This window comes from Oncorhynchus mykiss, chromosome 3, assembly GCF_013265735.2.
Source record: "Oncorhynchus mykiss isolate Arlee chromosome 3, USDA_OmykA_1.1, whole genome shotgun sequence".
Classification (NCBI taxonomy): domain Eukaryota; kingdom Metazoa; phylum Chordata; class Actinopteri; order Salmoniformes; family Salmonidae; genus Oncorhynchus; species Oncorhynchus mykiss.
The window spans coordinates 34,959,152-35,103,330 of NC_048567.1; the positions used below are offsets into that span (position 1 = coordinate 34,959,152).

The 144,179-nt window shown below is 42.0% G+C and overlaps 2 protein-coding genes and 1 long non-coding RNA gene across 19 annotated transcripts; 1 reads left to right on the top strand and 2 right to left on the bottom strand.

The window, feature by feature from the left end:
• The first annotated feature begins 31,871 nt into the window (after positions 1–31,871).
• LOC110519409 (polycomb protein SCMH1) lies at positions 31,872–79,218 on the top strand. Of its 16 annotated transcripts, none has more exons than XM_021596552.2 (18): positions 31,872–32,021; positions 33,549–33,718; positions 34,044–34,203; positions 35,059–35,126; positions 35,388–35,468; positions 37,122–37,192; positions 44,770–45,004; positions 45,674–45,762; positions 55,605–55,851; positions 70,747–70,982; positions 71,230–71,406; positions 71,560–71,686; positions 71,953–72,153; positions 72,456–72,623; positions 72,803–72,928; positions 76,812–76,943; positions 77,162–77,295; positions 78,539–79,218. In XM_021596552.2, exons 4-18 carry the CDS (start codon positions 35,102–35,104, stop codon positions 78,665–78,667), a joined length of 2,178 nt encoding a protein of 725 aa, XP_021452227.1. In that variant the 5' UTR covers positions 31,872–32,021; positions 33,549–33,718; positions 34,044–34,203; positions 35,059–35,101; the 3' UTR covers positions 78,668–79,218. The 16 variants fall into 16 exon arrangements, with proteins under 16 accessions (XP_021452227.1, XP_021452203.1, XP_021452242.1 ...); XM_036973934.1 differs by lacking the exon at positions 34,044–34,203 and adding an exon at positions 32,569–32,661 and having other exon boundaries at positions 31,883–32,021; positions 33,526–33,718; XM_036973935.1 differs by lacking the exon at positions 34,044–34,203 and adding an exon at positions 32,569–32,661 and having other exon boundaries at positions 31,883–32,021.
• An 11,096-nt stretch (positions 79,219–90,314) lies between these two features.
• cited4b (Cbp/p300-interacting transactivator, with Glu/Asp-rich carboxy-terminal domain, 4b) lies at positions 90,315–93,130 on the bottom strand. 2 transcript variants are annotated; one of them, XM_021596590.2, is made up of 2 exons: positions 92,856–93,130; positions 90,315–91,922 (listed from the first exon to the last, which is right to left on the bottom strand). In XM_021596590.2, exon 2 carries the CDS (start codon positions 91,915–91,917, stop codon positions 91,168–91,170), a length of 750 nt encoding a protein of 249 aa, XP_021452265.1. In that variant the 5' UTR covers positions 91,918–91,922; positions 92,856–93,130; the 3' UTR covers positions 90,315–91,167. The 2 variants fall into 2 exon arrangements, with proteins under 2 accessions (XP_021452265.1, XP_021452259.1); XM_021596584.2 differs by having other exon boundaries at positions 90,315–91,926; positions 92,856–93,106.
• A 36,844-nt stretch (positions 93,131–129,974) lies between these two features.
• Positions 129,975–131,242, bottom strand: LOC118944512. The gene is made up of 3 exons (XR_005039849.1): positions 131,030–131,242; positions 130,865–130,895; positions 129,975–130,484 (listed from the first exon to the last, which is right to left on the bottom strand). It is a non-coding gene; the product is annotated as an uncharacterized LOC118944512 (long non-coding RNA).
• Between the last annotated feature and the right edge of the window lie 12,937 nt (positions 131,243–144,179).

Below are 144,179 nucleotides of genomic sequence, written 5' to 3' on the forward strand. Positions count from 1 at the left end.
AATACAATGGATGCCATGTCCATTTGAAAATTGGCTTGTGATTTCCTATAAGTATTTACAAGTACTGTAAATAATTATGTGTGCAAAATATACCAGATAATGAGGGCCAGTCCTGGTTTCCTGGATCAAAAGGTGACAAAAAATAAATCCAGTCAAATCAAATGTAATGTTTTATTAACAGGCTTCTCACAGTGAAATGGCAACAAAAGTGACAGTAAATGAATCAAATAAGTGACATTATAAATATACTACAAATAAGACTAAACTAAACCAAATACAAAAGAAACATGGAGATCAAATATCAAAAATAGTCCACAGGCATATATTATGGACATTGTTTGCCAATGTGCAGAATAACAACAGTGCAATAGCAGCATATAATTATGATTAAAGCATATCTACATAGTGCAGTTATGTGACATATCTATTGCATTTTTCCAGTAGTCTATGAATAAATGTTAAGTGTGTGGTAGGGTGGGGTAGTCAGCCCAGGGTTCAGCTGTTGGAACAGTCTTGTGGCTTGGGGGTGGAGGCTAGCTTTGAGATAGGTGATCCGAGATTTTATGTTGACCCTCACTGCAGCGGGTTCTTCTCCACTGTGTGCCACCTTCTCGATCAGAGGCCCCTTTCAGACAATGCGTGACCTGAATCTGAACCCCTTCATCCGTGGCATCCAGGGTTGCAGGGTTCTTCCAAATGGCTCTTATACACAACAAAACAACATTGAGTTACATGTGAATTGCTCAAGGTCTTACACAAGTTTTAAAAATTATTTTTCTTAAAGGTAACATTTAATAATATCAAAACTTACTGTGAAGAATAGTCTTAAGAAAAACAAGTAATTGATACAGGCCTTATCCCCTGCACCAGTCCAGGTTGTGACGATGGCAAGCCAGTTTGACAGAATGCAAGGTAGCATCCACCACGCTGTCGACTGCAGGACCTTGGCACCCTTTAAAGCCAGACACCTAAGCTACAAATGTAAAAGTATTAGAAATAACACACTATTTGAACATGTTTCCCTCCCCAACCCCCTATATTTTATATACTTTTATTATTACAGTCTGTAAAGAAGGATGACAGATTTACATGTAATATTAATGCCTTATGTTACAGAAAAAAGCCATGGCTATAATATGACAGCTTGGTCTCCAGCAGCTCCAGGCCTTGCCGGTCCGCCATCGGGAGATTAAGATCAGGTGTAACAGTATAATTTTAGACCGTCCCCTCGCCCATACCCGGGCGCGAACCAGGGACCTTCTGCACACATCAAGAGTCACCCTCGAAGCATCGTTACCCATCGCTCCACAAAAGCCGCGGCCCTTGCAGAGCAAGGGGAACTACTACTAGGTCTCAGAGCAAGTGACGTCACTGATTGAAACGCTATTTAGCGCCCACGCTAACTAAGCTAGCCGTTTCACATCCGTTACACTCACCCCCCTTTTGACCTTCCTCCTTTTTCCGCAGCAACCAGTAATCCGGGTCAACAGCATCAATGTAACAGTATAATTTTAGACCATCCCCTCGCCCATACCCGCGCGCGAACCAGGGACCTTCTGCACACATCAACAACAGTCACCCGCGAAGCGTCGTTACCCATCGCTCCACAAAAGCCGCGGCCCTTGCAGAGCAAGGGGAACTACTACTTCAAGGTCTCAGAGCAAGTGACGTCACTGATTGAAACGCTATTTAGCGCCAACGCTAACTTAGCTAGCCGTTTCACATCCGTTACACTCACCCCCCCTTTTGACCTTCCCCGCAGCAACCAGTAATCCGGGTCAACAGCATCAATGTAACAGTATAATTTTAGACCGTCCCCTCGCCCATACCCGGGCGCGAACCAGGGACCTTCTGCACACATCAACAGTCACCCTCGAAGCATCGTTACCCATCGCTCCACAAAAGCCGCGGCCCTTGCAGAGCAAGGGGAACTACTACTAGGTCTCAGAGCAAGTGACGTCACTGATTGAAACGCTATTTAGCGTTTCATATTTCACATCCGTTACACAGGCAAGGACAAATCTCCGACCCATTGGCCTGTTGATAGGCTAACAAGGTACTAATCTTGTTATCCATCTCAAGTGTCCAATAGCCCACTGACCTATAGAAAAAAATAAGCAGTTAATCAATGTCACACTCATGAAAACAATTATATACCAAAAATAGATGTACAAGTTATGTGCTCACCTGCTTGCCTGCTAGCACCTTAACTTCTTCCCTCAGGGCTCTGTTTTTTCCTGCTGGAGTCTTTGCATTTCTGTCCTGTCTTACTTCAGTGATTTGTTTTCTTGCCGGAGTCTTTGGATTTCTACCCCGAAAAATAAAACATTTGAAAAAGGTTTGAATATACCCCTGAAAAATTACAGTTTACTTTTTAATACAATGACATACTGTTCAAAACAGGACATAAGCATTGTCTCATCTGGGCTAAGTGAATGTTCTACTCTACTGTACATACCTCCATGGCTGTCATCCACATGCTGCTGTGGTGAATATGATGCTGGGGGTGTCCAGTGTCCTTTTTGAAAGACAGATGACATTAATAAAGGGGATTGTACCTTGTACCTGTACAAAAAACAGAATGCAACTTGCAAAACATACAGGAAGAAAACAACTTCCAACTTTGTTCGACAATTGAAGCTACACAAAGAACAGTAAGTCATGGCTAATATAGCCGACAGCTATATAATTTATAACTTTGCTAGCGTAGCATGTAGGCTAACATAATGTTAAATCAATGAGCCTCAGCACAGTCAGTCAGTGAGGGAACGTGATCATTGCACCCAAGATTAAGCTACAACTGGATAGGCAGTTGGTAGCCTAAATCCTGACTGATGTTACTGCTGTTCCTAAAACCATTGACATAAGTTAGCCTACTGTAACCACACACAGAGAGGGTGTGGGGATTGGTGTGTGTGTGTGCGTGTGTGTGTGTGTTAAAACTTCTTAGGGCTGCAATCGCGTTAACGGGATTATATGACAACAGCCAGTGAAAGTGCAGGGAGACAAATTCAAAACAACAGAAATATCATAATTAAAATTCCTCAAACATGCATGTATCTTTTACTGTTTTCAGGTAATATTGTTGTTAATCCCACCACAGTGTCCGATTTCAAATAGGCTTTACAGCGAAAGCACCACAAACGATTATGTTAGGTGACCACCAACTCACAGAAAAACCCAGCCATTTTTCCAGCCAAAGAGATGAGTCACAAAAAGCACAAATAGAGATAAAATTAACCTTTTTGGGATAGGGGGCAGCATTTTCACTTTTGGATGAATAGCGTGTCCAGAGTGAACTGCGTTCTACTCTGTCCCAGATGCTAATATATGCATATTATTATTAGTATTGGATAGAAAACACTCTGAAGTTTCTAAAACTGTTTGAATGATGTATGTGAGTAACAACAGAACTCATATGGCAGGCGAAAACCTGAGAAAAATCCAACCAGGAAGTGGGACATCTGAGGTTTGTAGTTTTTCAAAGCTTTGCCTACCGAGTACACGTTGAGATATGGATGAGGTTGCACTTCCTAGGGCTTCCACTAGATGTCAACTGTCTTTGAGGATGAGGATTCTACTATAAAGGAGGGGCTCCCGACAGAGTTACCTCACATTCCAGTGCTTTTTCTGAAGACAGCAATTCTCCGGCTGGAACATTATTGATTTTTTATGTCCAAAACATCCTAAAGATTGATTCCATACATCGTTTGACATGTTTCTAAAGGACTGCAACGGAACATTTCGAGTTTTTGTCTGGATGAAATGCTCGCGCCTCATGAAGATGGATTACTGGGCTGAACACGATAACAACAAGTGGCTATTTGGATATAAATTGTGGAAGTTTATGGAAGTAATCAGTCATGTATTGTCGAACTGGGATTCCTGGGAGTGCCTTCTGATGAAGATCTTCAAAGGTAGGTGAATATTTATGGTGTTGTTTTTAACTTTGTTGATTCCAAAATTACGGCTATTCCTCTGGCTGTTTTGGGTTCTTAGCACCATTCTCAGATTATGCTTTTTCCTTAAAGTTTTTTTTAAATCTGACACAGCGGTTGCATTAAGGAGAAGTCTATCTTTATTCTGTGAATAACACTAGTATCTTTTATCAATGTTTATTATGAGTATTTCTGCTAAAATCACCGGATGTTTTGGAATCAAAACATTACTGCACGTAAGGCGCCAATGTAAACTGAGATTCTGCTTTTTGTGACTCCTATCTTTGGCTGGAAAAATGGGTGTGTGTTTTTGTGACTTGGCTCTGACCTAACATAATTGTTTGTTGTGCTTTAGCTGTAAAGAATTTTTTTAATCGGACACAATGGGTAGATTAACAAGATGTTTATCTTTCATTTGCTGTATTGGACTTGTTAATGTGTGAAAGTAACATAATATTAAAAAATATTTTTGAATTTTCAGCCTTTTCAGCGGAATGTTGTCAAGGGCTAGAAAGTATTTTACACCATTTTAAAGATACACTTCTTGTTAATCTCACCACAGTGACTGATTTCAAAAAGGGTTTACAGCGAAAGCAAACCAACCGATTATGTTAGGTCAGAAAAACACAGCCATTTTTCCAGCCAAAGAGAGGAGTCACAAAAAGCAGAAATATAGATAAAATTAATCACTAACCTTTGATGATCTTCATCAGATGACACTCATAGGACTTCATGTCCTATGAGTGTATGTTTTGTTTGATAAAGTTCATATTTATATCAAAAAATCGGAGTTTACATTGGCGCGTACGTTCACTAGTTCCAAAAACATGCAGTGATTTTGCACAGCCGCATCAATTCAACAGAAATACTCATCATACATTTTTATGAAAATACAAGTTATACACATGGAATTATAGATATATCTCTCCTTAGTGCAACCGCTGTGTCAGATTTCAAAAAAACTTAACGGAAAAACCAAACCATGCAATAATCTGAGACGGCGCTCAGAAAATAAATACAATTATCCCCCGTGTTGGAGTTAACAGAAATCAGAAATCACATTATAAATATTCCCTTACCTTTGATGATCTTCATCAGAAGGCACTCCCAGGAATCCCAGTTTGACAATAAATGACTGATTTGTTTCATAACGTTCCATAAAGTCCATAATTTATGTCCAAATAGCCACTTGTTGTTCACGTGTTCAGCCCAGTAATCCATCTTCATGAGGCGCGAGCACTTCGTCCAGACAAAAACTCAAAAAGTTCCGTTACAGGTCGTAGAAACATGTCAAACGATGTATGGAATCAATCTTTAGGATGTTTTTAACATAAAGCATCAATAATGTTCCAACCGGAGAATTCCTATGTCTGAAGAAAAGCACTGGAACGAGAGCTAACTCTGTCGGGAGCGCACATCACGAGCCTGAGACACTCTGCGAGTCCACTGACTCAAACAGGACTCATGAGCCCCTCCTTTATAGTAGAATCCTCATTCAAGTTTCTAAAGACGGTTGACATTTAGTGGAAGCCGTAGGAAGTGCAACTTGACTCCATAGACACTGTGTATTCGGAAAAACTACAAACCTCAGATTTCCCACTTCCTGGTTAGATTTTTCTCAGATTTTCACCTGCAATATGAGTTCTGTTATACTCACAGACATCGTTCAAACAGTTTTAGAAACTTCAGAGTGTTTTCTATCCAATACTAATAATAATATACATATATTAGCATCTGTGACAGAGTAGGAGTCAGTTCACTCTGGGCATGCTATTCATCCAAAAGTGAAAATGCTGCCACCTATCCCAAAAAGGTTTAAAGGTCTTACTCACGTCGGCTACGGAGAGCATGATCACACAGTCGTCTGGAACAGCTGATGCTATCACTCATGCTTCAGTGTTTCTTGCCTATAAGTGAGCATAGAAGTCATTTAGCTCGTCTGGTAGGCTCGTGTCACTGGCAGCTCATGACTGTGCTTCCCTTTGTAGTTTGCAAGCCCTGCCACATCCGACAAGCATCGGATCCGGCGTAGTACGATTCAATCTTAGTCCTGTATTGACGCTTTGCCTGTTTGATGGTTTCTCGGGGGGCACAGTGGGATTTCTTAGAAGCTTCCAGGTTATAAGAAAGTCCCGCTCCTTGAAAGCGGCAGCTCTACCTTTTAGCTCAGTGCGGATGTTGCCTGTAATCCATGGCTTCTGGTTGGGGAATGTATGTACAGTCACTGTGGGAACAACGTGGGGTATGTATATATGTATTTTAGGCCCTATCCAGCATGTCGATAGTTCTTCATGACAAGAGAAATTATTTCTGGATCAAGAATTTGAAAAACATTATTCGGCACTTTTTCATGAACATGGCAAAAATCTTTTAGGCCCTATCTGGCATGCAGCTAGTTATTCATGACAGGAGAAATCGTTTCTGGGTTATGAATTTGAAACAGTGTTTTGAGCATTTTCATGAACATGGCCGAAAAAGGTAAAAAAAATTGCCCTATCCGGCATGCAGCTCATTCAGCATGACGGCTGACATTGTTTCTAGGTCACGAATTTGAAACATCTTTTTCAACACTTTTCATGAATATGATCGAAAATCTTTTTTTAGGCGATATCCGTCATGCAGCTAGTTCTTCATGACAGGACAAATAATTTCTGGTCAGGAATTTGAAACATATTATTCAACACTTTTTCATAGACATTGCCGAAAATCTTTTTTAGGCCCTATCAGGCATGCAGCTAGTTCAGCAGGACGGGAGACGAAGTTTATACAGTAATTAATTTGAACTATTTGTTTTAGCACTTTCATGAAATGGTCGAAAGTCTTTTTTTAGGCCCTATCAGGCATGCTGCTAGTTCTTCATGACGGGAGATACCGTTTCTGGGTCAAGAATTTTAAACATATTTTTCAGCATTTGTTCATGAAAATGTCCAAAAATAATTTTATTTTGCCCTATCCGGCATTCAGCTAGTTCCTCATGACAGGAGACAACGTTTCTATGGTAATGAATTATAAACATATGTTTTAGCGCTTCTTCATGAACATGGCCTTACATCTTTTTTTAGGCCCTATACGGCATGCAGCTACTTCGGCATGACGGGAGAAATAGTTTCTGGGTAATGAATTTGAAACACTGTTTTGACCACTTTTTCATCAACATGGCCGAAAATCTTTTTTATAGGCCCGATCCGGCATGCAGCTAGTTCAGCATGACGGGAGACACCATTTCTAGGTCACGAATTTGAAACATTTTTCAGCATTTGTGCATGAATGAACATGACCAAAAATATATTTTTAGGCCCTATCGGCATGCAGCTAGCTTCGCATGACAGGAGACAACGTTTCTAAAGTAATGAATTTGAAATATATGTTTTAGCACTTTTTCATGAACATGGCTAAAAATCTTTTTTTTGGCCCAATCCGGCATGCAGCTAGTTCTGCATGATGGGAGAAACCGTTTCTGAGTCACGAATTTGAAACATATTTTTCCGCATTGATTCATGAACATGGCCAAAAATCTTTATCTTGTCACAAATTTGCACGGTAGCTGCGGTGAGAGCGAGCGAGCGAGCTACGGTCATTTGGGCATCTCCTTGAACTCGGCATGGCCTAGAAACTAGATTGATCCCAGTTAATTCCCTTTCTGTGATTATTTAATCCTACACATTTTTTGACTTCAGCCCTATTTGATGGTAAAGTTCATACTTCCCCTTTAGGATATGAAGGGGACCATTCAAACTTTTCATGTTGATATCTGTAGAGGTACAGGTGACCCTGAACACGTGGCAAAGGGAATTTTGAAAATAGCCTGCACAGAAGCAGAGTTCTCGCATAACCTGTAAAAAACATTTTCTCCTTAGGGAGAAACTCGGATGTGTCAGACTACATGAACAAAGAAATAACTCTGTGGCTTATCTACCCAAACCTCCCCCCAATGAGCCCATCGATAACGGCGTGTCTCTGTGTGACCCAGAGGCCGAAATATGTCCAAAGCATCATTAAATTACTACTAGCCTGGCTTCATTCCGGGCCTACTATTTGCACGGTCGCTGCGGTGTGGTGCCATGAAAATAACGCCTCTTCAACCTCAGGAGGCTAAAGAAATTTGGCTTAACACCTAAAACCCTCACAAACATTTACAGATGCACAATTGAGAGCATCCTGTCAGGCTGTGTCACCTGTTATGGCAACTGCACCGCCCACAACCGCAAAGCTCTCAAGAGGGTGGTGCGGTCTGCCCAACATATTAATGGGGCAAACTTCCCACCCTCCTGAACACCTACAGCACCCGATGCCATAGGAAGGCCAAAAAGATCATCAAGGACATCAAACACTTGGAGCCACTGCCTGTTCACCCCGCTATCATCCAGAAGGTGAGGTCAGTACATCAAAGCTGGGACAGAGACTGAAAAACAGCTTCTATCTCAAGGCCATCAGACTGTTAAACAGCCATCACTAGCACATTAGGGGTGGCTGCCTATAGTCATAGATTAGGAATCACTGGCCACTTTTAGAAATGGATTACTAGCCACTTTAATAATGTTCAGTATCTAGCATTACTCATCTCATATATAAACCGTGTATTTTGGGTATATGTTGTGAAACTGTTAGATATCACTGCACAAGCATTTCGCTACACCCGCAATAACATATGCTAAGCACGTGTATGTGACCAATAAAATTTAATTTGATTTGAAAAAGGTGCAGCCGAAGTGCGCTGCTGATCCATCTTCTTCCTGGTAGAAAATATTGCCTCTTTTTTCATATGCGCAAATCAGAGATTTATGTGATCTCTTTATCTGATAGGTTTCTCTGTCAACACAGAGTTCAAAGGCAAACTCCCATGCGCTCTTAAAAGTGTAAACACACATTTAACACGAACTTCACACAAGGGAATGGAATGGTAAAAAAACGTATATATCTGACTCCCCACACTCAGTGCCCCAGTCAAATGATATAACTATTACACACTTTGACCATAGAAAATATTTTCTAGTAGGCCCGGCCCCGCCCTACAAAGGGAAAATGCAGAAACAACATAATTTTCTTTACAGCAAAATCAGACTTTACAGTATTTTTCTGTCTAGACAGACAGTAATTACATATGATATGATATTTTTGGATCAACTGGCTAAATACCACATGAATCTGATAATATACCTGGCAATTACAACATATCAAAGATTTTTTATCAAATTCGTTACTGCGTTTTGCCTTTGTAGGATTCCTTCACATATTCATCTCTGATCATCAGTCATTGATTTTCAACACCTGGCTCAAGGTGGAAGGTGTGTTTACTTGAATGTTGCACATCTTAGAATGCCTTCTTTATAACTTGCAGTATACATAAAATGGATAGTACACTGAGCGTACAAAACAGTGAATCCAGGTGAAAGCTATGATCCCTTATCATTCAATCAGTGTAGATGAAGGGGAGGAGACAGGTTAAAGAATGATTTTAAACCTTGAGACAATTGAGACATGGATTGTGTATGTGTGTCATTCAGAGGGTGAATGGGCAAGACAAAACATTTAAGTGTTTTTGAATGGGGTATGGTAGTAGTTGCCAAGTGCTCCTGTTTGAGTGTGTCAAGAACTGCAACACCGCTGGGTTTTTCACACTCAACAGTTTCCAGTGTGTATCAAGAATGGTCCACCACCCAAAGAACGTCCAGCCAACAGCAGGCCGGCCAGTGGTAAAAAAATGGGTCACCGATGAAAGAGGACAAAGGAGGCTGACACGAATTGTGCAGAGAAACAGACTGGCTACAGTTAGTCAACTGACAGGCCAGTACAACATTGGTGCCCGAAGACCTATAAAAGAATGCACAACTTGACGTACCTTGACACGAATGGGGTATGACAGCCGACAACCTTACAGAGTTACACTTTTTTCAGTAAAAAACAAGAAACTGCGGTTGCAGTGGGCTAAGGAAAGAAAACACTGGAGAATTGGAAAAACATTGCCTGGTCTGATGAATCATGGTACACTCAGCGGTACACTCAGTGTATAGTAGTTATGGTTTTGCTAACTGCTTTCCTAGTGATCTGACTTTAACGCATTCCCATGAGTGAGAGTGAGAAGGAATAGATTACAGTTTTGAACAAAAATGGAAATACAGTGTGAGAAATAAAGTGGTCTTGGAATCTAGTAAATACAAACCTATTTCTGGCTCGTTGGAGTGAAGGTTTTGGACTGATGGAGTTACCTGGGAGATCCATTTGACATCTCGATGAAAATTGCAGATGTGTTGGATGAGGTTCCGTCAGTGAGTATAACAAGTAGTGGGCTTATTTTTGTGTGTGTGTGTGTCCGAGGAGCAGAAGGTGTATGCTTTGCACCTGAAAAAGATTTTGGATTGTAATGTATTGTGTGTGGATCTGCGATGCAGTGTGCCTATCAAGCGGGTTATCTCTGGAGTGATGCTAGAAGTGAGTGCAAAGGATGTAACTGAAGAAGTAGATGCAGTGGTTGGTATTGTTTTTTGAAAAAGAGTCTCTCCCTTTGCACATTTATTTGGGAAATGTCCAACCCCATGCAGTGTGATAAATGTTAAATATTTGGACATGAGTCAAGTGTATGTAAACGGGAGGAGTATCGTATGCCAGTTGAAGCGAAATACTGCAATTGTGGTGGCGAACATGTGCCCGAATTCCTGAAGTGCCCTGTTAGAGTGAAAGAGACAGAGGTGGCGAGAGGACCACACCGCTCACGTTGCAAAATAAATGTACACATACATTTTATTCAATCATTTCATCTAAACTGCTCGCGTGCGTCAATGAGTGCCTGTGTAACCAGGCACCAAAATAGAACTGCAAGTCCCGCCAATCTCCTCATTGGTTTTTAGGAGTGTATACCCACATGGGTGATTGAAAGATGAACTGAGGTCCACACTCTAGCCTAGTTGGTGGTGGTAATGCACATTGAAGTTGCTTGCCAACTGACATAAAGTCCACAGAAGAAGACTACTACTGAAGGAGGAGAGATTACTAGTTTCCCCTTTTATCTGTGGATTAAATGTCGGAGTAGAGAACACACGATTTTTTGTGACTAAAAAGAGGTCAAAATTCTACAAAGATCCAGAAAATAAGGACCTTTTGCATTTCAGGTAAAATAACAACCCAATGTTTATATCCCAGGAGAAATTAGCGAGCAACTGCAAGCTAGCTAGCTAAATGTCCACAAATGTTTCATGTGTTTTTTGACCTGTCCCCAATTGAATATACTTGGTTCAGAGTTTGTTTCAATATTTCAACCTGCGTGTCTAGATTGCCTCTGGTGTGGATGTACAAAATCAACATGAGGACGCTTGCGTGTGCCCAGTCTAGACAGCATGTAACAGCTGTCCAGTGTCTCCTGTTCAGAGGCAGTGAGAAGAGTGGAAGAACAGACTAACGTTGAAGAAATCATGTTAGTTGGATTAGAGACACCAGTAAATGTTCCTTGCCAACAGGATCCTGAAATGTCACATGTTAAAAAGGTGGACTTTGTATCGCTTATTGCATTGGTTATGTAATACCCTTGTTAAAACCAAGTCTAGAGTTGATTTGTTATAATTAATTGGTATTAGGTTTAAAAGGTGATCGAATTGCTCCTGAATTGTAATGTCATTCATGTATTTCTTTTGAAGAAATATTTATTTAATGTACAAGTGAATAGGTTGGTTTACTTTTAAGTTGAAGTTTTGACCAATAAGGTAGCTTGTTAAACTGAGGCCAATGGGATAGTTGACCTGGTTAACAGGAGGCCTGGGAGAAAGAGACGTTGAAAAAAAAGGGAGAGACGTTGAAAGAGAGATGGAGAGACATTATCCGTGTTGGTGAAGAAAAACTATGAAAGAAGAAGATAAAAATTGAACAAAACCCATACCTATCGAGTTTTGAAGGGAAATACTGATTGGATTTTATAAGAGAGTATGATTATTTTTGTTAAGAAAGTCTTAGTAGAGACTGAAGCTACCATCTCATCGTGGAGGGATTTGACAGCTCGAGGTTAGAATAGCATCGTGTGAGACCTGTAGAGAATTGCTTGTGGAAGATTAACGAGTTCATGTTTCCATGGAATATCTGTTGCTGCTCAGTACTGTCTGCATTGATAGCTGTGCTTGCTGTGGATCTTGTGAGAACACCTGCACGGAACTGCTATACTTCGCTGAGGAAATAACTACGAGTAGTGAGTAACCACAATGGTGGGGTGCTTCAGAACTTTATGTGTGTCATCATTCTTTTGGAGCTCCAACGCGCTCCAACGCGTGCCAACGGGTTTAAACAAGCTTGCCAGTAATTTGGACATGGGCTGTGAAAAATCATTGGGGTTTATTATTTTCATTTCTTTTGATGTGGTACATTGAAAATGTGATAATATCCATCTTGAACTTCGTGTCTTTAGCCTTGGCGGAGTCATTTACTGTTTCAGTGTCATTTAAAACACATGGGAAAGCATATCTTATATAATAACAAAAATCTATAATAATTTTATCTGAAGTTAATAACCTAATAACCTATAGCGCATGACTCTCTTTACGCTGGAGCTTACTACATGGGTTGATCTTGCAACACATAAACATGGCGTATTGCCGTTTAGCTCAGCTCATTGGCTATCTACCCAGCTAGATTTCAAGACGACCAGTGGTCATTGGGTTAAAAGACAGTCAATCAACGAAACAGCGGGCAAATCATTGGTGCACCATGATGTCATTACTTGTTGTCTTCAAATCAGTTTCTTTCAGTCAATACGTCCCGCGAAATGGCCCATCAGGTTTGATTGTGTTACAAACAAACCAGTTGATTGCAGTGAAACCAAACATGACTGGAAAAGTCACGTTCTGTGTGGGTGATTTACCTGGAATGTGTCGTCAAAAATGGAATGAGACGGAATTCACTACACAAGTGGTTCTCAAAGTGTTTCGTGTTAGGCTATAAAAACTGATTTTATCAAACAAAAGATCATTCATTGTGTAACAATGAGCATTGGAATTGCAAACAGACGAATATCGTCAAAGGTAAACGATTTGTTTTAATGCAGTTTGTGATTATGTTACCCCTGTGCTGGTTAAAATTGATTTTATTTTATGGGCTCTATGCTCAGATAATCGCATTGTATTCTTTCGCAGTAAATCATTTTTTAAATCTGACAACGCAGTTGGATTAGCAAGATTCTAGGCTTTCGATACATGTGAGACACTTGTATTTTCATGAATGTTTAATATGACTATTTATGTAGCGAGCACCGTATGTTGTGGAATTTCAGCCCGCTAGCGGGTTCCGTGCGCAGAGAGGTTAATTTTCATAAGCATGCTTATGTGGGAAAGTTACTTGGGCCCAGAGAGGGGAGAGGTCGGGTTAGTCTTATCTGTGAATGTGTCTGTAACTATTCCTAAACCATGTGAAGGGATGGTGTGATTAATGGGGAACCAGTTAGGTTGGCTCCACAATGTCTGTGTGCCAGTCACTCCTCTCTGTAAGCTTGTCCAGGAGGGGTTGTATTTTTTATGGGAGTATCTAGAAATTGACAATTGATATATATCATTGGATGAGGTAATGTCTTGGTACTATGTTGTACCAAGAACGAGATAAGAGCTTCGGTTTAGGAGACCAAACTGAACGATAATTTATAGCTAATGCTATAAATTATGGGATACTCTTTTTTCTGGTAAAAGGTTCTTTGTGTAATGTTCCTAAGATCTGTTATTCGTCATGTGAGTTTTGATGGGTGTGTCTTGGCTATAAATGATACTAAGGACTGTTTTGTAAGCACTCTCAGAGAATTCATTTATAGATGCTGAATTGATCTGAGAGTCAGAGCTATGGTGAAGCTCATATAATTAAAGATGGACTTTATGATAACTCTGACTTGTGTGTGGTTTGCTCTCTCATGATTTGGTAATACAGGAAATTTCCACGACATTTGGCGCAGAGGATGGGATGTGAATCTTCACTTGGTGACCGTTCCTGACGATCTAGGTAAATAAATCGTGCACGAGGGATCCCTCAAACGTGGGATCTTAGGGAAACCACACTTCGGGAACAAAGCAGATGGACCAACCTTTGATCTGAGAGGAAGCGAGCCGAGTGGATACCACATCTCGAACAGAGTTTTTTTAAAGAAAAAGGTAAGCGAACCACACACAGATTGAAGTCAACTTTTTTAAATATGCCTCGGTTGCGTATACTCTGAGTGTGAATTCATTTGTAAGGAGGGCACCTCGGAGGCGTGAGCAGGGGCCGAGTCAGAGGAGAGTAATCTGAGAGTTTGTGGACTCAAAGATACTCTGCCACTGTCCGGTTGCGAGTGACCAAGAGCTGTCCTGACACTGAATTGATCACAGTGGGGATTGGTGCGGTCTGTGGGGGTGAGGGGCCAGGGGACTGTGTGTTTCTGTGTGAAACATGGTACTTGGTGAAGCCCTATTGGAAGAAGGACCTCATTCTGTGTGTCTGTGTGATTGTCTAAGTGACCCTCAGAGGTGGTGAATTCCAATTATTTTAAATGTGCTAGCCAGGTATGCCCTGGGTTACTCTGTGTGAGTATTTTGTTATGGGATCACTAGGTAATATTTGTTGGACCGTTCTGTGTGAGCGGGGTAGATTGACTCTGTGTGAGTACCATTCAAGTATGTTCTGATGTTCTGTGTGAACATCTGACCAATCCTGTGTGGGGGATCCTTAAAGTTCTGTGTGAGTACCTAAGATTTTCTTACGTTTTATATGGATTCTGTGAATTATTTTTAAATTATGATAAATTGTATGTGTGTATAATCAATTACTAGAGATTTGAAAAAGTAATGCTGAGAATATAATTAGATACAATTTAAACCACCCATTCGTAGACGTACGTAGGTTGAGTTGGTATCTTTAATGGAGAAATTAATAAAGATGAGGGTTTAAGCACTATTAAACTAGTCTACAAAATCTGGGAAATTGAGCTCTAGAAACTGATTAGAGTGTGTCCATTTTTGGTTATCTTACCCTAACGATGTAACTATAAAACGCATATTGATTGGGTACAACATTTGAAATAAAACTGCCCTTAAGGTCTGAAAATGTATTTTTTCTTCCCAATATGAGAGGAGTTGCGGGATTTAATGAATAAACTGTTTTCCATAAAGTTAGAGAGAATGCGAGGGAATCTCAACATAATTTATAATGTCGTACAAAGCCTAAGGTTTTCCATCGAACAAATTATCATTGCGTGATTAATTGCCGATAGTGAGGTGTCTTGATTTTACAATTACAGACAATTGTAAAGTGGGTTTATTTGCAAAGAATCTTAGTCATTTACATAGCGTTGGTGGTATAGTGGTGAGCTTAGCTGCCTTCCAAGCTGGAGTCCCGGGTTTGGTTTTTATTTATTTATTTTTTATTTCAAATTTATTTAACCAGGTAGGCTAGTTGAGAACAAGTTCTCATTTGCAACTGCGACCTGGCCAAGATAAAGCATAGCAGTGTGAACAGACAACACAGAGTTACACATGGAGTAAACAATTAACAAGTCAATAATACAGTAGAAAAAAGGAGAGTCTATATACATTGTGTGCAAAAGGCATGAGGAGGTAGGCGAATAATTACAATTTTGCAGATTAACACTGGAGTGATAAATGATCAGATGGTCATGTACAGGTAGAGATATTGGTGTGCAAAAGAGCAGAAAATAAAATAAATAAAAACAGAATGGGGATGAGGTAGGTAAAAATGGGTGGACTATTTACCGATAGACTATGTACAGCTGCAGCGATCGGTTAGCTGCTCAGATAGCAGATGTTTGAAGTTGGTGAGGGAGATAAAAGTCTCCAACTTCAGCGATTTTTGCAATTCGTTCCAGTCAAAGGCAGCAGAGAACTGGAACGAAAGGCGGCCAAATGAGGTGTTGGCTTTAGGGATGATCAGTGAGATACACCTGCTGGAGCGCGTGTTACGGGTGGGTGTTGCCATCGTGACCAGTGAACTGAGATAAGGCGGAGCTTTACCTAGCATGGACTTGTAGATGACCTGGAGCCAGTGGGTCTGGCGACGAATATGTAGCGAGGGCCAGCCGACTAGAGCATACAGGTCGCAGTGGTGGGTGGTGTAAGGTGCTTTAGTGACAAAACGGATGGCACTGTGATAAACTGCATCCAGTTTGCTGAGTAGAGTGTTGGAAGCAATTTTGTAGATGACATCGCCGAAGTCGAGGATCGGTAGGATAGTCAGTTTTACTAGGGTAAGTTTGGCGGCGTGAGTGAAGGAGGCTTTGTTGCGGAATAGAAAGCCGACTCTAGATTTGATTTTCGATTGGAGATGTTTGATATGAGTCTGGAAGGAGAGTTTACAGTCTAGCCAGACACCTAGGTACTTATAGATGTCCACATATTCAAGGTCGGAACCATCCAGGGTGGTGATGCTAGTCAGGCGTGCGGGTGCAGGCAGCGAGCGGTTGAAAAGCATGCATTTGGTTTTACTAGCGTTTAAGAGCAGTTGGAGGCCACAGAAGGAGTGTTGTATGGCATTGAAGCTCGTTTGGAGGTTAGATAGCACAGTGTCCAAGGACGGGCCGGAAGAATATAGAATGGTGTCGTCTGCGTAGAGGTGGATCAGGGAATCGCCCGCAGCAAGAGCAACATCATTGATATATACAGAGAAAAGAGTCGGCCCGAGAATTGAACCCTGTGGCACCCCCATAGAGACTGCCAGAGGACCGGACAGCATGCCCTCCGATTTGACACACTGTCTGCAAAGTAGTTGGTGAACCAGGCAAGGCAGTCATCAGAAAAACCGAGGCTACTGAGTCTGCCGATAAGAATATGGTGATTTATCGGTGGTGACCGTGTTACCTAGCCTCAGTGCAGTGGGCAGCTGGGAGGAGGTGCTCTTGTTCTCCATGGACTTCACAGTGTCCCAGAACTTTTTGGAGTTGGAACTACAAGATGCAAATTTCTGCCTGAAGAAGCTGGCCTTAGCTTTCCTGACTGACTGCATGTATTTGTTCCTGACTTCCCTGAACAGTTGCATATCGCGGGGACTATTCGATGCTATTGCAGTCCGCCACAGGATGTTTTTGTGCTGGTCGAAGGCAGTCAGTCTGGAGTGAACCAAGGGCTATATCTGTTCTTAGTTCTGCATTTTTTCAACGGAGCATGCTTATCTAAAATGGTGAGGAAGTTACTTTTAAAGAATGACCAGGCATCCTCAATTGACGGGATGAGGTCAATGTTCTTCCAGGATACCCGGGCCAGGTCGATTAGAAAGGCCTGCTCACAGAAGTGTTTTAGGGAGCGTTTGACAGTCATGAGGGGTGGTTGTTTGACTGCGGCTCCGTAGCGGATACAGGCAATGAGGCAGTGATCGCTGAGATCCTGGTTGAAGACAGCGGAGGTGTATTTGGAGGGTCAGTTGGTCAGGATGACATCTATGAGGGTGCCCTTGTTTACAGATTTAGGGTTGTACCTGGTGGGTTCCTTGATGATTTGTGTGAGATTGAGGGCATCTAGCTTAGATTGTAGGACTGCCGGGGTGTTAAGCATATCCCAGTTTAGGTCACCTAACAGAACAAACTCTGAAGCTAGATGGGGGGCGATCAATTCACAAATGGTGTCCAGGGCACAGCTGGGAGCTGAGGGGGGTCGGTAGCAGGCGGCAACAGTGAGAGACTTATTTCTGGAGAGAGTAATTTTTAAAATTAGTAGTTCGAACTGTTTGGGTATGGACCTGGAAAGTATGACATTACTTTGCAGGCTATCTCTGCAGTAGACTGCAACTCCTCCCCCTTTGGCGGTTCTATCTTGACGGAAAATGTTATAGTTGGGTATGGAAATCTCAGAATTTTTGATGGCCTTCCTGAGCCAGGATTCAGACACGGCAAGGACATCAGGGTTAGCAGAGTGTGCTAAAGCAGTGAGTAAAACAAACTTAGGGAGGAGGCTTCTGATGTTGACATGCATGAAACCAAGGCTTTTTCGATCACAGAAGTCAACAAATGAGGGTGCCTGGGGACATGCAGGGCCTGGGTTTACCTCCACTTCACCCGCGGAACAGAGGAGGAGTAGTATGAGGGTGCGGCTAAAGGCTATCAAAACTGGTCGCCTAGAGCGTTGGGGACAGAGAGTAAAAGGAGTAGATTTCTGGGCATGGTAGAATATATTCAGGGCATAATGCGCAGACAGGGGTATGGTGGGGTGCAGGTACAGCGGAGGTAAGCCCAGGCACTGGGTGATGATGAGAGAGGTTGTATCTCTGGACATGCTGGTTGTAATGGGTGAGGTCACCGCATGTGTGGGAGGTGGGACAAAGGAGGTATCAGGGGTATGAAGAGTGGAACTAGGGGCTCCATTGTAAACTAAAACAATGATAACTAACCTGAACAACAGTATACAAGGCATATTGACATTTGAGAGAGACATACAGCGAGGCATACAGTAATCACAGGTGTTGAATTGGGAGAGCTGGCTAAACAGTAGGTGAGACAACAACAGCTAATCAGCTAGCACAACAACAGCAGGTAAAATGGCGTTGACTAGGCAGGGAGGGTCGGATTAACTACACACAGAGCCTGAGTGTGGCTGGGGCCGACAGATAAAACATAAACAAGCAGAATGGAGTACCGTGATTAATGGACAGTTCAGCATGCATCAGCTATGTAGCCAAGTGATCAGTGTCCAGGGGGCAGCGGTGGATGGGACTGGCGAGTATTATCCAGGTAAAAAAAAAAAACTGGCTGGCTGTGCTAGCAGTGGCTAACAATGACTAAATAGCTTGTAGCTAGTTAGCTGGTTAGCTTCTGGAGGTTCGTGAATGTGTTCTAAAAATTAAAAATAATAGCGATTCCGTATCACATTTGGGTGAGGCAGGTTACCGGAAGGTATAATCAAATTAAAAATCGAAAAGAGATTGAAAGTAAATATGGGTCCAGTGAGTTGTTGGGCTGGCTGGGGACGCGGCGATTCAGACAGTTAGCAGGCCTGTGCTAACAAGCTAACAGTTAGTAGGCCGGGGCTGAGCAAGGTAGCAGTTAGCGGACCGGGGCTAAACAAGCTAGCAGTTAGCAGGCCGAATTAGAAAGCAAGCAGATAGCAAGGGCTAGAAAGTTAGTCTTTGGGGGACGTCACGATGGGGTGAGTCTGTTTATGCCTCTTCATGCGGTGACATCGATAGACCGGTCGTGGGTCCGGATATTGTAGCCCAGAAGTATGCTTCGGTGGTAGCACAGGAGCTCTGGCCGGGCTAGCTTCGTGCTAAGTGGATGGAAACGCTAGCCAGGAGTAATCATCCGGGGTTGCGGTTAGCTAGTTAGCTAGTTGTGAAGATACAGCTGAAAATGTTCCGTTTGCGGTGGGAATCCGGTGGGAATCCGGGGATAAAAAAAATAAAAATAATAATAGGTCCGTTATGCTTAGAGTCGCGTTGTTCGAACTGGCGAGAGCTTTCCGAGCTAAAGGTTAGCTGATGACCAGTTAGCTGATGACCGCTAGCAATGGTTTGCTGGTAGTTAGCTGGCTAGCTTCAGTTGAGGGGTTCCGGATCCGAAGTAAATATAAGTACTTTAGAAAAAAAAAGTAGATCCGCGCTACATTGGGTGAGGCGGGTTGCAGGAGAGTATTTCGAAGTTGAGGTTTAGCTAAATGTTTTAAAAGATTTGCGAAGAAAAATATGTAAAAAATGATATATACAAGGGACACGACACGACAAAACGTCCGACTGCTACGGCATCTTGCGCTAACTAAAAGTTTTTGATTGTAATTAAACTATTTGTATGTTTTGCCTGGAAAGTTATGGTCGCTAGTGTTTGTATAAGATATAAACTGAATGTTTTAATAGCTTGTTTGGTTCAAATTGACAGAAGGGATAAATTGAACTTTTTAATAGATTGTTTAGGTTAAATTGATAGACTAATTCATTCAACTTAAAATAATAACGAAGCGAATTTTGATGCAAGACGATGTCTGTTCACTAAATTATCTGCTGGAATAATGTATTGAGAATTGAGTCGTATTTAAATTACTGTACCAATAGAGGAGACAGTTGCCTAAATTAAAGAAATTCTAAATAAAAGCGGAGAGATAATGGCGATAGAAAGTGATTTCCAAAATGTTTTTCATTCTTATAGATTGACTGACACATGTTATAATTTTGGCGCTGTGTGTGTTATTTTTTAAAGTCTTGGATATTTCATAAGTTTGAAGAGGAAAGAGAAGAGGAAGTTATAAAGTTTGGTTTTAATTTTACGTAGAGGTAAGGAAAAACGTTGAAATGAGAGGGGTTATATATTTTTTGCCCACTGGGAAAAAAGTCATAGGATATGTTGAGCTGAAAGTAAGGAAGATAGTTAGTTGCTGTGTTGGCTACTAATTTTCAGGGTAAGTTGCTAGAGGCAGGTAGATTGTTGTGGAATAACGTAAAACTGCGTCATTACGTTGGATATACAATAACATTACTCAAATTGTTTTGACCATTGTTCAGGTACACTCTTTTCTTTACTTCTGGCAGTACAATAGTGATTGAGAGATGTTGATTGATGTTGTAAGTTCTATTCAAGGTCCAACATTTGTGATAAATTGGGTTTGGGTTATCGAACACGTACTACTGCTGCTGCAGACAGCCAACAATAATTTGCAATTCATTGAAAGTCGCTGCGGCCTGGGCCTGGGCTCAGCGCCTGCTGCTGATATCGCTCACAATGCACTTTTGCCGACACGGCAATGATGTTGTGACTGAAGGTGACAGAGAAAATTGTTTGTATCATTTAGAAGGAAAATGCGTGCATTAATAGCTTTGAGTCACTTTTCAGAAGTTGATAAAAATTTCCAAATACATTTTTAAAAGTAGCTGTATATCGTCAGGGTAGTCTGAAAAGATGCTAAAACTAGCAACAAAATAGTTAGGTGGGCTTCACTGATTGGTGGCGTACACGGCTATATTTGGCTATAAGAAAGGGAGATCTGAATGTTTGAATCGTAAAACATTGTGATAATGTATTCTGATGGTTATTGATTCTTGGTTTGATTGTTTAGGTAACACCAGAGTGGAAAAACAGTTTGTTTTGATTTTTACGCTGATGAGACAGTGCCAACTTTTGAAAGATTTTAGATTTGTTAAAAAATCAGGATAGTTTTTACTAAATTTATATCAACAGGTTGAAATGATTAGATTGCTGATGGAGGTTGGTTTGTTTATTTGTTTACTGTTTATCGTTGATTTTAGGTGTTGATTTTACTTAATTAAACATTGTATTATCTGATGTGTTTGAGTAGGATTCTTTCTTCCGGGACGGATGGAAGTTTTCTAAAATATGTAAATTGAAGGAGCCATGGGAGAACACGTCTACATTTTTATTAAATGCCTGGGATTAAATTTACTGATTCCTTACGCTGAAAAATGTACTACATTTGTGACATTTATTACATTTAGATAGTAAGGGTAACATGTTCAATTAAGCATACATATACATTGATGTTGATTAAAACGTATGATTAATGATTTGAGGTACAGTGGAATTATCATTAGGTTTGGTTTATAGTTCACTTTTGAGTTTCTGAATCGATGTAGTGTAATGAATACTAACAAAGTGTTTTGTGTTTTTTTTCTGGGAAAATGGGTGTTTCATTGTCTCTCTTTGAAATGTTTCATGGGACTATAATCTTGGGGAGAGTGAGTGAGATAGAGGCCATAAACGACCAAATTGAAAGGGGCCTGGAAGTTTTTCTTTTTACCTTAAGGTTTGAAAAATACACACACATAAAAATATTTGTTATGACTATTTGTTGGTGTTTTTAAAATACTATGTTTGATTTGTTTTTTATTTTTTCCTTTGGGTTTGGTGAGTTTTCCATTTGTTTTAGTGCAAAGGTATCTTAAAGGGGCACGCACGCACATGGAATTTTATGGAGTTTCATGGAGTTGGAGTTTTAATTAAACACGATAAATTCTTTTGATAAAGGAATGTTCTGGGAACCTGGGATACAACATGTAGGAACCATTTGACTATTGTTTGCAATTTGTCTAATATAGTAAAACACACTTCTTTGAAGGGGTTTGTATGACCTATGACCTCTATGATGACCTTCCGTTGTGGCTTGATCACCCGCATTGGAAAGCCATTTGGATAATGAATTTATGGTCATTTGTAATACTGCTTTCAAGATAATTTGTGTAATTGATAAATTGTTTGAGTTTATAGTTCTTAGCCATATTTGTAATTTGGACCAATGTGTAATGTGAGAGGGCATTGCTTTTAACTAAGGGTATGCTGCTTTAAGTCTATTTTCCTATGACCATATGGGTTTAATACTTTTTCTTTGTGGAGTTTTTTCAGTTTAGTGATTTTCATTTGATTAGTTTATTTGAAATATATATATATTTTTTTCCAGTAGTAGTTTTGTTTTTTACATTACTCGCATGGAGATATATGTGTAAAACATTGGACGATTCAGTTTTTTTAGGTTTTGAATTGAAGTTTATACACCTTGAGTGAAATGTGAAGGAGTGTATTGTATTGCATTGTTGTGTTTGTTTTGTTCTATTCCCGAGGGGTATAGGTCTAACTTCTTGATCCTTGGCTCTACGATGGAGTTGACAGTGAGATGGGGAGTATAAGCCAATTTGAAAGAATAGTTTCAATAGAATGTGTTGATATTCTCTTTGAAATATGTTTAGATATGTGTATTAAGAATAATTGGTAAAAGTAATACTTTGTCATGTAGTTAATGAACTGAACTAAACTGTTGTTCTGTTCTGTTCTTTCGAGGTGATCATGAAAAGTGACATCAGATGGTATCTTAATGCATGGAAGAGATAATTGGACCGAATAGCGTGTGTACCTCAAAACCCCCTCTAACTGACTGAAGAAGAGTGACAAAGGCGTTGAATAAGGCCCTTCCAAGCCACTTCTACCGAGAGAAAGGAACCAAGCCAGAAATCGGTGTACAGTATCAGATCTAAACTATTAACTGCTTTTCTTTCATGCTTCTCTCAGTCCACATGGAGTGATCATGGAGAGAGATCTGTTCTAACTTTTTCTTATGGTACTGGTATATTGGTTGACGAATGGACAAGACATGAGTGGTAAAGATGAGACATTGAAATTGGAACATTATCATGGGCCATCCATTTTGAACTGTAAAGCTATCTGAAGAAGAACGAAAAGGACGCCAGAAGAATCAGTGCCTGATAAAATTGCTTTATACTTTTGTGGTATCAGGTTGATTGTAGAGGTCTACACCATGTAAAATTATAGTCATTTAGATTACGAATGCATTGAGATACTGATCTGTATTATAATCATGATTAAAAAAGTTAATGGTAGAATTATGAGATAATTATACTGAATGAATGTAAAATCTGCTAATACTGAATTGAGGTTTTTACTTTGAGTGATAAGACCAATTTGAATTACTGAGGAATGTCATTCTAAGTTTTGGTTGGATAAATAGTTGGGTTGTTAATTATGATTTGGAAAATGAATGATTTTACATTTGAAGAACTACATGGAGTACTGTCTGGTGTGGTCCCACCCTCTCAGACCCCAGAGCTTGAGCAGGGTATTTTAGTTTTTGAAGGAGCGGGAGTGTATATATTTTATATTTTGTAGTGTGTGAATGAATGTTAATTTTCCCTTTCCCGTATGGTAATTATTTTACCCCTATCCAGTACATATTCTGAGTATACTGCCCTACGAAGCAAACAGGCAGTAATTGCTCATTTGGTCGAAAATGACTTAGTTATTTTTGCTACATTAAATGCATGCTTAATCATGTGGGCACGTATCCTGCCTCTATTGTATTGTGTTCTGGAGAAAATGGGGGTCATGTTAGCAGTAACTGCATAAAGTTATTGTGAACCAAGGCAAATAAAAGCCATTTTTCTCAGTTCCACACTATGAGAAGTTACTGAGATACGGCAATATTTTCTGAGAGGATGGATCCCTGCCTTTTGGCGAATCCAAATGTGGTGTCAGGTTGGCTAGAGAAGAGGTTGAGTGATAGTGTACTATCCTTCCAGGCTGCCGGCCTGGTGTAGGATCAGATAGGGACAAGTAGTCAAATAGTGGTGAGTTTTTTTTGTAGGTTTAGTCACACTCCAGAACAGTAGGTGGAAACACAGAGCTAGATAAGAGGAATAGATTCATAGGGAATCCGTGAATGGTCTCACACTCCGGTGGAGTGACATAGTTGGGGTGGGGAGGCGAGGTCACGCTGGTTGACTGTTTGGAAAGATGTGGTTAGTGATCGATCGTAAATAAACAAACAATCAAACTTTACTTGGTGTGGGTGCGGATCGGCACGGCTGTGTTGTGACTGGGTCAGAGATGGTAGAAGAACTACTGATAGAGAAGAAAGTGAAGCAAGTATGGAGCATAGTGGTACAAAAATAACGCGGGAGAGAAAGGGAGTAGGGGTTTGAAGAGGAATGAGAGGTCTATGGAGGCAGAGAGAAGGCAGAAAAGGAAGTTTGAGGAGAACAACAGTTTCCAACGCTAGCGGCAGTTCGGAGGTAGAAAGTGCAGAGGAAGGGCAAGATCAGACGTGAGGGGAGCATGGAGTTGAGGAGGAGCATAAAGGGATTCTGAAGTTTAGGGAGGAAGGGGGAGTTGGGGTGATTAGTCCGATAAGGCTGACGGCTGTGATAAAAGAGTTGATTGGGGAAGTTGTCAATGATAAAGTGTTAAGATATGGGAACTTGTTGGTGTTCTGGACAAGGTGCAGAGGGAAAAAGCTCTGAGTGAAGCAAATAGGGAAGTGTACGGTGATGTCGAGCAGCTGGAATAATCAAGCAGGGAAGCAGTGGATTAAAGGGGTGATAACAGGAGTGCCTGTGAGTGTTAGCACTAACGAGGTAAGGGACAATTTGAGATGAGGCTGACCACCTGTTACGCGAGTACAGCATCAAAAGGACCTTGTGGATGCAAGGAGCCAAGGTAAGTTGCTAGCTAGCATTAAACGTATCTTATAAAAAAACGATCAATCTTCACATAATCACTAGTTAACTACACATGATATTACTAGGTTAACTAGCTTGTTAATTTATCATCGAATCACAGCCTACTTCAACTTCGCCAAACAGGTGATGATTTAACAAAAGCGCATTCGCGAAAAAAGCACAATCGTTGCAATAATGTACCTAACCATAAACATCAATGCATTTCTTAAAATCAATACACAAGTATATATTTTTAAACCTGCTTACGTAGTTAAAATAAATTCATGTTAGCAGGCAATATTAACTAGGGAAATTGTGTCACTTCTCTTGCGTTCAGTGCAAGCAGAGTCAGGGTATATGTAACAGTTTGGGCCGCCTGACTCGTTGCTGTCACGCCCTGGTCAAAGTATTTTGTGTTTATTTTCATTTATTTGGTCAGGCCAGGGTGTGGCATGGGTTTTTGTATGTGGTGTGTTGGGATTGTAGCTTAGTGGAGTGTTCTAGTGAAGTCTGTGGCTGTCTGAAGTGGTTCTCAATCAGAGGCAGGTGTTTATCGTTGTCTCTGATTGGGAACCATATTTATGCAGCCATATTCTTTGGGTGTTTCGTGGGTGATTGTCCTTAGTGTCTGTGTAACTGTCTTGTGTTAGTTTGCACCAGTTTAGGCTGTTTCGGTTTTCACATTACGTTTATTGTTTTCGTACAGTTCATGTTTTATCATTGTTGAATAAACATGGATCGCAATCTACACGCTGCATTTTGGTCCGACGTTTTGTTTTCTAAATGAAAATGATAGGTTCCGTATTTGACCATATTAACGACCAAAGGCTCGTATTTCTGTGTTTATTATATTATAATTAAGTCTATGATTTGATATTTGATAGAGCAGTCTGACTGAGCGGTGGTAGGCAGCAGCAGGCTCATAAGCATTCATTCAAACAGCAGCTCTTAGCAATGCTTGAAGCACAGCGCTGTTAATAACTTCAAGCCTATCAACTCCTGAGATTAGGCTGGCAATACTAAAGTGCCTATAAGAACAACCAATAGTCAAAGGTATATGAAATACAAATGGTATAGAAATAAATAGTCCAATAATTACTATAATAACCACAACCTAAAACTTCTTAACTGGGAATATAGAAGACTCATGTTAAAAGGAACCACCTGCTTTCATGTGTTCTGAGCAAGGAACTTTGACTTTCTTCTCCAAACACTGTGTTTTTGCATTATTTAAACCAAATTGAACATGTTTCATTATTTATTTGAGACTAAATTGATTTAATTTATGTATTATATTAAGTTAAAATAAAAGTGTTTATTCAGTGTTGTTGTAATTGTCATTTATTACAAACAAAATATATGTGTATATATAAAAATCGTCCGATTAATCGGTATTGGCTTTTTGTGGCCTCCAACAATCGGGATCGGTATCGGCGTTGAAAAATCACAATCGGTCGACCTCTAATGTAGACCGTGGATTACGGGTTAGGTGGGAGGTGATTATGGTATACATAGATAAGAGAAAGCTGGTGACTTTCATAAATGGAGCTATCAATAGCACTGATAAAGTAGAGTCTAAAACAGAGAGGATTCAGCTAATACTGAAAGCTGCTGGGAGACATCTGAGTATGACAGGGTTGACATGGGAAGAGGTTTGAGATTACCTCAATCAGCCGAGGGTGGAGTCATGTATTACTGGATCTTAGTTAAGGTGGTAGTACTACAATGGAATGCTCGAAGCCTATTGGCTAGTGGGCAGGATTTCAAGCAGTTCATTGTAGATAGTTCCAGCTAAGCCTGATGTGATTTGTGTGCAGGAAACATGGCTCAAACCGAATGTGAAATTTATCATACAGGGATATGTAGTGGTTCGTAAGGACAGAGATGTAAGGGGAGGGGGGGGGGGTGTGCCACCTTCATAAAGCAAGAACTTCCCTACAGGATTCTAGGCAGAGGTATTAAACAGGAATATGTGGTGGTGGTGGAGGTGTGGTTGAGAGGAGGGGTGATAGTGGTAGTGAACTACTATAATCCGTGTCAGATATTGGACCTGGAAGTGCTGGAGAGGGTGGAAGGCCAGAATAGAAGTAAAGTAATATGGTGTGGGGATTTTAATGCCCACAACACGCTCTGGGGTGGACGGGGGGACGGATGGATGGAAATGGATGGATGGAAATGACAATCTAATAGAAATGAAAGATCTGGTGTTCCTGAATGATGGCCGAGGGACCAGGATTGATGTAGCCACAGGGAAAGAGTCTGCCTTGGACCTCACTCTGGTATCTAGTGTGATGGCAGGAATCTGTGAGTTGGAGGTATGGGAGGAGTAGACAGTAGGGAGTGATCATTACCCCATAGTATGCACAATAGGACGGAGAGAGGAAGGAGGTGTCAGTGGATGGAGTTGGCAGGTGGGTGTTAGGAAGGGCAAATTGGGATCAGTTTCAGGAGCTGAGTGAGCAGGTGATGGCTCGGGTGGATAAGAACGGTGATGTGGATAGTATGAATAACTGGGTGAGAACAGCTTTGGTGGGGCAGCTACTGAGGCTATACCTAAGAGTTCAGGGAGGAGGAGGAGGAAAGCAGTCCCATGGTGGACGGAGGAGTGTGGGGAAATGGTGAGGAGTAGAAACAGGACATTTAGAGTACTGAAAAGGACGCATAACTTCCAACATCTAATTCAGTATAAGCAGGCCCAGACTCTGGTGAGGAGAACTATCCGTCAGGCAAAGAGGTCATGTTGGCGTTGGTTCTGTGACACCATTGGAAGGGTGACACCAGTGGGAGAAGTGTGGGGGATGATTAAGAGGATAAGTGGGGTCAGAAGGGAGTAGGATTATCCAGTGTTGACGAGTGGGAAGGACGTGGCAGTAACAGATGAGAAGGCAGAGATGATGGCCAAAGCATTTGTCGAAGTGCATAGCTCTACAAATTTGTCAGAGGAGCGGCAGAGGGGGAGAGAGAGAATGAGCGAGAGAACAGCATCCTGGAGTGCTGGAAAGGAGGGAGGATGTAAATTATGCATTGAATGCACCATTTACCATGGCAGATATGAAAAGGGCAATAGGTAAAGGCTGGGTTAACTTTACCTGGGAAAGATGAGGTGTGCTATGTTATGTTGTCCCATCTATGTGATGAGGCACTGGGTAAGGTATTGGTGTTGTACAACAAACACAGTGTGGGACGGTGGCAGTAGTGGTACCAGTCCGGAAGCCAAGGAAGGACCCAACGAGGCCAACAAGATATCGGCCAATAGCTTTAACATCACATGTATGTAAGATTATTGAACATATGATTATGGAGAGGCTAAATTGCTTCCTGGAAAGCAGGGGGCTAGTATCGCCACATCAGAGTGAGTTCAGGAAGGGAAGGGGACCTATGGACCCAGTGCTCTGCTTAGATTTTTTTACATTTTATTTAACCTTTATTTAACTAGGCAAGTCAGTTAAGAACAAGTTCTTATTTACAATGACGGCCTACCCTGGCCAAACCTGGACGACGCTGGGCCAATTGTGCGCCGCCCTATGGGACTACCAATCACAGCCGAATGTGATACAGCCTGGATTCAAACCAGGGATTGTAGTGACGCCTCTTGCACTGAGATGCAGTGCCTTAGACCGCTGCACCACTTGGAAGCAGAGATCAGAAAGGCTCAGGTGAACAAGGAGACTTTTGTAGCTGTTTTTTTTATGTGGAGAAGGCGTATGATATGATGTGGAAGGAGGGATTGTTAATCAAGCTTGATATTATGGGGGTAGGAGGAACAACGTACAACTGGATAAAGGATTTCCTCTTTGGAAGGTCTATCCAGATGAGGGTGGGAAAGTCACTATCAGGCGGATAACGATACACTACAGGGGAGCATGATTAGTCCTCTGTTGTTCTCAATCATGATTAATGATGTTTACTCTCAGGTACGGCCGGATATTGGGCGGTCGTTATTTGCAGATGATGGGACCTTATGGAAGAGGTGAAGAAATGTGCCATACATAGGCAGGAAGGTACAGGAAGCAATTGTTGAGGTAGAGCGGTGGGCATTAATGTGGGGATTCAGGTTCTCTGTAGAGAAAACTCAGACAGTGTTCTTTACCAAGAGGAGATGAGGTATGCCTGAGGTTATATGGGAGAAACTTGGAGAGGGTGGGGGCCTTCAGGTTCCTTGGGGTATACTTTGACTCTAGTCTGACCTGGGCAGAACACATTGGGAAAGCGTAAAAAAGTGCTAAATGTGATGCGCTGTCTGACGGTGAAGGAGTGGGGGGCTGGGAGTTCCTCATTGAGGACCATGTATGTTGCATTGATCCGATCTGTAATAAACTATGGCAGTATAGCGTATGGTTCGGCAGCCCGGACATCATTGGAAAGGCTAGATGTCATACAGGGACAAGGACTTCGGCCCCCTTGAACTTTGCGACCTTTTGCCACATTTGTGAAGAAGTTTAAAGCCGGATTTGGATACAAAAAGATTTCCCAAGCTTTAAACATCCCAAGGAGCACTGTGCAAGCGATAATATTGAAATGGAAGGAGTATCAGACCACTGCAAATCTACCAAGACCTGGCCGTCCCTCTAAACTTTCAGCTCTTACAAGGAGAAGACTGATCAGAGATGCAGCCAAGAGGCCCATGATCACTCTGGATGAACTGCAGAGATCTACAGCTGAGGTGGGAGACTCTGTCCATAGGACAACAATCAGTCGGATATTGCACAAATCTGGCCTTTATGGAAGAGTGGCAAGAAGAAAGCCATTTCTTAAAGATATCCATAAAAAGTGTTGTTTAAAGTTTGCCACAAGCCACCTGGGAGACACACCAAACATGTGGAAGAAGGTGCTCTGGTCAGATGAAACCAAAATTGAACTTTTTGGCAACAATGCAAAACGTTATGTTTGGCGTAAAAGCAACACAGCTGAACACACCATCCCCACTGTCAAACATGGTGGTGGCAGCATCATGGTTTGGGCCTGCTTTTCTTCAGCAGGGACAGGGAAGATGGTTAAAATTGATGGGAAGATGGATGGAGCCAAATACAGGACCATTCTGGAAGAAAACCTGATGGAGTCTGCAAAAGACCTGAGACTGGGACGGAGATTTGTCTTCCAACAAGACAATGATCCAAAACATAAAGCAAAATCTACAATGGAATGGTTCAATAATAAACATATCCAGGTGTTAGAATGGCCAAGTCAAAGTCCAGACCTGAATCGAATCGAGAATCTGTGGAAAGAACTGAAAACTGCTGTTCACAAATGCTCTCCATCCAACCTCACTGAGCTCGAGCTGTTTTGCAAGGAGGAATGGGAAAAAAATTTCAGTCTCTCGATGTGCAAAACTGATAGAGACATACCCCAAGCGACTTACAGCTGTAATCGCAGCAAAAGGTGGCGCTACAAAGTATTAACTTAAGGGGGCTGAATAATTTTGCACGCCCAATTTTTCAGTTTTTGCAATGTTAAAAAAGTTTGAAATAGCCAATAAATGTCGTTCCACTTCATGATTGTGTCCCACTTGTTGTTGATTCTTCACAAAAAAATACAGTTTTATATCTTTATGTTTGAAGCCTGAAATGTGGCAAAAGGTCGCAAAGTTCAAGGGGGCCGAATACTTTCGCAAGGCACTGTAGTGGGGAGCGTTTCGGACCTCCCCAGTGCCTGCACCTCAGGTGGAGATGGGGGATATGCCGTTGCAGATTAGGAGACAGCAGCTGGCAATTAATTATTGGGTCAACCTACAGGGACATGTGGTGTCTCATCCTGCAAAAGGGGTTTTACAGGCATGCTGGGAACATGAGAGAAGACAGAATAAGAGCTTTGGGTGGGTGGGTAATATCCAGGCAAAGGACATGGAACTGTATGGAAGGGAGTTTAGTCCAACGGTAGCTATTCCTGTAAATCCACCATGGCTACTCCCACCTCCAGTAGTGGATCTAGAAGTGTTGGAGAGACTACAGAAAGATAGGGAGGGTGTTGATCCATCTGATTTGTTTTAAGAGATGTCTGGATACTGTGTATCAGGATTTTGTGGCCATTTACACAGATGGTTCAAAAGATCAAAGGACAGGACGTACTGGGTCAGCATTTGTAGTGCAGGAATGTGGGGTGGAAGTCAGAAAACTTGTTACAGATCATCTGGCTGTATATACGGCGGAGCTGATGGCCATACTGTTGGCCTTGCAGTGGGTGGAGGATGTCAAGCCAGACAGTAGTTATTTGCTCTGATTCATGTGCAGGGTTAATGAGTCTCCAGTCCTTTAGGTCACATAGTAGACAAGATCTGCTTTATGAGATGGTACAAACCCATGGCAGGATTAGACAGATGGGTATACAGATAAGATTTACTTGGGACCCAGCCCATGTGGGGGTGGAGAGGAACGAGGCAGTTGATGTACTGGCTAAAGAAGCACTTAGAAGTGGGAATGTTGATGTTGTAGTTTCAATGAGCAAGGCAGAGGCAAAAAGCCTGGACAGTGATGGTGCAGAGATGGCAGGAGCAGTGGAATAGAGATACTAAGGGCAGGCATTTATTTCAAGTACAGAAGAAAGCAAGAGAGGGGAGGACGGCAGGAAGGGACAGAAGAGAGGAGGCTATTTTTACAAGATTAATGGTGGGACACAGCCAGTTGAATAAGTCCTTAAATGTGGCAGGAAAGCATCCAACGGGAAAGTGTGATTATTGCCAAGAAACAGAGACCGTGGAGCATGTAAGCATTTCACTGTAAGGTCTACCTGTTGTATTCGGCACATGTGACAAATTCAATTTTATTTTATTTTATTTTATGTATTGCTACAGTGTGGGCAGTATCAGGGGAAAGAGAGAGGGTGAGATCTAGTATGAGGGAGAAAGGGATACATTAAATTAGTTTAAAGAGTATATTGAGTAGAATGTCATTAGATTTAGTCTTAAATATTTTGTTATCTTTTTTTAAGAGCAACGGGGCTGGTAGGTAGGATTCAGTTTCTCCCTGTCTCTGGCCCACTCCAGTACAGTAGGTGGAGGTAATGCACCATAACGTTGGATGCCAACCGCTGATATATCCCACAGAACAAGATGAAGAAATCTCACACTGCAGTACAGTAGGTGGCGGTGTATTTGCACCTCACATTTGCTATCCGCCAATACAAATTTAAAGAAGGAGAAAAAAAATGGCGGACAGCCACTAGCTCAATCCACATAAAAATAATACACAAACATTTCAAAGCAAGGTAAACAGACTCGAATATATTGTTTACACGCTGTCCTCTTTTTACCAAATTCGTTTTTTAGCCGGGAATTTATCTAGCATTTATTGATGTATTTATAATCAAGCCAACTATAGATAGATAGCTAACATAAAGTCTGACCGTTAGCATGCTGTGTTGACGGAGCTAGCTAGCTAGCGGTTGTTCGAGCATGCCCATGTTATTAGGTTGGAGGTAGGTACTGCTTCATATCCTCACTCTTAAATGCACATATTTGCTGGCTGAATTTCTAGCTATGATGAATTGCTTGGCTTTTGCCCCTGAGGAGAGTCCCGTGTGTTGGCTTTTGTGTGGATTCTTGATATCTTATGCTAGCTAGGCTAACTTAAAAATCGGTATTTTAGTCCCATTACACGGACTAATGATGGTAGCTAATTTCCCTTATAGCTAGTACAGCATTGACTTGGGTCATTATCAATAATAGTGGTCTATAATTGTGGTCGTAGAAGCGAGCTGGTCTGTCCTACCTAGTACCTAGTAGGTAATTCCGCTGTCATTTTTTTCTGGGAAGGGAAAAGGAGGGAGCTGGTCGATATCCGCATGACGCAAGGAAAAAGGCGCACTTCTATTGAGAGAACCAACTGAAGACTTATGATCTTTTAAGGTTTTTTTATTGCATATTATGAGTTTTGTTTTTGTGTCTCCTCCATTGCTATAGTCTAGTATTGCGTCTTTGAAACCGATATAGCCTAGTATTGCATCTTTGAAACCGTTATTTATGACCACTTGTCAGCCCAATGTAAACTTCGCTAATGGTAGCCATGCAAATTTACAGTAACTGAGTTTAAGGCTAGCTCAATTTAGAAGTCTATTTGATTGCCAGCTGAAATGATGTAGCTACCTAGTTTGCTAGCTTGAAACAGTTACTGGTGCACTGCTGCTGGTGTGTATGAATAATCTAAACCAGTTAGGATAAAAAAAAACAGTAGGGCTGCAAGGTTACATTGTTATTGATATATCTTTAAATGGTTGGTGTGATTAGCGTGGCTACTTTGTAAATATGCATTAATTAGGCAATTTGCCTTTATCTGCTATTCATTTCAATGTCCTGGCTGCATGCATTTTATAAACAATGGATTTGTGAGTAGCTGTGACTGCTGTGTCTTGATGCTAAACAAATCTAGTCTACTTTGAGGACCAATATAATATCAGCCATGTGTTTGTCTGACCTAATCACCTGTGTGTCGTAGCCAACTGGTAATTAACCTAGGCTCAGGGTTAGGGGCCAAAGCCCCTCAAGTCAAGGATAGCCAGCCAGACATCCCCAGCCTGGTCGTCATTGTAAATAGGAATTTGTTCTTAACTGACTTGCCTTGTTAAATAAAGGTTCAATTAAATTCATTCACAGATCATTTTTAAGATCCAAAATAGATGGTTACCTCTTGAAATGAATACCCTATATTGGCTATAATGTTACCCATTCTGTTTCTTCAGTCTGGATCCTCTTGTTTTGTCAATACCCCAACAGGGATGAGTTTTCTGTGTCAACAGTGAGCCCTGAGTGTGTTTGGGTGGGTGACTGAGGTCTGCTGACAGCTGGGGCCACCTCTTTGTTGTACCCTGTCGTCTGCCTCCAACACCGACCCCCTGCCTGGCCGACAGAAGGGGAGAGTGTTAAGAGCGAATCCGTGGGAAAGTCAACCTGAGCATCCACAGATAAAGTTAGTAATTTCCAAATGAAACACATCCATAATTATCCTTACGGTCTACCTGTCTCAAAGATATTTCAGTCAAGTCGTATTTCATGGCTTTTCGAAAGGGCTCATGGGGGGTGGGGGGGGGGGGGGTGTAATGGACATGGCCTAAGGTTGGGCGGTATCCATATTTTCATACTGTCAGTGTTTGTAATCAGCAGCGACGCAACACTGCTGCTAAATCTTTGGCGCCACTGAAAAAAAAATAAGTTTATTTCTTTACACTGAACCAAAAATAGTCTGTCTATTCAAATTGCCATCAATAAAATGCAATTGTGTTTTTTGTCCGTAGCTTATGCCTGCCCATACCATAACCTCACCGCTACCATGGGGCACTCTGTTTCACAACTTTGACATCAGTAAACTGCTCACCCACACGGCGGAATACACGTGGCCTGCGGTTGAGGCTGGTTGGACGTACTGCAAGCTTCTTGATATGCCACACCTGTCAGGTGGATGGATTATCTTGGCAAAGGAGAAATGCTCACTAACAGGGATATAAACAAATTTGTCCATTACATTTTAGAGAAATAAGCTTTTTGTGCGTATGGATCATTTCTGGGGTTCTTTTATTTACGCTCATGAAACACGGGACCAACACTTTACAAGTTGCATTTATATTTATGTTCAGTATACATGTCATGTCTCAAAATCGATATCTATCTTACCTCCTATATTGTTTTATGTCCTCTGGATTTGAGAAGAAAGATAAATTCAACAGTGAACCTGTCAGTTTGCCTTAGTTCTCGCACAGCATCCAGCCTAGCTGACGCAATGCTATTTTCCAGATTTTTGACCACATTTCTTCTCTAGCCTCCGTTGAGTCACCCTAATCTTGGCCAACATACAAGAGTAAGCACTCCAATAAACTTTTCATGGATTATGAGGAGTAAAATACCCGTTGGTCAAAATTATAAAAAATGTATTGGACACCGTAGACTCTAACATCCATAACAGTAATTTTTGCTTTATTTCTCCAACATGACAATATTTAGAAGTCAGTTATTATACACTTCCCGTAAGAGGTACTACAGACATACACATATATTATATTTTGTTTGTCCATTCTGTTAGAAATTAAAGTTTTGATTTTGCGTGCAAATGTAATGTCCATAATGCTGGAATCACCCTTAAAAGGCTAACCAGGCTAGCACTAGTATAGGCTACATCAGACTGGCTTCTTGAACACAACAATGTAGAAGAAAGGTCCAAATTGGACCTAAATTCTGACCTAACATGAAGGGGGAAGTATCAAATGGTTTGTGTTTACTTCAATGTTGTTTCCCCCTCTCGTTTCCCTTCTTTAGAGAGTGGACTATTGTGTCTTGAACTTAGTCAGTATTACTGGACATGAGGAAGCCAGTGCCACAAAAAGGTAATGTCATGTTAAGAAATGGAATGCAATTGTCCATTTGAAAAGCATAATGTACATCTTATAATGATGCTGCTCAAGAAGGGTCCTATATTTAGGATACTTTAATGTGTGTATAGAAGTCTCAGATGCTGATGTGATAGTTTGGACTCACACATCTCAATGACAGTTGCTAAAGATCAAGTGAATTTATTCTAGTTATGAATAGATAGTTGATTAATTGAATGGTGTCTCTGAAACGTTGTGCCCTGCTCTCTCCTCTAGCTATTGAGTGGAAAGATGGCAGGCAGATCAAGCATGCCCGAAGTGGCCGTCCCTCCCGGGTCCCATCGCAGTACCAAGGAGGTACATTACCACACACACCAACTTTCTCAGATGAATCACTGCTGAATGAAAACAACATCCTGAATCAAACACATTCATATTCAGTTATAACCAGGGGTTGGAACCAAAATTATTTTCCAATTGTTTCATTCTGAACAGAAACACAATTTATGTTCGTTCTGTTCCACTATTCCGACCAGCAAAATAAAGTTCTGAACCGGTTCGAATCCCAAAGAAGTATTGGTTTATATTTTCTGTTCCTTTTTAACCTGTTAAATCAACCTTTTTTTTAAATTACATTTAGCTCATTAAATTATTGCGACTGAATTTTTTGGGGGTCGAGAGAGAGCAAGAGAGGGTTGAGGAGGAGGCTTGAAGCTCTGGGCATCTTATGACATGCATTATCTGGGTCCCCAGAATTATACCTAGAAGGAGCGGCTTCTATAGAGGAACTTTGACTGTCCTTTGACCTATATAGCTAACAAGCTTGAGCTAGATAAAAGGTTAAAAAAAATATATTTTTTTTATTTTATTTAACTAGGCAAGTCAGTTAAGAACAAATTCTTATTTACAATGACGGCCTAGGAACAGGGGCAGAACGACAGATTTGTACCTTGTCAGCTCGGGGGTTTGAACTTACAACCTTACGGTTACTAGTCCAACACTCTAACCACTAGGCTACCCTGCTGCCCCAAACTGGTGCTTGTGTACGCAGAGTGGCACCAGAATTAAAAACATGTCTTACCTTTTTGTAGTTAATAAATTTAACATGGAACGTGATAACTAGGCCTATAGTATCCTTAACTAGCATCGGAAAAAGCAAATCTGTTCTTCTCTAGCTAGTTAAAAATCTCTGCCCATCTTCTGAATCACACTTGTAATGTCAGTACAGTAGCCTATGCTTCCGTGGGGGAGGGGCAGGTAGGCTAAACACATACCCTGGTAAAGATTTTCAGCTTGCAAGCAGACACTGGAATATGTTTCTGAGTGAGGGCTTAGCTTCAATTTTTTTTGTGGGACTACAAAAAAAATGCCTGTTCCCTGAACCAGTTCCAACCCCTGGCTTATAACACTGTTCTAAAGGCATCAGCATGCTTCAGTTCAGCTGGCAGTGTGCTAAGCATTCTACCTTAAAATACATTTGCTTGAAAAATGAGAAGAAATTGGTAATAGTACTGTTTGTCCATTTTGAGATGCCGTAGCTCTATACACTTCCTCAAAATAGTCAGAATTAATCTAAGATAACTCAAGAAATCTGTAATTAATTTGGAAGTTTTTGCAGAGGAGATCTTAGTCGTGCAATTTTACATCTAACTAAGATGTTTGGTGCAGTTTTTCTCAATGAAAAATGTGCTTTAAGACTTTACTGAAGAATCCCTACTGTTGACCAACGAAGGGGCGTTGACTTCGGCTACCGACTTCAGCTTGCCTCAAGAAAACAATGTGTGTCCAATCAACTGAAAAAAAGAAACCTTACCGAAGTTCAAAACAAAACAAACATGTCCCAAAATGTTGTCATAATATATGCACCGAACGTTTTCGGCTGGGAGGCATGGGAACACCTTAACAATAGCACATACCACTAGCACTGAACCCCAAAACCACACACATTCACACAAAAACATATAACGGTAGACAACAAAAAGCAGCCATTGTGCTTTTTCTGTCCCACAGGTCACTTCAGTTGGGACAAATACCTGAAGGAAACAGGTGCTAGTGCTGCACCTGCACACTGCTTCAGACAGGTAAGCCCCCCTAATCAGACTACAGTATATCCTCCTCACCAAAATGTCAGGGCATGCTACTATCCTATGTGAAACTTCTGCTCCTGAAATGATTCAGAGCCAAATGATTCTAAGCCATGGCATTTACAGAGTTTGTAGGAATTATGACCAACAAGCAATATGAGATAGAAGTTAACCCTGGCAGCTAAAGTCTCACCAGTGACAATGAGCAGCATCTACATTTGAAGTCAAAGGTTTACATACACCTTAGCCAAATACATTTAAACTCAGTTTTTCACAATTCCTGACATTTAATCCTTAATCTCTGGCTTAGGTCAGTTAGGATCACTACTTTATTTTAAGAATGTGAAATGTCAGAATAATACTAGAGTGATTTATTTCAGCTTTTATTTCTTTCATCACATTCCCAGTGGGTCAGAAGTTTACATACACTCAATTAGTATTTGGTAGCACTGCCTTCAAATTGTTTAACTTGTTTCAAACGTTTCAGGTAGCCTTCCACAAGCTTCCCACAATAAGTTGGGTGCATTTTGGCACATTCCTCCTGCCAGAGCTGGTGTAACTGAGTCACGTTTGTAGGCCTCCTTGCTCACACATGCTTTTTCAGTTCTGCCCACAGATTTTCTATGGGATTGAGGTCAGGGCTTTGTGATGGCCACTCCAATACCTTGACATGGTTGTCCTTAAGCCATTTTGTCACAACTTTGGAAGTATGCTTGGGGTCATTGTCCATTTGGAAGACACATTTGCCACCAAGCTTTAACTTCTTTACTGATGTCTTGATATGTTGCTTCAATATAGCTATGTAATTATCCTTTTCTCATGAATGCCATCTATTTTGTGAAGTGCACCAGTTCCTCCAGCAGCAAAGCACCGCCAACAACATGATGCAGCCACCCCTGTGCTTCACAGTTGGGATGGTGTTTTTCGGCTTGCAAGCCTCCCCCTTTTTCCTGCAAACATAACTATGTTCATTATGGCCAAACAGTTCTATTCTTGTTTCATCAGACCAGAGGACATTTCTCCAAAAAGTACGATCTTTGTCCCCATGTGCAGTTGCAAACCGTAGTCTGTTTTTTTTTATGGCAGTTTTGGAGCAGTGGCTTTCTTCCTTGCTGAGTGGCCTTTCAGGTTATGTCGATATAGGACTTGTTTTACTGTGACTATAGATACTTTTGTACTTGTTTCCTCCCGCATCTTCACAAGGTCCTTTGCTGTTGTTCTGGGATTGATTTGCAGTTTTCACACCAAAGTATGTTCATCTCTGGGGTACAGAAGTCTCCTTCCTGAGCGATATGACGACTGCGTGGTCCCATGGAGTTTATACTTTCGTACTATTGTTTGTACAGATGAACGTGGTACCTTCAGGCATGTGGAAATTGATCCCAAGGATGAACCAGACTTTTCGAGGTCTACAATTTTTTTCTGATGTCTTGGCTAATTTCTTTTGATTTTCCCATGATGTCAAGCAAAGAGGCACTGAGTTTGAAGGTGGGCCTTGAAATACATCCACAGGTACACCTCCAATTGACTCAAATGATGTCAATTAGCCTATCAGAAGCTCTAAAGTCATGACATAATTTTCTGGAATTTTCCAAGCTGTTTAACTTCTTATGGCTGGGGTGCAGTTTTGAGTAGCCTGGATTAATATAGTACCCAGAGTAAACTGCCTGCTACTCAGGCCCAGAAGCTAAGATATGCATATTGTTAGTAGATTTGGATGGAAAACACTCACGTTTGACATGTTTCTACAAACTGTAACGGAACTTTTTGACTTTTCGTCTGACCTTTGCGTCGTGAATTTGGATTTGTGAACGACACGCGCAAACAAAAAGGAGCTATTTGGACATAAATGATGGACTTTATCGAACAAAACACACATTTATTGTGTAACTGGGATTCCTGGGAGTGCATTCTGATGAAGATCATCAAAGGTAAGTGAATATTTATAATGCTATTTCTGACTTCTGTTGACTCAACAACATGGCGAGTATCTGTATGGCTTGTATTTTTGTGTCTGAGCGCCGTACTCAGATTATTGCATGGTGTGCTTTTTCCGTAAAGTTTTTTTAAAATCTGACGCAGCGGTTGCATTAAGGAGAAGTTTATCGAAAGTTCCATGCATAACACTTGTATCTTTTAGCAATGTTTATTTGGAGTATTTCTGTAAATTGATGTGGCTCTCTGCAAAATCACTGGATGTTTTGGAAGCAAAACATTGCTGAACATAACGGGCCTTTTGGATATAAATATGAACTTTATCGAACAAAACATACATGTTAGGTTAGTGATTCATTTTATCTCTATTTCTGCTTTTTGTGACTCCTCTCTTTGGCTGGAAAAATGGCTGTGTTTTTCTGTGACTAGGTACTGATCTAACATAATCGTTTGTTGTGCTTTCGTCTTAAAGCCTTTTTGAAATCAGACACTGTGGTGGGATTAACAACAGGTTTATCTTTAAAATGTTGTGAAATACTTGTTTGTTTGAGGAATTTTAATTATGAGATTTCTGTTGTTTGAATTTAGCGCCCTGCACTTTCACTGGTTGTTGTCATATCGATCCCGTTAGCGGGATTTCAGCCGTAAGAATTAAAGGCACAACCAACTTAGTGTATTTAAACTTCTGACCCACTGGAATTGTGATACAGTGAATTATAAGTTAAATAATCTGTCTAAACAATTGTTAGAAAAATTACTTGTCATGCACAAAGTAGATGTCCTAACCAACTTGCCAAAACCATACTTTGTAAACAAGAAATTTGTGGAGTGGTTGAAAAATTTGTTTTAATGACTCCAACCTAAGTGTATGTCAACTTCCGAAATGTTTACCATAGGTAGTACACTTCAACTGTGAGAGACGGAATCTAAAACAAAAATCCAGAAAATCACATTGTATGATTTTAAAGTATTTAATTAGCATTTTATTGCATGACATACGTATTTGATCACCTACCAACCAGTAAGAATTCCGGTTCTCACAGACCTGTTAGTTTTTCTTTAACCTCGAGAATCTCTCTCGGAACCACCATGTGACCACTTACGCAATGTGGCCGCCTACGGCTATTCTTCAACAGAAATGCATAAAACTACGTCACAATGCTGTAGACACCTTGGGGAATACGTAGAAAGCGTAAGCTCGTTGATGGTACATTCACAGCTGAATAGGGAGTCATTGGAACGCAGCGCTTTGAAAACCTGGGGCACTTCCGGATTGGATTTTTCTCAGGCTTTCGCCTGCAACATCAGTTCTGTTATACTCACAGACAATATCTTTACAGTTTTGGAAACGTTAGAGTGTTTTCTATCCATATTCTAGCATCTTTTCCTGACAAAATATCCCGTTTAAAACGGGAACGTTTTTTTCTCCAAAAATGAAAATACTGCCCCCTAGTACCAAGAGAAGCCCTCCTGTTCTCCAGTTACCTGTATTAACTGCACCTGTTTGAACTCGTTACCTGTATAAAAGACACCTGTCCACACACTCAATCAAACAGACTCCAACCTCTCCACAATGGCCAAGACCAGATAGCTGTGTAAGGACATCAGGGATACAATTGTAGACCTGCACAAGGCTGGGATGGGCTACAGGACAATAGGCAAGCAGCTTGGTGAGAAGGCAACAACTATTGTCGCAATTATTAGAAAATGGAAGAAGTTCAAGATGACGGTCAATCACCCTCGGTCTGGGGCTCCATGCAAGATCTCACCTCGTGGGGCATCAATGATCATGAGGAAGGTGAGGGATCAGCCCAGAACTACACAGCAGGACCTGGTCAATGACCTGAAGAGAGCTGGGACCACAGTCTCAAAGAAAACCATTAGTAACACACTACGCCGTCATGGATTAAAATCCTGCAGCGCACGCAAGGTCCCCCTGCTCAAGCCAGCACATGTTCAGGCCCGTCTGAAGTTTGCCAATGACCATCTGGATGATCCAGAGGAGGAATGGGAGAAGGTCATGTGGTCTGATGAGACAAAAATAGAGCTTTTTGGTCTAAACTCCACTCGCCGTGTTTTGAGGAAGAAGAAGGATGAGTACAACCCCAAAACACAATCCCAACCGTGAAGCATGGAGGTGGAAACATCATTCTTTGGGGATGCTTTTCTGCAAAGGGGACAGGTACGACTGCACCGTATTGAGGGGAGGATGGATGGGGGCATGTATCGTGAGATCTTGGCCAACAACCTCCTTCCCTCAGTAAGAGTATTGAAGATGGGTTGTGGCTGGGTCTTCCAGCATGACAACGACCCAAAACACACAGCCAGGGCAACTAAGGAGTGGCTCCGTAAGAAGCATCTCAAGGTCCTAGAGTGGCCTAGCCAGTCTCCAGACCTCAACCCAATTGAAAATCTTTTGAGGGAGGTTAAAGTCTGTATTGCCCAGCTACAGCCCCGAAACCTGAAGGATCTGGAGAAGGTCTGTATGGAGGATTGGGCCAAAATCCCTCCTGCAGTGTGTGCAAACCTGGTCAAGAACTACAGGAAACGTATGATCTCTGGAATTGGAAACAAAGGTTTCTGTACCAAATATTAAGTTATGCTTTTCTGATGTATCAAATACTTATGTCATGCAATAAAATGCAAATTCATTACTTAAAAATCATACAATGTGATTTTCTGGATTTTTTAAAAGATTCCGTCTCTCACAGTTGAAGTGTACCTATGATAATAATTACAGACCTCTACATGCTTTGTAAGTAGGAAAACCTGCAAAATCGGCAGTGTATCAAATACTTGTTCTACCCACTGTATATATACATACACACACTACAGTCATTAAACATTATGCAGGGCTTGACATTAACCTTTTAGCAACTTGTCCTTCAGACAAGTCAGACAGATTTTATACCTGTCCAAAAGCTCAAGTCACCAAATAATAAATGGTTTGTAGCCTAAACAGCATGGTTCAAATAAGTGACTGAACATTGTGTTGTTTGATGGAAGAAACCACTTTACAAAATAACATTCATTATTATTACCGTACAGAGAATCAGACAAAAATGCAGGCTACTTTGCATATTCAAGCCTGTCTCAAAATACAACACTGACCCACTTTTCAAAGAGGACTAGAAATATACAGATATCCTGCTCTTGTAGGAAGCAAACACCCCTCATGGCTGATAAATTAGCTATTTTTGTATCTCTGCACTGCCTGGCAATTCATCAGTGCAGCAGTCCTTGTGTTGTGCAGCCAAGCAGCTTAGAGGGAACATTGGTTAAGACGTTGGTTTCCAGAGCTACATATGCAGTTGAAGTCAGATGTTTACATTCACATCCACAGTAAAACGAGTCCTATATCGACAGAACCTGAAAGGCCGATCAGAGCCAGACTACGGTTTGCAACTGCACATGGGGAAAAAGATCTGTTTTGCCATAATGACCATCGTTATGTTTGGAGGAAAGGGGGGGGGGGGGGGGCTTGCAAGCCGAAAAACACCATCCCAACCGTGAAACACGGGGCTAGCAGCATCATGTTGTTGGGGGTGCTTTGCTGCTGGAGGGACTGGTGCACTTCACAAAATAGATGGCATCATGACAGAGGAAAATTATGTGGCTATATTGAAACAACATCTCAAGACATCAGTCAGGAAGTTAAAGCTTGGTCGCAAATGGGTCTTCCAAATGGACAATGACCCCAAGCATACTTCCAAAGTTGTGACAAAATGGCTTAAGGACAACCATGTCAAGGTATTGGAGTGGCCATCACAAAGCCCTGACCTCAATCCCATAGAAAATCTGTGGGCAGAACTGAAAAAGCATGTGTGAGCAAGGAGGCCTACAAACGTGACTCAGTTACACCAGCTCTGTCAGGAGGAATGGGCCAAAATGTACCCAACTTATTGTGGGAAGCTTGTGGAAGGCTACCCAAAACGTTTGACCCAAGTTAAACAATTTAAAGGCAATGTTACCAAATACTAATTGAGTGTATGTAAACTTCTGACCCACTGGAAATGTGATGAAAGAAATAAAAGCTGAAATGAATCATTCTCTCTACTATTATTCTGACATTTCACATTCTTAAAATAAAGTGGTGATCCTAACTGACATAAAACAGGGAATTTTTACTCAGAGTCAATATTAGGAATTGTGAAAAACTGAGTTTAAATGTATTTGGCTAAGGTGTATGTAAACTTCCGACTTCAACTTTATCTGTGTATCTATGTGTGTATATATATATATATATATATATATGTGTGTGTGTACCGTTCAAAAGTTTGACGTCACTTAGAAATGTCTCTGTTTTTGAAAGAATAGCTCATTTTTTGTCCATTAAAATAACATCAAATTGATCCGAAATACAGGGTAGACATTGTTAATGTTGTAAATGACTATTGTAGCTGGGAACGGCTGAATTAATTTTTTATGGAACTGTACGCCCATGTCGATGAGACCCATTATCAACAACCATCACTTCTGTGTTCCAATGGCACGTTGTGTTAGCTATTCCATGTTTATAATTTTAAAAGGCTAATTCATCATTAGAAAATCCTTTTGCAATTATGTTAGCACAGCTGAAAACTGTTTTTCTGATTAAAGAAGCAATACAGCTGGCCTTCGTTACACTAGTTGTTTATCTGGAGCATTAGCATTTGTGGGTTCGATTTCAGGCTCAAAATGGCCAGCAACAAAGGCTTTCTTCTGAAACTTGTCAGTCTATTCTTGTTCTGAGAAATGAAGGCTATTCCATGAGAGAAATTGCCAAAAAACGGAAGATCTCATACTGGCAAACTGGCTCTAACTAGAATATAAATTGGAGTGGGAGGCCCTGGTGCACAACTGAGCAAGAGGATAAGTACATTAGAGTGTCTAGTTTGAAAAACAGACGCCTCACAAGTCCTCAACTGGCAGCTTCATTAAATAGCACCCGCAAAACAACAGTCTGAACGTCAACAGTGAAGAGGCGACTCCGGGATGCTGGCCTTCTAGGCAGCTCCTCTTACTGATAATGGGCCTATGTAGATATTCCAAAAGAAATCTGCTGTTTCCAGTTACAATAGTAATTTACAACATTAACATTGTCTACACTGTATTTCTGATCATTTTGATGTTATTTTAATGGACAAAAAATTAGCTTTTCTTTCAAAAACAAGGACATTTCTAAGTGACCCCAAACTTTTGAACCGTAGTGTATATAATATAAATCGTTAGCTCTTTCATGTGAAAATGTTATGGGATGCATTTGCTCCATTGGTTTTGTTTGTAGGCCTTTTTGATAGGCCTATATTATGCCCTAATAGCCTGCTTGGCCACTGACTAAAACTATAATTAAAGCGGGTACAGCCAGTGTTCACAGTAAACGTGTGCAAGTTGCACAGAATGCTCAAATTTCCACTTACAAGACCTGAAATTTGCTAAGTGGCGGGATTTTTTTTAGGGAACCATTAGGCTAAGAAGAAATTCCCTCTTGGGTCGAGGGGTGACACTGATTTCAAGTTGCGTGCAGGGCTACCTCGTCACCACAGAGTGAGTTCAACTCACCTTCGATACATAGTCTTGCTTGATGCTGTGTTCCTATCTTAGCATGTGGAATCTGTCCAGCATCATTGCATGCCTCTGACCTTCCCCTACCTCTACAGGGCGCAACACCTCCAGTGAATGAGTTCAAGGCGGGCATGAAGCTGGAGGCGCAGGACCCTCGGAATACAACGTCCACCTGCATTGCTACGGTGGTGGGCCTGACTGGATCGCGGCTGCGCCTGCGCCTCGATGGCTCCGATAACAAGAATGACTTCTGGCGCCTGGTGGACTCGTCAGAGATCCAGCCTATCGGTAACTGCGAGAAGAACGCAGGCATGCTGCAGCCGCCATTGGGTGAGGAGGAGAGAGAAACACATTTTCACACACTCCGATACTACATACCCATTATGGATATGATGTGCCCTATTATTTTTTAAATCTTGGATCATTAAATTGTTTGCGATCACACAGTGATACTTACCTTCCTCAGTTAGATTTACACCAGACTGACATATACTGCGGTCTATTAATAATTAGTGCACACTGTAGCAAAACGTGCAACGGAAAATATTTTTGTATTGAAAACGAGAATTTATTATTGGACAAATTAATGTAAGTCCCTCACTGTTATCGGCCCATTTGCGTCAATTTGTTTTCTTGGCTGTATTCTAGGCTGTATTTTGTTTCCAGGCTGTATCACAACCGGCCGTGATTGGGAGTCCCATAGGGCGGCGCACAATTGGCCCAGCGTTGTCCGGGTTTGGCTGTTGTAGGCCGTCAATGTAAATAAGAATTTGTTCTTAACTGACTTGCCTAGTTAAATAAAGGTTAAAAAAATAAAATAAATACAAGTACATACACCTGTGTGTAATAGTGTGAGTTGGTGCAATTCTCTAAATGTCCACTAGGTGTCAGCTAATATCAAAAGATGTCTATGGCCCCATCCCATGCACATTAATGAAGGGTCTCGTCTACTGTGTATGGGTGAGAGTTTTTTTGAAAGCGTCTGTACTTCTCCCACAGGCTTCCGTCTGAACGCATCCTCCTGGCCGATGTTCCTTCTAAAAACACTCAACGGAGCCGAAATGGCCCCAGCACGCATCTTTCACAAGGTACCTGTCACAAAGCAGCACACGCTCTCGACATACACCTGTTTATAAAGCATACCTGTACACATATACACACTCCCAGCATATACACCTATGTAGCTACATTTTCCATTGATGGCCATTTGTATTTATTATGGTTGCAGAAAAACTGATTAAAGTTAACGGTAGAACTAACACCACTGGCTTATGGAAGCACTTCTCTAAGCGAGAGGTATATTAAATATTTATATTTATGCTCCCTTTTATTGATCCTAATGATATAGGCCTAGATGTGAACAGCCGAGGTGATAGAGCAACAACACTGGAATAAAAATCCAAATGTGTATGGAGGGTTGGTTTTACAGGTTTACTCGTTCTGGATTCTCAGTACTGCATGTATTCTTGGCTATCATGCTATGGCTGTGTCAGAGTCAATTATAAGTTGTGTATTCATTTATGAGTAGTTTGATGCCTAAGATACGTTTTTATTTAGCGGCCGTTAGAATCTGTTTCTTTTTCCTTCGTTTTTTTTGGGTCTGAATAAAACATGATATAATGAGGACTACATGAAATATGTCTTGCATGTAATGGACATAAAGAATTTCTGCATAAATTTGACATACAATTTGATCTGATCTTCATCTAAATCACAACAATAGACACACAGTGTGCTTAAACTAATAACACAAATGATTGTATTTTTCTTGTCTATATTGAATACATAATTTAAACATTCACAGTATAGGTTGGGGAAAGTATGTGAGAGATTTTGGTTAGAGTTGCCCTGCCCCATAAAAATACACTCACAAAATTGCTATTCACAAGAAGCATTGCCTGATGTGAACCATGCCTCAAACAAAATAAATCTCAGAAGACCTAAGATTAAGAATTGTTGCCTTGCATAAAGCTGGAAAGGGTTTCAAAAGTATCTCTAAAAGTCAGTCCACAGTAAGACAAGTTGTCTATAAATGGAGAAATTTCAGCACTGTTGCTACTCACCCTACGAGTGGCTGTCCTGCAAAGATGACTGTAAGAGCACAGCGCAGAATGCTCAGTGAGGTTAAGAGGAATCCTAGAGTGTCAGCTAAAGACTTACAGAAATCTCTGGAAGATTCTATCATCTCTGTTGACGAGTCTAGAATGCGTAAAACACTAAACAAGAATAAAGAATCCATTGCTGTCCAAAAAAAACACTGCTGTCCAAAACAAAAATCTGAAGTTTGCAAAAGAGCACCTGGATGTTCCACAGCGCAACTGGCAAAATATTTTGTGGACAGATGAAACTAAAGTTGTGTTGTTTGGAAGGAACACACAACACTGTGGAGAAAAAAAGGGCACAGCACATCAAAACCTCATCCCAACTTTAAACTATGGTGGAGGGAGCATCATGGTTTGGGGCTGCCTCAGGGCCTTGACAGCTTGCAATCATCGACAGAAAAATTAATTCCCAAGTTTTATCAAGACATTTTGCAGGAGAATGTAAGGCTGTCTGTCCACCAATTTAAGCTCAACAGAAGTTTGGTGATGCTACAGCACAACAACCCAAAAGACAGAAGTAAATCAGCAACAGAATGGCTTGAACAGAAGAAAATACGCCTTCTGGAGTGGCCCAGTCAGTCCTGAACTCAACCCGATTTGAGATGCTGTGGCATGACCTCAGGAGAGCAGTTCACACCAGATATCCCAAGAATATTGCTGAATTGAAACAGTTTTGTAAAGAGGAATGGTCCAAAATTCCTCCTGACTGTTGTCCAGGTCTGATCCGCAACTATAGAAAACGTTTGGTTGAGGTTATTGCTGCCAAAGGATGGTCAACCTTTTATTAAATCCAAGAGTTCAAATACTTTTCCATCCTGCACTGTCAATGTTTGCATGGTGTGTTCAATAAAGACATTAATAATTATATTTGTGTTATTAGTTTACGCAGAATGTGTTGGTCTATTATTGTGACTTAGATGAAGATCAGATGAAATTTTATGACCAAATTATGCAGAAATCCAGGCAATTCTAAAGGGTTCACATACAATTGTATCCAGTGAACTAAGCAGGCTGGGCTGACATGCTTATAGCCTTTGCTAGGACTTTCTAAATTTGAGCATGCATTTATAAGATTGTGCGGTTATTATTTCTATTAATATGATCTATTATTGTTACTATTTTTTGGGGACTGTTTTCCCGTGTGTTATTTAGTTAGTTCTCTTAAAAAGCACCCTCATAGATATTTATGTTATCATGGGACTGCCCTCATTTCCCTCTGGCCAAAGGCAATTGGTGGCCAAGTGTTTGCCTTAGGGCACGTCATGAGTCAGGGAGATGGTCTGATGGTCTTAGTGACAACAGATCTAGATATGGGGGAAGGTTTTAGTGGGTGGAATATTAGGACAATTTGGGGTTTACAAAGATGCAGCTACAGTATGCTTAACAGTGCAAATTATTATGGTACAGCTACAGTGGGGCAAAAAAGTATTTAGTCAGCCACCAATTGTGCAAGTTCTCCCACTTAAAAAGATGAGAGAGGCCTGTAATTTTCATCATAGGTACACTTCAACTATTACAGACAAAATGAGGGAAGAAAATCCAGAAAATCACATTGTAGGATTTTTAATGAATTTATTTGCAGATTATGGTTGAAAATAAGTATTTGGTCAATAACAAAAGTTTATCTCAATACTTTGTTATATACCCTTTGTTGGCAATGACAGAGGTCAAACGTTTTCTGTAAGTCTTCACAAGGTTTTCACACACTGTTGCTGGTACTTTGGCCCATTCCTCTATGTAGATCTCCTCTAGAGCAGTGATGTTTTGGGGCTGTTGCTGGGCAACACGGACTTTCAACTCCCTCCAAAGATTTTCTATGGGGTTGAGATCTGGAGACTGGCTAGGCCACTCCAGGACCTTGAAATGCTTCTTACGAAGCCACTCATTCGTTGCCCGGGCGGTGTGTTTGGGATCATTGTCATGCTGAAAGACCGAGCCACGTTTTTGCTCACCGTTCTTGTGATCATTTTGACCCCACGGGGTGAGATCTTGCGTGGAGCCCCAGATCGAGGGAGATTATCAGTGGTCTTGTATGTGTTCCATTTCCTAATAATTGCTCCCACAGTTGATTTCTTCAAACCAAGCTGCTTACCTATTGCAGATTCAGTCTTCCCAGCCTGGTACAGGTCTACAATTTTGTTTCTGGTGTCCTTTGACAGCTCTTTGGTCTTGGCCATAGTGGAGTTTGGAGCGTGACTGTTTGAGGTTGTGGACAGGTGTCTTTTATACTGATAACAAGTTCAAACAGGTGCCATTAATACAGGTAACGAGTGGAGGACAGAGGAGCCTCTTAAAGAAGAAGTTACAGGTCTGTGAGAGCCAGAAATCTTGCTTGTTTGTAGGTGACCAAATATTTCCACCATAATTTGCAAATAAATTCATAAAAAATCTTACAATGTGATTTTCTGGAAGAAAAAAATCAAATTTTGTCTGTCATAGTTGAAGTGTACCTATGAAAATTGAAAGGCCTCTCTCATCTTTTTAAGTGGGAGAACTTGCAAAATTGGTGGCTGACTAAATACTTTTTTCCCCCACTGTATATTGACACACAATCATCATGGTGCTTTTTAAATGGTAAGTTTACAGACATTGGTTGTGATAAGTATAATTGTATCATTATGGTAAGTGGGGAAATAAGTGTAGCCAGTTATAATTGGAATGGCTTAGCTATCCACACTTCTTTGAAAATGTATATAATAATTGAGATCACAAGCAACGAATGAATCATTATTATGGTGGGAGATTATAATACGGTTTTAAGTACCTCAATGGATCGTAAAGGAAATCGCACGACAAACTATCCCCCTCAAGCACTTAAGGAAACCACGAAGATCATGGATGCATTAGAACTAGTGGATATATGGAGGTTGAAAACCCCTGACCTAGTGAGATATACATGGAGGAGGCTTCCTGCTGGCATCAAAGTTTTTAAAAAGTGTTGCAATCGGACCGCCATCTAATTGGCCTCCTTATAACTCTTACAGAATTTCCACGTGGACGGGGATATTGGACATTTTGTCAAGCCCTATTGGATCACAATTTGTTCTTAGAGAAGACAAAGGAATTCATACATTTTTTGCACCTCATAGGTACAGGAGTTCCCTTATTGTATGGGACACTTTTAAATATACTTTTAGAGGCCATTCAATACAATACTCATCATTAAAACAAAAGCAGTTTAGGTCAAAGGGAAATAGAGGAAGTAACAGCGCAGGTAGAAGGTAATGGAAACTGTACTATAGAGGCACAAAATAGGTTAGAACAATCAAGTGTAATGTATTACAAAAATTTATAGCGAATTGGATGGAAAATTGTGAAACATTTACACAATTTTTCTTGAATCTTCAACAGAGAAATGCTACCAAAAATAATTTACAGAAACTCGTTACAAATGGAGTCATCCATGATTCACCAAATGATATTTTGAAAGCGGAAGCAAATATTTTAAGCAAATGTTTTCTTTTCTGTCTCCTCCATTTCCACTGAATGACGTTAACTGTTAGGATTTCTATAATAATAATACAAATTATGTAAAATGTACACATTTTACAGAAAGACCTGTGTGAAGGCCAAGTTACAGAAGAGGAACTTTCTGAGGCAATAAAATATTTTCAGTCAGGAAAAACACCAGGGCTGGATGATATTCCAGTAGAGGTACAGTTGAAGTCGGAAGTTTACATACACCTTAGCCAAATACATTTAAACTCAGGTTTTCACAATTCCTGATATTGAATCAGAGTTAAACTTCCCTGTTTTAGGTCATTTTAAGAATGTGAAATGTCAGAATAATAGTAGAGTGAATGGTTTATTTCAGCTTTTATTTCTTTCATCACATTCTCAGTGGGTCAGAAGTTTACATACACTCAATTAGTATTTGGTAGCAATGCCTTTAAATTGTTTAACTTGAGTCAAACGTTTCGGGGAGCCTTTCCCATGCTTCCCACAATAAGTTGGGTGAATTCATCGGACCAGAGGACATTTCTCCAAAAAGTACAATCTTTGTCCCCATGTGCCGTAGTCTGGCTTTTTTATGGCGGTTTTGGAGCAGTGGCTTTCTTCCTTGCTGAGCGGCTTTTCAGGTTATGTCGATATAGGACTCGTTTTACTGTGGATATAGATACTTTTGTACCTGTTTCCTCCAGCGTCTTCACAAGGTCCTTTGCTGTTATTCTGGGATTGATTTGCAGTTTTCGCACCAAAGTACGTTCTTCTCTGGGATACAGAAGGCGTCTCCTTCCTGAGCGGTACAAATACACTGCGTGGTCCCATGGTGTTTATACTTTTGTATGGAGGTGTGGAGGTCTACAATTGTTTTTCTGAGGTCTTGTCTGATTTCTTTTGATTTTCCCATGATGTCAAGCAAAGAGGCACTGAGTTTGAAGGTAGGCCTTGAAATACATCCACAGGTACACCTCCAATTGACTCAAATGATGTCAATTAGCCTATCAGAAGTTTTTAAAGCCATGACATCATTTTCTGGAATTTTCCAAGCTGTTTAAAGGCACAGTCAACTTAGTGTACATTAACTTTTGACCCACTGGAATTGTGATACAGTGAATTATAAGTGAAATAATATGTCTGTAAACAGTTGTTGGGAAAATTACTTGTCATGCACAAAGTAGATGTCCTAACCGACTTGCCAAAACTATAGTTTGTTAACAATACATTTGTGGAGTGGTTGAAAAACGAGTTTCAATGACTCCAACCTAAGTGTATGTAAACTTCCGACTTCAACTGTGTATATACAGTGCCTTGCGAAAGTATTCGGCCCCCTTGAACTTTGCGACCTTTTGCCACATTTAAGGCTTCAAACATAAAGATATAAAACTGTATTTTTTTTGTGAATAATCAACAACAAGTGGGACACAATCATGAAGTGGAACGACATTTATTGGATATTTCAAACTTTTTTAACAAATCAAAAACTGAAAAATTGGGCGTGCAAAATTATTCAGCCCCTTTACTTTCAGTGCAGCAAACTCTCTCCAGAAGTTCAGTGAGGATCTCTGAATGATCCAATGTTGACCTAAATGACTAATGATGATAAATACAATCCACCTGTGTGTAATCAAGTCTCCGTATAAATGCACCTGCACTGTGATAGTCTCAGAGGTCCGTTAAAAGCGCAGAGAGCATCAGGAAGAACAAGGAACACACCAGGAAGGTCCGAGATACTGTTGTGAAGAAGTTTAAAGCCGGATTTGGATACAAAAATATTTCCCTAGCTTTAAACATCCCAAGGAGCACTGTGCAAGCGATAATATTGAAATGGAAGGAGTATCAGACCACTGCAAATCTACCAAGACCTGGCCGTCCCTCTAAACTTTCAGCTCATACAAGGAGAAGACTGATCAGAGATGCAGCCAAGAGGCCCATGATCACTCTGGATGAACTGCAGAGATCTACAGCTGAGGTGGGAGACTCTGTCCATAGGACAACAATCAGTCGTATATTGCACAAATCTGGCCTTTATGGAAGAGTGGCAAGAAGAAAGCCATTTCTTAAAGATATCCATAAAAAGTGTCGTTTAAAGTTTGCCACAAGCCACCTGGGAGACACACCAAACATGTGGAAGAAGGTGCTCTGGTCAGATGAAACCAAAATTGAACTTTTTGGCAACAATGCAAAACGTTATGTTTGGCGTAAAAGCAACACAGCTGAACACACCATCCCCACTGTCAAACATGGTGGTGGCAGCATCATGGTTTGGTCCTGCTTTTCTTCAGCAGGGACAGGGAAGATGGTTAAAATTGATGGGAAGATGGATGGAGCCAAATACAGGACCATTCTGGAAGAAAACCTGATGTAGTCTGCAAAAGACCTGAGACTGGGACGGAGATTTGTCTTCCAACAAGACAATGATCCAAAACATAAAGCAAAATCTACAATGGAATGGTTCAAAAATAAACATATCCAGGTGTTAGAATGGCCAAGTCAAAGTCCAGACCTGAATCCAATCGAGAATCTGTGGAAAGAACTGAAAACTGCTGTTCACAAATGCTCTCCATCCAACCTCACGAGCTCGAGCTGTTTTGCAAGGAGGAATGGGAAAAAAATTCAGTCTCTCGATGTGCAAAACTGATAGAGACATACCCCAAGCGACTTACAGCTGTAATCGCAGCAAAAGGTGGCGCTACAAAGTATTAACTTAAGGGGGCTGAATAATTTTGCACACCCAATTTTTCAGTTTTTGATTTGTTAAAAAAGTTTGAAATATCCAATAAATGTCGTTCCACTTCATGATTGTGTCCCACTTGTTGCTGATTCTTCACAAAAAAATACAGTTTTATATCTTTATGTTTGAAGCCTGAAATGTGGCAAAAGGTCGCAAAGTTCAAGGGGGCCGAATACTTTCGCAAGGCACTGTATATGGGGCATACAACAATCTCAGCTCTGTAGATTTTTCTGCGAAGAGACCGAATCAATAGATAATTTATTCTGGTATTGCCCCTATGTAGCTTGTAGCTCTGCTCACAGGTTCGGGAATGGTTGAAAAAATCACAACATGCACTTTAAAATATCCTTACAATTAGCAGTGTTGGGCGATTTGGAAAGCCATAGTTAGTCAATAAATAATATAATACTTGTACGAAAGGTTTTCATCTTTAGCTCACCATCTGTGGAGACTATACAATATAGAGAGGTAAAAACATTATGTAAAACAGCTCAATTGAAAAATATAGGGCACACAAACGAGGGTGGTCTATGGTGATAGGTGGGATGGGCCGAGGGTTGGGATTAAAGAGCTCATGTTTGGTAATGTATTATTGTTATGTGACTGCTTTATATAAAAGTACCATGTATGTAAATTGTGTATGCAAAATATGTATGTAAAATGTATACTGTATGTAGCAGAAAAGCTGTAAAATATATATATTTATTTATTTATTTATTTATATATATATATTTCCTCCGAAGAGGGGGGTTGGTGGAGGGGTTAATGATATGCTGGGGTCCAGCAAAATTAAGTCAGTTATACGATATTAAAAGCATTACAATATATTAATAACAGAATTCACAACACACTAAGTGTGTTAGGCCCATACTCCACTACCACATATCTACCACACAAAATCCATGTGTATTTGTGTGTGTATTGAATGCATGTGTCTATGTTTGTGTTGCTTCACAGTCCCTGCTGATCCATAAGGTGTATTTTTATGTTTTTTAAATCTGATTCTACTGCTTGCATCAGTTACCTGAAGTGGAATAGAGTTACATGTAGTCATGGCTCTATGTAGTACTATGCACCTCCCATACTCTGTTCTGGAGTTGGGGACTGTGAAGAGACTTCTGGTGGCATGTCTTGTGGGGTATGCATGGGTGTCTGAGCTGTGTGCTAGTTGTTTAAACAGACAGCTCGGTGCTTTCAACATGTCAATACCTCACATATAAATATAAGTAGTGATGAAGTCAATCTCCTCTACTTTGAGCCAGGAGAGATTGACATGGATATTATTAATGTTTGCTCTCTGTGTACATCCAAGGGCCAGCCGTGCTGCCAATTGCAATTTTCCTAAGTCCCTCTTTGTGGCACCTGGCCACATAACTGAACAGTAGTCCAGGTGCGACAAAACTAGGGCCTGTAAGACCTGCCTTGTTGATATTGCTGTTAAGAAGGTAGAGCAGTGCTTTATTATGGAGAGACTTCTCCTCAGCTAAACTATTGTTGTATCAATATGTTTTGACCATGACGGTTTACAATCCAGGGTTACTTACTACAAGCAGTTTAGGCTCTTCAACTTGCTCAATGTCCACATTAAATAATTACAAGATTTAGTTGAGGTTTAGTGTTTAGTGAATGATTTGTCCCAAGTATAATGCTTTTAGTTTTTTAAATATATAGGACTAACTTATTCCTTGCCACCCATTCTGAAACTAACTGCAGCTCTTTAAGTGTTGCAGTCATTTCAGTTGCTAAAATAGCTGACGTGTATAGTGTCGAGTCATCCGCATACATACTGTCTTCACTCAAAGTGGCAGTGGCACTTTCAAAGTGGCAGTGGCATGACTTTAGTAAAGATTGAAAAAAGTAAGGGGCCTAGACAGCTACCCTGGGGAATTCCTGATTCTACCTGGATTATGTTGGAGACGCTTCCATTAAAGAGCACCCTCTGTGTTCTGTTAGAAAGGTAACTTATTATCCACAATATAGCAGGGGGTGTATAGCCATAACACATTAGTTTTTCCAGCAGCAGACTATTATCAATAATGTCAAAAGCCACACTGAAGTGTAATAAAAGCCCCCACAATCTTTTTATCATACATTTCTCTCAGCTAATCATCAGTTATTTGTATAAGAGCTGTGCTTGTTGAATGTCCTTCCCTATAAGCGTGCTGAAAGTCTGCTATCTATTTGTTTACTGTAAAATTGCATTGTATCTGGTCAAACCAATTTTTTTCTGTAACTTTTCTAAGTGTTGGTAACAGGCTGATTGGTCAGCTATTTGAGCCAGTAAGGGGGCTTTACTTTTCTTAGGTAGCGGAATGGCTTTTGCTTCCCTCCAGGCCTGAGGGCACACACTTTCTAGTAGACTTAAATTGAAGATATGGCAAATAGGAGTGGCAATATCGACCTCTATTATCGTCAGTAATCCATCCAAGTTGTCAGATCTCGGTGGCTTGTCATTGTTGATAGACAACAATAATTTGTTTACCTCTTCCACACTCACCATTGGGATCACAACATCATACGTGATCATATACATTTTCCAACTAAATGAAGCTTCCGAACTATTTCACATTTCATCTGGATAATTCCACATTTACCTGCTCGCTTGTCACTGACCTCTCCCGTCCCTGCCAACTCCCTTTCCCTCGTATCCCAGCAGGAGCCCCCAGCCCCAGAGCAGAACTCCTTCCAGGTGGGCATGAAGCTGGAGGCGGTGGACCGCAAGAACCCCCACTTCATCTGTCCGGCCACGGTGGGGGCGCTGCGTGGCGTGGAGGTGCTGGTCACCTTCGACGGCTGGCGGGGTGCCTTCGACTACTACTGCCGCTACGACTCCCGGGACATCTTCCCCGTGGGCTGGTGCTCTCTCACCGGGGACAACCTGCAGCCGCCAGGCACCAAAGGTCTGTGCGTGCATGTATGGTATGTGTGTTTGTTTGTTTGTGTCACCCTGTAGACTTGTCAGCTATTTATATTGTGGTCATTGATTTGGTCTAATACCTGTGATATTGACTTTAACATTATTGATTCATGAAAAATCACATTTTACAGAAACTGAAATAATTCAAATCTGAAGTTAAAGGCTCTGAAATGTCCTCTGAATGAGATGAGTGGTTTATTAGGTCAATAGAATGCATCTTTGAAATTCCTTCTCCTGTGTTGGAGGAAGACATAATGTGAGTGAATGAGTGAGGAAGAAGAGAGAGAAAGAGAATGGGTCTCCTTTTGTAAGAGTGTGTTTTATGAGACCTTGGCACAGGACTGTGAAGGGGGGGGGGGGGGGGGGGGGGATCAGGCAAAGCTATGTGTGTGTATGCCCCACTATGTGGGCCTCATGCTGGCACTGAAAGGGGCCAAGGCAAAGGGGGCATCCAGGATAACCAGAGACTGAGAGAAAGTAGGAGGGAAACCGATAGGGAAAAGGTTCTGTCTGTGAAAGGCGTGCTGTTTACATTGTCTTGTCAGCAGAAGGGAGGAGAGTGAAGGAGGCCAGGAAAGGAGAGTAGAGGAGTAAGAGGTAGATAACAGTAGTGGGTGAAAGAGAGGACAGCAGCACAGCAGATTGAGGCAGGGTTTTACACTGCTGAAGGGTAAGTTGAAATGAAAATGGGCAATCTAAAATTTTAGAGGCCCACCTGTTGGCCACAGTGACAAAAGTGTGCTGTTTTAAAGCTAATTTCCTGCATTTCTAAACATTTTGCCATGGCTTATGCTATCTTGAGGGACTCTAACATGTAATCGAACCCACAAATGCTGATGCTCCAGATACCAAACTAGTCTAAAGAAGGCCGGTTTTATTTCTTCTTTAATCAGAACAACAGTTTTCATCTGTGCTAACAAAATTGCTAAAGGGTTTTCTAATGATCAATTAGCCTTTTAAAATGATAGACTTGGATTAACTAACACAACGTGCCATTGGAACACAGGAGTGATGGTTGCTGATAATGGGCCTCTGTACGCCTATGTAGATATTCCATAAAGAATCTACTGTTTCCAGCTACAATAGTCATTTACAACATTAACAATGTCTACACTGTATTTCTGATCAATTTGATGTTATTTTAATGGACAAAAAATTTGCTTTTCTTTCATAAACAAGGACATTTCTAAGTGACCCCAAACTTTTGAACGGTAGTGTACATTTGCTAACATTTCTAAAAGCCTGTTTTCGCTTAGTCATTATGGGGTATTGTGTGTAGATTTCTGCGAATTTTTATTGAATCCATTTTATAATAATAATAATAATAATAATAATAATATAAGGATGTAACATAACAATGTGGAAAAAGTCAAGGGGTCTGAATACATTCCGAATGCACTGCAGTTAATATCTAGTTTCAGTTGTTTAATAAATTTACACGGAAAACGTTTTTCAATCCCGAAAATGATATGAGCAATATAGTGTACCAGTCAAAAGTTTGGACGCACCTACCCATTCAAGGGTTTTTCCTTATTTTTTACTATTTTCTACATTGTAGAATAATAGTGAAGACATCGACACTATGAAATAACACATATGGAATCATGTAGTAACCAAACAAGTGTTAAACAAATCAAAATATGTTTTATATTTTAGATTCTTCAAAGTAGCCACCCTTTGCCTTGATGACAGCTTTGCATACTCTGGGCATTATCTCAACCAGCTTCACCTGGAATGCTTTTCCAACAGTCTTGAAGCAGTTCCCACATATGCTGAGCACTTCTTGGCTGCTTTTCCTTCACTCTGTGGTCCAACTCATCCCAAACCATCTCAATTTGGTTGAGGTCAGGTGATTATGGAGGTCAAGTGATTATGGAGGCCAGGTCATCTGATGCAGCACTCCATCACTCTCCTTCTTAGTAAAATAGCCCTTACACAGCCTGGAAGTCCTATTGTCCTGTTGAAAAACAAATCACGGTCCCACTAAGCACAAAACAGATGGGATGGCGTATTGCTGCAGAATGTTGTGGTAGCCATGCTGGTTAAGTGTGCCTTGAATTCTAAATAAATCACAGACAGTGTCACAGCACCATCACACCACCTCCTCAATGCTTCACGGTGGGAACTACACATGCGGAGATCATTCGTTCACCATGGCGGTTGGAACCAAAAATCTCAAATTTGCTTGTGTTTTTTTGGGCCAAGCAAGTCTCTTCTTCTTATTGGTGTCCTTTAGTAGTATTTTTTTTGCAGCAGGAGTTCGACCATGAAGGCCTGATTCACGCCGTCTCATCTGAACAGATGCTGAGATGTGTCTGTTACTTGAACTCTGTGATACATTTATTTGGGCTGCAATTTCTGAGGCTGGTAAATCTAATGAACTTATCCCCTGCCATCTGAGGAGAAGAAAAATAAAGTATGTTGAGGGGTGTCTGGCTGCACTGAGCTCCTTCACAATGTTGAGTCCATGGCAGGTGTGGCGATAATGAGCTCTTTAGTGTTTAGGAGGTAAAATAGCTATGTTTGACATTGTGTATCTTTATGTATGGTTAGTGTGGTTGTGTGTGTGTGTTATGAGTGTGTGTGTTTGTAAGTACGTATTTTGTTTTTTAACACGGTCTCTCTTGCTGCTTTATGTAAAGTGCCTATCATAAGTATTCACCCTCCTTGTATTGATTCACATTAAAGTGGGATTAAAATGGTTTTAAATGTCATTATTTGTCAACAAAATACTCTGTCAAAGTTGAAGAAAAATTCCCCAAAATGTATGAAACATAAAACACTAATGTATCTTGATTAGGGGGTATTCACTGCATTGCAGTTGCCATACTAGGCATACAGCCCGACAGAATGCTCTCAATGGTGTATCTGATTGACCAAAGTTATTATTTTTGTTTGTTATTAAATTGAGTATATTATGGATTATAAAGCGAACGCCAGCCATGTCACGGACACCGATGCCTTGCTCCTAGACAAGCTAAACACCTTCCCGTTTAAGCGTGTTAACATGTGCAGACCAGTGCATGTGTGGACAAGAGGAATATCTATGTAAGAATGTTGTTCATCAACTACAGCTCAGCCTTCAACACCATAGTGCCCTCCAAGTTCATCACTAAGCTCCGCTACACTGATCCTCAACACAGGTGCCCCACAAGGGTGCGTGCTTAGTCCCCACCGATACTCCCTATTCACCTATGACTGAGTGGCCACGCATGTCTCCAACTCAATCATCAAGTTTGAAGACGACACAGCAATGGTAGGCCTGATTACCAACAATGATGAGACAGCCTACAGTGAGGAGGTGAGGACATTGGCGGAGTGGTGCCTGGAAAATAACCTCCATCCACATCGACGGTGTGAAAACCTTCAAGTGCCTTGGTGTACACATCACTGACAACCTGAAATGGTCCATCCAAACAGACCGTGTGTTGAAGAAGGTGCAACAGCACATCTTCAACCTCAGAAGACTGAAGAGATTTGGCCTGACCCCTCAAACCCTTACAAACTTCTACAGATGCACCACTGAGAGCATCCTGTCGGTCTGTACCACCGCCTGATACAGCAATTGCACTGTCTACAACTGCATGGCTCTCCAGAGGGTGGTGCGGTCAGTCCAAGGCATCACTGGGGACACACTGACATCTACAGCACCTGGTGTCACAGGAAGGCCAAGAAGATCATTAAAGACCTAAGCTACGGCCGGTTCACCCTGCTACCATCTAGAAGGCAGAGACCGTACAGGTGCATCAAAGCTGGGACCGAGAGACTGAAAAACAGCTTCTATCTCCATGCCCTCAGACTATTAAATAGTCAACACTAGCCGGCCTCCACCCATTACCCTGCCCTGAACTTAGTCACTGTTACTAGCTGGCTACCACCCGGTACTCTAGCCTTCACCTTAGAGATTGCTGTCCTATGTATATAGTTATGAAACACTGGTCCCTTTTTTGAATAATGTTTACATACTGTTTTACCAACTTCATAAGTACACTCAGTGGACAGTTCATTAGGTACACCACCCTGTTCATGAAAATGTTTTGCTCCTACAGACAGTGAGTCACGTGGCCATATACTGTAAACCAGACATGCATTGAGGCATTCAGTTACTGTTTGACTGAACATTAGTATGTGCTAAACGAGTGACCTACGCAACTTTGAGCGTAGTATGATTGTCGGTGCCAGGCGCACAGGTTCCAGTATCTCGGAAACGTCTGGTCTCCTGGGCTTTTCACGCACGACAGGGCAGGGTTTCCCAAACTCTGTGCTCGGGACCCCAAACGGTTTTGTTTTTCCCTAGCACTACACAGCTGACTCAAATATTCAACTAATCATCAAAATTGGATCATTTTAATCAGCTGTGTAGTGTTAAGCAAAAACCAAAACATGAACCCTATGGGGTCCTGTGGACCGAGTTTGAGAAACGCTTGTCTAGGGTTTACGGAGAATGGTGCAACAAACAAAAAACATCCAGTCAGCGGCAGTTCTGTGGGCAAAATAACTGCTCATTGATGAGAGGTCGTAGGAAAAAGGCAAAAATCATGCAGGCTAACAGTCGGGCCACAGGCAAATAACAGCGCAGTACAACAGTGGTGTGCGTAATGGCATCTCAGAATGCACAACTCGTCGGTCCTTGTCACAGATGGGCTATTGCAGCAGACAACCACACCGGGTTCCACTCATATCAGCTAAAAACAAAAAGAAGCGGCTCCAGTGGGCACGTGATCACAAATTTAAATAAGAGCTGCTGGCATGGATTCCCGCCCGAAGGACACACCACCGGGGACATCATATTCGCAAAGCTGTACGAATTGTTTACGCAGCATGCCTGCCATTCGAAAAAGTAAATATTGTGGTTACCGACTGGACTACTTTTATGGTGGGCAGACACATCCTGATCAGCAGGTTGAAGGAATCGCACCCCCAAACATCAGTGCTGTGTGCCAGACTAAACGGTGAGCTAAAATATGTAATGGATAAAGTAATGTGCATAATCAACTTTGTCAGGGACACATCGAATCAAATTGTGTTGGTCAGCAGATGTTAATGCGAGTGTAGCGAAATGCTTGTGCTTCTAGTTCCGACAGTGCAGTAATATCTAACAAGTAACCTAACAATTCCACAACTACCTAATACACACAAATCTAAGGAAAGGGATGGAATAAGAACATATAAATATATGGATGAGCGATGAACGAGTGGCATAGGCAAGATGCAATAGATGGAATAAAATACAGTATATACATATGACATGAGTAATGCAAGATATGTAAACATCATTATTAAAGTGGCATTATTAAAGGGACTAGTGATCAATTTATTAGTGGCCAATGATTTTGAGACTTTCTGGATGGTAGCGGGGTGAACAGGCAGTGGTTCAGGTGGTTATTGTCCTTGATGATCTTTTTGGCCTTCCTGTGACATCGTGTGCTGTAGGTGTCTTGGAGGGCAGGTAGTTTTCCCCCGGTGATATGTTGTGCAGACCACACCACCCTCTGGAGAGCCTTGCGGTTGTGGGCGGTGCAATTGCAGTTGCCCTTCCAGGCGGTGACACAGCCCGACAATGCTCTCAATTATGCATCTGTAAAAGTTTGTGAGGGTTTTAGGTGACAAGCCAACTTTCATTAGCCTCCTGAGGTTGAAGAGGCGCTGTTGTGCCTTCTTCATCACATTGTCTGTGTGGGTGGACCATTTCAGTTTGTCTGTGATGTGTACGCCAAAGAACTTCAGACTTTCCACCTTTTCCACTGCGGGCCCGTCGATGTGGATAGGGGGATGCTCCCTCTGCTGTTTCCTGAAGTCCACAATCATCTCCTTTGTTTTGTTGATGTTGAGTGAGAGGTTGTTTTCCTGACACCACATTCCGAGTGCCCTCACCTCCTCCCTGTAGGCTGTCTCGTCGTTGTTGCTAATCAAGCCCACTACTGTTGTGTCGTCTGCAAACTTGATGATTGAGTTGGAGGCGTGCATCGCCACACAGTTGTGGGTGAACAGTGAGTACAGGAAGGGGCTGAGCACGCACCCTTGTGGGGCCCCGGTGCTGAGGATCAGCAAAGTGAAGAGGTTGTTTCCTACCTTCAACACCTGGGGTTGCCCGTCAGGAAGTCCAGGATCCAATTGCACAGGGCGGGGTTGAGTCCCAGGGCCTCAAGCATAACGATGAGCTTGGAGGGTACTATGGTATGAGCTGTAGTCAATGAACAGCATTCTTACATAGGTACTCCTCTTGTCCTGATGGGATAGGGCAGTGTGATGGCGATTGCATTGTCTGGATCTAATGAGGCGGTATGCAAATTGAAGTCTAGGGTGTCAGGTAGGGTGGAGGTGATATGATCGTTGACTAGTCTCTCAAAGCACTTCATGATGACAGAAGAGAGTGCTACGGGGCGATAGTCATTTAATTCAGTTACCTTTGCCTTCTTGGTTACAGGAACAATGGTGGCCATCTTGAAGCATGTGGGGACAGCAGACTGTCCGTAAACACACCAGCCAGCTGGTCTGTGCATGCTCTGAGGACGCGGTTAGGGATGCCGTCTGGACTGGCAGCCTTGCGAGGGTTAACACGTTTAAATGTCTTACTTCACGTCGGCCACGGAGAAGGAGAGGAGGGGCCGTCCTTGCTAGCGGGCCGTGTCGGTGGTACTGTATTATCCTCAAAGCAAGGTGTTTTGTTTGTCTGGAAGTATGCACACAACACAGTCTTTTCTCGCAAGCTTGTGACAGAATCGCTGGCTGAGTAAAGGAAAAGAGCTAGAGCGGTTCTGTGAGCTGCATGACCAGGTTGTCGATTTTCTCAGAAAAAGCTAAATACAGTGGGGCAAAAAATAATTTAGTCAGCCACCAATTGTGCAAGTTCTCCCACTTAAAAAGATGAGAGAGGCCTGTAATTTTCATCATAGGTACACTTCAACTATGACAGACAAAATGAGGGAAAGAAATCCAGAAATCCACATTGTAGGATTTTTAATGAATCTATTTGCAAATTATGGTGGAAAATAAGTATTTGGTCAATAACAAAAGTTTATCTCAATACTTTGTTATATACCCTTTGTTGGCAATGACAGAGGTCAAATGTTTTCTGTAAGTCTTCACAAGGTTTTCACTCTGTTGCTGGTATTTTGGCCCATTCCTCCATGCAGATCTCCTCTAGAGCAGTGATGTTTTGGGGCTGATGCTGGGCAACACGGACTTTCAACTCCCTCCAAAGATTTTCTATGGGGTTGAGATCTGGAGACTGGCTAGGCCACTCCAGGACCTTGAAATGCTTCTTACGAAGCCACTCCTTCGTTGCCCGGGCGGTGTGTTTGGGTCATTGTCATGCTGAAAGACCCAGCCACGTTTCAAAATCTCACGATACATGGCCCCATTCATTCTTTCCTTTACACGGATCAGCCGCCCTGGTCCCTTAGCAGAAAAACAGCCCCAAAGCATGATGTTTCCACCCCCATGCTTCACAGTAGGTATGGTGTTCATTGGATGCAACTCAGCATTCTTTGTCCTCCAAACACGACGAGTTGAGTTTTTACCAAAAAGTTTTATTTTGGTTTCATCTGACCATATGATATTCTCCCAATCTTCTTCTGGATCATCCAAATGCTCTCTAGCAAACTTCAGACGGGCCTGGACATGTACTGGCACTGCAGGATTTGAGTCCCTGGCGGCGTAGTGTGTTACTGATGGTAGGCTTTGTTACTTTGATCCCATCTCTCTGCAGGTCATTCACTAGGCCCCCCCGTGTGGTTCTGGGATTTTTGCTCACCGCTCTTGTGATCATTTTGACCCCACGGGGTGAGATCTTGCGTGGAGCCCCAGATCGAGGGAGATTATCAGTGGTCTTGTATGTGTTCCATTTCCTAATAATTGCTCCCACAGTTGATTTCTTCAAACCAAGCTGCTTACCTATTGCAGATTCAGTCTTCCCAGCCTGGTGCAGGTCTACAATTTTGTTTCTGGTGTCCTTTGACAGCTCTTTGGTCTTGGCCATAGTGGAGTTTGGAGTTTGACTGTTTGAGGTTGTGGACAGGTGTCTTTATTACTGATAACAAGTTCAAACAGGTGCCATTAATACAGGTAACGAGTGGAGGACAGAGGAGCCTCTTAAAGAAGAAATTACAGGTCTGTGAGAGACAGAAATCTAGCTTGTTTGTAGATGACCAAATACTTATTTTCCACCATAATTTGCAAATAAATTCATAAAAAGTCCTACAATGTGATTTCCTGGAATTTTTTTTTCTCATTTTGTCTGTCATAGTTGAAGTGTACCTATGATGAGCATTACAAGCCTCTCTCATCTTTTTAAGTGGGAGAACTTGCACAATAGGTGGCTGACTAAATACTTTTTTGCCCCACTGTATGTGCAGCAGCTGACCACCTTCACATTCTGGAAAATTAGGATTTCCCCTCCGTTCTTTTTTGGGCTGACCTGTTCTGTCACTTTAAACAGGTTAAATCTGCAGTTACGAGGAAGAGGGAAAACAGTCGTGGACATGGTGGAAAAACTTGAGGCCTTTTCTAGGAAATTTTATGATTTGGACTTTTCATCTGGAAGGCTGCGCTTACGCACGTTGAAGAATCAGGAGTACCCAGAGTGCGTTTTGGGTGGCAAGCTCAGAGGAATAGAGCACAATAAAGGAACTGGCATTTTATGTGCTAACAATGTTTGGATCAACTTACACTTGCGAGTCCTCCTATGAACGCAATCTAGACTCATGACAGAAACCGGCTTTCACACAAGTCAATTGAGGACTGCCTGCGCATCAAAATCACATCCATCTCACTCGCCATCAACAAGATGATGTCCGAGGAGAAATGCAACTTTTCCCATTGAGTAAGTAACTTAGTAGCCTATATAACTTAGCAAACACTAAATACTTATCCGAGGCTATTTAGGCCTCATGTTGACAGTATTTTCTGTTCTGTCATTACAGGAGCAGGCTATCCTGAGACTCCTGATAGACATTCAGACACAGACATTTACAGACATCATCTTTTTTCTTTATGTGATTGTTTTATGTAAGATGCTAAAGTTGCCATTGTAAGCAGGTCTAATTGAAGAACTCCCACTTCTATTAGAACACAATTTTTTTTCTCCTGAAAGATGCTGTTAAGCCATAGCCTACCTCAGCCATGTTATTTTATGTAAAGCTCAGAAGAAATAGGCTGCAATTAAACCCTCTTGTTTATAAAGTCAAATTAAAATGAAGATTGTCTCTTCCTGTGAGCCACTTGCATAACAAGTTAGCTAGACTATAATTTCAACACCAGGCGCTGTTCACCTCCTATTGATTGCGCTGCGGTCGCAGCTTTACGTTTCAGCACCAGAAAATGGTCCCCTGCCTGCTTTATTTGTTGACTGTCTTTTCTCAAGAATGTTCAAATGTAACTTTTGCCTTATTTAGGTGGGGTAACTTCCTTATTTTTGCATCGGGGGTCTGATGGGGTGTGTAGGGTAAGGTGGAGGTGGAGGTGATATTATCCTTTACTAGCCTCTCAAAGCATTTCATGATGATGTAAGTGCTACTGGGCGATAGTCATTTAGTTTGGTTACCTTCACTTTCTTGGGTACAGGAACAGTGGTGGACATCTTGAAGCAAGTGTGGTCAACAGACTGGGATAGGGAGAGATTTAATATGTCTGTAAACACTCCAGCCAGCTGGTCTGTACATGTTCTGGGTGTATTGATACACCATCCAAAGCCTAATTAATAACTTCACCATGCTCAAAGGGATATTCAGACTTTGCTTTGTGAAAAATTGGTCCCCAGTCTTTTGGTTGAATCTGTGCTTAGAATTCACTACTCAACGGCGGGACCTTAAAGAGAATTGAGTGTGTGAGGTACTTTCACTGTATATACAAAAGTATGTGGACACCCCTTCAAATTAGCGGATTCGGCTATTTCTGCCACACCCGTTGCTGTCAGATTTGTAGTATCGAGCACACCGCCATGCAATCTCCATACACAAACATTGGCAGTAGAATGGCCTTACTGAAGAGCTCAGTGACTTTCAACATGGCACCGGAATAGGATGCCACCTTTCCAACAAGTCAGTTCGTCAAATTTCTACCCTGCTAGAGCTGCCCCGGCCCCGGTCTAGGAGGAACAACGGCTTAGCTGCGAAGTGGTAGGCCACACAAGCTCACAGAACGGGGGCCGCCGAGTGCATAGCACTTAAAAACCGTCTGTCCTCGGTGGCAACACTCACTACCGAGTTCCAAAAGTGCCTCTGTTCGTTGGGAGCTTCATGAAATGGGTTTCCACGGCAGAGCAGCCGTACACAAGCCTAAGATCACCATGCACAATGCCAAGTGTCCTGCTGGAGAGGTGTAAAGCTCGCCGCCATTGAACTCTGGAGCAGTGGAAACGGATTCTCTGGAGTAATGAATCACGCTTCACCATCTGGCAGTCCGAAGGATGAATCTGGGTTTGACGGATGCCAGGAGAACGCTACCTGCCTCAATTTATAGTGCCAACTGTAAAGTTTGGTGGAGGATAAATAATGGTCTGGGGCTGTTTTTCATGGTTCGGGCTAGACCCCTTAGTTTCAGTGAAGGGAAATCTTAACGCTACAGCATACAATGACATTCTAGACAATTATGTGCTTCCAACTTTGTGGCAACAGTTTGGGGAATACCCTTTACTGTTTCAGCATGACAATGCCCCCATGCACAAAGCGAGTTCCACACAGGAATGGTTTGTCGATCGGTGTGGAAGAGCTTGACTGGCCTGCAAAGAGCTCTGACCTCAACCCCATCGAACACCTTTGGGTTGAATTGGAGCGCCGAATCGCCCAACATCAGTGCTCGACCTCACTAATGCTCTTGTGGCTTAATGGAAGCAAGTCCCCGCAGCAATATTCCAACATCTCGTGGAAAGCCTTTGGAAGAAAAGTGGAGGCTGTTATAGCAGCAAAGGGGGGACCAACTCCATATTAATGCCAATGATTTTCGAATGAGATGTTCGACGAGTAGGTGTCCATGTCCTTTTGGTTATGTAGTGTAGAAGGTGTAGTCATTCCAAAATTATGTTACCCCCTATTATTGCACACAGACTTAGTCCGTGCAACTTATTATGTCATTTGTTAAGCTCATTTTTACTCCTGAACTTATTTAGGCTTGCCATAACAAATTAATGCCTATATAACCAAGATGTTTTTGTTTTTAATTTTGTATTAATTTGTAAACATTTATAGAATTTTCTTTTCACTTTGACATTAAGGAGTATTTTGTGTAGTTTGTGACAAAATAAATCACAATTCAATCCATTTTAATCCCACTTTGTAACGCAACAAAATGTGAAGAAAATCCAAGTGGGGGTGAATACTTATGCTAGGCACTGTATCTGATACTGACGTGTCCATGAGTATAATTATAACCTGCAGACTTTTTCGGTGCGTGCCATTATGGGTTTGTGTATTTTACAAACCTGGGTTCAAATACCATTTCAAATGTCTCAATTACTTTCACAATTGCACAGAGATGTACCTCTGGTCTCTTGGCAGCTCCCACCAGCCCAGTCCAAGCTCTTCTCTGTCCTTGCACCACAATGGTGGAACCACCTTCCCCCTGAAGCTAGAACAGCATTGTATTTTCTTCCGTAAAACATGTGAAACCCTACCTCTTCAAAGAGTATCTGCTAAATGACTAAGATGTAAGTGAATTAAGTATTCTAATATATTATATTTGAAAAGACAAGTTGAATATTTTAATGTTATTTGGAAATACTCTCGGAAAGTATTTGAAAATACACTGACTCATATACACTCCCATGCGTTTAACCCAGGTATTTTAAAATAGTGTTTGAAATAAGTATTTGGAAATACTATAAATTACAATTTGGTAGAGTATTTATTTATTTTTACAAATAACCATTCAAATACTCAAAAGTACTTGTTTTAAGGTGTGTATTTGAAAATACTCAAATACACAGAAAAAAGTATGTTAAATACCTGGTATATTGCCCCACAGGCCAAGTCATGTGTTAGTGCGAGTGTCCGCATTCGTGTGTGACTTTGCATGCTGCACATATTTTCATCGTCGTTGCTTCGTACACTTTAGGCAGAGCGTGATTTAGACTTGGCCTGGCCCCTAAGAATGAAAGGGTGTGTACTACAGGGTGTGACGTTTAAAGATAAATGTTAACACCATATCTGACAGCTATCGGCAGTTTGCGTCTTTATTGCTACTACTCTTATTTCCCAGGCAGTTGTCAGCATGTTCTACTTGATGGGCCTCGGTAGGCTACTAGTTTGCTTTTTCCTCTGGTGAGAATTGCACAGAGATTACAACGAGCGAGAGTAATTGTCTGCAGTTTATGGGGAATTTGGTCTTGTCCGGTCCCCATTGGCGAGGCCTTGCAAGTGTATCAAAACTCAAGAGAGGAAGGAAGTGTGCAGAGAGGACGAGTCACACGGGTAACTTAGTGCAGAGGAACTCTACTGTCTACTTTCACTGTCTTTGTCTGTCTGTCTGGGCTTGATTGGTTTGTATCAGAACCACTTCACAAAGCTCAGGAGCCTCTCTGTTGTGCAGGGTCTGTATTGGTTTGTCTCACACTTTATTGTGTGTGTGTGTGTGCCTGAAGTGAGTTGTTTGCTTTGTATCACTCATTGCAAGTTTTGCCATTGATATCTATCTCAGTGAAGAACTCTCTCAATTCCATTCAAAGGGCTTTATTGGCATGGGAAACATACTGTATGTTTACATTGCCAAAGCAAGTGAATAGATAATAAACCAAAGTAAAATAAACAATCAGGACAGAACAGTAAATATTAAACACACAAAGTTTCGAAGGAGTAGAGACATTTAAAATTTTATTTTATGGCTATGTACAGAGTTGTAACAATGTTCAAAATGGAAAATAAATCAACAGAAATATGGATTATATTTACATTGGTGTTTGTGTTTTACTGGTTGCCCGTTTTCTTGTGGCAACAGGTTACACATCTTGCTGCTGTGATGGCACACTGTGGTATTTTACCTAATAGATATGGGAGTTTATTAAAAAAAATCTCTAATATGGTCATACATTTGGCAGGAGGTTAAGAAGTGCAGCTCGGTTTCCACCTCATTTTGTGGGCAGGGTGAACATAGCCTGTCTTCTCTTGAGAGCCAGGTCTGCCTACGGTGGCCTCTCAATAGCAAGGCTATGCTCACTGAGTTTGTACATAGTCAAAGCTTTCCTTAATTTTGGGTCAGTCTCACTGATCAGGTATTCTGGGCCAAATAGCATTGCAGTTTTCTCAGGTTTTTTGGTAAATTCTTTCCAAGGTGTCAAGTAATTATCTTTTTGTTTTCTCATGATTTGGTTAGGTCTAACTGTGTTGCTGTCCAGGCTCTGTGTGTGAACATAGCCCCAGGACCAGCTTGCTGAGGGGACTCTTCTCTAGGTTAATCTCTCTATAGGTGATGGTTTTGTTATGGAAGGTTTGAAAATTGTGACTGGGGGTATTGATTCACCATCCAAAGTGTAATTAATAACTTCACCATGCTCAAAGGAATATTGAATGTCTTTTTTTAATTTTCTTTTTACCCATCTACCAATAGGTGTCCTTTGCGAGGCATTCATTGGAAAATGGTGGTCTTTATAGTTGAATCTGTGTTTTGAAATTCACTTCTCAACTGAGGTACCTTACAATTATCTGTATGTGTGGGGCACAGAGATGATATAGTCATTTAAAATCATGTTAAACACTATTATGGCACACATGCAACTTATGTGACTTGTTAAGGAAATGTTTATTCCTGAACTGATTTAGGCTTGCCATAACAAAGGGGTTGAATACTTATTGACTCAAGACATTTCAGCTTTTCATTTTTTTATTAATTAGTACACATTTTGAAAAACATAATTCCACTTTGACATTATGGGCATGTAGGCCAGTGACAGAAAATCTAAATGTAATCCATTTTAAATTCAGGCTGTAACACAACAGCGTTTGGAAAATGTCAAGGGGGTGTGAATACTTTCTGAAGGCACTGTATAACTGATTCAAGATTTTTAGCCAGATTCTAATTGGTATGTTGAATTTTGTGTCTTTTTGATGGCGTAGAAGGCCCTTCTTGCCTCTCAGATCGTTCACAGCTTTATGGAAGTTACCTGTGGTGCTGATGTTTAAGCCAAGACAGGAATAGTTTGTTGTGTGCTCTAAGGGCAACGGTGTCTAGATGGAGTTTGTATTTGTGGTTTTCTCTGTCTGTCTCTCATCCTTCTCTATGAAGGATAGAGTGTAACACAAGTGTATAACACAAGTTGCCTCTTTGTTCCGCAGCTGCAAGCAAACTGGGTCACCATGGCCACAAGTTGCCTCTTTGTTCCGCAGCTGAAAGCAAACTGGGTCACCATGGCCTTCCTTAACACAAAAGCTGTGTTGTTAGAGGCATTATTGCCTATCACTGGCTGTTTATGTCATTGAGTCTGTCATGATTTTGATTAAGTCGCTGCTCTTTCCTGGTTGGTTATGTGTTACTTTGATGCTACTTCCTGAATCTGACATTCATTGTTTCCTGTCCGGCTGCATTTTAATAAATGAAGGAAATAATGAATGACACAACTTCAATTAATATATATTTTTTATTTTACCTTTATTTAACAAGGCAAGTCAGTTAAGAACAAATTCTTATTTTCAATGACGGCCTAGGAACAGTGGGTTAACTGCCTGCTCAGGGACAGAACAACAGATTTGTACCTTGTCAGCTCAGGGATTTGAACTTGCAACCTTCCAGTTACTAGTCCAACACTCTAACCACTAGGCTACCCTGCCGCCCCCGAACTCTGATCTCTAGACTAGAAGATAAATTGCATTTGTTTGATTCCTTAACATCCTGTTTGAACTTCTTTTTTTTTTTACACTCCCCCTATCGCTCTTTCTCTCTCTGGGGACAGCAGTGCTACCCAAGACCCTCGGTTGCCTTTCCGACGGTAGTGAGGGAACAGCTATGCACCCCATGCCAGGACAGCCGCCTGGCCAACGGGGACGCAAGCCAGGCCGCAGGAAAGCCAAGCTGACAGGGCTATGGGGCCAGAAGGGGGCCGGAGTAGGAACACAAGCCCCCCTGCCCAGAAATGGACTGGAGCATATCAAGGTCCCCAAGAAGAGAGGCCCCAAACCGGGGAGTAAGGTAAAGACCAAGGACCCGGGGTTGGGAAGTGTGGGTGGGGCAGGGTTGGATGTTTCATCCTGTGTCGCAGCACCCAAACACTCTTTTATAATAACAACCTTGTTGGTCAAAAGTTGAACTAAAGTCAAGAATTCACTTATATTCTAATTCCACTGCTACTGAGAAAAGTAATGTTTGCCCTCCCATTGACATCTAGAGTGATTGACCTAACCCTAACATTGTCCTCTCACTCCTCCTCTGTGTTTAGTTGGGCTGGGCGAAGAGAGCAGGCTGGCTGGAGGGTGCCATGGCAAGCCCAGTGCGACCCATGTCCCGGCCCAGAGGGAGGCTGCCAGCCAACTGGGCCCAGAGGATGGCCCTGCAGGAGGGTCAAGTGGAGTCTACCAAGATCCCCAAAAAGAGAGGGCCCAAGCCCGGCAGCAAGGTAACCACACAAACACACAATTATATATTTTTTTTAGGTACAATGTGACTAATCCAGCACCTGGGACAAGTGTTTTTTTATTTTTATGGATGAGCGCATACCACCCCACTAAACGTTGTGTATATGTGTGTGTGTGTGTGTCTGTGTGAACAGAGAAAACCGCGGGTGGTGCCCAACCCCGTGCCCGTTTCCCCCAACAGCAGTATGCCAGAGCCAGACACCAGCACGGTGCCCCTGGACAACGCCATCATCCCCAGTGCCGCCTTGCATGCTGCAACAGGTACACACACACAAAGTAGTACTTCATCACTACAATTAACACTCATATGGATTTCTGTGGAGCCCAGTGCAACCTGTATTATGAATAATTGTATGCCCTCGGACATCCTTGCGAGTCAATCATCGATGAAAATGTGATATTGTTAAATATGTTTGGAGCATTAAGTCAAATCTGCCTTTTTCAGCCAAAGTGGTAAACACGCTGAATGTTAGATGCCTCTGTGTTTGTGTGCGTGACTGCCTGCATCTACCTACGTGTCCCCACAGTGTGTGTATACCTGAACAAGTATGGGAAGGTGGGACCCCACTTGGACGGGCGGAGGGTGCAGCAGCTGCCCGACCACTTTGGTCCAGGCAGGGCTTCCTCGGTGCTACAGCAGTGTGTCCAGGCCTGTGTGGACTGTGCCCACAACCAGAGCTCTGTCTTCTCCTGCCTCAAGCCAGGTCACGGAGGAGAGGTCATATCAGGTAAGGACTGGTACCTGCTTTCTGTATGGGCTATGCTCTCTATAAGCTTTATTATAAGTTTAGTTATAGAGATAATCAAAGAGTCTTTGCATTTCCTTAAAAAATATGATTTTTTCTTCATTTATTTCAAGCCTCCCTGTGCACTACATCAGGACCAGTTGTTAAAACAGACTGGTAGATCTTTTTTTCCTGAAATTGATCAAACCAAATCTCTATATCTCCTATTCACTTGGCATTGCTGCTAAATGTGAGGAATTGGCTGTCTGTGCCGAACCCTTGCCCTCTGTGTCTGTCCCTTGCAGCCCACTTTGACCAGCAGCACCATACCCTCACCCTGCCCACGGTCAACAGCGTCACGTACGTCCTGCGCTTCCTGGAGAAACTCTGTCACAACCTCTACTGTGACCCTCTGTTTGGCAGCCAGCCCGTTCCCCGAGGGGGCCTGCATTACGACAGCCACGCCCACCCAGGTCAGCACACACACTGTACTGGGGCATAACCTTGACTTTACTGTTAGTTCAGGACAGAAAAGGGTTGTCTGTTTCTTTTTGGCCTTTTCACCATTGTAGCAGTGTCGATTTGAGTCAAGTATGTAGGTATTTACTTTTCACTCCTCACTAGTTTTCTTTTCTGTTACAACTCTCTCCAGAAAGGAGAAGTTTTAGGGAGGGCCTCACAACGGGTCCAGGAAGAGGCTCCAAGCGGTTCCTTCAAGACTCCTACTACAGCCCCCTCCCCCACAAGCTGGCCAAAAACCTTTGCCTTTCCTCGGAAGGTACAGCTCCTTAGGAAATCCTTAACGCTTCATTTAAAATGAAAATAGAAACATGCACCTCTAATGGGACAAACAAATGGAAAACATTTGTGTACAAACAAAAACTCTTATTTTAGGGTGTAGCTAGGACTGGAGGTCAGCCGGTTTTTGTAATGCAAAAGTCTGCCGGTCTCACGGTAATTGACCGTTAATAACAGAAACACGTTTAGCATTTCCAGGCCTCCGCGAATACAAATTGCATACAAGCCACATACAAGCTGCTGATGAGCGTGCCTTTGGAACATCTACGTTTTAAAAAGTCTAAGATTAGACTTTTTTTTTTTTTTAATATAGTTGTCCCAAAGGCAAGCTCATCAGCAGCTTGTACCTTGTCAGCTAAGTGAACAAGCCTACAGCCTATGGCATGGAGCATAGCCAGATAACATACAGTATGCCAACTCATATTCTGTTCTTCTGAAATACATTTTCTTCAAATCATGTTTCTTTTAGACTTCGCTATAATGGATTTATTGTGATGGTGTATATTTTATTTAATATACACCGTCACAATAAATTCAGCATTTATTTTAGTCAGGTCTAAAGAAACATGATATGAAGAAAATGTGTTTCAGAAGAACAGAATGTGAGTTGGCATACTGTATGTTATCTGGCTATGCTCCATGCCATAGGCTGTAGTCTTATTCATTAAGCTATGCTTAAAAGTCCCGTGCCATGATTTTATATAATTGAACTTAGCTGAATAAAATAGAAAGGATATTTTTCCCCATTCCAGAGCGAGTGCGCATATGAAGTGGTTATGTTAAGTGTAAAAGTGATCATTTGAAACAGGTCCTATACGCTAGGTTTAGAGTTATTTGGCAACTTTAGTTGTGAATGATATAAACCTTACAATTTGTTTAGATTTAGAATGGCTCATTATCAAATGGGGAGGGGGAAAAATATATGTAATCTGCATGCACTCGAATAGCGAATGGAGGCCGTGCACTTTCTCGCCAGTACGTTTTTCAATCGATGGTAACATGTTTTCACAACAAAACAAATTTCACTAAACTGTTGACAGCCCCTCTGCACGCTCGAGAAAGGAATAAAGGAGAGCGAGGAGGAGATGGAAAGGCATGGTGGTAAGGTAGTCTGTATAGCGAAAGGTAATGTGTCACCCAATTAATTATGAAAATATAAAAAATTCCCTATTAACTGGCTATTCAAAATCAAATACAAATTCACTATAATTGTAGGCGTATCTGTAAGCCGCCCTGCACAACCAACAGCATCGCCTAGGGTTATACAGTAGGGCAAAAAAGTATTTAGTCAGCCACCAATTGTGCAAGTTCTCCCACTTAAAAAGATGAGAGAGGCCTGTAATTTTCATCATAGGTACACTTCAACTATGACAGACAAAATGAGGGGGAAAAAATCCAGAAAATCACATTGTAGGCTTGTTAATGAATTTATTTGCAAATTATGGTGGAAAATAAGTATTTGGTCACCTACAAACAAGCAAGATTTCTGGCTCTCACAGACTTGTAACTTCTTATTTAACCTGTTAAGTCTATAGGGGCGCTATTTCATTATTGGATCAAAAAAAACGTGCCCGTTTTAAGCGCAATATTTTGTCACGAAAAGATGCTCGACTATGCATAGAATTGACAGCTTTGGAAAGAAAACAGTCTAACATTTCCAAAACTGTGCCACAGAACTCATTCTACAGGCGAAACCAAGATGAAACGTCAAACAGGAAATGAGCAGAATCTCTGAAGCTCTGTTTTCAAATGTCTCCTTATATGGCTGTGAATGCAGCAGGAACGACCCTGCGCTTTCTGTCGTTTCTTCAAGATGTCTGCAGCATTGTGACGTATTTGTAGGCATATCATTGGAAGATTGGCCATAAGAGACTACATTTTCCAGGGGTCCGCCCGGTGTCCTTTGCCTAAATTGGTGCGTAATCTCCAGTTGCGGTCATTTTCTCCTGGGATTCAGAACGGAAAGCACACTTCCACGAAGGATATATCATTGAAGAGATATGTGAAAAACAACTTGAGGATTGGTTCTAAACAACGTTTGCCATGTTTCAGTCGATATTATGGAGTTAATTTGGAAAAAAGTTCGGCGTAATTGATGACTGGATTTTCGGGTTTTTTTGGTAGCCAAACGTGACGCACCAAACGGAGCGATTTCTCCTAAACAAATAATCTTTCAGGAAAAACTGAACATTTGCTATCTAACAGTCTCCTCATTGAAAACATCTGAAGTTCTTCAAAGGTAAATTATTTTATTTGAATGCCTTTCTGGTTTTTGTGAAAGTGTTGCCTGCTAAATGCTAACGATAATGCTAACGCTAAATGCTACGCTAGCTAGCTACTGTTACACAAATGATTGTTTTCCTATGGTTGAGAAGCATATTTTGAAAATCTGAGATGACAGTGTTGTTAACAAAAGGCTAAGCTTGAGAGCTAGCATATTTATTTAATTTCATTTGCGATTTTCATGAATAGTTAAAGTTGAGTGAAAACCTCCTTCCATCAGCAAGGGCATTGAAGATGAAACGTGACTGGGTCTTTCAGCATGACAATGATCCCAAACACACCGCCCGGGCAACGAAGGAGTGGCTTCGTAAGAAGCATTTCAAGGTCCTGGAGTGGCCTAGCCAGTCTCCAGATCTCAACTCCATAGAAAATCTTTGGAGGGAGTTGAAAGTCCGTGTTGCCCAGCAACAGCCCCAAAACATCACTGCTCTAAAGGAAATCTGCATGGAGGAATGGGCCAAAATACCAGCAACGGTGTGTGAAAACCTTGTGAAGACTTTCAGAAAACGTTTGACCTCTTGTCATTGCCAACAAAGGGTATATAACAAAGTATTGAGATGAACTTTTGTTATTGACCAAATACTTACTTTCCACCATAATTTGCAAATACATTCATTAAAAATCCTACAATATGATTTTCTGGATTTTTTTCTTCTCATTTTGTCTGTCATAGTTGAAGTGTACCTATGATGAAAATTACAGGCCTCTCTCATCTTTTTAAATGGGAGAACTTGCACAATTGGTGGCTGACTAAATACTTTTTTGCCCCACTGTATGTTCTCTCCCAGACTCATGGATAGACATTTTGGAGCGTAGCATAAGGTAACCAGTCCATCCAGTATGCATAATAATACAGTCCACACTCAATGGCGATTACTCAAATTTGTATAGGCTAGACCAATTATGTACCAAAGACATCTTAAATCAGTTTTGTTTTATGTTTTTTTGCCATGTGTATTATGTGGTAGTCTATGTATTGTGTAACGGCACAATCATAATTTTAATTGAGGTATTTTTCGGGCTTGGGCTCATAAATTAATGCGTATGCATAAGCTCTAAACTGCGTATTGGTGTTTTGAATGAATCATCACCTTAGAAAGCGCTGTCCATTTTGTTGTGTTAGGCTTTGAAACAACATCCACAACGACCATGTTTTACACTCACTTTCAACCTGCTGTTGAACTTCTTTCTTCAAATTGATCATCACATTGAGGCGAGTTTTGAAAGCGCAATACTGTTTTGATAATAAGTGATTTTCGATAACATTTGCATTGATGTCAGAGTAGTTGGAGGGACAATAGAGCCCTGAGTTCCAGGCCATTGGGACCTGATGGTCATTAGCAAGTTAGGTATTACCAAAGCATGTCCGGAGTGCATAAGAGGCTATTACCATGACTCAACAGTCGCATGGAATTTTACTGCGGTCATAACTCAAGACTGCCGGTGTGGCGATAATACGGTCACCGCAACAGCCCAAGGTATAGCCAGTAATGTCCCACTAAGCAAACTTTTTGACTACAGTTAAGCTACAGGTATGTCACTTGGGCCTGTCATTGACTCTCCTGTCCATGTTGTTCCAGGTGAGTCCTTCCTCATGGTGAACGGTGTAGGGGGTTCGGGGCACTTAAAAAAGAGCCCCCTGTCCCCAGGCTCGACAGGGCAGCCTCTGGGCCTGCGGTCCCCCACCAAGTTGCTACATCTCAACTCTTCAGGTCGGGGTTTATCTTTAATGCAGTGCATGTCATTAAAGGCAAAAATGATATTGTCCAGTGGATTTGATTTGATTTTTAGCCAAGCTAATTTATGGGTTGTGTATGGCTTTTCGGTAACACTTTAGATGGAGTTGCTCATCATCCCATAATAACAAACCCAACTGGTGATTGGTGACTAATGTTCCTCTGTATCTCTACTCTGACGCGCCATCCAACAGGCTCTGAGCGTTTCAGAGAGAGCCCTCGGCCCAGTGGCCAGGACCCCAACCTGTGGACGGTGAAGGACGTCATGCAGTTCATCAGAGACATAGACCCCCTACTGTCCCCCCACGCAGATCTCTTCAGAAAACACGTACGTATCTACAGAATTTAATAGAACAGTACTATCCTATTGTATATGTACGTATCAGCCTGACAGAACACTCAGCATAGAGGGACACTTACAGTGCATTCGGAAAGTATTCACACCCCTTGACTTTTTCCACATTTTGTGACTTTACAGCTTCATTCTAAAATGTATTAAATTGTTTTTTCCCCCTCAATCGACACACAATACCCCATAATGAGAAAGCAAAAACAGGTTTTTATAAACATTTTGCAAATGTATTTAAAAATTACAAATACAAAAAAAGATCACATTTACATATGTTTTCAGACCCTTTACTCAGTACTTTGTTGAAGCACATTTAGCAGTGATTAGAGTCTACCCAAGAATCTTCTTGGGTATGACGCTACAAGCTTGGCACACCTGTATTTAGGGAGTTTCTCCCATTCTTCTCTGCAGATCCTCTCAAGCTCTGTCAGGTTGGATGGGGAGCGTCGCTGCACAGCTATTTTCAGGTCTCTCCAGAGGTGTTTGATTGGGTTCAAGTCCGGGCTCTTGCTGGGCCGCTCAAGGACATTCAGAGACTTGTGTCGAAGCCACTCCTGAGTCTTGGTGGTTCCAAACCTTTTTCATTTAAGAATGATGGAGGCCACTGTGTTCTTGGGGACCTTCATCCTGCAGAATTTCTTTGGTAGCCGTCCCCAGATCTGTGCTTTGACACAATCCTGTCTCGGATCTCTACGGACAATTCCTTCGAACTCATGGCTTGGTTTTTGCTCTGACATGCACTGTCAACTGTTTGACCTTATATAGACAGTTGTGTGCCTTTCCAAATAATGTCCAATCAATAGAATTTACCACAGGTGGACTCCAATCAAGTTGTAGAAACATCAAGGAAAATCAATGGAAACCGGATGCACCTGAGCTCAATTTCGAGTCTCATAGCAAAGGGTCTGAATACTTATGTAAATAAGGTATTTCTGTTTTTGTTTTTAATACATTTTCAAACATGTATAAAAAACTGTTTTCACTTTGTCATTATGGGATAATGTGTGTACATTGATGAGTGAAAAAAAGAATTGTATCCCTTTTAAAATATGGCTCTAACATAACAAAATGTGGAAAAAGTCAAGGGGTGTGAATACTTTCCCAATGCACTGTATGTTTTGCCATTGTTTATAGTGGAAGTATTTTCAAATTCTTAAGTGTTTTGTTGAGTTTATAACCTTAATAGCAAATGAAAATGTTATCCCACTCCTATGTTTTGCAGGAGATTGATGGCAAAGCCCTCTTGCTACTACGCAGCGACATGATGATGAAATACATGGGCTTGAAGCTCGGGCCTGCCCTAAAACTCACATTCCACATCGACAAGCTCAAACATGGACGCCCAAATTGAACTCATCAGCGTCCCGTCCCCCCCTCCCCTCTACAGGATATAATGCACAGCATACTACTGGACTAACCATCACATGTCGCATCCGCCACTAGGCTATGATACCTGGTGTCATATATCCCCTCCCTTTCTCTGCCGCATCTAAGAAGCCCTGTGGCGAACTTCTCTTATTTACATTTTATTTCTATTGTGTGGCACAATCCAGCCCTACGGCAGCATTGGATATGCAGACTGACTGACTCGCCCACAGCTCCTCCTCATCCATCATGTTACTTGCCTGTTTTTCTATTCCATATTCTCTTACAACAACCTCTACCAATGATGCCCTCCCTGTGTGTAGCCATTTTTTACTGAAATGGCCATTTTAGGACAGAGTTTGTATTACATTGTTTTTGATCACTTTTTTTTGTGCCTTCCCTGGAAAATATGGACTTGCATTAAGCCATTTTGGCTGTTTTGTATGAAATAAGTATACTGAACAAAAATATAAATGCAACATGTAAACTGTTGGTCCCATGTTTCATGAGCTGAAATAAAAGATCCCAGAAATGTTCCATACGCACAAAAAGCTAATTTCTCTCAAATCTTGTTTACATCCTTGTTAGTGAGCATTTTTCATTTGCCAAGGTAATCCATCCACTTGACAAGTGTAGCATATCAAGAAACTGATTAAACAGCATGATCATTACACAGGTGCACCTTGTGCTGGGTACAATAAAAGGCCACTCTAAAATGTGCTGTTTTGCCACAGATGTCTCAAGTTGTGGCATGCTGACTGCAGGAATGTCCACCAGAGCTGTTGCCAGAGAATTGAATGTCCATTTCTCTGCCATACGCCGCCTCCAACCTCATTTTATAGAATTTGGCAGTACTTCCAACCAGCCTCACAACCGCAGACCACGTGTAACCACGCCAACCCAGGACCTCCACATCTGGTTTCTTCACCTGCGGGATCGTTTGAGACCAGCCACCCGGACAGTTGATGAAACTGTGGGTTTACTGTGAATTTCTGCACAAACTGTCAGAAACCGTCTCAGGAAAGCTCATCTTTGTGCTCATCGTCCTCACCAGTGTCTTGACCTGACAGCAGTTCGGCGCCGCATCCGACTTCAGTAGGCAAATGCTCACCTTCGATGGCCAGTAGCACGCTGGAGAAGTGTGCACTTCACAGATGAATCCCGGGTTCAACTGTACCGGGCAGATGGCAGATAGCGTGTATGGTGTCGTGTGGGTGAGCAGTTTGCTGATGGCAATGTGAACAGAGTTCCCCATGGTAGCAGTGGGGTTATGGCAGGCATAAGCTACGGACAAAGAACACAATTGCATTTTATCATGACGAGATCCTGACGCCCATTGTCGTGCCATTCATCCTTGCGGCCCCATGTCGCAAGGAAATGTACACAGTTCCTGGAAGATGAAAATGTACCAGTTCTTCCATGGCCTGCATACTCACCAGACATTTCACCCATTTGAGCACGTTTGGGATGCTCTGGATTGACGTGTACGACAGCGTGTTCCAGTTCCCACCAATATCCAGCAACTTCGCACTGCCATTGAAGAGTGGGACAACATTCCACAGACCATAATCAACAGCCTGATCAACTCTTTGCGAAAGAGATGAGGCAAATGGTGGTCACACCAGATACTGACTGGTTTTCTGATCCACGCACTACCTTTATTTTTAAAGATATGTGACCATCATATGCATATCTGTATTGCCAGTCATGTGAAATCCATAGATTATGGCTTTTCTGTAAATTAACTTTACCTTAGTAAAGTCTTTTAAATTGTTGCACATTGCGTTTTATATTTTTGTTCAGTGTAATTAATTCCAGGGGAAAAAACTAGGTTTCTCCCAGCTGTTTGGGATTTGTTCTGAATTTATTTTTGTTTGGAGGCTTGCTTTTCAAACAGTATGACACACTACATTATCAAAACACATTATACTGTGCTGAAGAAATACTGACATGATAAACTGTTGCTTTATCTTGTTATGGATGTTTACAATGACTGTTGTTATTTGTACTTTTTTCATTTTTATACTATATTATTAGAGTTCATACATTGAGAGCTTTATCATACTCATTAATGTTCAATAAAATATATAATAACTGTTTATCTGTCAGTCATACTTTCTTAATTTGTAAACCGTATGGGAGTAGCATGAAGTTATTTAGCCGACATCCACATAGCAGTTTTTGGTTGGTCGAACTGTGTTAGAGTTGTCAAGTCCACATACCTAAAGCGGACATTGCCATTAAGATAAATCCCATGAAGCCTTGTTTGCAAGTTCGAACACTGGAATGTGAGATGTAATTTACACCTCGATTAGGCTGATGGTAGTCCTCATTTTGTTTAATGTAATTTCTATATAGCCCACACTTTCTCGTTCTGAACATCTAAAGGTTAATGGGACGGGTGTGGCTTCATGAAAATGATCAAGAACAGCTGCTCACTGATTTGACATCTCCAACACGATTACACCTTGGTTATCGACATTAACACTTGATCTGATTGAATCTTGGCCAAAGTCTCAAGATGAGTGAATAGCATGAGTTATGCAGTAATTGTTTTTGTACATTTTCAGTTTTGGTATAGTGGATCAAGATTGAGTAAATATTGAAATCATACTCTTTATTGCTCCAGGAAATTTTAGATGAACGACAGTTGACCAACAGAGGGCAGGTGAGCTCCATCCTCCTTGATTCCTCTCCTTGAGGCTCAGGCACATGTTCTGCCATGAGTCAGTCACAATCTTGTTATTTGCAGAGGACATACTATTTGCATACGGTTTTTGCCTTTGAGGTGTCCCAAGTGATGCTGCAACTTAATTAGCCCATATGTTGCGTAACACCTGGGTGCTTATTGAATTTAGTACCTCTTTTCTGACTGGTGAGCTAGATTCTCCAAAGCAAATTTGAACAAGGCTTACATCAACGGTCGCCTATTATTTTCGTGTTTCCCTGACAAAATAGCTTACTAGGAAAGTGATATTGATTTAAAGTGTGAATGAGAGGTAGGCCTGTGTGCTTGACGTGTATTGATTGCAGCAGAAGCATTGAAAGTGCGGATATAACCACATCCTCACAGCAAAAACAGGAAAGTGCATGTGAGGGTTAACTGACCAGACCCACTGATCAGTGCCGATTAGGGAGGTGTGTGTATATGCGTGCGTGTCAGTTAGACTTGTTCCTGTGTGTGTGTGTATTTATGTGCCTGTGTGCAAGACGATTACGACTTATGGTCAGGGCCCATCCAAGGGTATAGGCTATGTTTGTTGATGTCTAATAGTAGCCACAGTGTCATTCATGAAAAAAAATAGCTATTTATAGACCTCCCAGCTCCTTGCTCTTTATGTTGTGCTCATATCATGTAAGTTTCACAAACACTGAACAAACATGAGTGAGTCAGGTTTAAACTGCTGACAGGGAGGTGAGCAGAGACCATGGCGTTAACAGAATGCCCACAGGTTTAGCTAACCGATTGTGATATTCTAGTGGGGATGCCAGAGACTTGTAGGAAAGAACCGACTAGGAAATTCTCTACCCTTTGAGCAGAATTACATTGAAAATATGTATTTTAAACATATTTTCTAGACGTTGAAATCAGGTTAATTTTCAGTTCTGATGAAAGATGAAAGTATGTATTTTCCAAACATTGAAAACGGATGCAGAACGCATCGGAGTAGGATTCTATTGTATTGACACACACTACTCAGCCCATACACACAGACCTGTGCGGCATAAACAATTAGAGCTGCAGTATGCCTATATGCAAATAGACCATTGTCGTGACATTGGATTGATTGTGACGACTGCTGTTCATCGAATGATTGGCGGTTTATAATTACGTGATTAAATTAATCAGGTAATTATTAACTCAATAACCTGGGGCACCATGGGAAAGTTTGGCTTTATTGAGTTTCTATTTCCCAAATTAACTGAAAGAATATCAGAATATCGATTTTACAACAGTCGCTAATTAATTCATTTCCTCTACAGTGTCATTCTGAACGTCGCATAATCCGGGAATCTGAATCTTTGTTGGGGTACACCAGGCAGGGTGCCTCGCAAAGCAGGTTTTTCAAGGAAGCCACAGGTTCATTGTGAGTGCCATCCCAAACTAATGGGGTGTCTTTCTGAAGAAGACAGGTCAAAGGCTTTGACAAGTCGGCATAGTTTTCGATTAATTGAATGGAGTAATTACATACTCCCTAGAAACTGCGCATCTCATGAATGTTTGTAGGTGTTTTGATGTTGCAGACTGCTTGGATTCTGTTAGACTGTGGCAGGATGCCCTCAGCACCCACCAGAAGCCCAACGTAGTTTACCTTGGTTCTGCGCCATTGCCATTTCACGATGGCCAAACTTCCTGATGGCCCCTGCCGTCCCAAGTTGGGTAAGAACGTGGTCCAACTTGTTGAGGTGATGTGACCAAGACTCAACTTCTCATGAGAACGTTGTCCATGTAGATTGTCGTCCCCCTGGATGCTGCATCTGGCATTGCCTTGTGCAGGAAGATGTTGAACTCTGAGGGGGAGTTCACATACCTGAACAGGCAACAATTGAATGTGAAGAGCTTGTTCGAGAAAGAAAAAGCCAACTTGTGTTGGTCACGAGGGTCAACTGTCATGGTCCAGAAACCATTCACCACATCGACGGTGCAGAAATACTTGGCGTTTGCCACCTTTGGCAACTATTGGTCCAGCTGTGTCATTGGCCAATGAGACAACAGAACCAGCTTGTTGAGTTGTCTATAGTCAACGGTAAGATGCCATTTACCCGTTGGTTTCAGAACAGACCACACGGGAGTGTTGTACGTACTGTTATATTCCCTGATTATCTGTTTAGCTAATGGGGAGTCGATAATCTCTTGTACTGCTGCGTACGCTGCCAGTGGAATTTTGTATTGTCTCACAAATGTAGGAGGCCCAATCACGGGAACAACAAGTTAAAAATCATGGAAGGAGTAATCAATCAATGTTTCTAGCTGAGTGTGCCGAGGAATGGAAATATCCGCATGAGTCAGATTATGTACCAGGAGGTAAGTGGATCTAGCATTTAGTTCCAATAGCGGGTTGCCATATAGTTTTGGTTAGCGTTTAGATCGTTGTTGAACACTTTGTTGCCCTTGTTAAGCTTGTTACCCTTGTGTCCTGACCCTTTGTGAGGGTTAGGTGCAGGGATATAGCGGTCAGGTCGACCTCTACGGGACCTGTTAGGTTGGGGATGTTCATCATAGCTATTGTTACTGCGGTGGTTATCGGTGTGGTGGTTACTTGGTAGCCACCCCCTTTGTGCGGCATCTTTCACCGCACTTGTCCCTGATGCCACACCTTCCAATTAGAGGGATGGTTCCCGCCCAAGCTCTAAAATCGAGCTGTCCGGGCTCTTAGCCCAGCTTGCTTTTGATGCTTCAAAAGCAGTGCTTGCAAGCTCTCGGAGTGTCGAGATCGGCAAACCAACGTGGGCAGTAGAGCCCAAGTAGTTGATGAAGTTGGGAGACATGTTTGACAGAAACAGTTGTTTGAATCCTAATAGGTCTACCATTCCTGTTTCAGTGAGCATGACAAAGTAAGCTGAACGAAGCCTATAAGCTTGTGGGTGTTCATTTCGAGCTTGTCTGATATTGTTAGCTAATGAGCTGTTGTGTTTGCGAGTCGCAGAACCACCGAATTCTATTTTCAAAACTTTGGCAAGTTTAGCTTAGTCATTTTGCACGTGTTGCTCTTGTAGGCGGATTAACCTTGTCACGTGTCTGTTGGATGTTCGCTTCAACAGGTAGAGCCTGTCGGCATTCGTAGCGTTTGGTTAGCCATCCTCTATGTCTGCGAAGAATGCTGTTTGGCTTTCCTGAAACGGTCAAAGTGGCGGAAGTTTTTGGTGATTTTGTCAAGGCGATCCCCGCCAAGTGCGCAGGGAGCATCGGCACCCTCCCGTAGGGAATTGTGGGCCGAAAGGCCAAGAGGAAAAGTCAAGCTGTGGTTGTGTTGGCAGGGAGGCGCCATGTCACTGTGGGCCGAATGGCCAAGAGAAAAATGCTGAAATCTCCTGTTGTCTACATTACCTCGTTCCCTGAGCTCCGGATGTGAGCTAGGTTGCTTGGTTCGGTCATCCCGCGATAACACGTGACTGTTCTGGAGTTCCTGCAGATGATACCTAAGGGTGGTATTCTGCTGCATCGCTACAGAGGGTAGTGCGCATGGCCCAGTACATCACTGGGGCCAAGGTTACTGACATCCAGGACCTACAGTACCAGTCAAAAGTATTGACACACCTACTCAAACTGCCTCTGGAAGCAACATTAGCACAATAACTGTTTGTCTGGAGCTTCATGAAATGGGTTTCCATGGCCGAGCAGCCACACACATGCCTAAGATCACCATGTGCAATGCCAGTTGTTGGCTGGAGTGGTGTAAAGATTGCCGCCATTGGACTCTGGAACAGTGGAAACGTATTCTCTGGAGTGATGAATCATGCTTCACCACTTGGCAGTCCGATGGACAAATCTGGGTTGGGAGGATGCCAGGAGAACGCTACCTGCCCGAATGCATAGTGCCAACTGTAAAGTTTGGTGGAGGAATAATGATCTGGGGCTCTTTTTCATGGTTCGGGCTAGACCCCTTTAGTTCCAGTGAAGGGAAATCTTAACGCTACATCATACATTCTAGAATATTCTGTGCTTTCAACTACGTGGCAACAGTTTGGGGACATCCCTTTCCTGTTTCAGCATGACAATGCACACAAATGTACACAAAGCAAGGTGCATACGTAAATGGTTTGTCGAGATTGGTGTGGAATAATTTGAATTCCTTGCACAGAGCCCTGACCTCAACACCATCAAACACCTTTGGGATGAATTTGAACACTGACTGCGAGTCAGGCCTAATCGCTCAACATCAGTGCTCGACCTCACTGCTCTTGTGGCGGAATGGATTGTAAGTCCCCACAGCAATGTTCCAACATCTAGTTGAAAGCCTTCCCAGAAGAGTGGATGTTGTTATAGCAGCAAAGGGGAGACCACCTCCATATTAATGCCCATGATTTTGGAATGAGATGCTCGATGAGCAGATGTCCACATAATTTTGGTAATGTAGTGTATCATACAAATTGTAATTCGAAACATTTCATACAAAATGGATGGAGGACATCCAAAAAGTAATACATACCATACCAAACGTCACATATCATACTAATAGTTCTGGATTTTTGTTTACTATATTACGTTTACCCCTGAGTCCAGTTTGAAGGCAGTGGTTTTAGCCAGGTGGTGTAGCGAGACAGGTGTGAACACAGCCAGAGGTTGACCAAAGGGATAAAGTGTTCAGGCCACCTCTACCTCTCTGGCGTCCCAGAATGCTTTCACTGTCAGCAGAATGGATGTGCTGTAGGGTCTTTCTCTAATTGCCTCAGGTCTTGGTATGCATGCTGAATGGAGAGCAGCCCTCTCCTTGGGTTCCTGTGACCTTGTTTGTGAGACAATCGTGGCTGAAAAGCCCCGTCTCAGCACCCCCAGGTCTCTGCAGATGGTGCCGGCTAATGTCAGGAAATGTTGCAGCAACGGTTGCAGGAACGTAGCTGATTGGTCACATGTCAGCAAGGGTATTATCTCTCAAGGGGAAAAGAAAATCTCTCAAACACACTCACATGGCTTCCTCAGTCAGTGAAAACATTGCTGTAAAAGTATAGAAACATGAACAAGAATACTGTGTGGCGCGTGATGGGTTGGATTTCAAGGTATGAGCATTGCAAGTAATGGGCAAGTAATGGGCTCCCTGCCATGCAGGACCTCTATACCAGTCGGTGTCAGAAGGCCGTAAAAATTGTCAGACTCCAGCCACCCAAGTCATGGAATGTTCTCTCTGCTTCCGCCTCGCAAGCGGTACCGATGTACCAAGTCTAGAACACCAAGCCATAAGACTTCTATGTAGTTAGTTACAGTAAATAGTTAACCAATAGCTACCCGGACTATCTGCATTGACCCTTTTTGCACTAACTCTTTTGACTCATCACATACATTGCATTCGGAAAGTATTCAGACACCTTGACTTTTTCACGCATTTTATTCAAAAAAAATTTTTTATTTTTTTTTATGTCCTCATCAATCTACACACTATAATTACACCATTATTACAAAGCAAAACAATTTTTTTATAAATGTTTGCAAATTTCTACAAAAATTTCTACAAACACCTGTATTCGCCATTCTTCTCTGCAGATCCTCTCAAGCTCTGTCGGGTTGGATGGGGATCGTCGCTGCACAGCTATTTTCAGATCTCTCCAGAGATGCTTGATTGGGTTCAAGTCTGGGCTCTGGCATTCAGAGACTTGTCCCAAAGCCACTCTTGCGTTGTCTTGGCTGTGTGCTTAGGGACATTATCCTGTAGAAGTCTACACCTGTTCGTAAGAAGAATGTGACAAATACAATTTGATTTGATGTCCTCTGAATTATCTCACACCAGTGAAGCTGCAGTTAGTTTATTTACCTTCTAGATGGTGAGAAGTAAATTCAGATTTAGGTCCTAAAACAACCATTCTCTGCAAATAGTCAGAATGCAGGCATGCAGGATAATACAACCTCCCACATTCAACCAGGCTTTCAGGAACCTGCCCCTGCTATCAATAAATAACTCCACATCTGATCCTGTGTTTGTTCTGTCCTAATTCCCGTGAGGCTTCTACTTAGTCATCAAATAATCAAATAAACTACAAACTTTAGGGTCAACGTTTTTTTCTGAATAATATAGTGATAATATAGTCCAATCACTACAACATAGTTGAAATCCCTGAATAGGATATTTTAGTGGGACAGCGGGAAGCTCACTCAATGTCATATTTATAAAGGGAATAGCCTACAGCATGAGATACAACTGCAAATAAGGGCGTATAGACGAGAGCCAATGCAATGATTAAAAAAAATATGACAAAACAGAATTGCTAGCACTTTATGAGACAGATAATTCATAGCAAAATACTAGTGTTATCCAGTTAGCATGTTTGATCAGCCTGCAGGCTTGGACAGCTTGCTTTATCAGAGAGGGGTTGGGGGGTGGGGACCACAGCCCATGCGTGACTAGGAATGGCCACTGTGCCCTCATTGGTGCAGGGCCCTGAGATTACACTGAGCTCATGAGAAGCCTCGACACCAGCTGTAGTACCTGGAAATAGAACGCTTGGGCCTGTTCAGGAGGTAGACATGTAAAGTTTACATAGAACTGACTACCATGTGTAACAGAGAATGAGAGGAATATTAACATTACGCAATATATTTCCAGATGCAACAATCTGATATTTTAGCCCCAGTATGATCTCTCATCCCCAGTGTGGGGGTGCTGAAGCTAGGAGCTGTTAGAGATACAAATGGATAGGCTTGTGTAGAACGGACCATGTGTAACAGAGAATGAGAGGAATATTAGCCCTATACTTGTTTCCATACGCAACAGTGCGATCCGTCTGCCCAAGTGAGGGTGCTTGAACACTGTTTAGGGGTGGTCTTTGTCAGGAATCCTAGGGCCTCTTAGGGGTAAATCCCACAGAGAAATCCCCATGCACCAAAAACTCTGCCCACTTAATTTCAAGAAGTAGTTTCTAATGTAACTTTTTTTTTAACATTGGAGAATTTCCTTGGTGTTTATATGCAGAATTGTGTTTCTATCGGTCTTTCTCTCCATGTGGGTTTTGGAGCTTTGACATAAGAGAAAACAGCAAGCCGACACAAGAAGAAGACAAGTTGCATAGCTAGCAGTTGTTGTGGGTGGGCTGCCTTGTCTGAGAGAAAGAGAAAAACAGAAACAGGCTAACTGTAAACGTCTCCCAGTCACACCCCGATTAACCCATGTCTAGACTGGCCCCTCTGTAGGTAACAAACATAACAAGGGATTGAGTGAGCAAACAGAGGAAATTTGGGACAGAATCCCATTTAACTCTGGATGCACAATGCTTAAGAAACCACCTCTTTTTTTTATTGATGCTAAAGAGGGACCTTGCAATGCAGTGTTTTCAGATATAGTGTGTGGAGCCAGTGTTTTGTCAGTTAGTCCTCCTGCCTCAGCACAACCTGCACTGTCCTGGCAGTTTCCAGGAAGACCCTGTAGACTGGGCAGGGACCCTGCAACCATTACTAAGGATGGTGCCATGAGGGGCAGCACAATTGTAGCTTATGCCCCAGCCTTTCTCATGACAACCCAAGTAAAACCCACAATGCCCTCGGCTGAATCTAGAGTTGTGTTTGGCAAACACAAATGTAAGTTACATTAAGATCAAGTGAGTTTCATTTAGAGCAAGCCACCAGTTGATTCCATGTTTCAATTTGGCAGTAAAGGCCGACTTGTTCTACACAATTGAACCACTGAAAATAGATACTCTTTTAGAATGAGTTAGACAAAAAGCGAGGACTTGTTACTCATCAAGTTGCATAAAAATATCTTAAACTGGCCACATGTAACTTTTTGGTCAACCTGACCAAATGCACATATACATGTGAGTTAGATTATCATTCTACTGGAAAGCAAGTCTAAGAAGCAGTATATCTGTTCTATGTGCGCTATTTCTATGCTTCCCATTCTTCCCGTTTTGTTTTTGCATCTTTTACTTTCGGTTTTGTACACCATCTTCAAACAGCTGAAACAATATTTTTGGTTATGTAAAATATATTTTAACAGCAGCTTAGATGGTACAATGACACTCTACACTATACTAGCTTATTTTGTCACTAACTGAAATTAGGCGAACTATGAGTTTTAGCAACCAGGAAATGGCGGAGCGATTTCTGCATAATGCACCTTTAACTGTTAGATGTGGAGGTGATATTCCCATAACATGACATCAATCAAGCATGCCATGCCCTGAGGCAAACCCCAACCCCATAGAATACTAAGAAACTCATTAGAATTGATATCAGGTGGCTAATACATTGCAAAAGTCTAGGAAGCCATGCTTGTATATGCCATTTGTTATTGGCACAAACCTATATTAATTTTGCTTCCCCAACCACCCATGAAGTGAATTCTCTGTCACTAAAGGTGTACCATACTTCTCTTTGCCCGTGGGGTAGTAATTCACATGGGATGAATTCAGTTAAACACCCCATCAAGTTAAGCGTAGATTAACCCTGGCCTGCTCCACCTCCCCCGCCATACACATGCCTAGATCTCACCTACTTTTTTTTACCCAGCAACAGATAAGAGTTATGGCAACTTCTAGGAACCAGGACATTCATTCCTCAATCGCTGTTTATTCATGGAGTCGGGATGATCAGGAATGCAATGACTAAAACCACAATGTGGGTCCTTCTCCATATCAAAAGGTCAAGAATTCAGCTTAGAAATTCAGCTTTTTGGTGGATAGCAGTGCACCTTTGAGTTTGATTTTAACACACCAGTCATCATTTTCCATGACAGGATTGAAGGCGATTTGCTGCTTTCAGCAGTAAAACGTCACAGTCACCACAAGACTGTGCATACCTTGAGGGAAATAAAAGATCTTCCTAAGAAACAGGGACACCTTTGAGATAAACTAATTCAGTATTGAGTTATTTAATATCCTGGACCCTGCAGGATGGAAAGCCCTGAATTGGCCTATTCCCTTTAGCCCACCAGGTTACCTTTAAATGCCTGATGGAGTTGTGCAATGAATGTAAAAGCAGGCCACACTTATATCCAGGCCATTTTTATTGATCCTCAAAACCCTTTTACAACCCCCCGTCTTGACCACAAAGGTCAAGATAAAAAACACAGCAATAAAGTAAAGAAAATAATAATAACATTGGCATAATTAAGGCAGTTCTACATCTTACATAGACTTTCCTGTAGTAACACAGATTTAGACAGTACAAGCAGTAGGTTCGAGAACATCGCAGTGAAAAGCAACACTTGCCAAAAGTGAGCTATTCACTTATGATGGACTTCCATTCAAATCCATTAAATGACATTCTACTTGTAGAGAGAAATCCTTGGAGAGAAATCCAAGCTCTTGGAAGATCCAAAATTAATTTGAGGGGCTTTACTTCCCCCTGATCTTACCCAAAACACAAAAAGCACTTGATCCTCTCTCTGGAAGATCTGTCAGTCTCTGGTTTGTTCTATATTAATTTCTCAGAGAGTAATAAATAAATACATCTTACTACTAAATTGCCATTGAGTCCAAGGTAGGAGGCAAGTGTCTTAACATTGTTCAGAGTGGCTTCTCAAATTTAGCAGTTTTGTTTACATTCATCCTTGGAGAGAAGAGATGCGGGAGGACGATGTCCCTATACAGGTGAGCTGCGACCCAACACAGAACCACACCTCTGGTCACTTCACAAATGACACCATAGCACTGTAGTTATCCAGACCAGCGTCTCTCGCTCACTCTTCTCTGCCTTTCACTGCGTCCAAGCAGTTACAGTGAAAGGCACAACACAAAAAGCTGAATTGTCTCCAGTGGGCAACACTCTACTCAAGTCTTTCCAAACTTTCCACCCCTCCAGGCCCCTTCACAGCATCATTGACTCAGGTCCTCTCTCACTCAGCAGCTGACGGTGCTGGGCAGCTGTTTGCTCACAAAGTCTGAGATGAAGTCAAACTCGTTCTGGCCCAGGAAGAGTTCGGGCAGCTCCTGAATGCGGTCCAGGCCCAGCTCCATGACCAGGGACGTCAAAACCTCCTCGTCAATCATGTCTGCGTCCATGCCGTTCAAGGCTAGTGCCGGCCCAGCCATCTGCTGCATGTTAGCCAGCTGGGCCGGGCCAATGCGGTACTGGGCTGCCCCGTTGCCCATGTGGTTGCTGTTCATGGGCCCCAGTGGATGTCCGTGATACTGGGTGTTGAGTTTTTGCAGATGCATGCTGGCCATGAGCTGCTGGGACGTGAGACCACCATTCATATACTGCTGTTGTTGCTGTGGGTGCTGCTGGGCCTGCTGTTGCTGGCTCATGTGATGGTGCTGGGGGTGGTGTTGCTGCTGGGCCTGCCCGTTGTTGTACATTATGTTACCAGACGTCATTTGGTGGTGGCCCATCTGAGCCCCGTTGAGCTGTCCGTTCACGGGCCCCACCATGCCTTGCCGCTGCCTCATGGCCACCTCCATGGTGGCCTGCTGCTGAGGTCCCCCGCCGTAGTGCATCATCTGGCCATTGGGCAGGGCTCGGAGGCCAGGCTGAGGCACCACGTGCTGCTGGTGGCCTGCCTGCAGGCCTCCGTTCATGCCCATTCTGTAGCCGTGGAGGCCCCCACCCACAGAGCTGTGGTTCATGGGCATCATTAGATGATCTGCCATGGCTCCTGTCTTTGAGCATAGAGGAAACACAGTTAAAGCGATGCAGTTGATTTTCAACCCCTCATGTAGGTAGGTAGAAGTCCAATGAGCATGCAGTAGCCTACATTTGGCACGATTGAAACCAATTAGTGAATAGGACATATGACTTGGCTGCACTAGAGGAACCTGTCTGGATGCATAAGAGCAGTTTGTGGCAGTTCGTGTAGAAAAACGGGTTGATTTGGCAACAAGACAATTTATTTCGATATATGAGGTTTGAGAAATATTGTTACGCAATATTATTTCCTGGAAATATGTAGCCTACAATGTCCTAAACTGGCAGAGTGAAACCACAGGAGACGCTTCCTATTCAAGAACCGCTGGGTTTGTGCTCTTTTCGCGAACACTAGAAAGCCTTTCCATGTCTTCCTCAGCGTCACTGCAAATACTCCTTTGTGCCTTGCCGATTGAAACACAGGTAGGCTAATTATCAACCTTGTTACCTTTAAAACTAGATATTCGATTGATTTAACAGATTATAAAATGCGTCTCGGTTAGTGATGCATTAATTATAATTTGGTTTATATTCCCTCCACAGTGCACATCAAACACAATGAAACCAGCTCGGTTATTTTATGCACGTTGCAACAAAGAAGCGATACATTGGCATTATTCATTCTCCAACAACTGTAGCCTATATTATATGGTTGTTCAAATTTAGGATTGCTTCCCAAATTCAATGCATAACATCCATTACGTCTACGACCTCCTCCCTTTGTTAATACACACCACTATTTTATTTCAATCAAATATTTCTAGCCTACAATTGCATTGCTGATTAATTATTCCCATACTCCTAAAAACAACGAAAAGGCAAACAATGGATCAGCAACCCCAAGACCTTCACACAAACGCCAGACAGCGAATTCTACAATAAATGCATTAAAACAAACACGTACCCGTATCTACTCGGATTAAAATTCAGGGATTTTGCTACTGCTACGTTTTATTTGAGTTTTGCACTGCAAAGCGAAGTGTCTCCAGATTACAGTATGTATTCCACAGGGTTGCGCTTCATGCTCAAGCAGGGCCGATGCACAGATTGCCGCATCAGATCTTGAAACAACTGCCTATTTTCTGGGTCAACTCAGGGATTATACATCTAAAAAAAAACTCAGGGGAGGCATGGGGGGAGAGAGAGGTGGAGCTACGGTTGCCTCTCCTTTGTTCCGATTGGTCTCTACTTGATATAGTTGTGCATGTGCATAGAAAAAAGGAGTGGAGTACTGTGACACACTAGCCAATTTGAATACCCCACCCCTCTGTATTTTTTTAATAATCAATGATTCTCCCATAGAGAATGACAGAGGCCTCTAGTGGCCAGTTTTAGTATGGGCAATGCCATTGAGGATGTCCATGCTTCTGCCATTTTAAAGTAGTCAACTTTTTATTTAACTAGGCAAGTCAGTTAAGAACAATTTCTTATTTACAATGACAGCCTACCCCGGCCAACCCAGTACTACATTGGGCCAATTGTACGCCACCCTATGGGACCCCAATCACGGCCAGATGTGATACAGCCTGGATTCGAACCAGGGACTGCAGTGACACCTCTTGCACTGAGATGCAGTGCCTAAGACTGCTGCAGCACTCTGGAGCCTATTGCTATGGTTTCTCCCCTTCTCTGATAAATGTGGACAACAATGTGTTTTAATAAAATGATCTTGTTTCTAAGATGTCGCTGGGTTTTAGTTTAACACACAAATACTATATAATTCATAAGTTACAGTGGGAAATGTGTTTAATTATAATAGATAGGTAGGTGGTTTGTGTGTCTGTTTGTCTACACCTACTGGAGTGTGTGTGTGTGTGTGTGTGTGTGTGTGTGTTTCATCTCAAAGATCACTGAGAGTCTATGTGATATACCAGTCTGCTGTGCATTGCCTGAGTGTGGACGGGGAGGGGCAGTGGAATGCCTGTGCTATTCTAGGCCACTGGCAGCAGTGGCTGTTGTGATAGTGTGCTCTGACTGCAGATGCACGTGCCTCAGATCACCTTTCACCACAAGGACTCTAGCCTGCAATTGCAATTGAATGAAAAGATCTTAGTATTTTGAGCAACCCATTGTGTAAAGCAGGTATTCCCAAACTGGGGTACGCTTACCCCTGGTAATGCCATCAGAGGTACGTCAAATAAAAATGTGATTCGTGTAAAAAATATCTATATATTTTTGTAAAAAAAACTATTCTTCACATTTTCAAACAGTCCATTTATATTTTCCAACAGGGCTACACATTTGTGTCGTTTTTTTTTTCTCGTCTAAGAAGCCTCGTTTCACTGCCAAAAATAAAATTAAACCATCTAGTGTTCAGCGAAATAATAACACAATGTCAAATACAGTTAGCCTCGTCAAATAAGTAACATCCAATCACATTAACTGTTACTCTCTCGCGGGAATTCCACTAACGGTCTGTATGCAGCCAAACACAGATGCTGCTCATTCTGTTTGATCGAAAATTGATAAATGGTTAAAAAAAGTAAAGACACACACCAACTCTACTGGTAGTACTGCAACTACCAGCAGTACTACACCTGTACCTGTCGACGACACAAGTTGTTCTGCTTCCAGGAGCACATCCAATGCTAGCATCAGTAATTCTACATTTGTTGTTAGCCCAGCTAGCATGGAAACTGACAGTTGTGAATCTGATGCAGCCGAAGAGCTACTGCCCCCTTACCCGGGAAAGCACCGAACAACAGACAGGGACGTTGGACCATCGAAGAGGCGCAAATATGATAAGAACTACATTGATTTGGGGTTCACTTATATTGTGAGTAGTGCCTTTCCTCGGCCACAGTGTGCAAAATATGCCAATTTGAAAAATAAGCTACAGGAGTTTTTTGAGCGAGAATTAAGATTACTTTTGAGTAGTAAGACATGTATAAAAGCAACAGATACCATTAATAAGAAGGGGCTAGAAGCGTCTTATATGGTGAGCTACCGAGTGGCTAGGACAGGCAAGCCCCATACTATTGTGGAGGACTTAATTCTTCCTGCTGCCGCGGATATGGTTGGGACAATGCTGGGGGAAAAGGCCAACAAAACTATACAGACAATGCCTTCATCAATCAACACTGTTTCACGACGCATCAGTGACATACTGTATGTGCAAAAGTATTCTCACAACTCGATGAAACCTTCACTCTTGCGCAGACATTTAGAAACAAAACAAGCCAATTTGAAAAATAAGCCACAGGAGTTTGAGTCCAGAATTAAGATGACATTTGTGTAGTAAGACATGTATAAAAGCAACAGATACCATTAACAAGAAGGGTCTAGAAGCCAAAAACACTATACAGACAATGGCTTCATCAAACAACTCTGTTTCACGATGCATCATTGACAAGGCAGGAGATGTTTTGAAACAGTTACTGCTTCGCATACAAGCCAGTGAATTCTATGCATTACAGCTGGATGAGTAAACAGACATGGCGGGTCTGGCACAGCTCCTGGTATATGTCCGTTACGTTAACAGGGGGTCAATTAAGGAAGACATCCTCTTCTACAAACCACTGGAAACCAGGAGAACAGCAGTGGATTTTTTAAAGTACTGTACAGCTTTGTGACATCAAATGGACTTTGGTGGCCAAGATGTGTTGGTATCTGTACTGATGGTGCAAAAGCCATGACAGGAAGACATAATGGAGTGGTAACACGCGTGCAAGCAGTTGCTCCCGACGCCACTTAGGTACACCACTTAGGTACACTGCAGCATCCACTGAGAGGCTCTTGCTGCCAAGGGAATGCTTGACAGCTTTAAAGATGTTTTGGACACTACAGTGAAAATGGTTAACTTTGTTAAAGCAAGGCCCCTGAACGCTCGTGTATTTTTGGGCAGCGACAATGTAACGCTTTTACAACATACAGAAGTGCGCTGGTTATCAAGGGGCAAAGTATTGAGACGTTTTTTGAATTGAGAGACGAGCTTAAAGTTTTCTTTACTGACCATCATTTTCACTTGTCTGTCCGCTCGCACAATGACGAGTATCTCACACGACTGGCCTATATGGGTAATGTTTTTTTCTCACCTGCATGATCTGAATCTAGGATTACAGGAACTCTCTGCAACTATATTCAATGTGCGGGACAAAATTGAGGCTATGATTAAGAAGTTGGAGCTCTTCTCTGTCTGCATTAACAAGGACAACACACATGTCTTTCCATCATTGTATGATTTGTTTGTGTGCAAATGAACCCAAGCTTACGGACAATGTCAAATGTGATATAGCGAAGCACCTGAGTGAGTTGGGTGCACATTTACGCGGGTACTTTCCCGAAACGGTTGACACAAACAACTGGATTCATTATCCCTTTCATGCCCTGCCTCCAGTTCACTTACCGATATCTGAAATTGAAATTGCAACAAGCGGTTCTGTGAAAAGCCACTGCCAGATTTCTGGATTGGGCTGTGCTCAGAGTATCCTGCCTTGGCAATTCGAGCTGTTAAGACACTGATGCCCTTTGCAACCACGTACCTATGTGAGAGTGGATTCTCGGCCCTCACTAGCATGAAACAATACAGGCACAGACTGTTTGTGGAAAAAGACTGAGACTCTCTCCAATATAACCCAACATTGCAGAGTTATGTGCATCCTTTCAAGCACACCCTTCTCATTAACTTGTGGTGAGTTATTCACAATTGTTGATGAACAAATGAGGTTTTAAATGTCAGATGGCTAAATAAAGAGCACAATTATTGATTATTATTATTCGTGCCCTGTTCCTATAAGAGCTCTTTGTCACTTCCCACGAGCCGGGTTGTGACAAACTCACACTCATTCTTATGTTAAATAAATGTATCGTAAAGTGTGTGTGTGGCAGGCTTACAACGATGACAAAAAACAACATTTGAGAATGCACTGACCCTGGTGCCAGAGGGGGTACGGAGGTTGAATGTTTGAAGGGGTACGGGACTATAAAAAGTTTGGGAACCACTGATCTATGTTATTTACATGGTCTCCATTAGGATATCTGTCTCATCCCAGCAATATTCCCACATTTGGCTAATCTCTATCTGCTGTATTATACCATGCTCTCTTTTTCCTCTGACTTCCCAGGAGGTCCACAAAGTGACACGAAGCATTATCGCCTCTCCCGCACCTGGTCTTCTCTATAAATCACTATTATAGATAGGATTTGTGGGATTCCCCATAATGGGTTTAGACTGCCTTAAAATAGATTCCTCTCTCAGTTATTGTCTTTTCAAATTGTGTTTATAGGTTTCGTGCTGCTACAATCAATAAATGGCAATCTATCCAATCCATCATACTGTTACTAGCTGTCTCTTTTGGAGTATTTTATCAATCATTGACAAAGTAACAATAAAAGCAAGCCATCCTGCATCCTTCGGCCTATAAACACCTTCCTGTGCCACAAACACACACACAGAAGGGAACTTGAAAGTCTGCTTTTGAACCTCGGCAATATCAGTGCCCAACCTCATCCTCAGACACAATAACTGGAAGTGATTAACAAGGTCTGCGACAGCCATCCCTTCACTGGGAACGCTGCAATTCCTTCCAGAACAACATGCCTCTTTCAATTCAGAGGATGGGCGAGTGACAACTAGAGACTCCTCCTGAAACTATTATGATACAAAGCCATAAAGCTCAAAAAGGTGGAGTCTCACTTGTGCTCAAATAAGTTGTTTCTGTTCGGGAAAAAAACAATATCAGTGAAGTGTTTTTAGGTAGGCAGAAGCATTTGTACTCACGTCAAATATGCAATTCACCCCATGGTTGGGGTGAACCATGATGCTATATGGGAGATATAATTCAGATGCTGTGGGGCTCTAGGCTAGATTGGATTGTTCCGCTTCCTAATATGTGTTACATACCAGAAAAATACCATTCATAAACAAGCTTGAGGATAAACATTTCCAAGTGAATCTAACCTTTGATAATCCTCAGGCAATTCTATAAGGAACATCTTCATGACAATACACACATAGCTTCTATGTGTGTATAGAACACGTGGAAAATAGTGGGGGCATCATCATTTATTTGTAATTTGTTTTATTTAACTAGGCAAGTCAGTTAAACAAATTCTTATTTACAATGACGGCCTACCCCGGCCAAACCCAGACAACGCTGGGTCAATTGTGTGCCACCCTATGGGACTCCCAATCATGGCCAGATGTGATACAGCCTGGATTTGAACCAGGTTACTGTATTGATGCCTTTTGCACTGAGATGCAGTGCCTTAGACCGGTGCGCCACTCGGGAGCCCCAGGAAAACCTTCTCCATCGTCTTGTAATTAATGTTCTTTGGGAATGTGTAAATATAGTTGCTCGCTCTTTTAGACAACTACGCAGAACGTAGACGGCGGATGTCAGCAAAAATGTTTGTGCTCAGGGACTCGAGAGATGACCTTCGGAGTTTCATGTCCCCTCCTTTTCCCCACAACAGAGATTAGTTCATGTCGTCATTCGTTCCTGCCTATTTCTAGGTACTTGGGAGTTGGGATACTTTGGAATCATTCGGAAACTCAAGCCTTCAATTTGCTCCTCCATAACTAGCTTTCAAGATGCACATAACATTCTGAGAACCATTATGTTGCTTAAGAGCTTGGTGAGAGTGTGGTTGTCCTATGGTTATTTTGCATACAACCTTTCCACAACGTTCTGGGAATGGTGCAGGATCGTTGCTTGACTTTGGAATTTACATTTACGGAACTTGACAAAATAACAATTTTCTTGGTATTTTATTGACTCTGCTGCTATTGGACCAGGTTTCTCTTCGAAAATAGATGTTATCTCAATGAGAAAAAAAAACAGTGTAAATAAAGGTAAAATTAAAAAATTAAAACTAACATAACGTATCCTAAACGTTCAAACAGTTACATTTAATTACATTTTTGGTAATGTTCTAGGAACATTTTCCAACTGGTTTGACATTGGGAATGTTCTCAAATAGTTCAGAGAATGTTAAGAACCTACATTCTTCTGTGGGAATTTCAGTACTTCAGCATAACATTTTCTGCAGGTTTCCTCATGGTTCTATTTAAAGTCATGTTCTCAGAACATTAAGAAAACTTTCCATAAAAACCACAAGAAAAGTTCAAAGAACGTTATAAGAATGTTAGGGAGTGAACGTTGTTTATAATAAGGGTTACATGGAGAAAAATTGGACAACTCTGAAATAAAAATGGATGCCCCTCCCTTCAGTAAAATACATTTGACCAGAACCCTCCCTGAACGCTTGAAAAACAAAATTTTGACCCTCCCCTATACCCAAAAGAAGAATTATCACAATGTGGATAGCAAAGAATGTGTTTATTGTTAACCCCCACAGACCAGAGCCTTAGATATGCAGTTTTAGAAACTGTTCTTCGTTCTGTAAAGAATACATAGCTGCGCAGGAATTTTGATAGCACACAGGGCTGTGGGCCAGAAGGTTGTCAGTTCGCAGACCACCGTGGACAAGAGTAGGCGTGATCTCCTTTATAGTAAAATAATTGCATGAGTCTATTTGCATGTCCAATAAAAGAAATTGCCTTTTTATAAACATTTTATGACAACGTATTTTGACATATTAGCGGAACCTTTTTTTTTACCACACAAATTAACGAAATTACAGGCTAAGAATGGACAGAGAGAGGCCTATGTGTTCGTCTTATCATATTTCTCCAATGCCAAATCAGCGTGTGTTGATTGCAACGAAACTGTCCGTGTTCACAAATAGTTAAATCTGAGACATAGTTAGGAATCTGAGCATGTCACTGTACTTTCAAAAGTTAGGCCTACCTTTCCACCCCAGACAGAGTAGGGCTACTGGCGCATAAAAAAGTACAGTGCATTCGGAAAGTTCAGACCCCTTCCCTTTTTCCACATTTTGTTACGTTACAGCCTTATTCTAAAATTGATTACATTTTAAACAAAAATCAATCTACACACAATACCCCATAATGACAAATGTGAAAACAGGTTTAGCAATTTAGGCAAATGTATTACAAATAAAACACAAAGTATTCAGACCCTTTGCTGTGAGCCTTGAAATTGAGCTCAGGTGCATCCTGTTTCCATTGATCATCCTTGAGATCCTTCTACAACTTGATTGTCTATATAAGGTCCCCCGGTTGACAGGACATGTCAGAGCAAAAACCAAGCCATGAGGCCGAAGGAATTGTTCGTAGAGCTCCGAGAATGGATTGTGTCGAGGCACAGATCTGGGGAAGGGTATAAAAACATTTCTGCAGCATTGAAGGTCTCCAAGAACACAGTGGCCTTCATCATTCTTAAATGGAAGAAATTTAGAACCACCAAGACTCCATGCTTCCTCGAGCTGGCTGCCCGGTCTAACTGAGCAATCGGGGGAGAAGGGCCTTGGTCAGGGAGGTGACCAAGATGCCAGTGGTCACTCTGACAGAGCTCTGGAGTTCCTCTGTAGAGATGAAAGATCCTTCCCAAAGGACAACCATATCTGCAGCACTCCACCAATCAGGCCTTTATGGTAGAGTGGCCAGACAGAAGTCACTCCTCAGTAAAAGGCACGACAGCCCGCTTGGAGTTTGCCAAAAAGCGCCTAAAGACTCTCAAGCCATGAGAAACAAGATTCTTTGGTCTGATGAAACCAAGATTGAACATTTTGTCCGGAATTCCAAGTGTCACGTCTGGAGTAAACCTGGCACCATCCCTATGGTGAAGCATGGTGGAGGCAGTATCATGCTGTGGGGATGTTTTTCAGCGGCAGGTACTGGTCGACTGGTCAGGATCAAGGGAGAGATGTGCTGGCCACTCCATTATAGAAAGAATACCAGCTGACTGCTTCTTCCCTAAATACAGTTGAAGTCAGAAGTTTACATGCAGTACACCTTAGCCAAATACATTTAAACTCAGTTTCACAATTCCTGACATTTAATCCTAGTAAAAATGCCCTGTCTTAGGTCAGTTAGGATCACCCCTTTATTTTACGAATGTGAAATGTCAGAATAATATTAGAGATAATTATTTATTTTGGCTTTTATTTCTTTTATCACATTCCCAGTGGGTCAGAAGTTTGCATACACTCAATTAGTATTTGGTAGCATTGCCGTTAAATTGTTTAACTTGGGTCAACGTTTCGGGGGGGCCTTCCACAAGCTTCCCACAATAAATTGGGTGAATTTTGACCTATTCCTCCTGACATAGCTGGTGTAACTGCGTCAGGTTTGTAGGCCTCCTTGCTCGCACACACTTTTTCAGGTCTGCCCACAAATTTTCTATAGGATTGAGGTCAGGGCTTTGGTGATGGCCACTCCAATACCTTGACTTTGTTGTCCTTAACGTAGCAAAAATTACTAACTCATCTTTTGACCAAATTAGCAGTTACTGCCTTTTTGCTTGGTAGGGCAGTATAGGTTTCACATTTTTTAAATATGTTGACTGATAAAAAACTAAGACAATTACTCAAAGATAAATACCATATTTGTATATACATTTTGATATATGGGTTTCCATGGTTAAGGCTGGGCGGCACCTCCTAATGGACAGGTGTTTTATCTACAGCTATGCCTTTGGTCTCCTATCCAGGGTTTTAACCAAGCCCAGCCTTGCTTAGCTTTGATATTTGCCACTACCAATGTGCTATTGTGAGAATGATTGTTGAGAGACGTCCACTTATTAACAAAATAGATTCACTGCTACTATCAAAGTCATTCCTCCTTCACCCCCTCCTCTTCTCCTGTCCTTCTCTCTCCTCCTCCCCTACCCCTCCTCATCTCTCCTCCTCTCCTTTTGTCCTCCTCTGTCCTTCTTTCCTCCACCACCTCCTCATCTCCCTTCTACAGTGCCTTCGGAAAGTATTCAGACTTTTTGACTTTTTCCACATTTTGTTACATTACAGCCTTATTCTAAAATGTATTAAATACAAATAAATCCTCATTAATCTACACATAATACCCCATAATGACAAAGCGAAAACTGGTTCAGACATTTTTGAAAATTAATAAAAATATTAAACAGAAATACCTTTACCTAAGTATTCAGACCTTTTGCTATGAGACTCGAAATTTAGCTCAGGTGCATCCTGTTTCCATTGATCATCCTTGAGATGTTTCTACAACTTGAATGGAGTCCACATGTAGTAAATTCACTTGATTGGACATGATTTGGAAAGGCACACAACTGTCTATATAAGGTCCCACAGTGCATGTCAGAGCAAAAACCAAGCCATGAGATCGAAGGAATTTTCCATAGAGCGCCGAGACAGGATTGTTTTGAGGCACAGATCTGGGGATGGGTAACAAAAAATATCTGCAGCATTGAAGGCCTCCAAGAACACAGTGGCTTCCATCATTCTTTAATGGAAGTTTGGAACCACAAAGACTCCTCCCAGAGCTGGCCGCCCAGCCAAACTGAGCAATTGGGGGAGAAGGGCCTTGGTCATGCAGGTGACCAAAAACCTGATGGTCACTCTGCGAGAGCTCCAGAGTTCCTCTGTGGCGATGGGAGAAACTTCCAGAAGGACAACGATCTCTGCAGCACTCTACCAATCAGGCCTTTATGATTGAGTGGCCAGACGGAAGCCCCTCAGTAAAAGGCACATGACAGCCCACTCGGAGTTTGCCAAATGGCCTCTAAAGACTCCCAGACCGTGGAAACAAGATTCTCTGGTTTGATGAAACCAAGATGGAACTCTTTGGCTTGAATGCCAAGCGTCACATCTGGAGGAAACCTGGCACCATCCATATGGTAAAGCATGGTGGTGGAAGCATCATGCTGTGGGATGTTTTTAAGTAGCAGGGACTGGGAGACTAGTCAGGATCGAGGAAAGATGAACGGAGCAAAGTAAGAGAGAATCTTTTATGAAAACCTGCTCCAGAGCGCTCAGAACCTCAGACTGGGGCGAAGGTTCACCTTCCAATAGGACAACGACCCTAAGCACACAGCCAAGACAATGCAGGAGTGATTTCGGGCCAAGTCTCTGAATGTCTATGAGTGGCCCAGCCAGAGCCCGGACTTGAACCTGATCCTCTGGAGAGACCTGAAAATAGTTGTGCAGCAACACTCCCCATCCAACCTAACAGAGAGGATCTGCAGAGAACAATTGGAGAAACTTCCAAAATACAAGTAGCGTCATACCCAAGACTTTAATCGCTGCCAAAGGTGCTTCAATAAAGTACGGAATAAAGGGTCTGAATACTTATGTAAATGTGATATTTCCGTTTTTATTTGATATATAAAAGCTGTTTTTGCTTTGTCATTATGGGGTATTGTGTGTAGATTGGTGAGGGGAAAACAATTTAATCCATGTTAGAGTAATGCTGTAATGTAACAAAATGTGGAACAAGTCGTGGGGTCTGAATACCTTCCTGAATGCACTGTTTTTGATGAGACCTTAGCTTACATGTCTCATGTATCTTTTTTATATGATATATGCAACATGTATGTTGTCTAAATGTTATGTCAGACATTACAAGTGTATTTGCTGCCATATGGTGGCACACAATTGGCCCAGTGTCACTGGGGTAGGCTGTCATTGTAAATAAGAATTTGTTCTTAACTGACTTGCCTAGTTAAATAAATATATAAGCAGGTTGTTCTCTACCATTGTGTATTTTAACTGTTGCTTGTATTCTATAATGTGTAAATTGTGAAATGCAGGGCTCCCTTGTAAAAGGGAGTGGGACTACCTGTTGAAATAAAGGTAAAATATGGGATATGTTTATTTTAGTTGACATTCTAAACAAATGGCTACCAATGACTGACTCTCTTTCTTGCATAGGAGCATTGGGCCAGTAACTGGTAGGTTGCTGGATCGAATCCCCGAGACGACAAGGTAAAAATCTTTTGTTTTGCCCTTGAACATGGCAGTTAACCCCCAACAACAATTGCTCCCGGGCGCCGATGATGTCGATTAAAGCCGTATGTCCACCAGATGCGCATACGTTTTCCTTTATGTTGTTTTTGCCAGATGTCTAGTCCGCATTTTCCGTACTTGAAGCACAATTGCTTCGCAAGGCTGCAGAAAATGTCTGCTAAAAATGATGAATGGAGACACATTGCCAAATAATTGTATTACCTGGTCAGTTGAATGTGAAATAATTAACTGGAAAGTGGAAGCTTACATAAAGTGTCCACTATATATACACAAAAGTATGTGTACACCCATTCAAAATACTGGACACTGCTATATCAGCCCCACCCATTGCTTACAGGTGTATAAAATCGAGCACAGAGACATGCAGTCTCCATAGACAAACATTGGCAGTAGAATGGCCTTACTGAAGAGCTCAGTGGCTTTCAACATGGCACCATCATAGAATGCCAGCTTTCCAACAAGTCAGTTCATCACATTTCTGTCTTACTAGAGGTGCAACGGTCAACTCTATGTGCTGTTATTGTGAAGTGGAAATGTCTAGGAACAACAATGGCTCAGTCCGCGGTAGGTCACGCAAGCTCACAGAACAGGACTGCGGAGTGCTGTAATGCGAACGCGTAAAAATGTCCTCGGTTGCAAAACTCACTAACGAGTTCCAAACTGCCTCTGGAAGCAACTTCAGCACAGGATATGTTCGTCGGGAGCTTCATGAAATGGGTTTCCATGGCCAAGTAACCGCACACAAACCAAAGATCACCATGCCATCCGTAGGGTGGAGTGATGTAAAGCTTGCCCCCATTGGACTCTGGAGCAGTGGAAACACATTCTCTGGAGTTTAAAAATATATATTTAACTAGGCAGGTCAGTTAAGAACAAATTCTTATTCTCAATGACGGCCTACACCGGCCAAACCTGGGCCAATTGTGCGCCGCCCTACTCACAAACACAGCCGGATGTGATAAAGCCTAGATTCAAACCAGGGACTGTAGTGACACATCTTGCACTGAGATGCAGTGCCATAGACCGCTGCGCCACTTGGGAGTGATGAATCATGCTTTACCATCTGGCAGTCCGATGGACAAATCTGGGTTTGGCAGATGCCAACTGCAATGTTTGATGGAGGAGTTATAATGTTCTGGGCTGTTTTTCATGGTTCGGGCTAGGCCCCTTAGCTCCAGGGAAGGGAAACTTTGTGGGAACAGTTTGAGCAAGGCCGTTTCCTGTTTCAGCATGACAATGCCACCGTGCACAAAATGAGGTCCATACAGAAATGGTTTGTCAAGATCGGTGTGGAAGAACTTGACTGGCCTGCACATAGCACTGACCTCAACCCCATCGATCACCTTTGGGATGAATTGGAATACCGACTGCGAGCCAGGCCTAATCGCCCAACATCAGTACCCGACCTCACTAATGCTCTTGGCTGAATGGAAGCAAGTCCCCGCAGCAATGTTCCAACATCTAGTGGAAAGCCTTCCCAGAAAAGTTAAGGCTGTTATAGCAGCAATGGGGGGGACCAACTCCATATTAATGCCCATGATTTTGGAATTAGATGTTTGACCAGCAGGTGTCCGCATACTTTTGATACATGTCGTGTATCTAGCAAAGTGGTTAGCTTTGTAGTTGGATAGCTAGTAAATGAACACACAAGTTGAAAATATGAAACGCATGCGGTACACAGAAAACACCTCAGCGTTGCGGATGGCTCCATTGACAATAAATAACTTCCGCCGGAACGCAGAGTTTGAGTTATCTGGTGGACACGAGGCTTAAGGCAATCCCCCGCAACCCTGACTCAGAGGGGTTGGGTTAAATGCGGAAGACACATTTAGGTTTAAAACTGACTAGTTATCCCCCCTTTCCCTTTCTCTCTCTCATACAGATGCTGTTGACAATTTAATAAAGCATGACTTTGTCAACCGTATCTCTCACACAGCTTCCTGGGCAAAGTGACAACAGAGTGTGGGTGAGTGGAAAAACAGGAAGTGGATGAGACGCTGGTGGGCAGACTGCGTTCCCGTTTTGCCACTTGGAGACAGACACGTACTCATCAGGACATTGCTCAACACACAGAACCCATGGTGCAAGCTCGATAGCCTCCCCCCAGTCAGGAAGACAGCTCACATGTGGTATTGCTGTGCTGTACCTGGCGGCAGGTAGCCTAGTGGTTAGAGCATTGGGCCAGTAACTGAAAGGCTGCTGGATTGACTCCCCAAGCTGACAAGGTAAAAAGCTGTCGTCCTGCCCGAGCAAGGCAGTTAACCAACTGTTCCCTGGGTGCCGTGGATGTCGATTATGGCAGCCCCCGGCACCGCTCTGATTCAGAGGGGTTGGGTTAAATGCAGAAGACACATTTCAATTAAATGCATTCAGTTGTACAACTGACTAGATTTACAATTTGAGGCAGATGTGTGAAGCTCCTTGTCAGTCGTACATATTAAACCATATCTCTTTGTTAACCAGGATGCAGAGTGCAGAGTTAGTAGAATGTACAGTGTATTTACACAGCATATCCTCAAGCCATAATAATTTTGCAAATAAAATGAGTAATAGTGAACGAAAGGCCAGACTTAGGTGTTTAACATTCTGGTAGTACACACACACAAACTGGGCGGCTGAACTGTCAGCAGTCGGGTGCTTCGGGAGACATTTGAATTCCCAGAAATCCTGTAGTATGTAGATGTCCGATGGAGATTCTACCCTGAGCAAATAGCATGTGATGCAAAACATCGGCTGCTCTATGTAGGTCATATAAAGCGGTGTAGCTACTAGCTAGGATGTCTAAATTACACTCCCGCTATTGTAAATAGCTACAAAAACAAGAGCTATTTTCAATGCAGGAAAACCCAAGTTATTCCCTTTGTAGTGAGCTAACATAAATTGTGTTAGTGCCCTCAGCGAGTGATATCCCAGCTCACGAGGGAGAATGTATTGGTGTATGTAAGTTGTTGATCTGTTTAAAAGGCTGCCATGTCGTGACTCACTGACTTTCTTGATTATGACCATAGATTTATACTGAAGTAGTGAGTAAGGCCCCCTTAACACAGATGTAACAGATCTGTTTACAGTCAGTCAGAAAGAGTAGAGCGGAGCAGGAGTGGAGGTGGGGGGCAGAGGAGTAGGGTCGGTGTCAGTGGGTGCTTTGGCCCCCATGGCTCCTTCTGACATCTGTGAGTCAATTAGCTGACTGGAGAGAAAACATCCCTGCCCCCTCCACCAAACAACCCTCGGCCTGGCAACAGCCCCAGCCTGCTATCCATACTGAATGTGAATGCAGCCAGCCTGGTGAGAGTGGGGGAGGGGTGCTAGTCAGAGCTAGGGGTGGTGGGGGTGAGGAGGTTGGATGTTAAGAATGTGGCTCATGGTCTGTCTTTTGTATGTTTTGTATTAGACTGGTGCACGACGGGCTGGTCTGCTACACTCTTAGAAAAAAAAGGTGCTATCTAGAACCAAAAAGGGTTCTACAGTATCTAACTCAGCTCCCTTTATCTCCTGTGTAAAAACCAAAAGGCCATTTTGCTAGCTACCTTTCTAAAGTGACACACAATGTATATACAGGATGAACAAATTAACCCACCCACAACATATAGGTAAAGTCCACTCTTTCTGTTCCTCAATTTATTTTATCTCTCTTTCATTCTCATCCCCTTCAAAATACTGTACATTCACTTTCCTTATCTTCTCCTTCTTCCCCCGGATGGTGCGTCCCACATTCCCTTCATCGTCCGTGTCTGATGTCCTCCTCCGTCCATCTCCGATGTCCTCCTATGGAACTATGCTTCAGTCACATCACTAATTATTTAAGAGCCACTACCTCATTAACAGTGTTGGGAGGTAATAAATGATTTATGGACCATTCTTCACGTCGACCGCCGTTCATGTCCCTCAGCCCCCCTCCTGCCTGCCTCACAGGTTCTATCTTTGTTTGTCCACCCTGGTGTCTCTCCCCCTCGTTCTCCTGGTTTGGTCAGGTTTCTTGCTTTTATTAGGGATCGGCAGATGATTGTAAATCATGCAGCACCTTGTCACGATCATAGATTTTAGATAAACAACAAATGTCGGTACATATAAGTGTCTTATATCGGCTGAAAGCTTAAATTCTTGTTAATATTACTGCACTGTCCAATTTACAGTAGCTATTACTGCGAAAAAAAATGTCAGGCTATTGTTTGAGTAGAGCTCCTAACAACAAAACACTTTTTTCAACGCGATAGTTTGATAAATTCACCTCTGAAGGTGAAATGTGTACTTACATTCTGAAAGCTTGCTCTGATTTATCATCCAAAGGGTCCCACAGATAACATGAAGTGTCATTTTCTTAGATAAAATCCTTTTTCATATCCTAAAAAGGTCCATATAGCATGAACGATCGATTTTGTATTTCCACTCGTTCAATTTGCAAAGAAAGGAAATCTGTAAAAATCTAACCCTAAACGTTGTGTCAACCAGTCATGTATTCCTCAGAGGTTTTAGAATGTAACCAGACTTCACTATATCATTAGGGGTGTAGTATATCCTATAGGACACCAAAGCAACTCCGATCTTCACTTGATCAACTCTAACTTTGTCAAATAAGCACCCATTTTTTTATTTTACAAGGCAAGTCAGTTAAGAACAAATTCTTATTTTCATTGATGGCTTAGGAACGGTGGGTTAACTGCCTTGTTCAGGGGCAGAACAGATTTTTTACCTTGTCAGCTCAGGGATTTAATCTTGCAACCTTTCGGTTACTAGTACAACGCTCTAACCACTAGACTAGCTGCCTCCCTAACATTAGCCCAATCGGGTTCAAACAAAGCTAGCTAGATAGCCAATGAGCTGGGTTTTACGGTAGTATCCGGAAACCCTGCATCTGTCGAAAAATGTAGCTGCTAACCTTATGTGACAGCATGTCTTTTCCTTTTGGACAAAAATTATAAGAAAATTCAGAGTTATGAAAACTGGTTGTTTTTCAAATGTTGAACTTATAATATGGCTACTAATACTGTCCAAAATCTAAGTATACAGATTTACAGATATCAATCAATCAATCAAATTTATTTTATATAGCCCTTCGTACATCAGCTGATATCTCAAAGTGCTGTACAGAAACCCAGCCTAAAACCCCAAACAGCAAGCAATGCAGGTGAAGAAGCACGGTGGCTAGGAAAAACTCCCTAGAAAGGCCAAAACCTAGGAAGAAACCTAGAGAGGAACCAGGCTATGTGGGGTGGCCAGTCCTCTTCTGGCTGTGCCGGGTGGAGATTATAACAAAACATGGTCAAGATGTTCAAATGTTCATAAATGACCAGCATGGTCGAATAATAATAAGGCAGAATAGTTGAAACTGGAGCAGCAGCACAGTCAGGTGGACTGGGGACAGCAAGGAGTCATCATGTCAGGTATTCCTGGGGCATGGTCCTAGGGCTCAGGTCCTCCGAGAGAGAGAAAGAAAGAGAGAATTAGAGAGAGCATATGTGGGATGGCCAGTCCTCTTCTGGCTGTGCCGGGTGGAGATTATAACAGAACATGGCCAAGATGTTCAAATGTTCATAAATGATCAGCATGGTCGAATAATAATAAGGCAGAACAGTTGAAACTGGAGCAGCAGCACAGCCAGGTGGACTGGGGACAGCAAGGAGTCATCATGTCAGGTAGTCCTGGGGCATGGTCCTAGGGCTCAGGTCCTCCGAGAGAGAGAAAGAGAGAAGGAGAGAATTAGAGAACGCACACTTAGATTCACACAGGACACCGAATAGGACAGGAGAAGTACTCCAGATATAACAAACTGACCCTAGCCCCCCGACACATAAACTACTGCAGCATAAATACTGGAGGCTGAGACAGGAGGGGTCAGGAGACACTGTGGCCCACTCCGAGGACACCCCCGGACAGGGCCAAACAGGAAGGATATAACCCCACCCACTTTGCCAAAGCACAGCCCCCACACCACTAGAGGGATATCTTCAACCACCAACTTACCATCCTGAGACAAGGCTGAGTATAGCCCACAAAGACCTCCGCCACGGCACAACTTAAGGGGGGGGGGGGGGTGCCAACCCAGACAGGATGACCACATCAGTGACTCAACCCACTCAGGTGACGCACCTCCTCCAGGGACGGCATGAGAGAGCCCCAGTAAAGCCAGTGACTCAGCCCCTGTAAGATATACAGATATTCTTGCAGGAAAATGTAATATGAATGCAAATGTCTCCTTCGCGATTTTCCCAAATGTACCTGGGTGACTTCACACTAAATGTCATGTAGTTCACTCATACTTCAAGTTTTCCACCTGAAACTTTACACATACACTGCTGCCATCTTGTCGACACTATTGGAATTACAACCAGAGTGATGCTAGAAGTGGGACCTTTCTGTTGCATTTCAAAGATGGTGGTCGATTTTTTTTTCTTCTACCAGATCTATTGTGTTATTCTCCTACATTCAATTCACATTTCCACAAACTTCAAAGTGTTTCCTTTCAAATGGTGCCAAGAATATGCATATCCCTGCTTCAGGGCCTAAGCTACAGGCAGTTAGATTTGGGAATGTCATTTTAGGCGAAAATTGGAAAAAAGGGGGTTATCCCAACTCAATATGAGGACTGTGGAAATGTTGAGGCTGGATTCCGAGCAGGAAGTGCAGTGAAGAAGACCGAGAGATACTGTAGGTGTGTCTTCCCTCTGACCCCCTGTGCAGGGAACGTAAAAATACAATGTTGTGTGTATTGTGGAAATGTCTTCACGACATTATTGGGAGAAAATTTGATGACTCTAGCCACCTTTATATCTGGTTCTAATATGCGTCTTTGTCCTGTGTCCTCATTCTGATTGTGCCCACATTTTTAGACAGGTGTAGATGATTAAAAGACACATTGTGAACTGATTTAGATCAGATCTTACAAGTGTAAACAGGCAAGATCGGGACAAGATAAGGATGAAGGACGCATGTTAGTACCAGGTATAAATAGGGCTAGAGAGAGATGGTATCATTTTAAACTGAGCCTAGGGACAATAAGAGAGTGACCGGGAAAACTGGTCAGATGCAATGCACATTCAGAAACAGTAACTCATCACTAGACAGAATGAAACTGGCAGGCATTGATCATTAAAAAAATATTAAATAAATGATTCAGAGTTTATATATATTCTAGGATAGACCTGTTAATTCACAACAGATATCCAATGCCTCAAATAAATAATCTAATTCAGTACCAGGCTTTCCTTACTGACCGTGGCTGTCCCGTTGCATAAGGATGGGAGACAGGTGCAGGAATACGTTTTTAAATTCTTGACCCAAAACAAAAGAGTGAGGTGTAAATCTCTAAAATAATAACCAAGTGCACAAAAATACACGTAGCACCAAAAAAAACTAACAAAACAGAGCACAGGTACTCACAAGACCAATGGACATAGGACAATGATCGACAAGGACAATGGGGAACAGAGTGCACATACAGTGGGGCAAAAAAAGTATTTAGTCAGCCACCAATTGTGCAAGTTCTCCCACTTAAAAAGATGAGATAAGCCTGTAATTTTCTCATAGGTACACTTCAACTATGACAGAATGAGAAAAAAAAATACAGAAAATCACATTGTAGGATTTTTAATGAATTTATTTGCAAATTATGGTGGAAAATACGTTTTTGGCCACCTACAAACAAGCAAGATTTCTGGCTCTCACAGACCTGTAACTTCTTCTTTAAGAGGCTCCTCTGTCCTCCACTCATTACCTGTATTAATGGCACCTGTTTGAACTTGTGAATAATTCAAGTCATATGATTAATCATTTTGATAAGAATGTAATTTCACTTAATTTAAAATGACTAAAACCAAAACACCTTTTATTTAGACACACCAAATTATCATTGGAATCCTCAAATTTATGACATAGTAAAAATGTGTGATTAGCTAATAATTTTTATTTAATATAGATCCCTCACCCAATAACAGTTTTTCACTGGAGGGAATGCTCAAGGTCCATGTACTGTATATATTTGTAATTAGTGATTTTCAAGGCAGTAGGGATACATATTGTATTTTAGTAACCTTCTTTGTTTTTGTTGATCAGTACAATATATTAAATACTTTCAAGCGTTCAAAGTAATAGATAGATATCTCTAAATTCCCAAAACATGGAACTACAACTCTACTCAGCACTGCGGTGGCAAGCCAATTTGCTTGTCCTTAGTACTTTTAAATATACATTTAGGTAAAGTTTTGCAGTATGAAGGAGTTTTATGTTTTATCATTGATAAACAGTTAAATATAATCAAAAACATCTATGATATATATCTATGTGTCATTTTAAAGTGTTTTTCCAAGGGAGGCAAATGCCACCGCAATTCAAGAATGAACCTTGCACAACCTGTAGAAAACACAACTGGAGATTTGAACACAAGACAAGAAATTTGAGGCTATAGCAGTAGGATAATTATTGGTCATCTGGCTAGATCTATACTCTCCCAGCTATGTTTTCAGATGAAGTTAGTGTGATAGCACATGTTGAAAGGGAATAATAAATAATGTGGTATCACCTGTGTTTATCCAGATATCCAGAATTTAACCCATTTACTCAATTCACTCTCAACAATTCACAATTCAAAAATTAACTGTCTAACAATTCACTCTTCTGTGCTTTGTCAATATCTTTAACAGCTGTCCAATTAAATAAAAGCAGAGGTAATGATACAGTTTGATGAATAACCCCACAGTGTATAGTATGTCCCCTGATCCCTGATCAAGTGTGACCCGGTTTCTGGGCATTACAGACAATCCCATTGAAAGAAGTGGACTTTCAGGTTGAAGCATGTGCAAGCTTTTTCCAAACCACTCCACCATATGGCTTGCTATGATAGCACAAGCTCTCCCAACCAACCATAAGGTTCAATGCTACAGCTCCTGAGCAACCATACCACTCAATGATAGCGCTCATTACCGGGCGGAGAGAGTGAGTGTGTGAGAATTAAGGTTGAACTGCCTGTTCCTAGATCAGTGTCCACTGGCCAGCTGATTAGCTCATTCTGTGTTGCAGCATAGTTTCCCATCAGGCTTCCTGTCTAATCCCCTGCTTCCCTGTGTCATGACGTTGGCCTGGGGGGTAGGTTTATGACAGTCATAAATACCTCTTCCCTCCTTTTTTCCTCTCTCTACCCTACTGATGTTACATTTGCAAAACCCTTGGTCAACATAGAGATTCTGGGACATCAGAAGGTGGGGGGAAATGAACTATATTCTGGTAATCCGACCAATTGAACATATGTGTTGGTACTTAATGAATATGATGTCAGTTCGGTTGTCATCTGAGACATTCTCATCAATGATAAGATGACAAACTCTACAGTGGAAAGGCTACACATCAGAGTTATCGGATTCACATGGAATTATTGTTCAACTTAAATGTTTGAATATGAAATTATTTGTGATTTAATGAAATGTGATTTTAGCTTCTAAAATGTGAGATTTGGGGTTTCATAAGATAGGGCTCTGCTCAATCAGTGGCCCGCCCCTGTGAAGGGACATGGGCTATAAAACTTTTCAAACACCTCTCCCTTCCTATATAAGCTCTTGACGACAATATAACCTCCTGTTCCGAGAACGTGAGGACAACGGTCCGATGTCAGAATGGTTCAGATAATAACTACAGAACGAAGCCAACATCAGCGTGAGCTTTGGTTGCGAATGGTATAAACTTTGAACTCTTATTCACTACAGAAGTGATACCTCCTAGCCGTTGAGTTAGCAACAGCCGCTGCAAACGAGGATTAGGAAGGAACAGACAGAGTATCCCATCTACCACACAACGACGTTACAACAACGTATTCAATTTACCAGCAGGGACATTCTTCAAAGGACAAAGGACTCGGTTGGGCAACACGGCCTTCCATCTACCACCAACCTACCGAAGCGCAGCTTAGAGTAAATATTTATTGCATTTTCCTTTTCCAAATGGGCGGTAATTTAGAATGCATAAGATACTGTATTTATGATAGCACAGCTTCGCCCTTTGTTCCTCAGTCTTCCCGCTCTTTCACTTTCACCCCGACCCTTTTCTTTTGTGTAACAAGCTGTCATATCTGTTCCGCCCGCTAGGGACGTTTTCCTTTATGATGGCATTTGTAATCAAGTTATGATTTAATTATGTGTATGTGTAATTCTGTGTGATTAGTTAGGTATTTAGTAAATAAATAATTAAACCCAATTTTGTATTGCTGATTCAACTTGTTAGCCAGGGTTCGTGCAGATAACTAAGAATTTACAACTTTCAGATGAGACTGAATTAAGATGACGATTAACATTGACTGCTATTGATGTAAAATATTACTAGGTCTTTAAGAGTTTATTCGGAAGATAACAACTCTATAAATATTCTTTCATGGTGCCCGACTCTAGTTAATTACATTTACATGATTAGCTCAATCAGGTGATATTAATTACGGATAAATTATTTTATAGAATAGCATGTCATATCATTTAATCCAGTATAGCCAAAGACACGACAACTGTAAACATGCGGAAACTCACACAGACTGAGCCCATGAAACCAAGCACTGGGAGTCAGTTAGTTACTGTGGAGTAGATTCATTCTACTCTGTAGCTGTTCAATGTCAGATTCAAACTCAAGCAATCGAGGATTCAGGGTCAAAGCTATATCGTTATTCAGATGAAACACGTCAAAATATCAGGAGAACAATTGGTATTGCTGGATCGAATCCCCAAGCTGACAAGGTAAAAATATGTCCTTCTGCCCTGAACAAGGCAGTTAACCCACTGTTCCCCGGTCGGCAGTCATTCTAAATAAGAATTTGTTCTTAACTGACTTACCTAAAAATAAAATAGAGAATCCACAGATGTAACATATAAAATCAAATAAAATCTTATTGGTCACATACACATATTAAGCAGATGTTATTGCAGGTGTAGCCAAATGCTAGTGTTCCTAGCTCCAACCGTGCAGTAGCATCTAACAATTCACAACAATACACAAATCTAAAAGTAAAAGAATGGAATTAAGATATACATAAATATTAGGACGAGCAATGATGCGTGGCATTGACTAAAATACAGTAGAATAGAATACATTATTTACATATGAGATGAGTGACTAGTGTTCCATTATATTAAAGTGACTAGTGTTCATTATCAAAGTGGCCAGTGATTCCATGTCCATGTATATAGGGCAGCAGCCTCTAAGGTGTAGGGTTTAGCAGCCGGGTGGTAGCCAGCTAGTGATGGCTATTTAACAGTCTGATGGCCTTGAGATAGAAGCTGTCTCTCGGTCCCTGCTTTGATGCACCTGTACTGACCTCACCTTCTGGATGATAACGGGGTGAACAGGCCGTGGCTCAGGTGGTTGATGTCCTTGATGATCTTGTTGGCCTTCCTGTGACATCGGGTGCTGTAGGTGTCCTGGAAGGCAGGCAGTGTGCCCCCGGTGCAGTTGCTGTACCAGGCGGTGATACAGACTGACAGGATGCTCTCAATTGTGCATATGTAAAAGTTTGAGGGTCTTAGGGGCCATGCCGAATTTGCGCCTTCTTCACCACACTGTCTATGTGGGTGGACCATTTTAGATTGTCAGTGATGTGTTTGCAGAGGAACTTGAAGTTTTCCACCTTCTCCACTGCGATCCCATTGATGTGGATAGGGGCGTGGTCCCTCTGCTGTTTCCTGAAATCCACGATCAGCTCCTTTGTTTTGTTGACGTTGAGGGAGAGGTTATTTTCCTGGCACCACTCAGCCAGGGCCATCACCTCCTCCCTGTAGGCTGTCTCGTCATTGTTGGTAATTAAATCAAATCAAATTGTATTTGTCACATGCGCTGAATAGAACAGTGAAATGTTTACAAAACCTTATCCAACAATGCAGTTAAGAAAATATCTAAAAAGATAAGAAATAAAAGTAACAAATAATTAAAGAGCAGCAGTAAAATAACAATAGCGAAGCTATATACGGGGGTACCGGTACAGAGTCAATGTGCGGGGGCACCGGTTAGTCGAGGTAATTGAGGTAATATGTATAAGTAGGGATAGTTATTAAAGTGACTTTGCATAAATAATAAACAGAGAGTAGCAGCAGCCTTAAAGAGGGGGGTCCATGCAAATAGTCTGGGTAGCCATTTGATTAGATGTTCAGGAGTCTTATGGCTTGGGGGTAGAAGCTGTTTAGAAACCTCTTGGACCTAGACTTGGCACTCCGGTACCGCTTGCCGTGCGGTAGCAGAGAGAACAATCTATGACTAGGGTGAATGGAGTCTTTGACAATCTTTAGGGCCTTCCTCTGACACAGCCTGGTATTGAGGTCCTGGGTGGCAGGAAGCTTGGCCCCAGTGATGTACTGGGACGTACACACTACCCTCTGTAGTGCCTTGCAGTCAGAGGCCGAGCAGTTGCCATACCAGGCAGTGATGCAACCAGCTCTCTATGGTGCAGCTGTAAAACCTTTTGAGGATCTGAGGACCCATGCCAAATCCTTTCAGTCTCCAGAAGGGGAATAGGTTTTGTCGTGCCCTTTTCACAACTGTCTTGGTGTGTTTGGACCATGTTAGTTTGTTGTTGATGTGGACACCAAGGAACATGAAACTCAACCTGCTCCACTACAACCCTGTCAATGAGAATGGGGGTGTGCTCGGTCCTCCTTTTCCTGTAGTCCACAATCATCTTGTCTTGATCACGTTGACGGAGAGGTTGTTGTCCTGGCACCATACGGCCAGGTCTCTGACCTCCTCCCTATAGGCTGTCTTGTTGTTGTCGGTGATCAGGCCTACCACTGTTGTGTCATCTGCAAACTTGATGATGGAGGCGTGCGTGGCCACGCTGAGCACGTACCCCTGTGGGGCCCCTGTGTTGAGGATCAGCGAAGTGGAGGTGTTGTTTCCTACCTTCACCAAAAGTTTCAGTTTTAACACCTGTAACAAAGGTAGTTATAATGCCTGTAACAAGAGAGTGCTCTGCTTTGTTGTATATAGTCGACTGATTGCAGCGCCCTCTAAGTGCTTTGGCCAATAAGTGACATGGCTGGCTGTTAAGCAATATCCAACCACACACATTGTCACGGCTGTGAATGACACATGATCTACATTGTGAACAACTGTCTCATCATTCTGGACTGCTGACCCTGTTCCTCAGAAAGCAGATCACTTGTGTAAGGTGGCATTATTGCACTGTGTCCGTCACCATGATAATATTAATTATGGCACAGTAGAAACACAATTTGCAACGGAAATTGAAAATGAGTGTTTCTCATTGTAGAAATTCAGATATTCTCTTCCGGATTAAGTGGTCTTCCGTTTGGTGCGTAATGAATATGACCAAGGGCTTGAAAAAAAAGTGGTGGTATAAGTACTGATGTATGAGAAGGGAGAAAGTTTTTTGAGCTGCTCAAAAACCATCCACATTGCTATTGTAGGAAAGAGTAACTACAGGAGAGTGGAGAACACACAGCTTAACAATGTCTTCAGCAGTGTTTGTGAGTAGTAAACTGTATATAGTTCAACTAGTAATTTAACTACATTTTTCTGTAGCTTGGTGGTAGTTGAACTACATTAAAATCTTGGTAGTTTTTTCAATAGTTAATAACTTTTTTTGCTATGTAGCTAACTACTGGAACTCAAAAAATAACAAAAATAATCATAAATAACAACAACAACAAAAACACAAGAGACAGAGCTACCTACTGGGCACAGACGTCAATTCAACGTCTATTCCACGTCTGTTCAATGTAATTTAATTGAGATGACGTGGAAACAATGTTGATTCAACCAATGTGTGCCCAGTGGGCAAGTACACATGGTGATGATCATTACGCAAATTCAAAGGACACAAATGTAAGAAAGGTACCATCCTGTAGGTTTTTGCTCCAACCCTAAAATAGCTCACCTGATTCTAATAATTAGCTGGTTGATCATCAAAATCAGGTTAGTTACAACTGGGGTTGGAGCAAAAACCTACAGGAGGTTTGCTCCTCAGGAACAGGGTTGGAGAGCCCTGATATAAATTGACTGTAAAAGGATGCACTTTCATGAATTGATATTAGATGAAGCAAGTATGGAAATGATTTGATTGTCCTCATACTCAAGCTTTGGATTGCTTTTCCAGTCCAGCAAGCATCAGAGTGTCAGAAAACCAGTTTTGGCATGTGAGGTAATGAACACCACTAAAGCTAACATCTTTCCCAAACAAACAAAGACATGCTTAGACACGCACACACACACACACACACACACACACACACACACACACACACACACACACACACACACACACACTGTCCCCTAGGCCACAGTTAACAAGGGGAGGGAAGGAATGACCAGTGGAGAAACATACAATAAAATTGCCCAAATTATGTTCTGAGATACCTGTGACGCAAAACTGCTGTATCTGTATATCCTATAGTCTACGACATGCCTCAAATGTTGGAGGCAAGCAATATAGAGGATGTACAGTATTCACATGTATATAGACCAACCATACTCTCCTTTGCATTATAATATTTATTTAACTAGGCAAGTCAGGTAAGAACAAATTCTGGGCCAATTGTGTGCCGCCCTATGGGACTCCCAATCACAGCCAGTTGTGATACAGCCTGGAATCAAACCAGGGTCTGTAGTGACGCCTCTAGCACTGAGATGCAGTGCCTTAGACCGCTGCGCCACTCTGGAGCCCTATGCCTAATGTATACAAAGTTATTCAGATTGCATTCTGCACTAGATCCAAACAGAGTGGGCAGTGCAGATTTGATTGGAGTATTCGTATCATAGACCTGAATAGTTCACTAACCAATTCTGATGCAAATTTGGGAAAAAGTTTAGGCCCTGCCAGAAAACAAAGACTAGGCAATGCACATGTGAATGTAAAAAAACATGTACATCTACACATGTACATTTGTGTCAGACAGCTATTGCCTTGTTGAATGGGGACAGTTAGTTAACAGAAAGAGCCATGTGGATTCTCTGTAAAGCCTAACAGACAGGATTTGTGAGTTTTTCAAAGTCCACACACCTGAGGCCAAAAGGGTTAGCACCTGCTAAGCACCTGCTTAAAGTGCCAATGACAAAGGCAAGGGTTCACCCATAAATGATGTGCTCTACACGAGTGGTTCCCAAACTTTTTATAGTCTCATACCCCTTCAAACATTCAACCTCCAGCTGCGTACCCCTTCTAGCACCAGGGTCAGCGCACTCTCAAATGTTGTTTTTTGTCATCATTGTAAGCAAGGCACACACACTTTACGATACATTTATTATAAGAATGAGTGCGAGTTTGTCACAACACGGCTCGTGGGAAGTGGGAAGTGACAAAGAGCTCTTATAGGACCAGGGCACAAATAATAATATTCAATAATTTAGCTTTTAATTTAGCCATCTTCCAAATAAAACTTGATTTGTTCATCAACAATTGTGAATAACTCACCACAAGTTAATGAGAAGGGTGTGCTTGAAAGGATGCACATAACTCTGCCATGTTGGGTTATATTGGAGAGAGTCTCCGTCTTAAATCATTTCCCACACACAGTCTGTGCCTGTATTGAGTTTCATGCTAGTGAGGGCCGAGAATCCACTCTCACATAGGTACGTGGTTGCAAAGGGCATCAGTGTCTTAACAGTGCGATTTGCCAAGGCATGATACTCTGAGCGCAGCCCAATCCAGAAATCTGGCAGTGACTTCTGATTATATTCAATTTTCACAGAACAGCTTGTTGCAATTTTGATGAGGCTCTCTTGTTCATATATTGGTAAGTAGACTGGAGGCAGGGCATGAAAGGGAAAATGAATCCAGTTGTTTGTGTCATCCTTTTCGGGAAAGTACCCAACTCACTCAGGTGCTTCACTATATATCATTTGACATTGTCCGTAAGCTTGAGTTCATTTGCAAACAAAAAAAAAATACAATGGTGGAAAGACCTGTGTGTTGTCTTTGTTAATGCAGACAGAGAAGAGCTCCAACTTCTTAATCATAGCCTCAATTTTGTCCCGCACATTGAATATAGTTGCGGAGGGTCCCTGTTAATCCTAGATTCATTCAGGCGAGAAAAAACATCACCCAGATAGGCCAGTCGTTTGAGAAACTCGTCATCGTGCAAGCGGTCAGACAGGTGAAAATGATGGTCAGTAAAGAAAACTTTAAACTCGTCTCTCAATTTAAAAAAACATGTCAACACTTTGCCCCTTGATAACCAGAGCACTTCTGTATATTGTAAAAGCGTTACATGGTCGCTGCCCATATCATTGCATAGTGCAGAAAATACAGAAGAGTTCAGGGGCCTTGCTTTAACAAAGTTAACCATTGTCAGGCATTATCTTTGGCAGCAAGAGCGTCTCAGTGGATGCTGCAGTGTACCCAAGTGGCGTCGGGAGCAACTGCTTGCACGCTCGTTACCACTATGTCTCCCTGTCATGGCTTTCGTGCCATCAGTATAAAACACATCTTGACCACCAAAGTCCATTTGATGTCACAAAGCTGTCCAGTACTTAAAAATATCCACTCCTGTTGTCCTGGTTTCCAGTGGTTTGCATAAGAGGATGTCTTCCTTAATTGACCCCCCATAAACATAACAGACATATACCAGGTGCTGTGCCATACCCGCCACGTCTGTTTACTCATCCAGCTGTAACGCATAGAATTCACTGGCTTGTATGCGACGCTATACACAGTACCAGTCAAAAGTTAGGACACACATACTAATTCAAAGGTTTTTATTTTTACTATTTTCTAAATTGTAGAATAATAGTGAAGACAAACTATGAAATAACACACATGGAACCATGTAGTAACCAAAAAAAATCTAAACCTATTTTATATGAGATTCTTCAAAGTAGCCAATCTTTGCCTTGACGTTAGCTTTGCACACTCTTGGCATTCTCTCAACCAGCTTCATTAGGTAGTCATCTGGAATTCGTTTTAATTAGCAGGTGTGCCTTGTTGAAAGTTAATCTGTGGAATTTATTTTTTTCTTAATGTGTTTGAGACAATCAGTTGTTATGTGACAAGGTAGGGGTGGTATACAGAAGATAGCCTTATTTGGTAAAAGACTAAATCCAAATTATGGTAAAGAGAAATGACAGTCCATCATTACTTTATGACATGAAGGTCAGTCAATCCAGAAAATTCTCATGAGGACCGGCACAGGAAAGGAAGACCCAAAGTTAACTTTGCTGCAGAGGATAAGTTCATTAGAGTAACTAGCCTCCGAAATTGCAGCCCAAATAAATAATTCACATAGTTCAAGTAACAGACACATCTTAACATTAACTGTTCAGAGGAGACTGCATGACTCGAGGTCGAATGATGATTCATGGTCGAATTGCTGCAAAGAAACCACTACTAAAGGACACCAAAAAGAAGAAGAGACTTGCTTGGGCCAAGAAACACGAGCAATGGACATTACAATTGGTGGAAATCTGTCCTTGGTCTGATGAGTCCAAATTTTAGATTTATGGTTCCAACCACCGTGTCTTTGTGAGATGCAGAGTAGGTGAACGAATGATCTCTGCATGTGTGGTTCCCACCTTGATGCATGGAGGTGGTGTGGGGGTGCTTTGCTGGTGACACTGTCAGTGATTTATTTAGAATTCAAGGCACACTTAACCAGCATGGCTACCACAACATTCTGCAGCATTACACCATCACATCTGGTTGGTTTTTAGTGGGACTATCATTTGTTTTTCAACAGGATAATGACCCAGCACACCTCCAGGCTGTGTAAGGGCTATTTGACAAAGAAGGAGAGTGATGGACTGCTGCATCAGATGACCTAGCCACCATAATCACCCAACCTCAACCCAATTGAGATGGTTTGGGATGAGTTCGATGAGTTGCAGAGTGATGGAAAAGCAGCCAATAAGTGCTCAGCATATGTGGAAACTCCTTCGAGACTGTTGGAAAAGCATTCCAGGTGAAGCTGGTTGAGAGAAAGTGTGCAAAGCTGTCAAGGCAAAGGGTGTCTACTTTGAAGAAGACTGGTACTGTATATGTTTTTTTGGATTCAATGTCAACGTCATCAGGAGTATGCCTATGTGCATGAATAGAGACCAGTTCTAAGGGCCACTACATGTCTAAGTATTTTTCCAAACCAAAATATTCCACTGAGGATACAGAATGTAAAGAATGGAAGAATAGAAGACAAGGAGGGGAAGAGGGAGGGAGTGAGTGAGTTGGTGTAATTGATATAGGATAAGATGGGTATCAGTGGCAGGGTTGAGATGAATAAACAGAGGGAGGGCATTGTGGACAGCTGAGTGTGAAGGAGAGGGGCACGCTTTGTGTGTGTGCACGCATGTGTGTATGTCAGTGGAAGCTGCTGAGGGGAGGACGGCTCATAATAATAGTTGGAACGGCGCGAATGGCATCAAACACATGTAAACCATGTGTTTGATGTTTTTGATACAATTGCACTTATTCTGCTCCAGCTTTACCATGAGCCCGTCCTCCCCAATTTAAGGTGCCACCAACCTCCTGTAGTGTATGTGCGTGCGCATATGTGTGTACGTGAAGGGTTCCTGGTGGAAGAGGTGGAGGGGTATGTGAGGCTGGTGGACTCCCAGGGGAACACTGGCCTGTGCTTGTATTGTATGAGAAAGACCTCTGTTTAGAGTTTCCTGTGGGACTGCCATGTACACACACACGTCTAGTCTCTACGCTGTCTCGCAGACTCAGACTCTGTCATGCACTTCCTCAGACACAAACTATCAGTGACACCTTTTTCTCCCCAGTATTGTGATATCCGCACAATTGGCCCATCGCTGTCCGGGTAAGTATTTGGCCCGGGGAAGGCCATCATTGTAAATAAGAATTTGTTGGAGAGGCGAAGGTCGAGAGCCATGTGTCCTCTGAAATATGACCCTGCCAAAAAGCACTGCTTCTTGACACACTGCTCGCTTAATCCGGAAACCAGCCGCATCAATGTCAAATCAAATCAAATATTATTGGTCACATACACATTGTTAGCAGATGTTAATGCGAGTGTGGTGATATGATTGTGCTTCTAGTTCCGACAGTACAGTAATATCTAACAATTTCCCAACAACTACCTAATACATCAAAATCTAAAGCGGTGAATGAGAATATGTACATGTAAATATATGGATGAGCGATGGCCGAGTGGCATAGACAAAGTGCAATTGATGGTATAAAATACAGTATATACATATGAGTAATGTAAGATATTACATTATTAAAGTGGCATTGACTAGTGATCCATTTTTTTAAGTGGCCAGTGACTGGATTTCAATGTAGGCAGCAGCCTCTCTGAGTTAGTGATTGCTGTTTAGAAGTCTGATGGCCTTGAGATAGAAGCTGTTTTTCAGTCTCTCGGTCCCATCTTTGATGCACCTGTACTGACCTCGCCTTCTGGATGGTAGCGGTGTGAACAGGCAGTGGCTCGGGTGGTTGTTGTTCTTGATGATCTTTTTAGCCTTCCTGTGACATCGGGTGCTGTAGGTGTCATAGAGGGCAGGTAGTTTGCCCCCGGTGATGCGTTGTGCAGACTGCACCACCCTCTGGAAGGCCTTGCGGTTGAGTGCGATGTAGTTGCCATACCAGGCTGTGATACAGCCCGACAGGATGCTCTCGATTTGTGCATCTGTAAAAGTTTGTCAGGGTTTTAGGTGACAAGACAAATTTCTTCAGCCTCCTGAGGTTGAAGAGGCGCTGTTGCGCCGTCTTCACCACACTGTCTGTTGGGTGGACCTTCTCCACTGCTGTCCCTTTGATGTGGATAGGGGGGCACTCCCTCTGCTGTTTCCTGAAGTACACAATCATCTCCTTTGTTTTGTTGACGTTGAGTGAGAGGTTGTTTTCCTGACACCACACTCCGCGTGCCCTCACCTCCTCCCTGTTGAGCGGTATGCAAACTGAAGTGGGTCTAAGGTGGAGGTGATATGATCCTTGACTAGTCTCTCTAAGCACTTCATGATGACAGAAGTGAGTGCTACGGGACGGTAGTCATTTAGGTCAGTTAACTTTGCCTTCTTGGGCACAGGAACAATGGTGGCCATCTTGAAGCATGTGGGGACAGCAGACTGGGACAGGGAGCGATTGAATATGTCTGTTAACACGCCAGCCAGCTTGTCTGCGCATGCTCTGAGGACGCGGCTAGGGATGCCGTCTGGGCCAGCAGCCTTGTGAGGGTTAACACGTTTAAATGTTTTACTCATGTCGGTCATGGAGAAGTGGAAGGGGTGGGTAGAGTCCTTGTTAGCGGGCCGCGATGGTGGCACTGTATTATCTTTAAAGAGGGCAAAGAAGGTGTTTACTTTGTCTGGAAGCGTAATGTCAGGGTCCGTAAGGTGGCTGGTTTTCTTTTTGTAGTCTGGGATTTAGTCCGTGATTTCCTGATTAATTGTATCATTAAATAGTACCCGCAAAACACCCGTCTCAACGTCAACAGTGAAGAGGCGACTCCGGGATGCTGGCCTTCTAGGCAAAGTTCCTCTGTCCAGTGTCTGTGTTCTTTTGCCCATCTTAATCTTTTCTTCTTATTGGCCAGTCTGAGATATGGCTTTTTTTCCTTTGCAACTCTGCCTAGAAGTCACCTCTTCACTGTTGACGTTGAGACTGGTGTTTTGCGGGTACTATTTAATGAAGCTGCCAGTTGAGGACTTGTGAAGCGTCTGTTTCTCAAACTTGACACTAATGTACTTGTCCTCTTGCTCAGTTGTGCACTGGGGCCTCCCTCTTCTACATTAATGTGGATGCTACCATGATTACGAATAATTCTGAATGAATCATGAGTAATGATGAATGACAAAGTTACAAACGCACAAATACCATACCCCCAAGACATGGTAACATCTCACCATTACAATAACATGGGGAGGTTAGCATTTTTGGGGGGAGTATGATATTTGTGCGTCTGTAACTTTCTCAGTTATCATTATTCACGATTCATTCAGGATTATCCGTAATTATGGCAGCATCCACATTCATGTAGAAGTGTTTAGAAACGTATTTAGTTTCTCAAACTAGACACTCTAGTGTACTTGTCCTCTTGCTCAGTTGTGCACCGGGGCCTCCCACTCCTCTTTCTATTTTGGTTAGAGACCGTTTGTGCTGTTCTGTGAAGGGAGTAGTACACAGCGTTGTACGAGATCTTCAGCTTCTTGGCAATTTCTCGAATGGAATAGCCTTCATTTCTCAGAACAAGAATAGACTGATGAGTTTCAGAAGAAAGTTATTTGTTTCTTGCCATTTTGAGCCTCTAATCAAACCCACAAATGCTGATGCTCCAGACACTCAACTAGTCAAAAGGCCAGTTTTATTGCTTCTTAAATCAGAACAACAGTTTTCAGCTGTGCTAACATAATTGCAAAAGGGTTTTCTAATGATCAATTAGCCTTTTAAATTGATAAACTTGGATTAGCTAACACAAAGTGCCATTGGAACACAGGAGTGGTTGCTGATAATGGGCCTCTGCACACCTATGTAGATATTCCATTAAAAATCAACCGTTTCCAGCTACAACAGTCATTTACAACATTAAAAATGTCCACACCATATTTCTGATAATTTTGATGTTATTTTAATGGACAAAAAAAATTGCCTTTCTTTCAAAAACAAGGACATTTCTAAGTGACCCCAAACTTTTGAACGGTTGTGTATATTCTACTTTGTGTCAATGGAGAACATAAGTCTACCCCGTGATTTCTGGGCTGGTTGGGTGGGACCAACTGCCAGAGCATGACTGTGCAGATCTAGGAACCTCCTCCCATATCGATGTGATTAGGGTCCAAAGCCCTGGAGGTGATTGTAACATGATTAACGGTCAAAGTCTCTAGTCTCCTTATATGACTGCTAAGTAGAGAGGGCAGTTCCACAATGATGCAGATAGTTAAATATTTTAGGGAGGAAAGAAGCAAGAACATTCAGGATGAATGGGCAGTATAAAGTTCAGTATGTTGTGAGGGGTTTCCTAAATGTGGTTAAGTGGTTTAATGTAGCATCATGTATAATATGCATCTCAAGAATGCCTCCCAATACAGACACATGCACGTACGTACGCCTATGCAGACACACACACACGTCTGCCTAACTGCCTTGCACATGGGCATGTCCTGGCGAGCCTCCATTGGAAGCCTCCCTTGTGAAATGGGGAGTGAATGAGGCCCTTTGAGGCCTGGATGGTGAGAGACAGGTCCATTGTTAATAACAGCTGGGCTTCTTGTTTCTGCTCCCCTCTCTGGGGGCAGTGGGCGGAGATTGGGTTTCTACCACCCACCCAACCCCACATCTGCAGCAGCAGTATTGACTGTGACTTAAAGGCGCTTGCATGATACACTTCAGCTGGCGAACTTCGCTATGCGAACCTAACGCATTTGTGCTCGGGTACTCCCTCAAAAGACTGTAGCTTGAAAAATTAGAAAAAAGTGGCAATAGCACTGTTTGTCCATTTTGAGACGCCATCTCCAGTTTACACTTCCACAAAATAGTCCAAATTAATAAATAGATAACTCAAGAAATCTGTCAGGTTTTTTTTTTTATTGCTGACAAGCAAAACATTTTTGGGACTATGTCAACAATGGACAACAAATAACAAAAGGGTGTAATTTTCCCTGAGTTATCTTAGATTAATTCTGACTATTTTAAGGAAGTGGCTACGACGTCTCAAAATGCAGAAACAGTACTATTGCCGTTTCTTTTCTCATTGTGCTTGATGCATTTGATAACATTCTACTGATTCCGCTCCAGCCATTACCATGAGCCCGTCGTCCCCAAATAAGTTGCCACCAACCTCCTGTGGTATATGAGCACACTTGTTTGGTTCAAACTGCCGAACTGAAGCATGCTGAGTGAGGCCTTGAGACAACTTCTCTCTGGACCCTGCAGCTATACCATCTTGTTTTTCTCCTAATTGTTTGCTGTGTGGGAGTGTAACTACTTGTGACAAGGAATCAAGACAGAGATCCTTAAAATGCCCACTTAGAAATGTTTTGTGTTTGACAATTCGTTAGAACACAATGTAATTGTACCACAAACAATTCATTTGATGTGTTGTAGCCTATGATGAAATTTGTGTGAAATAACAATAATGCAACGGCTGATCTGACTTTCCGTAATGTTTGGCTAATGTTGTCTACTGGGGACTGCATGTCTGTATTGGTATACTCGATGTTGCACCTTCATATGTAATTGATCTGACTAGAGCCAACCACTTATTTCTGTATCATTCCTCACTGGCCTATCACAACACAAAACTACAAGCCTCTTCCTGTCTCCACATCCTCTCCCTTCTTCTCCCTCATCCCCCTCTCTTTTCCCAGACTCCCTCCCACGCTGCCTGTGCTGTTATTGGTCAATCAGAAGCAGTTCTCCAGAGCATGCTCAGTTAGTCTCCTTGTGGCAGGAAAGTGGAATGGAACAAGCTTCCCAAACTGGGGTATTCAGGCTATTTTTAGCCGTGCACATCCGTTTCTCCGGGCTCAGGCTCCAAATATAGATCACTGCATCAATGACTCCAAACAAGTCCCCTTCTCCCTGGCTCAAATCCACTTATGCAATGGCCCCCTTGTAGCAGGGAGAGCTGCTCGCACCACTGAGGCAGATCCAATACATGTTCTACTTCTCATCGTTTGTCTTATTCTATGTGTGTCTTAGGAACTTCATAATTTAGAAATGTAATTTCTCTGTGTGTGTGTGTGTGTGTGTGTGTGTGAGTGTGTGTGTGTTCCTGTAGATCTAGTCTAGTAGGCCAGGTGTATGTGGCGTGCTGGAAATTGAGAGTGGAGGAAGCAGTCCATTTCCATTAGGACGTCAAACACAAATCCAGGAAAACATGTTGAGTGGGGCCTAAAGGTCGCAACTGGTATCCTGTCATTCAGCACACAATATAGTTAGGGAAGTGACAAATCACGTAGCCAGTTTGTGTCAGTGCTCCCTAATAGGAGGAAGGTATCACCCTGCACACTGCCCTACCCCATCTGGACAAAAGGAATAGCTATGCTGTTCATTAACTATAGCTCAGCATTCAACACCATAGTACCCTCCAAGCTCATCATCAAGTTGGAGGCCCTGGGTCTCAACCTCACCCTGTGCAATTGGGCCCTGGACTTTCTGACGGGCCGCACCCACCCTTTGCTAACCCTCAACCCCCCCCCCCCCCCCCCCCCCCCGCACTGTTGGAACTAGAAGTACAAGCATTTCGCTACACTCGCATTAACATCTGCTAACCATGTGTATGTGATTTGGTTTGTACAACGGCCTTGGGTGGAATCATTCAAGACAAGGATCACTTCTGTTCTAAATGTGTTACCGTCATAAAACTCAGTAGAAACAGCAGCCTGTTTGTATCTCAGCTGCCACATCTATTTACATTAGCCCAGGGAGAAGGGTAATAATGTCACTCACCACCAAAGATAACTTTTTCTCGATGAAAGCACCTTCTGGCAATTACAAGACAACCAATATTTTTTTCACCAAGAGGACCATTCAATTGTCACAGATTTTAATAAATCAGACGGATGTTTAGAGTATATGGGGAAAGAAAATCTTTAAGGTGTAAAAAAAAAAATAGCTTTCCCTTCCTCTATTGCTACCCACATGGATGAATATCCCCTCTCCTTTCTTTACATTAATATTGTGAATTGAGATGCTGCTGTGGGACGGATGGGTCAGTGGAGCAGCTGGTCCGTGGGAGGAAGAACTTAATCAGGCCTATATTGTGGCTCAGCTGTGTCTTTCAGGACTTTGTCATTCCAAATTGGCTTTCCAAATATATCCAGAGCCTGGGGAGGCTTTGACATGCTAATGTAGTGTCCGCGGCGGTGGGCTCACTACACACTACTCTTAACCCAGAGCTTTAGATTACTACTGCCCCTGAAGGTACGCTACAACAAGGTGGGACGGGACAAAGCAGGCCCACCGTTAAGCGCAGACTGATGTGAGCCACAAAGTCAGGAATTATGGAAATAACTCTCGGTTTCTGACATCAAACCCTTCAAGCAATACGATTATATTGAAGAAGCATAGCTACAACATAATTGATCATTAAATAATTTAGGCCATACCTCTAGCTTGAAATCTGTAGAAGTACCAGTAAGTTGTTATTTTTGATAAGTTGCTCGATGTTAAGTGTGAGGGCATATAAGAACAGTAAATTCCTACTCTGATGAGATGAGAGCTATGTTGCTGGTGCTGTCTGGCCATCCAGGCAAAGATAACTGAATTCAGTTCAATTGTGGCCACAATATTTGTACCTCATCACCTCTCTGGCCATTTCAGTTGCTGAATAAAAAAAAGGAGAAAACACCACAGCTCCATTGAACTGGTCTTGGGCACGGCTGTGTGGCAGATGTAGTTAAAAGATCACCAGCAACCTCCCATAGCACAAACTATGCAGTCAATTCGCCTACAATGTTTTTACAATCCAGCGCACAACTCTGCATATTTGTATTTTGCTCATTTTGAGGGAGGAAAGCCAAGCCAATAGTATTTTTACTGCAACAAACAGCAATTACAAAAGCACACCAGCACAGGAAGTTATATCAATATACTATAGCCTGAGGCTGAGAGAGAGAGAGAGAGAGAGAGAGAGAGAATTGCTGACACCCCTAGCTGCCCACGCTGGCTGCTGCTGTGAAGGGAACTGGTAGCTGTTTGCGACAACACACACAGAGTACACTAAGCATGTAAACACAGGATTTACCCATGTCCTCCTCCTTGTTCTCAGCATATCTGGAGGACCTGGCTGGCACCATGGCAATGACAGCCCACAGCCCGCCCACAGTGGCCAGGGCAGCACGGGTTGCCCCACTTTTGCCTGTCTATTGTTTACAGGGTATATTTGTTTTGAACAGGGGGTTTATTCAGACTTACACTCCTTTTGAACACTGCCGTCTCACCTGCTGTCTACAACAGCATCTATAAAAATACAAAAAAATAGAGTGGGAGAAATCACTCACTGTGTTAATGCATGGGGCATCGTGATGATTTATGAGAAACAACAAATAAACACAAACTTATTATATTTGGACACTTTCCAATCGCTTATATGAACACTGCTTCTTTTCACAAACTTTTCATTAATTGGTGGATAATGCATATTCTTTTCTAAAGTCTGCAAAGACGCATAGTATTTTAATCGAATTCAAAAATCTTTACAGCGATGCAATTCCACCCTCCATGAATTTACCACCAGAGTACCATCACCTGGAATTGCAGAAAGAAAACAGGGAGAGAACAGAGAGAAAACAGAAAGGCTCCACAGCAAATAATGACCTCATCTTACATCTGTGGGCTGCTGCAGGGAGGAGACACCTTCAACCTGGCCACGGCAGTCTGTCGCTGTCAGAAGGTGAGTGTAGCTGGTGCATGAAGTCAGGCACAGGAGAGCAAAATGAGTGAGCAATGTACTTTACTCAAAAAATAAAGGCACACGGTAAACAACATACACGACCAAATAACGGTAAATATTACGCACGGGTGAACACAGCACCCGTCAAAAAACCAACCATCATGAACCGAACTGAACGTAGAAATAATCATGCACAACAAACATGGGGGACACAGAGGGTTAAATACATTAACATGTAATTGGATAATGAAAACTAGGTGTGTAGAAAAAAAAGACAAAACCAATTGAAAATGAAAGATGGATCAGCGATGGCTAGAAGACCGGTGACGTCGACCGCCGAACGCCGCCCGAACAAGGAGAGGGACCGACCTCGGCGGAAGTCGTGACAGTCGCTCCGTCTTCCTGGTGACATCTGCTTCTGGGTGACCAGGAGATGAATGCACCACCAGCAGAATGGGTACCATGCACTGACAACACACAGGCCACAACACGAGCAATGACGGCTTAGTCCAGTCACATTATTAGTCAAGTAAAATGCAAACTAACCTATCCCTAATAATTCCAGTTATAGTAGATACAATTTGATTGATGATACCTTGCTGATAATGGTTATGCTTATAGCAGATCTTCCGAAAGAGGGAAAGTAATGTTTATATTCTACTAACTGCGTAACTATGGTACAGTACGTCATTGTTTGTTTAATTGAATAGCACCCCCTTTCAAACCTGTAAGAGTAGAAGTTGACACACAGGTGGAGAATCTAAACATCTCATGCACATCACAACCCTGTGTCATGGTTTATTTCCATAGAAATGTAGTGTCATTGTCCTGTAAATCACTGACTTACATAATTACTGTGGAACCAGGCATAAAGATTCCTGTTTTCAGTGTGGTGTCCAGTGAGTGGAGGGATTGAAGGCAGAAAGAGAAATTCAGGTTAGAAAACAGGACATCCACATGTACATGAGAGAAGAACCAAAAGGTTGAGGTTGTGGCAACCTTCAATGTTTACCTGAACGCTGCTGAAATGTAGTTTTTTTGGGTTCCTAGAAACAAGGCACTCCCCTCTCAAAGAATTGTATTGATGTAGAATAGATAAACACTGTCCTGTGTCTGGATTCCTTTAATCTTCAGACTTAACACAGCCTCCTAAAATTCCACGGACAACTCCCAAGCATGTACACAGACACACACACACGTGTACTGCACACACACATGCACACCCAAATAAAGTCACGCACACACACACCCACCCACGCACCCTAACACACCTGCTACTGTACGTCTGTGAAATGTGGAATCAGCATAACTCTTCTGCATAAATTCTTCTGACTAACACCTCCCACCACATGCACACACATACTCTCTTGCCAACCCCCTGCAATTAATGTGAAATCACATCCATAAAATACTTTGATGAAATTTTCCTACAAAAGGACCACCACGTCACCTTCCTGTTCAAGTGAGCACAGCACAACAAGGCAAGTCTAAAAATGTCTCGTATGCTGCTGCATAAATTATGTATTATGCCAGTGTACTGTAACTAAGAAGGTAAAACTACATTTATGTTGTGTAGTAAGCTGTTAGTAGCCCATGTGCTTCCCCCTAATAATTGGTCCCTTTTCCCCTCACAACAGCCTACTGTTCTGACTTGGTGGTGCACGTGTAGCCTATAGCCTGTTTTAGAGAATTGTCATCATCCAATATTGTAAGGGCTTTCATTGACTGAGTATATGCCCCCTTAATTTATCCTACGGTTCTGACTTTGTGTACAGGGAGAATACTGTAAGAACGGCCCATGTTCTGAATTCTGTCACTGTACATTTCAAAAGTGCTGAACAAATAGTTATATGGACCATGTCCGCTCATTAATCGAAATTACAGGAAGCCTCTTATCCACTCGTCGTCCCCTCATGCCATAGTTTGTACATCTCAATTGTCAGTAGAAACCAAATGTGTATAAGCAAGTCAGCTATGTTTTTTTAAAAGGCAGTAAATGAGGCTGAATTAACTATTTTGCTGCCAGACAAGGCTCCTCTGATATCGTTTATACCGTTGATAGAAGTGGTAAGGTGTTGGGACTGCTGTTGGGACAGCTTTATCTAGGCCATAACAGGTTGTGGGCACCGTTTGTCATCGTTATAGTGCAATTAATGTATTGTTTTGTGTTGTGTTGTGTATGGGCTTTGCTGGCATGCATACATTTTTTTTGTTGAGTTTGCACCAACCAAGATTTACATGCTAAAATCGACACTTGTTGGGGGCCACAAACAAATCGGAACTCATCATAACGCGCCGCAGTGGGTGATGAGTAGGTCTGCGTACTCACATCCATACCCCAAACATTCAAGGAACTGATTTGGGAAGTTAAGTAATTAAACTCTCAACTAAATTAATTTTACCTGTAGCCCTAGCCTTTTGAGGGCCCACCACCTAGCGGACAAAACATTTCACTGGCCTGTTTTGCTGCCATAGAGATTTTTTTTAAAGTTGAATGTTAATTTCCTGCAATGCTACACATTTTGCCATGAGACGGAGAGAAAATGTAGCAATTTTATAACAAATTCTTCTCATGTTGCCATTAAAAAATATATATATTTAACCTTTTATTTAACTAGTGTCGAGACGTGACTATCATTAATGTGAGGACTGTTATCTTATCAACTCAATTAATAACTTCTTAAGGCGAGGGGGCAGTATTTTGACATCCGGATGAAAAGCTTTCCCAAAGTAAACTGCCTGCTACTCAGGCCCAGAAGCTAGGATATGCATATAATTAATACATTTGGATAGAAAACACTCTGAGTTTCTAAAACTGATAGAATAATGTCTGTGAGTATAACAGAACTGATTAGGCAGGCAAAACCCCGAGCGCAATCCGTCCAGGGAAAATGTTTTTGAGGTCATTGTATTTACCATGTTTTCTATGGGAAGCCCTATTTATGAGGAACCTGGTTGCAGTTCCTATGGCTTCCACTAGACGTCAACAGTCTTTAGAAATTGTTCAATGTTTTTCTTTTGAGAAATGAAGTAGTAGGGCTGTTCTTTGTAAGTGTCACTCCAGATGGACTCTACTGTTTTGGTGCGCATTAAATGGAACACATTGTTTTTTATCCGGTATTGGAAACAGTTTATTCCGTCTTAAATTTGATTGATTATTTACATTTTAGGATACCTGAGGTTGGATTAGAAACGTTGTTTGAAATGTTTGGACCAAGTTTACAGGTAATTTATTAGATACTTTGTAGTCATGTTGGGTCGAGTTGGAACCTGTGTATTTCTGAATCAAACGAGCCAAATAAATTTACATTTTGGGGATACAAGGAAGGAATTTATCGAACAAAACAACCATTCTTTCTGTCAAGGAGACATTTGGGATTTCAAAACGAAGAAGATCATCAAAGGTAAGGCATTTATTATATGGCTATTTCTGACTTTTTTGTCTCACCGGCCTGGTTGAATTTCTTTTCATGTGCGGGAAGCTGTCCTCAGATAATTGTTTGGTCTGCTTTCACCGTAAAGCCTTTTTGAAATCTGATACAGCGGCTGGATTAACAAGACGTTAAGCTTTATTTTGATGTATTACACATATATTTTCATGAATGTTGAATGTTGATATTTCTGTAGTTTGAATTTGGCGCGCTGCCATTTCACTGGATGTTGTCAAATCGATCTCGCTAAAGGGATTGGCGCGTGAAGGGATACGTAATTAACTATGTTTCATTATTACACGGTTAAATTAATCATGTAACAATGAACTCAGTAGCAATCTTGGGGCACCACGGGAAAAGTTATTTACTGAGTTACTATCTCCCGATTTAAACTCTAAAGATAAAAATATCTATTACATAAACAACAGTAAATTATTAATTATTATGACCTCATATCAGTCTCATTCTGAATGTCGTTGACTTCATAAATCTGCACAAACCCTAGTCTAAAGGATGATTCAGTGATACACAAATTGGCTTAATTATTTCTTTACTAACTAACTAAATAATCACACAGAATTACATAAACATGCACACAGTATAGATTATATTGATTACTAACAAAATGCAGTGAGAAGTCCCTAGAGGACTAACAAATCATGACAGTTTGGTTATAACAAAATGGAGGATTCAGAAAGAGAGGGAAAGGGAGAGACAAAGCAATTCAACTATCGGGACATTTGTAAGCTACACTCACAGAAAGACAAATACTTCACACCCTAATAACCGCTCATTCAGAAAAAGAATGCAATACATAAACTATGGAAACAAAAATAAACAACCCTTTTACAGGACCCTGTCTTTCAAAGATAATTTGTAAAAATCCAGATATTCATTGTAAAAGGTTTAAACACTGTCTCCCATGCTTGTTCAATGAACCATAAAAAATTTATGAACATGCACCTATTAAACGGTCGTTAAGACACTAACAGCTTACAGACGGTAGGAAATTAAGGTCACAGTTATGAAAACTTAGGACACTAAAGAGGCCTTTCTACTGACTTTGAAAATCACCAAAAGAACATGCCCAGCGTCCCTGCTCATCTGCGTGGACGTGCCTTAGGCATGTTGCAAGGAGGCATTAGGACTGCAAATGTGGCCAGGGCAATAAATTGCAGTGTCTGTACTGTGAGACACCTAAGACAGCGCTACAGGGAGACAGGACAGACAGCTGATCATCCTCGCAGTGGCAGACCATGTGTATCAACACCTGCACAGGATCGGTACATCTGAACATCACACCTGCGGGACAGGTACAGGATGGCAACAATAACTGCATGAGTTACACCAGGAACGTACAATCCCTGCACCAGTGCTCAGACTGTCCGCAATAGGTTGAGAGAGGCTGGACTGAGGGCTTGTAGGCCTGGTGCCTTGGTGGAAGAGTAGGGTAACATCTCACAGCAAGAACTGGCAAATCTGGTGCAGTCCATGAGGAGGAGAAGCACTGCAGTACTTAATGCAGCTGGTGGCCACACCAGATACTGACTGTTACTTTTGATTTAGATCCCCCCCTTTGTTCAGGGACACATAATTCAATTTCTGTTAGTCACATGTCTGTGAAACTTGCTCAGTTTATGTCTCAGTTGTTGAATCTTGTTAAGTTCATACAAATATTTAGACATGTTAAGTTTGCTGAAAATAAATGCAGTTAACAGTGAGAGGACGTTTCTTTTTTGCTGAGTTTATTTACGCGTAGATATATTTCTGTCTTTGTCGTATCTCTGTTGAAACCACTCAATCGACTATGGCGAGTAGTTCGATGTAAGTCTCTGGTTTGTCCACCAGAGTTCACAATGTCCTTTGTAGTTGTAGTAGGTTATTTTGTCCTGGAGTGTCCGTCAGATGTCTTCCGCTCTCGTCTTCGTTAGACTGGATCCTTTAAATGTTCCACACGCGGTGGTCTTTGGTCAAGTTTACTAGACTAAAGTACTCAATACAGCTGCAGACTGAATGCTCCGATGTAGTCTTTATCTTCTTCACTCGAGAGTTTCAGAGTCTTGGCATTTTCTGGTCTGGTAGTTTTAAACCATTTGTCAGTCGTGTACCCACCACTCCACTCTGTCTGGTCTGTATTTAAATTACAATTATTTCAACGTATTCCGCTCGCGCTGCAGGTATACTGGTCTGTGGAGATGTAACTATTTCAACATGTGGATGATTCTCATGTTCTCTGGTCTCAATGTTTGATTATTCAGGGTACAGCTAGGACCACTTTACACACCGGCAGCAACCTGGCATGTTTTGGTCTAATATGTTAATTATTCAGCGAGTTCTTTGTAGCACCCACCTTGGAGGGCGGTTCCATCACCTTGCCACAATGTCTGTGCAGACGTGGGCATGGTTATTGACTTGGCAAAAGTTTATATGAAAAACATTTAGAAGGCTAAAATCACATTGATATCTTTTCACAAATAGTTCCATATTTAATTATATACGTTTTACAACATTTAGATGTAAATCTGGTAACTCGGACGTGACTACTTTCAGAGTTACACTTGTTATACCATCCGTAATGACATCACAAAATGCTAATTGATATGACATGATTATTGTTTCTATTCCCACCAACCATTTCCCACATTCTTTATGTTAGACATATTGTTTCAATGTCCAATATTTTGATGTTAAAATACTGGCAAGTATCTCTCTGTTGTAACACTCAGACATTCCATTCTCAATACTGCAAAGGCAAGAGAGAGAAAGTTTACAACCGGTTGTTAAGTCATAAAACCAGCCCAACTTCCCCCCTTCCTCTCTGATGGGAGAGAGAGAGGGGGGGGATTTCTTTGATCCTCACCCAGGAGCGAGAGTCATGACACTAGGCAAGTCAGGTAAGAACAAATACTTATTTACCATGATGGCATACCCCTGCCAAACTCTAACCTGGACGACGTTGGGCCAATTGTGCGCCACCCTATGGGACTCCCAATCACGGCCGCTTGTGATACAGCCTGGAATCGAACCAGGGTCTGTAGTTTTATTTATTTAAACCTTTATTTAACTAGGCAAGTCAGTTAAGAACAAATTCTTATTTACAACAACGGCCTACCATGTCCAAACCTTAACCCAGACGATGCTGGGCCAATTGTGTGCCGCCCTATGGGACTTCCAATCCCAGCCGGTTGTGATACAGCCTGGAATCGAACCAGGGTCGAACCATAAATTTGCAAACATTTCAAAAAACCTGCTTTTGCTTTATCATTATGGGGTATAGTGTTTAGATCGATGATGAAAAAAACGATTTAATCCATTTTAGAATAAGGCTGTAATGTAACAAAATGTCAAGTGGTCTGAATACACTCTATTTAGCGGATGTTATTGCGGGTGTAGCGAAATGCTTGTGTTCTTAGCTCCAACAGTCCAGTAGTAAATAACAAACAATTCACACAAATCTAAAAGTAAAATAAATAAATAAATATTAGGATGAGCAATGTCGGAATGACATTGACTAAAATACAGTACCTTGCGAAAGTATTCGGCCCCCTTGAACTTTACGACCTTTTGCCACATTTCAGGGTTCAAACATAAAGATATAAAACTGTATTTTTTTGTGAAGAATCAACAACAAGTGGGACACAATCATGAAGTGGAACGACATTTATTGGATATTTCAAACTTTTTTAACAAATCAAAAACTGAAAAATTGGGCGTGCAAAATTATTCAGCCCCCTTAAGTTAATACTTTGTAGCGCCACCTTTTGCTGCGATTACAGCTGTAAGTCGCTTGGGGTATGTCTCTATCAGTTTTGCACATCGAGAGACTGACATTTTTTCCCATTCCTCCTTGCAAAACAGCTCGAGCTCAGTGAGGTTGGATGGAGAGCATTTGTGAACAGCAGTTTTCAGTTCTTTCCACAGATTCTCGATTGGATTCAGGTCTGGACTTTGACTTGGCCATTCTAACACCTGGGTATGTTTATTTTTGAACCATTCCATTGTAGATTTTGCTTTATGTTTTGGATCATTGTCTTGTTGGAAGACAAATCTCCGTCCCAGTCTCAGGTCTTTTGCAGACTCCTGTATTTGGCTCCATCCATCTTCCCATCAATTTTAACCATCTTCCCTGTCCCTGCTGAAGAAAAGCAGGCCCAAACCATGATGCTGCCACCACCATGTTTGGCAGTGGGGATGGTGTGTTCAGCTGTGTTGCTTTTACGCCAAACATAACGTTTTGCATTGTTGCCAAAAAGTTCCATTTTGGTTTCATCTGACCAGAGCACCTTCTTCCACATGTTTGGTGTGTCTCCCAGGTGGCTTGTGGCAAACTTTAAACAACACTTTTTATGGATATCTTAAAGAAATGGCTTTCTTCTTGCCACTCTTCCATAAAGGCCAGATTTGTGCAATATACGACTGATTGTTGTCCTATGGACAGAGTCTCCCACCTCAGCTGTAGATCTCTGCAGTTCATCCAGAGTGATCATGGGCCTCTTGGCTGCATCTCTGATCAGTCTTCTCCTTGTATGAGCTGAAAGTTTAGAGGGACGGTCAGGTCTTGGTAGATTTGCAGTGGTCTGATACTCCTTCCATTTCAATATTATCGCTTGCACAGTGCTCCTTGGGTTGTTTAAAGCTTGGGAAATCTTTTTGTATCCAAATTCGGCTTTAAACTTCTTCACAACAGTATCTCGGACCTGCCTGGTGTGTTCCTTGTTCTTCATGATGCTCTCTGCGCATTTAACGGACCTCTGAGACTATCACAGTGCAGGTGCATTTATGCGGAGACTTGATTACACACAGGTGGATTATATTTATCATCATTAGTCATTTAGGTCAACATTGGATCATTCAGAGATCCTCACTGAACTTCTGGAGAGAGTTTGCTGCACTGAAAGTAAAGGGGCTGAATAATTTTGCACGCCCAATTTTTCAGTTTTGATTTGTTAAAAAAGTTTGAAATATCCAATAAATGCTGTTCCACTTCATGATTGTGTCCCACTTGTTGTTGATTCTTCACAAAAAAATACAGTTTTATATCTTTATGTTTGAATCCTGAAATGTGGCAAAAGGTCGCAAAGTTCAAGGGGGCCGAATACTTTCGCAAGGCACTGTACATTAGTATACTGTATATACATATGAAATGAGTAAAGCAGTATGTAAACATTATTAAAGTGAACATTTATTCCATGTTTATATAGGGCAGCAGCCTCTAAGGTGCAGGCTAGTGATGGCTATTTAACAGACTGATGGGCTGTTTTTCAGACTAGAAGCTGTTTTTCAGTCTCTCGGTCCCAGCTTTGATGCACCTGTACTGACCTCACCTTCTGGATCATAGCGGGGTGAACAGGCCGTGGCTCGGGTGGTTGATGTCCATTTTGGCCTTCCTGTGACATCGGGTGCTGTAAGTGTCCTGGAGGGAATGCAGTGTGCTCCCGGTGATGCGTTGGGCAGAACGCAAGTTGCCCATTCCTCCTCTAGACTGCCATAAACAGAAGTGCTAAAGATGATCAGGAGGTAGGGGGTCTAATATAATATAAATTAGATAATAAGGTGACGATAAGGTGAGAATATTTTGCAGCATGTATGTAAGGGAAAGGCAGGAGACACTTAGTTTCCGTTGATCAATAGCTTTTTGTCTGTTGCTCCATGTGACAAAAGACAATTGATGTATTTAATAATTTCCTGGAATGCTCTCACAGTTCCCGTGTCATCCCATGCATTTCTTTGACCTCTGTCTCTCTACTAGTCAGCGTTACGTTAACGCTGTTATAGCCCTCCAGTGTCAGTCTCGGACACTAAGGCTCAAACCAACCACATCTTTGGCTCTGTAGGGTCATGTTCCTAACATTCCTAGGTCCATGTGACCTGTAGTAGAAACCGCCCAAGAAGTCAAGCCCTCCATTGTCCTACTCTTTCTCATGAACACTTCTCATGGAAGGAACAGGCCGAGACGAGGCTCAGATACTGGAGATAGATCCTCTATTGATAAGGCCTACCAAAATAGAAAACTCCCATTGTGTACTACTGTAGCTCCTTTGTGCGTGTAATGGAGTGGAAAAAAGGCTCATGAGGTTCAGAGGAGCTGTGACAAAATAAACCATTTGACTGTTGACCCAGCTATCACATAACGTTCTGAGAACCATATGTTTCTTAGGTAGGAATTTCAGTACTTTAAGTATAACATTTCCTACAGGTTTCCTCATGGTTCTATTTAAAGTAATGTTCTCAGAACGTCCATAGAACATTAAGAAATAAATGTTCTTCTGTGTGAATTTCAGTGCTTCAGCAAACTGTTATCTGCAGGTTGCTTTATGGTTCTATTTAAAGTAATGTTCTTGGAACATTAAGAAAACCTTCCATAAAAAAAACAAGAAAACTTTAGTAACGTTAAAAAGAACATTCTGAGAATGTTATTTAAAAGCATATACATTTCCGTTCTCAGCGTCAACAAAACTCTCTCAATCTCTATCTTGTTTAGTGTGTTCAGGTCTGTTGGCAGCACACACTAATTGGCCACACCTGATCTTTTTTTATTTATTTTACCTTTATTTAACCAGGTAGGCAAGTTGAGAACAAGTTCTCATTTACAATTGCGACCTGGCCAAGATAAAGCAAAGCAGTTCGACAGATACAACAACACAGAGTTACACATGGAGTAAAACAAACATACAGTCAATAATAAAGTATAAACAAGTCTATATACAATGTGAGCAAATGAGGTGAGAAGGGAGGTAAAGGCAAAAAAAGGCCTTGGTGGCAAGGTAAATACAATATAGCAAGTAAAACACTGGAATGGTAGTTTTGCAATGGAAGAATGTGCAAAGTAGAAATAAAAATAATGGGGTGCAAAGGAGCAAAATAAATAAATAAATTAAATACAGTTGGGAAAGAGGTAGTTGATAGGGCTAAATTATATGTGGGCTATGTACAGGTGCAGTAATCTGTGAGCTGCTCTGACAGTTGGTGCTTAAAGCTAGTGAGGGAGATAAGTGTTTCCAGTTTCAGAGATTTTTGTAGTTCGTTCCAGTCATTGGCAGCAGAGAACTGGAAAGAGAGGCGGCCAAAGAAAGAATTGGTTTTGGGGGTGACTAGAGAGATATACCTGCTGGAGCGTGTGCTACAGGTGGGAGATGCTATGGTGACCAGCGAGCTGAGATAAGGGGGGACTTTACCTAGCAGGGTCTTGTAGATGACATGGAGCCAGTGGGTTTGGCGACGAGTATGAAGCGAGGGCCAGCCAACGAGAGCGTACAGGTCGCAATGGTGGGTAGTGTATGGGGCTTTGGTGACAAAACGGATTGCACTGTGATAGACTGCATCCAGTTTGTTGAGTAGGGTATTGGAGGCTATTTTGTAAATTACATCGCCAAAGTCGAGGATTGGTAGGATGGTCAGTTTTACAAGGGTATGTTTGGCAGCATGAGTGAAGGATGCTTTGTTGCGAAATAGGAAGCCAATTCTAGATTTAACTTTGGATTGGAGATGTTTGATATGGGTCTGGAAGGAGAGTTTACAGTCTAACCAGACACCTAAGTATTTGTAGTTGTCCACGTATTCTAAGTCAGAGCCGTCCAGAGTAGTGATGTTGGACAGGCGGGTAGGTGCAGGTAGTGATCGGTTGAAGAGCATGCATTTAGTTTTACTTGTATTTAAGAGCAGTTGGAGGCCACGGAAGGAGAGTTGTATGGCATTGAAGCTTGCCTGGAGGGTTGTTAACACAGTGTCCAAAGAAGGGCCGGAAGTATACAGAATGGTGTCGTCTGCGTAGAGGTGGATCAGAGACTCACCAGCAGCAAGAGCGACCTCATTGATGTATACAGAGAAGAGAGTCGGTCCAAGAATTGAACCCTGTGGCACCCCCATAGAGACTGCCAGAGGTCCGGACAACAGACCCTCAGATTTGACACACTGAACTCTATCAGAGAAGTAGTTGGTGAACCAGGCGAGGCAATCATTTGAGAAACCAAGGCTGTTGAGTCTGCCGATGAGGATGTGGTGATTGACAGAGTCGAAAGCCTTGGCCAGATCAATGAATACGGCTGCACAGTAATGTTTCTTATCGATGGCGGTTAAGATATTGTTTAGGACCTTGAGCGTGGCTGAGGTGCACCCATGACCAGCTCTGAAACCAGATTGCATAGCAGAGAAGGTATGGTGAGATTCAAAATGGTCGGTAATCTGTTTGTTGACTTGGCTTTCGAAGACCTTAGAAAGGCATGGTAGGATAGATATAGGTCTGTAGCAGTTTGGGTCAAGAGTGTCCCCCCCTTTGAAGAGGGGGATGACCGCAGCTGCTTTCCAATCTTTGGGAATCTCAGACAACACGAAAGAGAGGTTGAACAGGCTAGTAATAGGGGTGGCAACAATTTCGGCAGATAATTTTAGAAAGAAAGGGTCCAGATTGTCTAGCCCGGCTGATTTGTAGGGGTCCAGATTTTGCAGCTCTTTCAGAACATCAGCTGAATGGATTTGGGAGAAGGAGAAATGGGGAAGGCTTGGGCGAGTTGCTGTTGGGGGTGCAGTGCTGTTGACAGGGGTAGGAGTAGCCAGGTGGAAAGCATGGCCAGCAGTAGAAAAATGCTTATTGAAATTTTCAATTATGGTGGATTTATCAGTGGTGACAGTGTTTCCTATCTTCAGTGCAGTGGGCAGCTGGGAGGAGGTGTTCTTATTCTCCATGGACTTTACAGTGTCCCAGAACTTTTTTGAGTTAGTGTTGCAAGAAGCAAATTTCTGCTTGAAAAAGCTAGCCTTGGCTTTTCTAACTGCCTGTGTATAATGGTTTCTAGCTTCCCTGAACAGCTGCATATCACGGGGGCTGTTCGATGCTAATGCAGAACGCCATAGGACGTTTTTGTGTTGATTAAGGGCAGTCAGGTCTGGGGAGAACCAAGGGCTATATCTGTTCCTGGTTCTAAATTTCTTGAATGGGGCATGTTTATTTAAGATGGTTAGGAAGACATTTTTAAAAAATATCCAGGCATCCTCTACTGACGGGATGAGGTCAATATCCTTCCAGGATACCCCGGCCAGGTCGATTAGAAAGGCCTGCTCGCTGAAGTGTTTCAGGGAGCGTTTTACAGTGATGAGAGGAGGTCGTTTGACCGCTGACCCATTACGGATGCAGGCAATGAGGCAGTGATCGCTGAGATCTTGGTTGAAGACAGCAGAGGTGTATTTAGAGGGGAAGTTGGTTAGGATGATATCTATGAGGGTGCCCGTGTTTAAGGCTTTGGGGAGGTACCTGGTAGGTTCATTGATAATTTGTGTGAGATTGAGGGCATCAAGTTTAGATTGTAGGATGGCTGGGGTGTTAAGCATGTTCCAGTTTAGGTCGCCTAGCAGCACGAGCTCTGAAGATAGATGGGGGGCAATCAGTTCACATATGGTGTCCAGAGCACAGCTGGGGGCAGAGGGTGGTCTATAGCAGGTGGCAACGGTGAGAGACTTGTTTTTAGAAAGGTGGATTTTTAAAAGTAGAAGTTCAAATTGTTTGGGTACAGACCTGGATAGTAGGACAGAACTCTGCAGGCTATCTTTGCAGTAAATTGCAACACCGCCCCCTTTGGCAGTTCTATCTTGTCTGAAAATGTTGTAGTTTGGAATTAAAATGTCTGAATTTTTGGTGGTCTTCCTAAGCCAGGATTCAGACACAGCTAGAACATCCGGGTTGGCAGAGTGTGCTAAAGCAGTGAATAGAACAAACTTAGGGAGGAGGCTTCTAATGTTAACATGCATGAAACCAAGGCTATTACGGTTACAGAAGTCGTCAAAAGAGAGCGCCTGGGGAATAGGAGTGGAGCTAGGCACTGCAGGGCCTGGATTCACCTCTACATCGCCAGAGGAACATAGGAGGAGTAGAATAAGGGTGCGACTAAAAGCAATAAGAATTGGTCGTCTAGAACGTCTGGAACAGAGAGTAAAAGGAGGTTTCTGGGGGCGATAAAATAGCATCAAGGTATAATGTACAGACAAAGGTAAGGTAGGATGTGAATACAGTGGAGGTAAACCTAGGTATTGAGTGATGAAGAGAGAGATATTGTCTCTAGAAACATCATTGAAACCAGGAGATGTCATTGCATGTGTGGGTGGTGGAACTAATAGGTTGGATAAGGTATAGTGAGCAGGACTAGAGGCTCTACAGTGAAATAAGCCAATAAACACTAACCAGAACAGCAATGGACAAGACATATTGACATTAAGGAGAGGCATGCTTAGTCGAGTGATCAAAAGGGTCCAGTGAGTGGAGAGGTTGGTTTAGGGTCACGGCGATTTAGACAGCTAGCCAAGCCAACCGGTAGCAAGCTAGCATAGGATGGAGTCTGTTGTTAGCCACCTCTTGCGTTCGGTCAGTAGATTAGTGGGGTTCCGTGTGGTAGAGGGGATTAATCCAAATCACACAACAACAAAAATAAGAACAATAGATATAGTTATAGAGGCCCGAGAAGAAAACATAATAATTCAAATAAATAAATTGTCCGATTGTCTATTCAGAATAGCAGCCGGAAAGACAGCTAACGGTTAGCGGGCCGCAGATGGGCGTTCCGGTAACGTCGCGACAGAGGAGCCAGCCGGATCTCCTTCAGGTAGATAACGTCGGCAGTCCGGTTGTGAAGGCCCGGTGGGGCTCCGCGTAGGCAGTGAAACGGGTCCGGATAGGTGACTGCAGCCCAGGAGTGAATGATGGAACTCAGGCGTGATTGACGGAGCTGGCTAGCACCGGAACAA

Bases quoted from the DNA above. Each gene is read 5' to 3' on its own strand.
- cited4b (XM_021596590.2), bottom strand. From the start codon at position 91,917: ATGGCAGATCATCTAATGATGCCCATGAACCACAGCTCTGTGGGTGGG.
- LOC110519409 (XM_021596552.2), top strand. From the start codon at position 35,102: ATGAGGAAGCCAGTGCCACAAAAAG. The intron at 70,983-71,229 runs GTAAAGACCAAG...CTCTGTGTTTAG, and splicing joins GCCCCAAACCGGGGAGTAAG to TTGGGCTGGGCGAAGAGAGC. The intron at 72,929-76,811 runs GTACAGCTCCTT...ATGTTGTTCCAG, and splicing joins CCTTTGCCTTTCCTCGGAAG to GTGAGTCCTTCCTCATGGTG.